Source organism: Bufo gargarizans, chromosome 7 (genome assembly GCF_014858855.1).
Source record: "Bufo gargarizans isolate SCDJY-AF-19 chromosome 7, ASM1485885v1, whole genome shotgun sequence".
Taxonomy (NCBI): domain Eukaryota; kingdom Metazoa; phylum Chordata; class Amphibia; order Anura; family Bufonidae; genus Bufo; species Bufo gargarizans.
The window spans coordinates 150,230,163-150,374,341 of NC_058086.1; the positions used below are offsets into that span (position 1 = coordinate 150,230,163).

The 144,179-nt window shown below is 44.7% G+C and overlaps 1 protein-coding gene across 2 annotated transcripts; it reads right to left on the reverse strand.

Moving 5' to 3' along the window:
• Positions 1-269: 269 nt before the first annotated feature.
• LOC122944005 (dimethylaniline monooxygenase [N-oxide-forming] 2-like) lies at positions 270-65,807 on the reverse strand. 2 transcript variants are annotated; one of them, XM_044302198.1, is made up of 9 exons: positions 65,745-65,807; positions 63,757-63,893; positions 51,779-51,967; positions 34,360-34,522; positions 32,331-32,473; positions 26,880-27,079; positions 3,225-3,571; positions 1,139-1,211; positions 270-684 (listed from the first exon to the last, which is right to left on the reverse strand). In XM_044302198.1, the coding sequence occupies exons 2-9, from the start codon at positions 63,886-63,888 to the stop codon at positions 330-332; spliced, it is 1,602 nt and encodes a 533-aa protein (XP_044158133.1). In that variant the 5' UTR covers positions 63,889-63,893; positions 65,745-65,807; the 3' UTR covers positions 270-329. The 2 variants fall into 2 exon arrangements, with proteins under 2 accessions (XP_044158133.1, XP_044158135.1); XM_044302200.1 differs by lacking the exons at positions 63,757-63,893; positions 65,745-65,807 and adding an exon at positions 63,265-63,382.
• Positions 65,808-144,179: the final 78,372 nt, after the last annotated feature.

Below are 144,179 nucleotides of genomic sequence, written 5' to 3' on the forward strand. Positions count from 1 at the left end.
CACTTTTCCTAGTACTGAGATCTGAACAGCGCATGCACTGGTGAAAGCTGAAATGGCACTTGAACAATTCACATCTCAGCATTGGAAAAGAGCACTTTCCCTGATAGTGGTGAGTTATTAGGCTTATATAGGAAAACAGATTTACAATGTACAGTAGAATGCTGGACATCTGATCAGAGAGGATCGGCAAAAGGTGCCCCAGCAAAGATACGATAAACTGACCATAAAATGTACACTATACTTTAGCATATGCAGTTTATTATTGTAAATCATGAAGATGCATTTAAAAACATGACACAAACAATACAGTAGAAACAAAAATAACTTATTTATAGCTTTAGCAAATTTTGTCTTGAAAACCACATAGCTGTTAACAGGGAGCCAATGACCAACAATGTCTTGATGTTCCAGGATTCAGAATGTTTATGTAAAACCCTTGTCCTAGTTGGATTTATTGTTCTGTCCCACTGTGTAAGAATAGCATTTCTGGCTCCAGACCACTTCCCAGGCCCCCTAAGTCGAAGCTGGTAAGGTGTGCATGGTCCGAAAAACACCTGCCAAGCCAACCTCGGGTCTGTGAGGAAAAGATATATTGCGTTTGGTTGTATCCCAATCTCCATTGAAATATCATTTATGTAATCGATGTAATGAGTTTGCAGGACCTGAGTCCTACCCACACCAAACCTAAAAAAAAAAACAGTAAAAATATGTGGTTATTAAATTATTAAATCAAGATAAGTAACAATTTGTACTACAGTAAGTACTACTATGCATATATTCCATTGCTATGACTCTCATTAAGTTTGAATGGTATGGCCATGCTTGATGGCCACTCTATTCAAAGACTCCTCCTTAGTGCAGTTGTGAGGATGAGGAGGAACTGAGGAATCAGGACCCCTGGTCCAGAGATCAACGAGGGTCCCAGCAGTGTGGAACCCCAGCAAACAAATATTTATCACATATCCTTTGAATAGGCCATACATTTGTTTTGTGCCAATACTGGATTCATCTTTATATGCAAAGAAGCAAGAGAAGAGTGCAGATTTACATCCACAACGTTTATACTGAAGCTTGTGTGTCTGTTTTAGAGGCATAAATAGAGAAAAGTCAGCTGCAGTTAAAAATATGTCCTTCATACCATTTATTGTTCCTGTCCTTGCTTTTTATGCAGTGGTTTTCCATCTTTTTGGCTGATGGCAGCTGAGCAGCACCTACAGTAGAGGGAAAATACTGTTAGGAAACAAATATGGAAAGCTCATACTATACTTTGTAACTACCGTACATGTATTATACAAACATACAGGTCCTTCTAAAAAAATTTGCATATTGTGATAAAGTTCATTATTTTCTGTAATGTACTGATAAACATTAGACTTTCATATATTTTAGATTCATTACACACCAACTGAAGTAGTTCAAGCCTTTTATTGTTTTAATATTGATGATTTTAGCATACAGCTCATGAAAACCCAAATTTCCTATCTCCAAAAATTTGCATATTTCATCCGACCAATAAAAGAAAAGTGTTATTAATACAAAAAAAGTCAACCTTCAAATAATTATGTTCAGTTATGCACTCAATACTTGGTCGGGAATCCTTTTGCAGAAATGACTGCTTCAATGCAGCGTGGCATGGAGGCAATCAGCCTGTGGCACTGCTGAGGTGTTATGGAGGCCCAGGATGCTTCGATAGCGGCCTCAAGCTCATCCAGAGTGTTGGGTCTTGCGTCTCTCAACTTTCTCTTCCCAATATCCCACAGATTCTCTATGGGGTTCAGGTCAGGAGAGTTGGCAGGCCAATTGAGCACAGTAATACCATGGTCAGAAAACCATTTACCAGTGGTTTTGGCACTGTGAGCAGGTGCCAGGTCGTGCTGAAAAATGAAATCTTCATCTCCATAAAGCTTTTCAGCAGATGGAAGCATGAAGTGCTCCAAAATCTCCTGATAGCTAGCTGCATTGACCCTGCCCTTGATAAAACACAGTGGACCAACACCAGGAGCTGACATGGCACCCCAGACCATCACTGACTGTGGGTACTTGACACTGGACTTCAGGCATTTTGGCATTTCCCTCTTCCCAGTCTTCCTCCAGACTCTGGCACCTTGATTTCCGAATGACATGCAAAATTTGCTTTCATCCGAAAAAAGTACTTTGGACCACTGAGCAACAGTCCAGTGCTGCTTCTCTGTAGCCCAGGTCAGGCGCTTCTGCCGCTGTTTCTGGTTCAAAAGTGGCTTGACCTGGGGAATGTGGCACCTGTAGCCCATTTCCTGCACACGCCTGTACACGGTGGCTCTGGATGTTTCTACTCCAGACTCAGTCCACTGCTTCTGCAGGTCCCCCAAGGTCTGGAATCGGTCCTTCTCCACAATCTTCCTCAGGGTCCGGTCACCTCTTCTCGTTGTGCAGCGTTTTCTGCCACACTTTTTCCTTCCCACAGACTTCCCACTGAGGTGCCTTGATACAGCACTCTGGGAACAGCCTATTCGTTCAGAAATTTCTTTCTGTGTCTTACCCTCTTGCTTGAGGGTGTCAATGATGTCCTTCTGGACAGCAGTCAGGTCGGCAGTCTTACCCATGATTGCGGTTTTGAGTAATGAACCAGGCTGGGAGTTTTTAAAAGCCTCAGGAATCTTTTGCAGGTGTTTAGAGTTAATTAGTTGATTCAGATGATTAGGTTAATAGCTCGTTTAGAGAACCCTTTCATGATATGCTAATTTTTTTAGATAGGAATTTTAGGTTTTCATGAGCTGTATGCCAAAATCATCAATATTAAAACAATAAAAAAGGCTTGAACTACTTCAGTTGTGTGTAATGAATCTAAAATATATAAAAGTCTAATGTTTATCAGTACATTACAGAAAATAATGAACTTTATCACAATATGCTAATTTTTTGAGAAGGACCTGTACTGTATAAGAGATGATCCAACTACACCACAGTGTCGGCTCATAATTACCCCAGGTTATCACCCTATTTCAAAATGGCATGATTATGTGGAAATTTAGGCATGTTCCCTCAGGTGCAAAATTCATCATCCCACCATGGATCAAAAACTGTCATTTTGAAAAAGACTACATTCACTTGTTTTAAAATGGTAAACCATGTGTCTGTGTGCATAGTTTTAATACTTTCTCAAAAAATTTACATTAAATTGAAAAACGTGAAAACATGAAAAACTAGAAACTAGAGCTTCAGCTACACGTATTGTAAGTCCTTACCCTTAAAAACTCTGGTTGCCCAACGAGCCTGTATTTCAACTGTTGGCATGATAGGTCCAAGGGGTTGAACTAATCCCAGGAAAGCAAGTGTTGGTTTTTCCAAATAAATTGGAAACACATACTTATATAAGGATACATCATTGTTATTGAGCTTGATTATATCATCATCAAGAAAAGGAAATGTTGAACTGTATCCTGTAGCGAAAATGACTTCATCCACTTCTGCCACAGTTCCATCTTCAAAGGTGACAGAGGTTTCAGAGAAGGATTTAATACTGGGCTTTACCTTGATCGATCCCTGAAATATTTGGCTTGGGAGGTAGTCATTTACAATTGGATGTTTTAGCCTGTCAAAAGAGAAGACTGCATTTAAAAACTTTGCATTGTACTGGAAATTATAAACTGGGCTATGTACAATTTATTTACAAAATACAAAAGAATAGACTAAAATATTTTCAGGATAGAAACATAGCAAAAGTAATAATGACAGTACACATATAGAGCCATAATAATCTATAAGTCTAAATTCACCCAGAGGTGGTATTTGTGGATTTTTTTTTGTAATTGAGAAAATTGTGCATTATCCAAAACAAGTATAAAAGAAAGTACTGCTATAAAGGCAGTGTGGTGGCTGTGTGGATTGCACTACTGCCTTCCAGTGCATGCGTGAATTTAGATTGTGAGCGGAAATGGGGAAAGGAACTGATGTCAACAACATGTCAATGCTATATAAAAAATTAATAAAATATATCCCCTCCTATAGTAGAAAATGTGTGCCAAAATTCATGCATCATCACCGCTGATAGTCACTTGAGCTTGCTAAAAAATAGAATCTAAAATTTTATAAATATATTATTCTTCTAAACAGATATATTCCCGTTATTGAAAATGTCATAGACTGGGTCGAGTGCATGTGTATGGGGTGGGGGGTTAAGGAGAGGTAACTGTCGGCCAAATAAGCTTTCTGCAGACAGCTACTTTTATATAAAATGTGTAGCCTAGTTTTAGCCGCAACATGTGATAGAAGAGTTGTCTTCTTTAGTCTTCTATTTATGCATCTGCAGGTCTGTCATTCCAGACACCATCCAGCAGTTTTAGGAACCACGAGCAGCTGTCCACTTTGTCTTTTACAGACCATCTGCTCAAGGGTAAGCTGGGGAAAATGGAGAAGGGCAAGAAGAAGTAAAAAGTAAGTAATGTAATGGCTGCTTATTCAGGAAGACTCAAAGTATAACCACACTGTCAGGTTTCTGAATGTGGTTTTGGAAGCCAAGATCAGTAGTGGTTCATAAAAAGTGAGAAAGTATAAAGGAGAGATATGACTTCTCTACTCTTTTAATTCACTCCTGGTTTGGGCTTCTGTAGTGTCCCACTAGGTATGGGTGGGCACTACACAAGGGTCAATTGGTGTGCGCATTACTCCTACTCACCAGGAACAGAAATGTCATATTTAATTCTGCATTTAATGTATGTTCTAATGTGTTGTTATATGCAATGTACCCTGTATGATGCAACAGCAGGCCTAGTTGGGTGTAGTTAGACATCCCAGACACTAGAGGGAGATAGGGAGCCCCTAGTATAAATGTCCAGGCCCAGACAGGGAGAGTTAGTGTGTGCAGAGCCAGGAGTCTGAGAAGACACAGGTTAAGAAGCCTGCTCCTGACATGCAGCTGGATAGCCCTGGCTGCTAGTGATGTCCAGGAGGCTGTTGAGAAGCTCCAGCCTGCCTGAGAACAAGAGAGCCTAAGTTAGCTCTGAAGAGATACCCCAGTTGCAGGAACCAACCTCCTGGGAGAACCCTACAGTTATCCACCTGATAGGAGGAGGCGACCCAGGGTAAGCAAAGTGACCCTGATGGGCAGAGGACCTTAGAAAAGTGTAGCAAGAGTATAATACCTGAGGAAGGAAGTAACCAAGGATTTAAGCCACCCTTTTAGGCATCCGGGCCTTGGGAGATATAAAGCCAGAGCAGGAGTTCTAGAAGGGACACTGTACATTGATTCTGAGAAAGGTACAACCTGCTGCTGAGTGCTTGTAAAGTTTACCCTCAGCGTATCTTGCATGACTATTGCCTGCCATATTGTGAATAAGCCCCTTTGTGGAACTGTAATAGAAAGACTGTGCTACACCTGCTGTACAAAGTTGGATTGTTCAGTAAAGTTACGTTTTGGTTCACTATATACTTGTGTACCTTCATCATTCCAACCACCAACCGGCGTGCCACCGTCCAAAGGCACTGGCGTCACGAATACCACAGGGACCTTGCCCCAGGCACACAAAATACCTGTAACATCCAGGGCACCTCAACTACCATCAGGCCTGGTCCCTATCTACAGAGCGTGCCCCAGAGGAACTGTGTCTACCTCTCCTTCACTGCCACGCGCCTGCCCAGGGTTCTGCAAATATAGTGAGTACCCTCGATTGCCCATAACTGTGACCTCACTTCGTCATACCCTGCAGGTCTGGCGTGTTGCATAAATTGGCGTCACGAACAGGATCCGAATATTCCTGCGCCATAGCGGATTTAAAAAACTGTGTGCTGAAAGTTGTCTTAAAGTGACATGCCCCAATTGTTTTATTGAAAATTGCTGGGCCAAAGTGAACTGTAATAATTGCGGTGTGAAAATAGCATTGTGTGGACTGTTTTCTACTTATTTAAGCCACCGCTTGCTGTCAATGAATAGACAGCTATTTTGCTCAAAGATGGCCGCTGAGCTTGATTGAAATTGTTTGCTGCGTCATCTTCATCCTAAATTGGCGGTAAAAATTGGCGCCTTCTGCTAAAAGTGCGGGAAGGCTGTATGCTGGCGCCACCGCCCTGTCTGGACATTTGCATGTCTGCTGTGATGGACTCCGCCTCCCCCATACTGGAGTACCTGGGGGGCGGCCTCCCAGAGCAATGGGAGGATCTGTCTGAACTTGTTGGCGCCACCCTGTCGCTCTCCAGAGAAGGATCGAGCATGTTGAGGAGTGAGGACTTTCCTGCTGAGATGTCCGCGCCTGATTTACTAATGATGAATGTTACTGGTGTAGAGCAAGAGGATGCTCCACCGGCCTACTCTCCGGGACCGGAGAGACCCGCCTGCCCGCCACCGAGGACGCAACCGGAGACCTACTACGGCTCCTGGAGAGACTTCTTCCAGCCCTCGTTCAAGTGGTCAGCTCTAATGGCAGAGATCCGGGAGGCCGCAATAAAGAAGACGACTAAAACCAAAATTTACTACGAAGAACTGGCAAAGACCGTTCACGAGTGCCACACCGACACACAACCCCGCCTGGAAAGGAGAATGGGGTTGGTTGTGGCCTTTGACAAGGACCGAGGCTTCGGTTTTATAAAAGACTACCTGACTGGACGAGACTTATATGTCAACAGGAGGTCCGTCAAGCGGAGCTACCTCCCAGAACGTCTACATAACCTCCGCGAGGGAGAGGAGGTTGAATTTACCCCTGCTGAGGGCCTGCGAGGCCCCTACGCCACTGCCGTGTCCCGTCCGAAAAAGAAATCGGAGGACTGGGACTTTGATGAGGACTACTCTGGCTGCGAGCACGAACCTGTGTGCTCTCCGGAGGACAACCCTGGCTGCGAGCGTGAATCTGAGTGCTCTCCAGGACCGTCCCATCATGCCTTCCAGGAACGGGGCTCTTTCATTGGCCCAAATGTGTTCTGGCAGCCAACAGTGGTGGAAAAGAGGGTTAGCCCATGGCCCTCACCTGAGTTGCCTCGCAGGGAGAAAACCGTACGTGAACTTCAGGATGCAGAGAGATTCAGAGCTGCCCTGGAGAATATCCGCAGAGGGAGGAAAGCGGACGCCTCGTCTGAGCCTGCAGCGGCTGCGCAGGACGAATCACCCACCTTCCAAGTGCCGACGGCGACAGCGGAACCCAGCGATCCCGACTCTGAAAGCCTGGACGACCAGATCGTGCGGCTGGAGCTGAAACTTCGGGAGCTACACCAGACTGCCTCCGCCAGGATCCGGACTCCACCTGACCTACAAGAAAGAGGACGTAAGGACTCGGACGTCTCCGGGTCTAAGGTGAGAGTACCTGTACCTTCCAGCCGTCCCTCCTTTGTATCGGCACCTGCGGTGAGGCCTTCTTACGCTGTGCACCGGCGCACAGAGCCAGTTGTTCCAGAACCCACCGGACCGCTTGCAGCAGCGGTACCCAGGCCAGTGCAGCAGCCCACGTTTGTTATGCCTGCTCCGGTGAGGTCAGCGACTTTGATTACCCCTAGGCCTATGGGGCCTATACCTATTAGGGGTCCATTTATGTTACAGTTGCCCCCCAATACTGTGTTGTGGGCACATCCATCTGTTGAATCGCAATTCAGGCCCAATATACAAATGGAGCCAGGGAGCACCACTGAAATGCAAAGTGAATATGACATGCCCCTGTGAATTGGCCTGCTAGGCCCTTGATGGTTGCTTTATTTGCCAGGGGATCCTAAAGAAGATTTAACCCTTTCAGGACAGGAGTCCTTCGTTGTTTTGGCCCTCTGTTGCTGCTGCCAGTTACCCACGGCTCAGTGGAGGCGGTGAGCCACTGAAATACCACGTGCAGCAAGGCCATCTTGTTTACAGGACCTCCTGCCTGCTTTCTCAGAGTAAAAAACCCAGTTGTGCCTGTTTTCATAAGTTGCACTCTTAACCCTTTAACCCCCTTTTCAGGTTGATTAAGGGTATTACAGCACTTATTTCTATATTTATGCCATTTGAATAATGTGGACTATTTTATGTGCTGTCATTTTATTATGCAACTGGAATTTAAAGGAATTGGGCCCAGGGATAGACTCAAATGCACATGAGCCTCTGAGATTTTGCTACTATTTTAAAGTATTGTGCCCAGAGATGGACTTCACCTCGTGCGAGCCTCTGTGATTCTTGCTATGCTGTCTATGATCCTATATCTTTACTTAGCTGTGGATTAAACAAAAAGAAAAGAACCTGGGTACGGACTCATTTTATATGCCTTGAGCCTCCAAGAATTGTTATTTAATTGTTTTTATATTTTCCATGGACTACAACTGTTCTAGCATGGACAATTTGCACTTATGGACTATCCTGGTATTTACTGTTACGCTGTGCCAGGTCAGCACCCCTGTTCCCATTATGCTATTCTGAGAGAAGAGAACGACGCCCCTTTTCACCATTACTTGCTCCTAATCCAGTGGAACTGCCTGATATATGTATACATATAATGTATTCTTGCAAATGTAGATGTGTTTTCCTGCTTTGCTTTATCTTCCCTATTACAGGTGCAGTATCCAGCTGTGCAGAGACCCTCCATGTTGCGCCGAGGACGGGCAACGTTATAGCGTGGGGGTATGTAGTGTCCCACTAGGTATGGGTGGGCACTACACAAGGGTCAATTGGTGTGCGCGTTACTCCTACTCACCAGGAACAGAAATGTCATATTTAATTCTGCATTTAATGTATGTTCTAATGTGTTGTTATATGCAATGTACCCTGTATGATGCAACAGCAGGCCTAGTTGGGTGTAGTTAGACATCCCAGACACTAGAGGGAGATAGGGAGCCCCTAGTATAAATGTCCAGGCCCAGACAGGGAGAGTTAGTGTGTGCAGAGCCAGGAGTCTGAGAAGACACAGGTTAAGAAGCCTGCTCCTGACATGCAGCTGGATAGCCCTGGCTGCTAGTAATGTCCAGGAGGCTGTTGAGAAGCTCCAGCCTGCCTGAGAACAAGAGAGCCTAAGTTAGCTCTGAAGAGATACCCCAGTTGCAGGAACCAACCTCCTGGGAGAACCCTACAGTTATCCACCTGATAGGAGGAGGCGACCCAGGATAAGCAAAGTGACCCTGATGGGCAGAGGACCTTAGAAAAGTGTAGCAAGAGTATAATACCTGAGGAAGGAAGTAACCAAGGATTTAAGCCACCCTTTTAGGCATCCGGGCCTTGGGAGATATAAAGCCAGAGCAGGAGTTCTAGAAGGGACACTGTACATTGATTCTGAGAAAGGTACAACCTGCTGCCTAGTGCTTGTAAAGTTTACCCTCAGCGTATCTTGCATGACTATTGCCTGCCATATTGTGAATAAGCCCTTTTGTGGAACTGTAATAGAAAGACTGTGCTACACCTGCTGTACAAAGTTGGATTGTTCAGTAAAGTTACGTTTTGGTTCACTATATACTTGTGTACCTTCATCATTCCAACCACCAACCGGCGTGCCACCGTCCAAAGGCACTGGCGTCACGAATACCACAGGGACCTTGCCCCAGGCACACAAAATACCTGTAACTTCCAGGGCACCTCAACTACCATCAGGCCTGGTCCCTATCTACAGAGCGTGCCCCAGAGGAACTGTGTCTACCTCTCCTTCACTGCCACGCGCCTGCCCAGGGTTCTGCAAATATAGTGAGTACCCTCGATTGCCCATAACTGTGACCTCACTTCGTCATACCCTGCAGGTCTGGCGTGTTGCACTTCTAAAAACTGTATAGAGAAACCTGACAGTGTGGCCGTTACCTTAGTATCCTTCTGTATAGAGCTCTGCCCTCCATTTATTTATTTCAAAGTTTTGTTATCAAGCTGGTCACCGACTGAGGGGGAGTTCGGTGGCATTCTAAGCTGTCTGAACAGTATGTTTGCTCCACTGCCTTGACCCCTGACCGTAAAAGGAATTTGTGAGGTCCAAAACACCCCCAAGCTAAAGTAAGTGATGTATAGTGTAAGTGATGTTGTGTTTGATTATATAATTTTTATCTTTATGCTCATTTGTATTACAATGCTGCACTCTGAAAAACCAGCAGGGAAATGCATTGAGAGAACTTCTCTTTAAATCCTCTTCATTATGCGCTTGAGCTCAGGAGTCCTCTCAATGCATTTTACTGTCGGTTTGTGGGGGCACAGTGTTGGAATACAAGTGAGTATGATTAGTGATGACTGAAGTTTTGTAAAATTTGATTTGACTTTGTCACAAAGCGCATTTCTTTGTAAGTATTGGGTGCACTGACAGGGGATGGCGATTGCTCTGCTGCCCGTAATTGTACCCCTTAGATGCTGCGTTCATTTCATAAAATAAATTAAATTAAATCATTCTTACTTATTTATTTGATAGGGAAATCCGGACTCCGCCATCTTGATTAACCCCTTAGGGACCCATGACGTATCGGTACGGCATGGGTCCTGAGTCCTTAAGGACCCATGATGTACCGGTACGTCATGAGTTTAAAGTTAGATTGTGGTGCCCCAGGGGTTAATCCGCACAGGATGCCGGCTGAAATCATTCAGCCGGCATCCTGTCACAACGCTGGGGGGGTCATATGACCCTCCCGTATCGGCGATCGCAGCAAACCGCAGGTCAATTCAGACCTGCGGATTGTTGCGATTTCTGCAGTGTCTGATCGCCGCGGTCCCTGACCGCGGCGATCAGAAACTTTAGTGTGCTGAAAATAAATATGTATCACCCCCCCTGCACCTCTGAATGATTTTAGCCCGGTCGGAGGTGCAGGGGGGGTGTTGCGGGAGGTGCGGACGGTGTGGGAGGCGGGCGGTGCGACAGGCGGGATCGCCATCCCCCGCCTCCCGCCGAATAATCATTGGCTTCTAGTGGTTATACCTGGGTGTCAGCACATTGCTGACACCCTGGTATAAACGGCTGACATCTGTGAATGGATGTCAGCCGTTTAACCCTTTCCATACAGCGGTCCGTACGGAGCGCTGTATGGAAAGAGTTAACAGTAAGATGCGGCTCCCTCCCTCTCTCATCGGGGGGCTGCTGTGCCTTTGAAGCCCCCCGATGGGAGAGGGAGAGAGCCCCCAGACAGCCCCCCGAAGCCCCAGTCCTTACCCTTCCCCGTCTGCGAAGTTGTGGCCACAACTTCGCAGACGGGAAGGTTCCCATGGCATAGATCTGTTCAGACAAAGTGTAAGTAAAATACAGTACAATACAATATATATTGTACTGTACTGTATTATACAGACATCAGACCCACTGGATCTTCAAGAACCAAGTGGGTCTGGGTCAAAAAAAAGTGAAAAAAAAGGACAAATCCAAAAACACATTTATCACTGATTAAAAATGAAAAAAATTAAATTCCCTACACATGTTTGGTATCGCCGCGTCTGTAACGACCTGATATATAAAACACTCATGTTACTTTCCCCGCACGGTGAACGCCATAAAAATAAAAAAATAAAAACTATGAGAAAATTGAAATTTTGCCCACCTTACTTCCCAAAAAAGGTAATAAAAGTGATCAAAAAAGTTGCATGTACGCCAAAATAGTTACAATCAAACCGTCATCTCATCCCGTAAAAAATGAGACCCTACCCAAGATAATCGCCCAAAAACTGAAAAAACTATGGCTCTTAGACTATGGAAACACTAAAACATGACATTTTTGTTTCAAAAATGAAATCATTGTGTAAAACTTACATAAATAAAAAAAAGTATACATATTAGGTATCGCCATGTCCGTATCGACCAGCTCTATAAAAATATCACATGTATAAACCCCTCAGGTGACCACCGTAAAAAAATAAAAATAAAAACGGTTTCAAAAAATAAATTTTTTGTCATCTTACGTCACAAAAAGTGCAATAGCAAGTGATCAAAAAGTCATATGCACCCCAAAATAGTGTCAATAAAACAGCCATCTCATCCCACAAAAAATGAGACCCTACTTAAGATAATCGCCCAAAAACTGAAAAAACTATGGCTCTTAGGCTATGGAGACACTAAAACTTTTTTGTTTGCCGCGTCCGTGACAACCTGCTCTATAACATTACCACATGATCTAACCTTTCAGATGAATGTTGTAAATAACAAAAAAAAACATTGCCAAAAAAGCTATTTCTTGTTACCTTGATGCACAAAAAGTGTAATATAGAGCAACCAAAAATCATATGTACCCTAAACTAGTACCAACAAAACTGCCACCCTATCCCGTAGTTTCTAAAATGGGGTCACTTTTTGGAGTTTCTATTCTAGGGTTGCATCAGAGGGGGCTTCAAATGGGACATGGTGTCAAAAAAACCAGTCCAGCAAAATCTGCCTTCCAAAAACCATATGGCATTCCTTTCCTTCTGCGCCCTGCCGTGTGCCCGTACAGCAGTTTACGACCACATATGAGGTGTTTCTGTAAACTACAGAATCAGGGCCATACATATTGAGTTTTGTTTGGCTGTTAACCCTTGCTTTGTTACTTGAAAAAATATATTAAAATGGAAAATCTGCCAAAAAAGTGAAATTTTGAAATTGTATTTCTATATTCCATTAAATTTTGTGCAACACCTAAAGGGTTAACAAAGTTAGTAAAATCAGTTTTGAATACCTTGAGGGGTGTAGTTTCTTAGATGGGGTCACTTTTAGGGAGTTTATACTCTAGGGGTGCATCAGGGGGCTTCAAATGGGACATGGTGTAAATAAACCAGTCCAGCAAAATCTGCCTTCCAAAAACCAAACGGCGCACCTTTCACTCTACGCCCTGCTGTGTGGCTGTAAAGTAGTTTACGGCCACATATGGGGTGTTTCTGTAAATGGCAGAGTCAGGGCAATAAAGATACAGTCTTGTTTGGCTGTTAACCCTTGCTTTGTTAGTGGAACAAATGGGTTAAAATGTAAAATTTGACAAAAAAATGAAATTCTCAAATTTCATCCCCATTTGCCAATTACTCTTGAGCAACACACCTAAAGGGTTAACGAAGTTTGTAAAATCAGTTTTGAATACCTTGAGGGGTGTAATTTATAGAATGGGGTCATTTATGGGCGGTTTCTATTATGTAAGCCTTGCAAAGTGACTTCAGACCTGTAGTGGTCCCTAAAAATTGGGTTTTTGTAAATTTCAGAAAAATTTCAAGATTTGCTTCTAAACTTCGAAGCCTTGTAACATCCCCAACAAATAAAATATAATTCCCAAAATAATTCAAACATGAAGTAGACATATGGGGAATGTAAAGTCATCACAATTTTTGGGGGTATTACTATGTATTACAGAAGTAGAGAAACTGAAACTTAGAAATTTGCAAATTTTTTAAAATTTTGGGTAAATTAGGTATTTTTTTATGCAAAAAAACATAATTTTTTGGACTTCATTTTACCAGTGTCATGAAGTACAATATGTGACGAAAAAACTATCTCAGTATGGCTTAGATAAGTCAAAGCGTTTTAAAGTTATCACCACTTAAAGTGACACTGGTCAGATTTGCAAAAAATGGCCAAGTCCTTAAGGTGAAATAGGGCTGAATCCTTAAGGGGTTAAAGATCCAGTGCGAAATCTTGGGCGGCCCATGGTGACATAATATGTCACCTCTCTCGAAATTGTTTGCCGGATCTTGAATCAAGATGGCAGCAGCTGGCTCTTTGCTCTCAAACGGATGAGGTAAGTATTAATTTTTTTATCTTTAACCCATTTCAGGGAAAATAATTTCATTACCACCAAGCACGAGAAAAGTCGGCTTTGCTGCAAATCGAATTTTCCCTGAAATTCGGATCAAAGTCCACTTTGTGGTCTTCGATTCACTCAACACGAAGTATGATGATAAAAATGACATAACCAAACTCGCCATCACTTACACCACTTACTCTAGTTTGGGGGATATTTTGATGCTGACAGATTCCCTTTAACCCGTAGGATACCAGCGCCATAGCTGTACGGCGCTGGGAACCAGGATTAAAATGCCAGCTCCGTATAGCTACGGCGCTGTGTTAACCCGGTCATTGAACGAAATCGCTCGGTGACTGGGTGATCATGGCTGCTCAGGATAGCAGGCAGCTATCTTCCCAAGGGGCAGAGGGACGTTTTTCCGCTCCCCACAACATGGATCGCTGCGATTGGCCGATTTCTGCAGACTGACCAATCGCAGCTCTGGATGATTTTTCATTCATCCAGGAAGCTGCAAGGGGATGGAACACGGTTTGTACAGGGGTGACTGGTGCTGAACTGGTCAGCACCTGTCTCCCCTGGGTCAGGCAGGGGACACCAGTGTTTGGCGTCCCCTACCAGCGCTGCTATTGGCTGGAACAACGCTCCAGCCAATGGCAGCGCTACAGCTGCACTGAAAAGGGCAGATCCTCACTGCATGCAGCCATTATAGCTGGTGACTGCATGCAGAGTGGACCTGTGCCCCTCTGTGCAGTATCTGACCTGCTGGGATTTATGGTTCCACACCACTGCACTTTTCCTGTGATTCTACCTGCTGAAAGAAGAAGAAGAAAAAAAAGAAGAAAATAAGAACATCTGGAACTGCTGCAGGTTTTTTTTTTGCCATTTGCATCAGTTCCAGATCCCTAAACCACCCTCTGTCCCTGTCCCTTCCCACCCCCCCTCCACCCCCCTGTCCTTTTTCCTTTTTTTACGGACACCATTTGGCCCATGCGCTTTTGTTTTTTGTTTTTATTCTTTTTTTTAAAAAAAAAATCAGCTCTGCACAACTTTTTCTGTGTGTGAGCTGTGACCGCCAAGTGCTGTTCAGTACATATCTGCCTGATCAGCACCAGGGGATTATTTTTTGCACTCTTTTTTTCACATCTGTGTTTTTTTGCCATCTTTTCTTTTTTTGGGGTTAAAAAAGAACCTCCAGTCCCTAGCTTCCAGAGGTACTGTGGCATGCGGCACAGTACGCAAAAATCAGAGCGGCCTCCCTAGATCCCTGGTGGGGCATCCACTAAGAAAAGAAGAAAGCCGTGCTCTCCTTAATGAGAACATGTTGGCGGTTAAGTACAAGGACAAGAGGGATGTCCTTTTACTTACCAACATTCACAGTAACACTGGCTCCCCCTGCCGCTGTACGAGGTACCACAACCACTGTCCCCAAGCCAGACTGCATCTCTCTCTCTCTCTCTCTCTTTCTCTCTCTCTCTCTCTCTCTCTCTCCCGTAAATATAAGTTACATTTTTAGCCAGTGTTCACTTTTTAACCACTGTAGTGAGTTTTTATACTGCAGGTTTTGCACACACGCATGATTTGCATGTGTGCATTTTGAAACCACTGAGCACCGATCATTAGTGTCCATTACTAATTGTGTCTGATAAAAAAAAAAAAAGCACCTCATACACACCCCACGCTAAATACATTTTTATATATTTCTCACGTTACACCCCCAATAAAATAAAAATGGCCCGTCCATTCCCAATGAGTTTACTCAGCTGAAGAGGCATATGCCATGCTTGCCTCTGATACTGAATCCGCCAATGAGAGAGAAGAGGATGCCACTTTCCTCTACTCCTTTAAACCATCATCATCATCATCATCTGGTGATGAGGGACCCTCTATAAGGTACCCCAGGGCAGCAGTGGAGACAGCCCCCCAGAGTGACCCCATATGGACCCCACCCCCTGAGAATTATCAGCCCCAAATTCCTGAGTTTGTGGGCAGCTCAGGAATAGTGTTGAGCGCAAATATTCGAATATCAAATTTTTTTTTGCAAATATCGGCACTTCGCTAATTCACGAATATTTAGAATATAGTGATATAAATTCGATAGTTCGAATATTCTTTTTTTTTTTTTTTTTATTGTTATATTTTTTTCTTTCCCACTTCCCTAAAGTTGTTCTTTTCCTGTCCTTAGGATTCCTGGCTTCCTGGCTGCTCCAGTCAGTGCCCGTTGCCGCTTCTGCCGACTTTCGTGCTCATGAAGCGTCCCCATCACCATGGGAACGTCTCCATACTAGAATGTACTGTCGGATTTGGGAATTACGTTGAAATCGCAATTCGATTAATTCAAGTTATAATAATCGAATTGGGATTTCAACTTGGACCTGGTTTACTATGGTTGGCTTGGTAGAATTAGCGAATATGACGAATGTATTCATCATATTCCTCAAAACTAAGATAACGAAGTATTCTCCATCTTCGTTTTACCTACCTATTCGTCAACTTCGCTAATTCTAGCAATCATATAGGAAAATTATACAATCATATAGGAAAGTTTACTATAGAGACAGCTAAGTTTAATTCGCTATGCGATTATATTACTTAGCTTTTTTTTTTTATAAATAGAATAATTATAATACTTGATAATTATTATAATTATTCTATTTATATAAAAAAAGCTAAGTAATATAATCGCATAGTGAATTAAACTTAGCTGTCTCTATAGTCAACAAAGTTGACGAATATGGAGCTAAAACGAAGATGGAGAATACTTCATTATCTTCGTTTTGTGGAATATGACGAATACATTCGTCATATTCGCTAATTCTACTAAGCCAACCATAGTAAACCAGGTCCAAGTTGAAATCCCAATTCGATTATTATAACTTGTATTAATAACCCAAACAAATTTATACACCCAGCAATTTATTTTCCAGAACCCCACAACACCATATGCCAGACCCCAAGGTTGGACCCCAGTAAATGCAGCAAAAGATGATGACCTTTTGGGGGCTCTTGTTGCATATGGGCTTAGCATAAAAACAAAGATTAATCAGTATTGGAGTGCGGATGTCTTGTATCACACTCCAATTTACAGTAATGCCATGGCCTGTAATCGATTCCAAGCAATTCATAAATTTTTGCATTACAACGATAATGCACAGTGCCCTCCCCAGAATGACCCAGCATTTGACCGTCTGTTCAAAATTAGGCCCATCCTTGACCACTTCAACGTAAAGTTCTTAGAAGTGTACACCTCATAACAAAATGTCTGCGTAGACTAATCCATATTACTTTTCTAAGGGAGGGTAAGATTCCGCCCGTACATGCCCAGCAAGCAGGCAAGGTATGGCATAAAAATGTATAAAGTCTGTGAGAGTAGCTCTGAGTACACTCACAAGTTCCGGGTTTACGAAGGGAGGGACACCTGGATTAAACCCCCAGAATGCCCCGCTGTCCTAGGAGTTAGTGAGAAGATAGTGTGGGACTTACTGCACCCACTGCTGGATAAGGGTTACCATTAGAGTTGAGCGAACACCTGGATGTTCGGGTTCGAGAAGTTGGGCCGAACTTCCCGGAAATGTTCGGGTTCGGGATCCGAACCCGACCTGAACTTCGTCCCGAATCCGAACCCCATTGAAGTCATGGGGAATTGTAAAACAGCCCAGGAAAGAGCTAGAAGGCTGCAAAAGGCAGCAACATGTAGGTAAATCCCCTGCAAACAAATGTGGACAGGGAAATTAATAAAAATAAAAATAAAATAAATAAAAATTAACCAATATCAATTGGAGAGAGGTCCCATAGCAGAGAATCTGGCTTCACGTCACCCACCACTGTAACAGTCCATTGTCAGATATTTAGGCCCAGGCACCCAGGCAGAGGAGAGAGGTCCCGTAACAGAGGATCTGGCTTCATGTCAGCAGAGAATCAGTCTGCATGTCATAGCAGAGAATCAGGCTTCACGTCAGCCACCACTGTAACAGTCCATTGTCATATATTTAGGCCCAGGCACCCAGGCAGAGGAGAGAGGTCCCTTAACAGAGAATCTGGCTTCATGTCAGCAGAGAATCAGTCTGCATGTCATAGCAGAGAATCAGGCTTCACGTCAGCCACCACTGTAACAGTTCATTGTCATATATTTAGGCCCACGCACCCAGGCAGAGGAGAGAGGTCCCGTAACATAGAATCTGGCTTCATGTCAGCAGAGAATCAGTCTGCATGTCATAGCAGAGAATCAGGCTTCACGTCAGCCACCACTGTAACAGTCCATTGTCATATATTTAGGCCCAGGCACCCAGGCAGAGGATAGAGGTCCCTTAACAGAGAATCTGGCTTCATGTCAGCAGAGAATCAGTCTGCATGTCATAGCAGAGAATCAGGCTTCACGTCAGCCACCACTGTAACAGTCCATTGTCATATATTTAGGCCAAGGCACCCAGGCAGAGGAGAGAGGTCCCTTAACAGAGAATCTGGCTTCATGTCAGCAGAGAATCAGTCTGCATGTCATAGCAGAGAATCAGGCTTCACGTCAGCCACCACTGTAACAGTCCATTGTCATATATTTAGGCCCAGGCATCCAGGCAGAGGAGAGAGGTCCCGTAACAGAGGATCTGGCTTCATGTCAGCAGAGAATCAGTCTGCATGTCATAGCACAGAATCAGGCTTCACGTCACCCAACATTGGAACAGTCCATTGGCATATATTTAGGCCCCGGCACCCAGACAGAGGAGAGGTTCATTCAACTTTGGGTTGCCTCGCAATATAATGGTAAAATGAAAATAAAAATAGGATTGAATGAGGAAGTGCCCTGGAGTACAATAATATATGGTTAAGGGGAGGTAGTTAATGTCTAATCTGCACAAGGGATGGACAGGTCCTGTGGGATCCATGCCTGGTTCATTTTTATGAACGTCAGCTTGTCCACATTGGCAGTAGACAGGCGGCTGCGTTTGTCTGTAATGACGCCCCCTGCCGTGCTGAATACACGTTCAGACAAAACGCTGGCCGCCGGGCAGGCCAGCACCTCCAAGGCATAAAAGGCTAGCTCTGGCCACGTGGACAATTTAGAGACCCAGAAGTTGAATGGGGCCGAACCATCAGTCAGTACGTGGAGGGGTGTGCACACGTACTGTTCCACCATGTTAGTGAAATGTTGCCTCCTGCTAACACGTTGCGTATCAGGTGGTGGTGCAGTTAGCTGTGGCGTGTTGACAAAACGTTTCCACATCTCTGCCATGCTAACCCTGCCCTCAGAGGAGCTGGCCGTGACACAGCTGCCTTGGCGACCTCTTGCTCCTCCTCTGCCTTGGCCTTGGGCTTCCACTTGTTCCCCTGTGACATTTGGGAATGCTCTCAGTAGCGCGTCTACCAACGTGCGCTTGTACTCGCGCATCTTCCTATCACGCTCCAGTGCAGGAAGTAAGGTGGGCACATTGTCTTTGTACCGTGGATCCAGCAGGGTGGCAACCCAGTAGTCCGCACACGTTAAAATGTGGGCAACTCTGCTGTCGTTGCGCAGGCACTGCAGCATGTAGTCGCTCATGTGTGCCAGGCTGCCCAGGGGTAAGGACAAGCTATCCTCTGTGGGAGGCGTATCGTCATCGTCCTGCGTTTCCCCCCAGCCACGCACCAGTGATGGGCCCGAGCTGCGTTGGGTGCCACCCCGCTGTGACCATGCTTCATCCTCATCCTCCTCCACCTCCTCCTCATCCTCGTCCTCCAATAGTGGGCCCTGGCTGGCCACATTTGTACCTGGCCTCTGCTGTTGCAAAAAAACTCCCTCTGAGTCACTTCTAAGAGACTGGCCTGAAAGTGCTAAAAATGACCCCTCTTCCTCCTCCTCCTCCTCCTCCTGGGCCACCTCCTCTTCCATCATCGCCCTAAGTGTTTTCTCAAGGAGACATAGAAGTAGTATTGTAACGCTGATAACGGCGTCATCACCACTGGCCATGTTGGTGGAGTACTCGAAACAGCGCAACAGGGCACACAGGTCTCGCATGGAGGCCCAGTCATTGGTGGTGAAGTGGTGCTGTTCCGCAGTGCGATTGACCCGTGCGTGCTGCAGCTGAAACTCCACTATGGCCTGCTGCTGCTCGCACATTCTGTCCAGCATGTGCAAGGTGGAGTTCCATCTGGTGGGCACGTCGCATATGAGGCGGTGAGCGGGAAGGCCGAAGTTACGCTGTAGCGCAGACAGGCGAGCAGCGGCAGGATGTGAACGCCGGAAGCGCGAACAGACGGCCCGCACTTTATGCAGCAGCTCTGACATGTCGGGGTAGTTGTGAATGAAGTTCTGCACCACCAAATTCAGCACATGCGCCAAGCAAGGGATGTGTGTCAAACCGGCTAGTCCCAGAGCTGCAACGAGATTTCGCCCATTATCGCACACCACCAGGCCGGGCTTGAGGCTCACCGGCAGCAACCACTCGTCGGTCTGTTGTTCTATACCCCGCCACAACTCCTGTGCGGTGTGGGGCCTGTCCCTCAAACATATGAGTTTCAGAATGGCCTGCTGACGTTTACCCCGGGCTGTGCTGAAGTTGGTGGTGAAGGTGTGTGGCTGACTGGATGAGCAGGTGGAAGAAGAGGAGGAGGAAGCTGAGTAGGAGGAGGTGGCAACAGGAGGCAAAGAATGTTGCCCTGCGATCCCTGACGGTGGAAGGACGTGCGCCAAACAGCTCTCCGCCTGGGGCCCAGCCGCCACTACATTTACCCAGTGTGCAGTTAGGGAGATATAGCGTCCCTGGCCGTGCTTACTGGTCCACGTATCTGTGGTTAGGTGGACCTTGCCACAGATGGCGTTGCGCAGTGCACACTTGATTTTATCGGATACTTGGTTGTGCAGGGAAGGCACGGCTCTGTTGGAGAAGTAGTGCCGGCTGGGAACAACATACTGTGGGACAGCAAGCGACATGAGCTGTTTGAAGCTGTCTGTGTCCACCAGCCTAAATGATAGCATTTCATAGGCCAGTAGTTTAGAAATGCTGGCATTCAGGGCCAGGGATCGAGGGTGGCTAGGTGGGAATTTACGCTTTCTCTGAAATGTTTGTGAGATGGAGAGCTGAACGCTGCCGTGTGACATGGTTGAGATGCTTGGTGACGGAGGTGGTGGTGTTGGTGGTACATCCCCTGTTTGCTGGGCTGCAGGTGCCAACGTTCCTCCAGAGGTGGAGGAAGAGGCCGAGGCGGCAGCAGCAGAAGAGGCCGAGGCGGCAGCAGCAGAAGAGGTAGCAGGGGGAGCCTGAGTGACTTCCTTGTTTTTAAGGTGTTTACTCCACTGCAGTTCATGCTTTGCATGCAGGTGCCTGGTCATGCAGGTTGTGCTAAGGTTCAGAACGTTAATGCCTCGCTTCAGGCTCTGATGGCACAGCGTGCAAACCACTCGGGTCTTGTCGTCAGCACATTGTTTGAAGAAGTGCCATGCCAAGGAACTCCTTGAAGCTGCCTTTGGGGTGCTCAGTCCCAGATGGCGGCGGTCAGTAGCAGGCGGAGTCTCTTGGCGGCGGGTGTTCTGCTTTTGCCCACTGCTCCCTCTTTTGCTACACTGTTGGCTCGGTCTCACCACTGCCTCTTCCTCCGAACTGTGAAAGTCAGTGGCACGACCTTCATTCCATGTGGGGTCTAGGACCTCATCGTCCCCTGCATCGTCTTCTACCCAGTCTTGATCCCTGACCTCCTGTTCAGTCTGCACACTGCAGAAAGACGCAGCAGTTGGCACCTGTGTTTCGTCATCATCAGAGACATGCTGAGGTGGTATTCCCATGTCCTCATCATCAGGAAACATAAGTGGTTGTGCGTCAGTGCATTCTATGTCTTCCACCGCTGGGGAAGGGCTGGGTGGATGCCCTTGGGAAACCCTGCCAGCGGAGTCTTCAAACAGCATAAGAGACTGCTGCATAACTTGAGGCTCAGACAGTTTCCCTGGTATGCATGGGGGTGATGTGACAGACTGATGGGCTTGGTTTTCAGGCGCCATCTGTGCGCTTTCTGCAGAAGACTGGGTGGGAGATAATGTGAACGTGCTGGATCCACTGTCGGCCACCCAATTGACTAATGCCTGTACCTGCTCAGGTCTTACCATCCTTAGAACAGCATTGGGCCCCACCAAATATCGCTGTAAATTATGGCGGCTACTGGGACCCGAGGTAGTTGGTACACTAGGACGTGTGGCTGTGGCAGAACGGCCACGTCCTCTCCCAGCACCAGAGGGTCCACTAACACCACCACGACCATGTCCGAGTCCCTTACTAGATGTTTTCCTCATTGTTACCGTTCACCACAATAAGAAAAATATTATTTGGCCCAATGTATTGAATTCAAATTCAGGCCTTTTTTTACAGACACCTAACACTATCTGGCTATCTATTTAGGTACCGTATTACACTAATACAGGCACAGCAGTAACGACAGATTTAGCTGAATATAAATTTGAGGCCTAGTATTTAGGCGCTGGGTGACAGGTATAGGTTTACTGACAGAATTAGACTTGGAAATGCACAGTAGCGTTTGTGTGAAGTTATTCAGAATGACCCTATGTGCACCTTGAATCTTATATACTCTTTTAGGGATAGATTTAAAGTAGCTCTGATACAGCAGAAACCACTAAATTTAGGAAATTGTTAAATTGGGAATTGTATTTCAACCCAGAACAAAAACTGTGCTTTGACGGACACTAAATAACTTGACCAGCCACAGCAGTAACAACAGATTTAGCTGGATATAAATTTGAGGCCTATTATTTAGGCGCTGGGTGACAGGTATAGGTTTACTGACAGAATTAGACTTGGAAATGCACAGTAGCGTGTGTGTGAAGTTATTCAGAATGACCCTATGTGCACCTTGAATCTTATATACTCTTTTAGGGATAGATTTAAAGTAGCTCTGATACAGCAGAAACCACTAAATTAGGAAATTGCTAAATTGGGAATTGTATTTCAACCCAGAACAAAAACTGTGCTTTGACGGACACTAAATAACTTGCCCAGCCACAGCAATAACCACAGATTTAGCTGACTTTAAATTTGAGGCCTATTATTTAGGCGCTGGGTGACAGGTATACGTTTACTGACAGAATTAGACTGGGATATGGCCAAAAAATAACCACACTATTGATGGTTAAATGCACTTGGTGTGACAGCTTGACCAACCACACTATTGAGGGTTAAATGCACTTGGTGACAGCTTGCCCCTGATGTAGTATATGGCCAAAAAATAACCACACTATTGATGGTTAAATGCACTTGGTGTGACAGCTTGACCCTGATGTAGGATTTAGCAAAAAAACAACCACACCATTGAGGGTTAAATGCACTTGGTGACAGCTTGCCCCTGATGTAGTATATGGCCAAAAAATAACCACACTATTGATGGTTAAATGCACTTGGTGTGACAGCTTGACCCTGATGTAGGATTTAGCCAAAAAACAACCACACCATTGAGGGTTAAATGCACTTGGTGACAGCTTGCCCCTGATGTAGTATATGGCCAAAAAATAACCAGACTATTGATGGTTAAATGCACTTGGTGTGACAGCTTGACCCTGATGTAGGATTTAGCCAAAAAACAACCACACTATTGAGGGTTAAATGCACTTGGTGGCAGCTTGTGCTGGCGCACCACAAGACACAAAATGGCCGCCGATCACCCCAGAAAAAAGTGACTGAAAAACGCTCTGGGCAGCCTAAAAACAGTGAGCAATTCAATAGCAGCAGTTCAATCATCCACAGCTGCAGATCGATCTCTGAATGAAGTCTTTTGGAGGAGTTAATCACTGCCTAATCTCGCCCTAACGTCGCAGCTGCAACCTCTCCCTATACTTATCAGAGCAGAGTGACGGGCGGCGCTATGTGACTCCAGCTTAAATAGAGGCTGGGTCACATGCTGCACTGGCCAATCACAGCCATGCCGATAGTAGGCATGGCTGTGACGGCCTCTTGGGGCAAGTAGTATGACGCTTGTTGATTGGCTGCTTTGCAGCCTTTCAAAAAGCGCCAAGAAAGCGACGAACACCGAACCCGAACCCGGACTTTTACGAAAATGTCCGGGTTCGGGTCCGTGTCACGGACACCCCAAAATTCGGTACGAACCCGAACTATACAGTTCGGGTTCGCTCATCCCTAGTTACCATCTCTACATGGATAATTACTACACCAGTCTACCACTGTTCCAGTCCCTAGCTTCCAGAGGTACTGTGGCATGCGGCACAGTACGCAAAAATCAGAGTGGCCTCCCTAGATCCCTGGTAGGGAATCCACTAAGGAAAGGAGAAAGCCGTGCTCTCCTTAATAAGAACATGTTGGCGGTTAAGTACAAGGACAAGAGGGATGTCCTTTCACTTACCAACATTCACAGTAACACCGGCTCCCCTGCCGCTGTACGAGGTACCACAACCACTGTCCCCAAGCCAGACTGCATCCTGGACTACAATAAACACATGGGGGAGTTGAACTTTCAATGATGTTCTGAAGCCCTACAATGCCACAAGAAAAACAAAAGTGTGGTACAAAAAGCTGGCCGTACACATTGTAAAGATGGCGCTGTTCATGCTATTTAGATCTAGAGATTATCCAAGAATATTCCTACAATTTCAAGAGGTGGTGATAAAGGCCCTAATTTTTTCAAACCAAGCAAGGGAAGTCCCAGTACTTCTGTAAGTTACCATGCCCAAGTTGTACCAGGGCAACATTTCCCTGGTGAAGTCCCCCAAACAGCGAGAACAGGAAGGACCCAAAAAAGATGCAGGGTGTGTTCCAAAAGGGGGATAAAAAAGACTCCATTCAGCATTGCAAAACCTGCCCTGAAAAACCTGGCCTGTGCATCAAGGATTGTTTCAGAATCTATCACTCATCCATGGAATAATTTCATCCTTGATGTACCCTGTAATTTTATCACCTTATAACTGATTTTGTCCACAGAGCTTACATATCCACTTTTCACCAACCACTACATATTAATTTCTGTAATACACCTGTTTGGTCAAAGGCGCCCTTTCCACCACTTAAAATGTTCGTACGGGGGTGCTCTTTGCAAAATGGTGTCACTTCTTGGGGTTTTTAATTTCTGGGGACCTCAGGAATTATTTAAATGCGACATGTGACCTAAAATCAATGTCTGACAATTCAGAACTGCCAGCAAAATCCATATTTAGCCATTTGCCTGGTGTGCGCCCATACAGCATGCTACAAGCACATATGGGGCGTTTCCTGAATAGGGAGAAAATGAGGAACACATACTGGGGTGCATTTTCTTCTTTAACCCTTTGTGAAAGTAATTATTGGGGTCTGCCAGGAATTTTTCAACATGCAACACGTGACCTAAAATCCATGTCTGTTTATTCAAGCCTTCAAAATCCATATTTTGCACTTTGGTTCTAGAGCCCTGCTATGCGCCCATACGGCATGCTACAAGCACATATGGGGTGTTGCCGTATTCAGGGGGAACTGTGGGGTGCATTTTTTCCTGTTACCCCTTGTGAAAGTGAAAAATGTCGGTGTAAAGCAACTTTTTCTGGAAAAAAATTGTACTTTTATATTTTCACAGCCATGGTAATTCTGTGAAACACCTGATGGGTCAAAGTGCTCACTACACACCTTGAAATACTCCTTGAGGGGTCTAGTTTCCGGAATGGGGTCACTTTTTGGGGGTTTCCACTGTAGGGGTACCTCAGGGTGTTGCTGACTGCAACTTTTCTAGGCTCACGCCAGGTCTAAACTAGTGATGAGCGGCAGGGGTCATATTCGAATTCGCGATTTTTCACAAATATTTTGTAGAATATTCGTCGAATATTCGCAAATTTGAAAATTCGGCAAGGTAATGATTGTGTAATATGCGAATTTTCGTAATTCGAATTTTCGTATTATAATTTTTTATTGCGAATTTTTCAACTTACAGCTATTAGACAAAGAAGATTATAGCACTATATTAGCTAAATTGCTATATATTTGATTTTTTGGAATATTCGCTATATTGGTATAACTTTGTTTTTTCGAATATTCATATTATTCTAAAACAAAAATATATAGCAATATAACGAATATTCGAAAAAAAACACGAATATAGAGCAATTTAGCTAATATAGTGCTATAATCGAATATTTGTGATTAACACTAGTCTAAACAAGGGGGTGTGGTGTGAGGAAGGGGGCAGACTGGCAGGCCCGTCTCATTTATAATTTTCCACGCCTGTTTTAGGTGTAGAAAATGATCTAAATCTATGCCAGCTACCGTGCTTGGTTTAGACAGGCAGTGGATGCACCTATATAATGTAGAGGATGGCACCTCTACATAAGTTTGGTGCATCCACCTCCATCTCTAGCGCAAGGGGTATTAAGACTGGTGTCTAAAACGCTGGTTTTAACATGTTAAGGACCCAGGACGAGAATGCTCATCCTAAACTGCCGGTACTTAGTGCCCCAGGATGAGCATTCTCGTCCTCCGGTCCATCCCCTCCCCCGGGTGCTGTGCCGCAATCAGCGGCAGAGATCAGGCTGTTACTGGCAACCGGAACCCTGCTGCATCCACCAGCATCGGTGATAATGCCAATGCCGGTGGATTAACCCCTCATATGCCATGGTCAGCGCTGACCACGGCATATGGGAGGTTTGCGCTCCCTCACCTCATCCATCGGGTCCCCGCGCTGCTGTGGTGGGGACTCATTGGTTGCCATGGCAGCCCCAAGCCATTCCAGGGCTTGGGGCCTGGGATTTATGGAGGCCTAAGAGGCCCAGTCGCCAGGCTGGGTCTCCTAGGCAACTGTTGGCGTCTTACAGTTCAACAGATGTATTGTACATCTCTGTAATGTTGAAGTCCCAGAGTGGAACAAATAAAGTGGAAAAAAAAAGTTAAAAAAACAATATTTTTACAAGAAAAATTAAAAGTTTCAAGCAAAAAAAAAAAGCATCCTTTTCCCGAAATAAAGTTACTTATTTTTTTTTTATAATAGGGAAAATAAGAAAAGTAAAAATATTAGGTATCGCTGTGTCCGTATCGACCAGCTCTATAAAAATATTACATGATCTAACCCCTCAGATGAACACCATTAAAAAAAAAAACTGTGCTAAAAAAGCATTTTTTTCTTCACCTTACATCACTAAAAGTACAACACCAAGTGATCAAAAAGGCGTATGCCCCACAAAATAGTACCAATCTAATCGTCACCTCATCCCGCAAAAACTGACTGCAATTGCGTGTCTACTCGCGCGGGTTTCCCGCAATGCACACGCAACGCATCCGGAGCAAATCCAGAACACCCGTGTGAAAGGGGACTTATTCAGATGGCCTTTATTGCCCAAGTAAAAAACATGTGAAAATCTCAATTTTTTTTACCTGAATTTAGGTTCCAAACCTAAGTTTGAGTGGTTAAACCAGCTGCTCATAATTTTCTCATTTATCTTAGCAGCGAGCCCTCTTGGCAAGAAATTCTTGATCCCCGTAGTATAGCGTCTTGACATTTTCATGTCTATAGGAAATCCACCATGAGAAATTCTGCTAACCACCCATGATCCATTTCTGGTGCTTAGATAAACCTAGGGCCATAAAAATATAGGTTTAGAAAATTTGTAAAAAAAAAAAACATTGGTATAGACCTAGGTAGAACTAAATCTGTGCTGATCGCTAGAGTAAATGTATTCTTGGTATAATATTACTGATCATATCACTGATTATTCAAGTAAATTTTAGCTTTAATTGGCAAACCCCAGTTAGGTCTTGTTTAGGGTACTTTCACACTTTCACGCGTTAAAGTTTTCCGGTATTGAGTTCCGTCACAGGGGCTCAATACCGGAAAAAAACGCTTCAGTTTTATCCTAATGCATTCTGAATGGAAAGCAATCCGTTCAGTATGCATCAGGATGTCTTCAGTTCAGTCCCTCTTTCAGTATTTGGCCGGAGATGCCGGATCCGGCATTAATTTCCATTGAAATGTATTAATGCCGAATCTGGTACCAAGTGTTCCGGAAAGCCGAATCTGGTTTTCCAGTCTGCACATGTGCAGACCTTTAAATCTGTGGAAAAAAAAAATACCGGATCTGTTTTTCCGGATGACACCGGAGAGACTGATCCGGTATTTCAATGCATTTGTCAGACAGATCCGCCTTCGGATCCGGAAACAAATGCTATCCGTTTGAATATGGATTTCTGGATCTGGCAATCCTCAAACGCGTGTGAAAGTACCCTTAACCCCTTAAGGACACATGACGTACCGGTACGGCATGTTTCCCGAGTCCTTAAGGACACATGACGTACCGGTACGTCATGGCTTTAAATAGCGATGCCGGCGCCGCGGGGGTTAATCGGAACGGGATGCCGGCTGAAATCATTCAGCCGGCATCCTGTAACAATGCAGGGGGGGGTCATTTGACCCCCCCGCATCGACGATCGCAGAAAACCGCAGGTCAATTCAGACCTGCGGTTTGCTGCGCTTTTTGCAGTTTCTGATCCCCGCGGTCCCTGACCGCGGGGATCAGAAACTTTAGAGTGCCTAAAATCAATATAGTATACCCCCCCCTGCACCCCTGCATGATTTGATGGCGGCGGGTGGTGCAGGGGGGGTGTCGCAGGCGGTGGGGGCGTTGCGGGAGGCGGGCGGTGCGGCAGGCGGGATCGCGATCCCCCGCCCGCCTCCTATTGCGTAATCGTTGGTGTACAGTGGGTATACCAGGGTGCCAGCACATTGCTGGCACCCTGGTATAAACGGCTGACATCGTTGATGCGATGTCAGCCGTTTAACCCTTTCCATACAGCGGTCCGTACGGACCGCTGTATGGAAAAGGTTAACAGTAAGAGGGAGCTCCCTCCCTCTCCGATCGGGGGGCTGCTGTGCCTTTGCAGCCCCCCGATGGAGAGGGAGAGAGCCCCCAGAGAGCCCCCCGAAGCCCCGTCCTCACCCTTCCCCGTCTGCGAAGTTCTGACCATAACTGAGCAGACGGGGAAGGTTCCCATGGCAACAGGACGCCTGCTCAGGCGTCCTGCTGTCCATGGTGCTGAACAGATCTGTGCTGAAAGCATAGATCTGTTCAGTGTAAGTAAAATACAGTACAGAAACCTATATAGTTTCTGTACTGTATTTTACAGACATCAGACCCACTGGATCTTCAAGAACCAAGTGGGTCTGGGTCAAAAAATAAAAAGAATAAGTGAAAAAAGTTAAGATAAAAAAAAAAAACATTTATCACTGAATAAAAATTAAAAAAATAAAATAAACTACACATATTAGGTATCGCCGCGTCCGTAACGACCTGATCTATAAAACAGCCATGTTACTTTCCCCGCACAGTGAACGCCATAAAAATAAAAAAATAAAAACTATGAGAAAATTGAAATTTTGCCCACCTTACTTCCCAAAAAAGGTAATAAAAGTGATCAAAAAAGTCGCATGTACGCCAAAATAGTACCAATCAAACCGTCATCTCATCCCGCAAAAAATGAGACCCTACTCAAGATAATTGCCCAAAAACTGAAAAAACTATGGCTCTTAGACTATGGAAACACTAAAACATCATTTTTTTTGTTTCAAAAATAAAATCATTGTGTAAAACCTACATAAATAAAAATAAAGTATACATATTAGGTATAGCCGCGTCCGTATCGACCGGCTCTATATAAATATCACATGACCTAACCCCTCAGGTGAACACCGTAAAAAAAAAAAAAAAAACGGTGTAAAAAAAGCTATTTTTTGCCATCTTACGTCACAAAAAGTGTAATAGCAAGCGATCAAAAAGTCATATGCACCCCAAAATAGTGCCAATCAAACTGTAATCTCATCCCGCAAAAAATTAGACCCTACTCAAGATAATCGCCCAAAAACTGAAAAAACTATGGCTCTCAGACTATGGAGACACTAAACAATTTTTTGGTTTTAAAAATGAAGTTATTGTATAAAACTTACATAAATAAAAAAAAATTGTATACATATTGGGTATCGCTGCGTCCGTGACAACCTGCTCTATAAAATTACCACATGATCTAACCTGTCAGATGAATGTTGTAAATAACAAAAAAAAAAACATGCCAAAAAAGCTATTTCTTGTTACCTTGCCGCACAAAAAGTGTAATATAGAGCAACCAAAAATCATATCTACCCTGAACTATTACCAACAATACTGCCACCCTATTCCGTACTTTCTAAAATGGGGTCACTTTTTTGGAGTTTCTACTCTAGGGGTGCATCAGGGGGGCTTCAAATGGGACATGGTGTCAAAAAACCAGTCCAGCAAAATCTGCCTTCCAAAAACCGTATGGCATTCCTTTCCTTCTGCGCCCTGCCGTGTGCCCGTACAGTGGTTTACGACCACATATGGGGTGTTTCTGTAAACTACAGAATCAGGGCCATAAATAATGAGTTTTGTTTGGCTGTTAACCCTTGCTTTGTAACTGGAAAAAAATATTAAAATGGAAAATCTGCCAAAAAAGTGAAATTTTGAAATTGTATCTCTATTTTCCATTAAATCTTGTGCAACACCTAAAGGGTTAACAAAGTTTGTAAAATCAGTTTTGAATACCTTGAGAGGTGTAGTTTCTTAGATGGGGTCACTTTTATGGAGTTTCTACTCTAGGGGTGCATCAGGGGGGCTTCAAATGGGACATGGTGTCAAAAAAACTGTCCAGCAAAATCTGGCTTCCAAAAACCATACGGCGCACCTTTCACTCTACGCCCCGCTGTGTGGCCGTACAGTAGTTTACGGCCACATATGGGGTGTTTCTGTAAACGGCAGAGTCAGGGCAATAAAGATACAGTCTTGTTTGGCTGTTAACCCTTGCTTTGTTAGTGGAAAAAATGGGTTAAAATGGAAAATTAGGCAAAAAAATGAAATTCTCAAATTTCATCCCTATTTGCCAATAACTCTTGTGCAACACCTAAAGGGTTAACAAAGTTTGTAAAATCAGTTTTGAATACCTTGAGGGGTGTAGTTTCTTAGATGGGGTCACTTTTATGGAGTTTCTACTCTAGGGGTGCATCAGGGGGCTTCAAATGGGACATGGTGTCAAAAAAACTGTCCAGCAAAATCTGGCTTCCAAAAACCATACGGCGCACCTTTCACTCTACGCCCCGCTGTGTGGCCGTACAGTAGTTTACGGCCACATATTGGGTGTTTCTGTAAATGGCAGAGTCAGGCCAAGAAAGATACAGTCTTGTTTGGCTGTTAACCCTTGCTTTGTTAGTGGAAAAAATGGGTTAAAATGGAAAATTAGGCAAAAAAATGAAATTCTCAAATTTCATCCCCATTTGCCAATAACTCTTGTGCAACACCTAAAGGGTTAACGAAGTTTGTAAAATCAGTTTTGAATACCTTGAGGGGTGTAGTTTCTTATATGGGGTCACTTGTATGGAGTTTCTACTCTAGGGGTGCATCAGGGGGCTTCAAATGGGACATGGTGTCAAAAAAACTGTCCAGCAAAATCTGGCTTCCAAAAACCATACGGCGCACCTTTCACTCTACGCCCCGCTGTGTGGCCGTACAGTAGTTTACGGCCACATATGGGGTGTTTCTGTAAACGGCAGAGTCAGGGCAATAAAGATACAGTCTTGTTTGGCTGTTAACCCTTGCTTTGTTAGTGGAAAAAATGGGTTAAAATGGAAAATTAGGCAAAAAAATGAAATTCTCAAATTTCATCCCCATTTGCCAATACCTCTTGTGCAACACCTAAAGGGTTAACGGAGTTTGTAAAATCAGTTTTGAATACCTTGAGGGGTGTAGTTTATAGAATGGGGTCATTTTTGGGCGGTTTCTATTATGTAAGCCTCGCAAAGTGACTTCAGAGCTGTAGTGGTCCCTAAAAATTGGGTTTTTGTAAATTTCTGAAAAATTTCAAGATTTGCTTCTAAATTTCTAAGCCTTGTAACATCCCCAAAAAATAAAATATCATTCCCAAAATAATTCAAACATGAAGTAGACATATGGGGAATGTTAAGTCATCACAATTTTTGGGGGTATTACTATGTATTACAGAAGTAGAGAAACTGAAACTTTGAAATTTGCTAATTTTTCAAAATTTTTGGTAAATTAGGTATTTTATTATGCAAAAAAATTAATTTTTTTGACTTTATTTTACCAGTGTCATGAAGTACAATATGTGACGAAAAAACAATCTCAGAATGGCCTGTATAAGTAAAAGCGTTTTAAAGTTATCAGCACTTAAAGTGACACTGGTCAGATTTGCAAAAAATGGCCTGGTCCTTAAGGTGAAAATGAGCCTGGTCCTTAAGGGGTTAAACAGGAAAATTTGGCATTTTTTTTTTTTTATGTTTGTTTGTTTTTTGCCTACTTAAAACTAGGAACAGATTGTGAATGGAAATGAAGAATAAAGAAAGTTCCTCTACTTCTAATTTTACTGGTTAGACGAATAAATCTTGTAAATGGGGTTGTCAGGCTTAGAAAACACAGTTTCAAATATCTGAATAGAGGGAAATCCCATGTTCATGACTCTTATCTACGGTATGTACCTGGCTACAGAATGACAGACCACTGGTTTAACTGCAAACTGAGCAATGCTTTATTTCCCGTGTGGTGTTGCTGCACAGGAACTAAACACTTCTGTTCCCCTACAGATCACAGTTGATCACTTACCAGTTGGATAACTGTGATCAGCTTATTGTCAGGGGGAACTTTTTAACAAAAAAGGATTGTCTAAAGTGGACAAATTTAATTTTCCTTCAAGATAAATTTGATCAGAGAATCTTACCTACTGCCATTTTATAACAAAATTGCCATCAGAATTCAAAATAAAACTATTCTTGATGAATATGTGAATAGAAATCCACTGAAATATTGCTACCTGTTTTGCAATATGGCTGAGTTCCACAGAAATATCTCCTGCTGAATTTCCTGTTCCCACAACAACAACAGATTTTCCACGATACTCTTCACATGTTTTGTATAAACGACTATGCATGTGGCGGCCTTTGAACTGACTTAAACCTGAAAGAAAAAATATACACTAAAGCAAAATATACACTAAAGCAAAAATAAACACTAAAAACCATCTCATTTTCTCATAGTTAGTTTCTTTTGTACACTCTGTAGTTACATTTGCAATGAGCCATAGGGACATAGTAACATAGTTTATAAGGCTGAAAAAAGACATCTGTCCATTCAGTTCTGCCTGTTATCCTGCAAGTTGATCCAGAGGAAGGCAAAAAAAAAAAAAAAAACTGTGAGGTAGAAGCCAATTTTTCTCTTTAAGGGAAAAAAAATTCCTTCCCGACTTCAATCGGCCAATCAGAATTACTCTCTGGATCAACAACCCATCTCTAGTAACTATAACCTGTAATATTATTACCCTCCAGAAATACATCCAGGCCCCTCTTGAACTCTTTTAGTGAATTCACCATTACCACCTCCTCAACAGAGAGTTCCATAGTCTAACTGCTCTTACCATGGATGGTGGAGAGAATGGGAGTAGTCATACTCACAATGGCACCCTTCACTCTGATGCTCCTTGCGTTGTACAGTCATAGGAAAGTGCACTCTCTTGCCCTCCCCCCACTCATTGTTCTCCCCTTATACAGTCTTTAATACACAATATATGAAATGCAATCACATTAACACCTGCAGTTGGACAACTGCACATTCTGCTTCCTTTTTGATAGCGGGTTTTAAAGGTAAAGTTACACTATGTGGATAGAGTTGTAGCTAGGCTTATCTTCACCCGAGGCAAAGATTTGATGCCCTAGCCCTATATTTTAAAGGTGTTGTCCAAGATTAAAAAAAAAAAAAAAAAACATGGATGCCTCCTTTCAAAAACCTTGCTGCACCATGGGTTGCATCTGGTATTGCAGCAGCTCCATACACTTCAATGAAACTGAGCTGCAAAGTCACACACACAACCTAGGGGCAGAGATAGTCCTGGTTGTGAAAGAAATAAACCATGCTTTTCTAATCCTGGACAACTGCTTTAATACCCTGGCTAAAGAAGAGTGAGAGTTGGGTACGCAGCAATATTCTATTATTTTTTAATATTTCCATTCTATATGCAAACTTACCACACATCAATGGCTTATTTCACTGAGAACAAAAGGATTGGGCAGTTGAAATCTAACATGTCCTACCCTAGCCTTATCTCCACTGACATCAGCCATCAAGTGAACGTCAGGAGGCGGTTATATACATTAATTGCCTGATTTTGATGATTTCACTTAATGTAGATCTAATTTGAATGGCAGCTTAACATATGCATGCTTTATGCCACCTAAAATAATAATTTGTGTCACTTAGTTGGAGCACTGTCAGTACTCTATAGCTATGATTTATACAAACTATAATGATAAGATAACATTTATTGTTTTAAGACAAATATCATTATTCAGTAACGCTGGGTTCAGACCTGAGCGTTCGCGATGGAGCGCTCTGTATGCGCGATTGTACGGGCGTTTCCAATCGCGCATACAGAGACAAGCAAACGCCCATTGTCGCGCGTTCCCGCTGAAGTCTATGTACGGGAACGCACGACAAGACGCCCCAAAGAAGCTCATGTACTTCTTGGGGCGTCGGGCGTTTTACAGCGCGATCGTACGCTGTAAAACGCTCAGGTGAGAACCATTCCCATAGGGAAACATTGGTTTGTGCCTGTTGACCGTTTTACAGCGCTCAGGTGTGAACCCAGCCTTACAGGATATCTGATTCTTCAAAGTGTGTCTCTCACTATTACTTTAAAACTTTTGGTAGGAACAGTAGATATAATCATTACCGGAGGACGTACACAAAAAATTACCTATAAAAATATATTTCAGTTTGCACAGCTCCTCCTGCCCTATAACATGCTGCCTGCAGATTGCACTGCATTTTTTAGTACTCATAGCACTCACCTGGAAAACAGTCTAGCGGCAGGTATGGATCAGTATAATGTCCATTGCAAACAATAACAGCATCAAAAACATCCATCTCTCTCTTTCCCCCATTTTGTATTTCAACATCCCACTTTCCTGTAGTTGAAAAATCTGGATGTTGTTTTACACTGCAAACTTTAGTCTAGATAAAGTACAAAAAGACAAGTTAAATGCATCTACTAGAGGCTTGTAAACCACTTCATGAAATGTTATCACTATATAATTATTGTTGAGTTAATTGAAGACTTTGATCCGAATTTCAGGGAAAATTCGATTCGCCGTGAAGCCAAATTTCCTCATGATTCATGGTAGTGAATCGATTTTCCCTGAATGACGGTAAAAATAAAAATCATACTTGCCTCATCCATTTGCTTGCAACGGGCCAGCCTCCGCCATCTTGATTGAAGATCTCACACAAAATCCTGTGTGCGGTGAAGCATGACGTCACCACAGGTCACGTGAAATTTTGCGCTAGATCCTAAATCAAGATGGCGGCAGCTGGCTCTCTTTTTTATTTTATTTGACAATCGCCTCTCCCTATCATTGCACCCACTACTTACAAAGAAATGTGCTTTGTGATAAAGTAACTCGTCACAAAGTACTTTTCCCCAGATTTTTTAATTTTATGGTGAATTGTAAAGTATAAATAGCTACTGAGCACACTGTTCATTCATCCTCTGAGGAAGCCATATGCCAAACGTGTGTTGGGGTCTGATCCACATTGGTTGGTGTTACTTTCTTTATGTATTCCCTGATGAACTCTGTATAATGTATATTGCATTAGGCACTTTGATGTTATTTACTGTAGGAGTCTGATTGTTCCTCGTTGAATTTTTGTATGAAAGGTTTTGTACTATGCAATTGTGAATATTTTACCCAATCCCTTTTAATGGTGGGAATTGTATTATATATTAGCGCCGAGCTCATTGATGGGACTTTTTCTTGATACAAGACATGTCTATTGTGGTTCTTTTCTTTGTATATGTATGCCGCTGATATTAACTTTTTTTTTTTTATTCCAAGAATTTTATTAAGAATCTAGCTAAATTTTCCATACATATTTATTTATATTTCTTTGTTTATAAAGGACATAAAGGACCTTTTCGTATTTTTTAATCTTATTAACCAAGTTAAGCCATATAGTCACATTTGGAATATCCCGTGAAAACCAAACCTGTGTAATCAAAAGTCTTGCCAAAAACATTACCTTTATCAAAAGAATCATTTTGTATTTATGACAGTTTACCTTGGAGAGATCACCCAATATCCAGCATTCCACCCTAAAAGGAATTGCTACCTTCAATTTTTGGGTAATAAAGTCATCAATCGCAGCCCAATATCCTTTTCTTCCTGAACAAAACCAAAATATGTGCACAAAGTCGGCACCTGGTGAATCACACCATGGACAATTGGATGTGTTCCTTACACCAGAATTATTAAGCCACAGTGGTGTAACATTAACTCTATGTAAAATATTAAATTGAACTAAAACATGATTAAAGTTGTGGGACACTAATCTTAGATGAGACAATATATTCTCTCAGTCATCTAATTGTATGGTTGAACCTTCAGCTCCCCAAGCCCTTTGTCCAGGAGAGCATTATCAAATAGTGCTTTAACTAATGATTTATAAAATTAAGCAATCTTAAGCTTGTGACCTGCAATTCCCATGAAATCATTTAAAGGTGTTGAAGTATCTACCTGTAACAATGATTTTTCTTTAACACTATGCAGTGCGGAACGTAACAAAAAATACCTACCAACTCATCTAGAACCTCCAAATAATGATTATGCCAAAGGGGTGTACAACCCAAAGATCCCTTTATTCCCAACCAGCCTCTAATAGTACGCCAGGAGTTACTAAGCAGTTTCCCAGCCTCTCTATAATCCTCTAGTATATTAGATAATTGGCCAGATTCCAGTAAGGTAAACATGCTATCATAGGAAGATCTGCTCACCAGGATCCTGTAATGGACTTTTCTTCCATTCACAAAATAGCCATAACTGTGAGGATATAAAGTAACCCTTAAAATATGGAAGGTTCAACCCTCCCTTTTTTTTTCTTTCGGTTTATAAAAATGTTACATTTTAAGTCTTACACACTTTCTTACCCAAATTAGATCATTAATAATTAGTTTAAAGAATTTATCCTCAATCCATATTGTGGAGTTACTCAGAATGTATAGGAACTGGGGTAGAATCACTATCTTAATTAGGTATATTCTATCGGCTCTAGGTAGAGGAAGTCTGAGCCACGTTGCAATTTTGGCTCTCGTTTTAGTTCTCAATGGAATCAGATTAAGGAGCAAATAACCTTCGATATTAGGAGATATCAACATACCCAAATATTTAAAGGAATCAGAAATCTTCAAGATATTCAAGAACCCCTCATTAAAAAGCTGAAAACTGTCTAAGGGCATAAGAGTGTTTTTTGACCAATTAATGTCAAGACCTGATACTTCACCAAAGAAATTAACTATTTGAATAATTCTTGGGAGTGTAATATTAGTATTCTGTATAAAAAATAATACATCATCTGCATATAAGGAAATGCAATCCTCCCTTCCCAGTATCCCAAACCCTTAAATCCCAGAATCTTGCCTTACCCTAGCAGCAAGAGGCTGGATATATATATCGTATAGTAATAGGGAAAGTGGGCATCCTTGACGGGTACCTCTATTCAGTGCAATGCTGTCTGTTAAGCCCCCATTAATATTCAACCTGGCCTTGAGGGACTTATACAAAAGCTTAATCATGTTTAAGAACCTAGCTCTGAATCTCATTTTTTCCAAAACCTTCCAGAGAAATCTCCACTTCACCCTATCAAAGGCCTTCAAAGGCCTTGGAGGCATCAAGAGACAAGATGGAGCAAGAGACCCCCCCCCCCCCCCTCGAAGATTGTATATTCGCAAATACTCGATGTAAATTATAATGCGTAGCCTTATTAGGGATGAAACCATTCTGATCCGAATGTATAATTGATGTAATAACCTTCACAAGCCTTGTCGCGAGAACCCTTGAAAGAAGCTTTAGATCTGTATTTAATAAAGAAATTGGCCTATATGCCTCCATATTTAAGGGGTCTTTGCCTTTTTTTTATATTAATATTATTACAGCTTCTGTCGTTGTTTCTGGAAGGGTACCATCCTCCAATGATTCCATTAATACCTTCAATAAACAAGGGAGAATGACCTCCCTGTATTTATGGTAAAATTGATATGGGAATCCATCTGAACCAGCGGAGGAGTTTCCCGGACAAGCCTTTATTGCAGCCTCCAACTCCCGCAGAGAGAATTCATGGTCAAGAAATTTCTCTTTGAGTATCCGTTAGGACTGGTAGGGCGATAGAATCCAGATTTACATCCATCATTTCATCTGGGATGTTCTTATCTGATTTATATAAATCTGCAAAGTACTTAACAAAAATGTTATAGATTCTTGATCATCTAATTAATCCTTCAGGTGAATGAATACTTGCTATTTCTTTTTTAATTATCCTGATTCAAAACCACCTTGGCCAACAGTTTACCTGGGCGACCCGATTCGGCAAAATATTTTTGTCCCTTATAGAAAAGCTTCTGCTGTGCCTTATCCAGAAGAAAATCGGAATAGGCCTGGCTTGCATTCTCCATAATTTTCCTATTTTTCTCCATTTTATTCCTGGAAAATTCCTTCATAGCACCTACAGCTAACTCTTTTAGTTCCCTCTCTTTCATATCATACCCCTTTTTCAAGTTGAAAATGTTATTAACAAATAGGCCCCTCATGAATGCTTTGAAGGCACCCCATACCAATTGGATTTTTGCTAAATTATAATTAATATGCCAAAAACGGACAATCTCCCGTTCTATCATTTTGTGGTTATTCATTATGGAGATCCAATGGGGGTTTAGTCTAAATGGGGGTCCTACCCAATATTTATTATCAATCATGGATACTTCCAGAGCAAATGGTACATGGTCCGATAAAGCCCTGGCCTCATATTTCATCCGCTTTATTTATCAAGGACAGATCTATCCTAGACATGGAATTTCCAGATTTACTTTCACAAGAATACCCTCTTTTCCCCTTCCCTAAATAACCCTATTCATCTATAAAGCCTGATTCCAAACAAAATCGTGCCAATGGGGATCATTGTGCATGGATATAGGTGTCTTCCCCATTGAGATCCTATCGGTTTCTGTATTACTGACAGAATTTAAGTCCCTATTAACTATCGAAGGACATTCAGGCCATTGCTCCATAAAGGTTAAAAAACAATTAAGTACATATCAAGAAAAGGGTGGGGGAATATAAACAAAGGCCAAAATACATAGTGTTCCAGCTAGTTTTCCATAGAGAAATACAAATCTACCTTGCTTATTAATAAAGGATGCCCAGCAGACAAAATCAATCTGATTATCAACTAACACTGTCACTGTCTAGAATAAATAGAAAAGGTGGAGTGATAAATCTGTCTGGCACATTCCCTATCGATCTGTCTAACCGTTTCCTTGGTGAGATGAGTTTCAACTAAGCAAACAATGGCTGGTAGATGTCTCTGTACCAAATCAAGAACCGCCTGTCTTTTTAGCTTATCCCCCAAACCCCCGAACATTCCAAGTTAAGATTTTAATCGACATCAAATCAATCGATAGATTCCCAGATAAGAAAACTATTCAAGCTCCCAACCTCCCATCCCTTCCTCCAAAGAGATGCACCGCAATCCATCCCATAAACCCCCCCAAACAACTTGATCCACCACATTACTGCACCAGATCTCTTACCCAAGGCCACTCCTTCCCCCCTGCACCCACCACTACCACAAAAAAAGTTAAGAAAAAAATAGATTTTTGTACTTACCGTAAAATCTGTTTCTCTTCCGTTCATTGGGGGGCACAGGCTTTGAGTATGGGTATAGCTGTTGCCGCTAGGAGGCAGACACTAATCACACAAAGTGTAAGCTCCTCCCTCTTCAGCTATACACTCCCTACAGGGACTAAGCTAAATAAGTTAGTGCAAAAGCAGTAGGAAAAGCCAGACACAAGAAAATTACATTATGTACAAACCCAGAGCCACACAGGCCCGAAAAGGCCCATAAACAAAAGAATGGGTGGGAGCTGTCCCCCCCAATGAACGGAAGTGAAACAGATTTTACGGTAAGTACTAAAATCTTTTTCTCATCCGTCTCATTGGGGGACACAGGCTTTGATCATGGGACGCTACAGAGCTGTCTCCAAGGGTGGGCATAACAAGCAACCCTCCCGTTAATCAGAGAACTGCCATCTGCAAAACTCTACGCCCCAGAGACACGTCAGCAGACCCAAAGGTGTGCACTCTATAAAACTTGGAAAAGTATGCAAAGACAACCAGGCCGCCGCCTTGCACACCTAAAGGGCCGAAGCCCTGTGATGCGCCACCCAAGAGGCCCCCACTGCCCAGGCCGAATAAGCAGTCACCCGGAAGGGTGGGGCCCGGTCCTTAACGCAGTACGCTTCTACAAAAGCCAAACAAATCCATTGGGAAATGGAAGTCTTTGACACTGCCAGCCCTTGTCCCGGCCCCTCTGGAATCACGAACAGGGAATCCGTTTGCCTGAAAGATGCCGTCTGGGACAGATAAATCTGAACTGCTCGTACTAAATCTAGGTTATGGAGCGACTCCCTAGGACAGAGGCGGGCCCGGACAAAATGAAAGGAGAATAATCTCCTCATTTAGATGGAATTCCAACACTAACTTTGGCAGGAATGGCTGCACATGGCGAAGGGCTACCTTTTCCTGATGGAGGATCAGGAAGGGCGACCGTTATGAAAGAGCCGTGAGTTCCGACACTCTACAGATAGAAGTAATTGTAATTAAAAAAAGCCACCCTATAAGACAAGAAGCGCAGTGACCTGCTGCAAAGGCTCAAACGGAGAACATTGGAGAGCGTAGAGCACTAGATTAAGATCCCAAGGATCCAACGGAAGATGGAAAGGGTGCGCAATATGCGCCACCCCTTGAAGAAAAGTCTGATCCGCCAAAAGCGAAGCAAAATTTCGCTGAAAAAGAATGGAGAGAGCCAAAACTTGCCCTTTGAGAGAGCTGAGAGCCAGCTCCAACGTGAACCGACTCCACGGAATCACCAACGCGTCACATGCCAGGGCCATGGGGTCCCTGGACAGCGCAATGAATTCCTCGACCTTGTTGTTGAAGCAGATGGCCATGAGATCCACGTCCGGCAGACCTCACCTCTCGCAGATGGCCCAAAAGACCTGCAGGTGAAGAGCCCACTCGTCGGGATTGAGATGCTCCCAGCTGAGGAAGTCGGCGATCCAGTTGTTGACGCCGGATATGTGAACTGCCAACAGTGCTGGAACATGTTTCTCCGCCCAGCTGAGAATCAGCGCCATCTCCACCATGACTGCCGGGCTCCGGTGCCCCCATGGGTGCCGCAACTCCAGAACATTGATTGGAAGGGAGCGCTCCTCACATGACCATACTCCTTGAACAGAGAGATTTTTCAACACTTCCCGAACCCCTGAGGCTTGTGTCCATTGTTAACACCTTCTAATGGAGAGGGAGGAACAAATGGCCCAACGTCAACATTGGAGAGACCATCCACCATCTGAGGGCCCGGCGCACTGGGGCAAAGAGACGCATTGGCTGATCCAAGGAGGCTGGGGAGCGATCCCAGCTGGACAGAATGGCTCACTAAAGCGTTCCGGTATGGAATTGAGCAGCACAGGGAACTAATTCAAAGGCAGAGACCATGTGCCCCAGGGCACGCATGCAATGACGAATGGGAACCGGAGCTGGCCGCAAGAAGGGGAGAATCCACGAGAAGGGGAGCGGATAGTTTTTCTGGAGGCAAGAACACCTTGGCCTGACAAGTGTCCAGTACCATGCCCAGATAAGTCAACCTCTGCGATGGATAAAGACAAGACTTCTGCCTGTTCAGGATCTATCAGAACCACTCCAGGGTGTCTAGAACAATGCTCAAGCTTTCTGCCGTCCCCTGGAATGAGGGACCCTTCACCAGGATGTCATATAATTAAGGGATCGCCACGATGCCCCTGGCATGGAGCAGGGCCATGACTGCTGCTAGAACCTTCATAAAGACCCTGGGAGCTGTGGCCAGGCTGTACGGGAGGGCTACAAACTGGTAGTAAAATGGACCCACTGCGAACCGGAGAAACCTCTGATGACTGACGCATATGGGCACATGAAGATAAGCGCCCTTCATGTCTATCAAGGACAGGTACTCCCCCGGTTCCATGGACGCAATGACCGACCTCAGTGACTTTATCCGGAATCTGCAGACGCAAAGGAAACAGTTGAGCTCCTTGAGTTCCAGAATGGAACAGACCGTCCCCTCTTTTTTGGGAACCACAAAGAGATTGGAGTAGAAGCCCTGAAAACAGTCTTGCGCAGGAACCAGAACAATCACACCTTGCTGCAGCAGCGTGTGAATTGCCAGAAAAAAATAATCTGTGGCCGAGGGAGAGGCCGGAGGAGACGACCGAAAAAAACAGAGCGGAGGGGAGGACTTGAAATCCAACTTGCAGCCCCCTGCAATGACCTACCTCATCCAAGCATTTGAGACGTGAGCCAGCCAGACCTGCCGAAACAAATGAACCCGGCCTCCCACCCGAACAGAGGGCGCCGGGAGCTGCACGTCACGTAGCGGAGCTCTTTGGTGTCTTGGGACTTGGAGCTCTGTTTATCGGAACGCCAGGAAGAGCAAGGCTTGAAAGAAGGTTTGCGCTTCTGGTCCGCAGCCGACTTATCGAACGCCCTCTTGGGACGGGAAAAACTCAGAAAAAGGGAGAAAAAAAAGGCTTCCTCTTTTTTTACCTATTAGACCGCCCCCTGTTCTGTGGTAAATATGTGCTCTTACCACCTGTAGCGTCCAAAATGATCTCATCCAGGTGCTTACTAAACAGTCTGTTGCCAGTAAAGGGAAGGGCCGTCAGGGTCCGCTTTGAAGCATTATCTGCTGCCCAGCAAGAAAACCATAGGGTACAGCGAATAGCCATCAACAGGGCTAACGAGCGCGCCATCAGCCTGGCCGCGTCCAAAGATGCTTCATAAATATATGCACTGGCATGCGAGAGCTGCAGGCCCACATCTGCAAGTTCCCCCGAGGGGACTCCCGACTCAAGACCCTAACGTAAATTACTTGCTCACTCATGCATAGCTTTGCTCACCCATGTAGAGGCAAATACTGGCTGCAGTGCTGTGCCCACTGCTTTAAAGGCAGATTTTGCAAACGCTTCAAGCTTCTTATCTTTGATATCAGAGAAAGAAGCACCATCCGCCATTGGCAAGGTAGTATGTTTAGCCAAGCAGGAAACTGGCGGGTCCACTATAGGTGGAGTTGACCATTTCTTAGTCAAATCTTCCAGAAAAGGATAAAGGACATTCAAGCGTTTTGGCAACTCAAAACATCTATCAGGGAAATTCCACTCCTTGGAGAGAGAGGAATCAAACTCCTGGTGGTTGGGGAAACACTTGTGCGAGCGACGGGACCTTCTAAAGGAAAAACCCGAGCTGGCAGATGACGGTGCGGGATCCTCCACCTGCAATGTCTCAATAACCACCATAATTAGATTGTACATCATGGAGGACAGTTTGAATGACTGACCCTCTGGCGAGACAACATCCTCATCTGACCCTCTGTCCTCAGAGCATGCCTCTTCAATTGAGGACACGTTGGAGTGACACTCTCTAGTAGGAGGGGGAGAGGCCGAGGAAGCGGGAGAAACAGAAACCCTTTTGGGGGAGGATGTTCTGGCTTGTTTTGTGGGGAGGCCGCGATGGGCACGTGCCCTAAAATCCCCAGAGTCGGACCGGTCAGAGGACTGCCTTGCCAACAAACGCCCCAATATATCCACAATAGCTTTGCTGGTATTGGAGACATCCTGTACCACCCTAGACCGGGAACACGCTCATTCCGGTTCTTCCGTAGGTTGGTCAGCGGGAAGCAACGGGTCTGGAGCCGAGCCACTTGATGGCGGCATAGCACACGCAAAGAAAAGGGAGTCTGACTGAGGGGATGGAAATTTTGCACGACACGACGCACAAGCAAAATGACGCACCAAAGGGACTGCCTGCTTTGGGAGCTGGGGTCTGGGCTCAGACATAGTGACAACCCAGATGCCTAAACGAAGAAGAGGGGAAGGTTAGGCCCTGTAAGAAGGGACAAACAGCACTTTCCCAGCCTGTGTCCCTCCAAGCACCAAGCCCGTCCTTCGGTGTCCTGGCAGGTGCTTTTAATCCAAAAGTGGGCGGAGCCCACTCTCCCTCTGCTCTGCTGCGGGGGCAGGGCAAACATAAGCCCCGCCCAAAAAATATGCCGGCTCTCAGCGCCCGCCCATCATCTCTGGCCCTGCAAGAACAGGCCGCACAGAAGCCGGGGCCTCAATAACCAATGGCCCCGCCCCAGAACCGAACCGATGCACCGACCAGGGAGTGGTGCTCAGAGGAGGAAACTCTGCCCACTCCTAAGTCCCAGGCGCGTTCAAGAGGATGCCGCCGGAGCTACGGTGTGCCTGGAAACCAGATGCCCCAAGGTGCCAGTTTATTTTAAATTTAAAGAGGACCTTTCACTAGAATAAAAAGTCTAAACTAACTATACAGACATGGAGAGTGGCCAATCGCAGCGCTCAGCTCATAGCCTGAGAGAAAAAAAAAGCCTCTCAGGCTATGAGCTGAGCGCTGCGATTGGCTAGCGCTACAGCATGGGAGAAGGAGACGCCGACAGGTTCCCCTGGGTGGAGCCTAACATATGAAGATACCGGAGGCTATACCGGGAGAACGGAGCGGCGCCCAGGTATAACAGTAAGTGCAGGGAGAACCCTGGGCGCCGCTCTCCATGTCTGTATAGTTAGTTTAGATTTTTTATTCTAGTTAAAGGTCCTCTTTAAGGGGCCCTCAAGTTAATGCTACATATTTTGCAGCACTTCCATCACTTGTTGCCCCCAGGGGTGGCTGACCATATAACACGAACCTGCCACATCCCCCATAATACAGTCCCGTCACCATGCCTACCCCTCCCCCCCCCACCAGCAGCGATCTCCTGGAGGGGCCAGTCCCATGGGGACCATATCATGTGAGGAGGAGAGGGAACTGGGCACCCTGGGGCAATCCTTTTACTCACCTGCCCAGCGTCTTCTGCCCCCCTGTCTCAAGCCTGATCACCACCTTCGGTGTGAGGCCCTGTGGTGAGGGATGCTACACCGGTAACAGAGGGGACTTGCTGTGGGGGGCCATGGTAATCCGAAGGCTGGAGGGAGACAGAGGTTTTTACATGAACCTCTGGTCTTCCTTTTTTTCTGGAGCACAGGAAGGAGCAGGGGGTTTGGGTGACCCCCGGTCTCCTGGGTGGGAGTGCAGACAGTTTTATGGACTGCCTAAAACTCCCGATAAAAACGAAAGAAGAAAAAACTAAAAACCAGCAGACCTGCAATGCAGGGAGGTCTGCCTCCTACAGACACTAAGGGTACTTTCACACTTTTCCAGTGTTGAATTCCGTCACAGGAGCTCAATACCAGGGAAAAAACAGATCAATTTAATCCTAATGCATTCTGAATGGAGCGCATTCCGTTCAGTATGCATCAGGATGCATCAGTTTAGTCCCTCTTATGTTTTTTTTTGGCCGGAAAAAATACAGCAGCATGTTGCAGTTTTCTCTCCGGCCAAAAATCCTGAACACTTGCCGGAATGCTGGACTCAATGCTGGTATCAAAAAAAAAGTTTCCCCATAAAGAATTATCCAAAATTTAGCTGGGTAAACAAATGAGTACTTAACCCCTTCCATTTTTCCCCTTAAGGACCAGGCCAAATTTTGGAAACTTGACATGTGTCACTTTATGTGGTAATAACTTTGGAACACTTACTTATCCAGGCCATTTTTGAGATTGTTTTCTCATCAAATATTGTACTTCATGACAGTGGTAAATTTTAGTCAAAATATTTAATTTTATTTATTAAAAAAAATACCAAAAATTAGCAAATTCGCAAGTTTCTATTTCTCTACTTCAAAAATAGATAGTAATACCTCCAAAAATAGTTATTACATCACATTCCCCATATGTTTGCTTAATGTTTAGATGATTTTGAAAATTACATTTTTTTGGGGGGGACGTTGGAAGGCTTAGAAGTTTAAAAGCAAATCTTGAAATTTTTCAGAAAATTTCTAAAACCCACTTTTTAAAGGACTAGTTCAGGTCTGAAGTCACTTTGTGAGGTTTACATAATAGAAACCACCCAAAAATGGCCGCATTTTAGAAACTACACCTCTCAAGGTATTTAAAACAGATTTTACTAACTTTAATAAGCCTTTAGGTGTTCTACAAGAATTAAAGAAAAATGTTGATGAAATTTCAGAATTTAACTTTTTCAGCAGATTTCCCATTTTAATAAATTTTTTCAAGTAACAAAGCAAGGGTTAACAGCCTAACAAAACTCAATATTTATTGCCCTTATTCTGTAGTTTACAGAAACACCCCATATGCGGCAGGGCGCAGAAGGAAAGGAACGCCATATGGTTTTTGGAGGGCAGATTTCACTGGGATCATTTTAAGCTGTCATGTCACATTTGAAGACCCCCTGATGCACCCCTAAAGTAAAAACTCCCCAAAAATTACTGTATTTTAGAAACTACGAGATAAGGGTGGCAGTTTTGTTGGTACTATTTTAGGGTACGTATGATTTTTGGTTACTCTATATAACACTTTTTGTGAGGCAAGGTAACGAAAAATAGCTGTTTTGACACCGGTTTTATATTTAGTTATGTACAGTGTTCATCTGACAGGTTAGATCATGTGGTATTTTTATAGAGCAGGTTGTTACGAACGTGACAATACTAAATATGACAACTTTTTGGGTTGTTTGCTTCAGTTCTACATAACAAAGCATTTAAAAAAAAAAAAAAGATTTTTTAGTGTCTCCATATTCTGAAAGCCATAGTTTTTTTGTTTTTGGGTGACTGTCTTATGTAGGGGCTATTTTTTTCAGTATGAGATGACAGTTGATTGGTACTATTTTGGGGTGCATATGACTTTTTGATCACTTGGTATTACACTTTTTGTTATGTAAGGTGACACAAATGTTATTTTATTTTTTACACGCTTTTTTTCACCATGTTCGTAACAACCTGATCTATGAAAGGGTCATGTTACTTTCCCCTTAGGGTGAATGCCACAAAAAAAGAAAAGAAAAACTATGATCGAATTGAAATTTTTGCCCACCTCACTTCCAAAAAAAAATGAAATAAAAGTGATCAAAAACGTTGTATGTACCCCAAAATGGTACCAATAAAACCTTCACCTCATCCTGCAAAAGATGAGATAATCACTCCAACATGAGATAATCACCCCAAAAAATTAAAAAAAATATGGCTTTCAGAAAATGGACACAAAAACATGTTTTCTTTTCTAAAATGCTGCTATTGTGTTAAAGTAAAATAAATAAAAAAAAGTATAAATATTAGGTATTGCCGCGTCTGTAATAACCTGCTCTATACAAATCTCACATGAAGTAACCCCTCAGGTGAACACTGTAAAAAAAAAAAAAAAAAAAAACGGTGTAAAAAAAGCCATTTTTGTCAATTTACATCACAAAAAGTGTAATAGCAAGCAATCAAAAAGTCATAGCACCCCAAGATAGCGCCAATCCAACAGTCATTTCATCCCCCAAAAAATTACCCCCTACACAAGACAGTCGCCCAAAAAATAAATAAAACTATGGCTTTCAGAATGTGGAGAAACTATAGAATCATTTTTTAAATGCTTTGTTATGTAAAACTGAAACAAATAACCAAAAAAAGTTGTCATATTTGGTATTGTCATGTCCGTGACAACCTTCTCTATAAAAATACTACATGATCTAACCTGTCAGATGAATGTTGCAAATAACAAAAAATTAAAACGTTGCCAAAACAACTATTTTTTGTTACCTTGCCTCACAAAAAGTGTAATATAGAGCAACCAAAAATCATATGTACCCTAAAATAGTGCCAACAAAACTGCCACCCTATCCCGTAGTTTCTAAAATGTGGTCACTTTTTTGGAGTTTCTACTCTAGGGGTGCATCAGGGGGGCTTCAAATGGGACATGGCAGCTTAAAATTATCCCAGTGAAATCTACTTTCCCCAAAAACTTATGGCGTTCTTTTTCTTCTGTGCAATGCCGTGTGCCCGTACAGCAGTTTACGACCACATATGGGGTGTTTCTGTAAACTACAGAATCAGGGCCATAAATATTGAGTTTTGTTTGGCTGTTAACCCTTGGTTTGTAACTGGAAAAAATTAAATGGAAAATCTGCCCAAAAAGTTAAATTCTGATATTTCATCTCTATTTTCCATTAATTCTTGTGGAACCCCTAAAAGGATAACAAAGTTTGTAAAATCAGTTTTGAATACTTTGAGGGGTGCAGTTTCTCAAATGGGGTCACTTTTTGGAAGTTTCTACTCTAGGGGTGCATCAGGGGAGCTTCAAATGGGACATGGTGTCAAAAAAACAGTTCAGCAAAATCTGCCTTCCAAAAACGGTATGGCATTGCTTTCCTTCTGCGCCCTGCCGTGTGCCTGTACAGCAGTTTACAACCGCATATGGGGTGTTTCTGTAAAATACAGAATCAGGGCCATAAATATTGAGTTTTGTTTGGCTGTTAACCCTTGCTTTGTAACTGTAAAAAATGGATTCAAATGGAAAATCTGCCCAAAAAGTTAAATTTTTAAATGTTATCTCTATTTTCCATTAATTCTTGTGGAACACCTAAAGGGTTAACAAAGTTTGCAAAATCAGTTTTGAATACCTTGAGGGGTGTAGTTTGTAAAATGGGGTCATCTTTGGGTAGTTTCTATTATGTAAGCCTCACAAAGTGACTTCAGACCTGAACTGGTCTTGAAAAAGTGGGCTTTAGAAATTTTCTGAAAAATTTCAAGATTTGCTTTTAAACTTCTAAGCCTTGTAACATTACCAAAACATAAAATAGCATTCCCAAAATGATCCAAACAGGAAGAAGACATATGGGCAATGTAAAATAATATTTTTTGGAGGTATTACTATCTATTATAAAAGTAGAGAAATGTAAATTTGGAAATTTGCTAATTTTTCAAAATTGTGGGTACATTTTGTATTTTTTTTATAAATAAAAATGATTTTTTTTTTACTCCATTTTACCAGTGTCATGAAGTACAATATGTGACAAAAAAAACATGCTCAGAATGGCCTGGATAAGTAAAAGTGTTTTAAAATTATTCACACATAAAGTGACACTGGTCAGATTAGCAAAAATGGTCTGGTCCTTAAGGTGAAATATGGCCGTGTCCTTAAGGTGTTAAATGTTTAATCAATTATTAATGTGCAGGCATCCAATTATTATTTTTTGCGGGGTGGATTCAATAATAGGCGAGTCATTTATATCCCCTCTCTCCGCCCCCTCCTCCGGAGAATAATTATCTGCTACTTCTTCCACTCTAAGTGCAGCATTTTTTTAACATTGGAATCAAACATCCCTTTTTGACCTGCTTCTACTCTTGTCATCATATTAGATTTCAAAAACTGATCAATGTTGGCTGATTCTGTATGCTTCTGCCCCATTTTAGAATAGTCTGCTAATTGTCTATTTTGCTTAGGACCCTTTTTTTCTCTCTCCTTCCTTCTTTTCCTTCCCTCTCCTTCTCCCCTTTCCGCACTTTTTTTTCTTTTTTCTCTTCTCTTTTTCTCTCTTATCCTCTTTCCTTTTTCTTATCTCCTTTTTTTCCTCTTTCCTCTTTTCCCTTCTCTTACTTCCCCTTCTCCCCTCTATTTACTCTCTTCTTTCTTTTTTTTCTGCTCTCACATTTTCCCCCTGGTTGATCTTATCACCACCTTACTGATTCCACCAGACCAGATTTTAATATTAATTCGATGAAAAGGAAGGGGGTAGGGGAATCAAGTTCAGGAATGTTGTATTGTTTTAAATAGACAAGGCACCAGCAGAAAGATCTAAAAAAGGAAGCATTCACACAGAGAAAAAATAATTACAAAAAAAAAGAAAAAATTAGGCCCAATAAGGACTGGTCTCACCGGTCTTCGTATAATAACCGGAAAACCGCAGCAGTTTACTTAAGAGGTTCCAACATGAGTCCAGCACTAGTCCCCAAAGAAGCAGCATAGGAGAAAACAGGGAAACCCGGAGGACAGAGAGGGAGCCGCCTATACCTGGACATCAGCAGGAAGAACACAGAGGCATATCCTGGACACAGAAGGATGGCAGGTTAGGCATATAAGGAGAGGAGGACACAGGGATAAGTCATCTGAAGATCCACCGGAAGCAAGGGACGGAAAGGCTAGCAGAAGCCTGAAGGAACCAGGCACACCGTCAAGCCACGAAGCACCGATCAGGGACCAGTTATTACAATGCACCCCCCTGGCTGGTATCCATCAGTCGGCTGCACAAAGCACCTCCAGCACTTAGCTTATTCCTCCCCGGCAGATAGGGCACGCGGCATGGTGAGGTAGGAGAGGTAGGAGAAGGGGAGGAGGACGCCACGCAGCATGCCTACATCATCACGTCATCCCCACAAACCCATGCATAACCTCTTTAAAATAAGGAATGCACATGTGTGTCCGACGTTGCTACTAACTTTTAAATGTTATTTGATATGAAATTAATAAAATATATAATTAGATTCATTATGTACTGTGTATTTATAATTTTGGTGTGGAGAATATAATTTGTTAAACACAGTAGTCATAAAAGTTTAAAAGTATATAGATTCTACAACACACATAGCAGAGTCAAGGTTGGTGGTTGCCTATGGGCAAGAAATTCAATTGAGGTCATCTCCCAACATCAACCGTCATATAATGGATGATCAACTTAGGCTAATTTCACACTAGCACTGCTCTTTTCCGGAATAGAGGTCAGTCATAGGGTCTCAATACCGGAAAAAAATGCTTCAGTTTTGTCCCTATTCATTGTCAATGGGGACAAAACATAACTGAACAGAACGGAATGCTCCAAAATGCATTCCGTTCCATTTGGCTGCGTCCTCATACCGGAGAGCAAACGGCAGCAAGCTGTTTTCTTTCCGTCCTGGGATACGGAGCAAAACGGATCCATCGGATTTCTCTGGCACATTAGAACACGGATCCGTCCTTCATTGACTTTCAATGGAGTTCATGACGGATCCGTCATTGCTATGTTAAAGATAATACAACCGGATCCATTCATAACGGATGCAGATGGTTGTATTATCAGTAATAGAAGCATTTTTGCTGAACCCTGCTGGATCCAACAAAAATGCTAGTGTGAAAGTAGCTTTAAATAGGTATTCCTGTTTTAATAATTACATTCATTTGTTTAGAGAATAGGCTGCTTTGCATTTTTTAATACACAAGTCTACAAGGGATCTATGAGTCAAAAATTACAGCTCACCTGCTGGCTCCACTGGGATGTGTGAAATGTCTGCACACCCAGACCCAGACCGACAAAACCAAAGAAGAGAGTATATTCCAGCATCCAATTTACAGATAAATGCAGTCTTTAGGCTACTTTCACATTTGCATTCTTGCTGGATCCGTCAAGGATCAGCAATAACGCTTCCGTTAGGATAATACAACCGGTTGCATCTATTAAGAACGGATCTGATTGTATTATCTTTAAAATGGTCATGATGGATCCGGCACTAAAACCATCGTAAGTCAATGGGCGCCAAATCCGTTTTCTTTTGTGTCCGAGAAAACATATCCAGCTTCATTGACTTGCATTGTGTTTTATGTTGGATCCGTCTTGCTCCGCATCCCATGACACACTCAAAAACATTACTTACAGCGTTTTTCTGTCCAGCATGGGAACAGTGCACTCCGTTCTGTTCAGTTTTGCCCCCATTGACAATGAACAGGGACAAAACTGAAGCGTTTTCCTCCGCTATTGAGAACCTATGATGGATCTCAATACCTGAAAGAGAAAAACGCTAAAGTGAAAGTAGCCTTATTTCACCCAGAAAAAAAAAATCTAAACAGCAAAGGATACAGTTCACAACTTACTCATTTTGAGTCTATAGCTCGCCTTTACTCATGGTTACAAGTGTGGGTGTAACAATGAGTAAGGGCAAGCTGTACTCTCCAAAACATATAGGTTGTGTACTGTATTGTTTTCTGTTTGGATTGTTTCTATTGGATGAACAGCTGAGCTGTACAAAATGTTCTGTCCTAGTTCTTTGAGTGTGGATTGCTTCTGGGTTCACAGCACTGCTGGACCTTCACTCATACTCCAATACTTTGGAGTGTACTGGAACTCGCTATCACCTGCTAGTAAATGCTTCCTTTAAAAAAAAAAAAAGAAATAAACATTTTTAATATGCATGTGAAATAACAAAGGGTGTGATGAGACAAAATATTTAATATGTTGTTCTCAGCACTGGACAATTCCTTTTGGGAGTTACCTGAAAATGAATATATTTACTGAGGTTAAAGTGTTCTGCATACAGGTGAAGGTATTCTAAGATCTTGGAATGATGCAGGTATACAGGAAAATCTTCAGGCATCGGGAAATCACTGTAGCACATCATCTCTTTGGAAGTATTTGTGAAAACGGATTTATAAATGCTAGCCCTGTCTTCTTCCACAGTTTCCTATAAGGAATGACAATGGTAAACATTTAGAAGATACAAGCAGAGAACCCACACTTCATTGTGTATAACCCAATTAAAACTGCAGCACCAAGGTTATAAGGCTGCTTACTAGTGTTGATCAAGCATGCTCGGCCAAACACCAGTACGGCTCGAGCATCTCGATGCTCAGCACATGGCGGTATTCAGTCGAATTTCGCATGTGATCGCAGCCAATAAACATGCAGATGAGTACTGCCCTTCACTGTAATGCCGTAGCCATGTTGGTTACTGGCATTACAGTGATTGGCTGGCCGGAACGCGTCATAGGGTGCTTTATAGCACCTGATGACACGTGTTCGGCTCAGTGTTAGTCAGGGAGAGCTGTGCTGAAGAAGGGAAAGATAGTGTAGGGAGTTTTTTGACGTTGAAAAACTTGTCAGAGACCCTAAAGTCCTTATAAGGACTATTGTTGTGTGTGACAGCAGCAATATATATTTTTAGCGCAACCTGTGCTAAATTGCTAAAACTTTACAGTCCCAAAAGTTCTTTTAAAGGACTATTGTGTCTGCAGCAGTATCTATTTTTAGTGCATCCTGCGCTAAATAGCGTGCAATAGTTGGGCCGCTGCAGACAGCGACATTATCTGCTCTACATCTCCTGTGTAACATGTGTGCATCCCAAAAATATCAGTGACATCCAGTTTACTTTATCCATAGACGGTGTCTGCTGCGGACAGTGACATTGCCTGGGGTACATCTCCTGTGTAACGTTTCCACATCCCAAATACCTGTGACATTCCCTGTAAGTTTTTATTAGCCGCTAGTGACATCAGCGACATTATCTGCGGTATTTCTCCTGTGTGATGTTTCCACATCAAAAATACCTGTGACATTCCCTGTAATTTTTTATTAGCCGCTGGTGACATCAGCAACATTATCTGCGGTATTTCTCCTGTGTAACGTTTCCTCATCCCAAATACCTGTGACATTTCTTGTATTTTATATTAGCCGCTGCTTACATCAGCAACATTATCTGCAGTATTTCTCCTGTGTAATGTTTCCACATCCAAAATACCTGTGACATTCCCTGTAATTTTATATTAGCCTCTGCTGACATCAGCGACATTATCTGCGGTATTTCTCCTGTGTAATGTTTCCACATCCCAAATACCTGTGACATTCCCTGTAATTTTTTATTAGCCGCTGGTAACAGCATTGACATTATCTGCGGTATATCTCCTGTGTGACGTTTCCACATCCCAAATACCTGTGACATTCCCTGTAATTTTTTATTAGCTGCTGGTGGCATCAGCGACATTTTCTGCAGCATTTCTCCTGTGTAATGTTTCCATATTTCAAATACTTGTGACATTCGCTGCAAATTTTTATTAGCCACTGATGACATCAGTGACATTAACTGCAGTATTTCTCCTGTGTAATGTTTCCATATCCCAAATACCTGTGACATTCGCTGTAAATTTTTATTAGCCACTGCTGACATCAGCGACATTAACTGCAGTATTTCTCCTGTGTAACGTTTCCACATCCCAAATACCAGTGACATTCCTTGTGATTTTTTATTAGCCGCTGCTAACATCAGCAACAATACTTTTAATTTTTTTTGCACATACACTTACAAATCCTATGCTACTATACGTGTGACATACTTTCAAGCATATATAACATTTAATATGAAGAAGGTGAGCAGTAAGGGATAGAGAAGTGGCCGTGATGCTGATGGTGCATGCAGAGGCCGTGGCCCTGGGCTAGTTGAAACTAGGGACGTAATAGATATTCAGCCTCCAGATCCAACTGGAGGAACGAGCAATATACAAGTGGTTATCAGCCCAGACCATGGGACCCACAAAACAGGGGAGGATCAGGAGACAGGGTGAGGACCGAAAGAAGTCAGGAACAACCAGAACAGGATGGACATACAGTACAGACCAAAAGTTTGGACACACCTTCTCATTCAAAGAGTTTTCTTTATTTTCATGACTATGAAAATTGTAGATTCACACTGAAGGCATCAAAACTATGAATTAACACATGTGGAATTATATACATAACAAAAAAGTGGGAAACAACTTAAAATATGTAATATTCTAGGTTCTTCAAAGTAGCCACCTTTTGCTTTGATTACTGCTTTGCACACTCTTGGCATTCTCTTGATGAGCTTCAAGAGGTAGTCACCTGAAATGGTTTTCACTTCACAGGTGTGCCCTGTCAGGTTTAATAAGTGTGATTTCTTGCCTTATAAATGGGGTTGGGCCCATCATTTGCATTGTGGAGAAGTCAGGTGGATACACAGCTGATAGTCCTACTGAATAGACTATTAGAATTTGTATTATGGCAAGAAAAAAAGCAGCTAAGTAAAGAAAAACGAGTGGCCATCATTACTTTAAGAAATGAAGGTCAGTCAGTCCGAAAAATTGGGAAAACTTTGAAAGTGTCCCCAAGTGCAGTCACAAAAACCATCAAGAGCTACAAAGAAACTGGCTCACATGCGGACCGCCCCAGGAAAGGAAGACCAAGAGTCACCTCTGCTGCGGAGGATAAATTAATCCGAGTCACCAGCCTCAGAAATCGCAGGTTAACAGCAACTCAGATTAGAGACCAGGTCAATGTCACACAGAGTTCTAGCAGCAGACACATCTCTAGAACAACTGTTAAGAGGAGACTGTGTGAATCAGGCCTTCATGGTAGAATATCAGCTAGGAAACCACTGCTAAGGACAGGCAACAAGCAGAAGAGACTTGTTTGGGCTAAAGAACACAAGGAATGGACATTAGACCAGTGGAAATCTGTGCTTTGGTCTGATAAGTCCAAATTTGAGATACAAAAAAGGGGACTAGTAACATAGAAAAAATACATAAGAGGACTAGTCCCCTAAAAGGACGCTCCATAGTTTCGGGGATTGAGAGCCTAACCCATCATGCTGGTGTGTACATCGATAAAGTTCTACGTTCCTTTCTTTCCACACTCCCTTCATATTTACGGGACACGACGGACCTGTTGCATAGAGTTGAAGGTGTCAGCATTGAACCAGACAGCTGGTTCGCCTCAATAGACGTAGAAGCCCTCTACACCTCAATTCCTCATAACAAGGGTTTGTAAGCAGTCAAATATTTTTTAGATTCTAGATCGACGGACTTATACCAACACAACCAATTTACACTTCAACTTCTCAATTTTGTCCTGACACACAACTATTTTGTATTTGAAGATTGCTTCTACCACCAGCTCAGGGGCACCGCGATGGGTAACCCCTGTGCACCAACTTATGCAAATCTGCTCCTAGGCTGGTGGGAGGACACGGTTGTATTCTCTGAATCTATGTTACCCTGGACCAGATTCATCACACTCTGGTCCAGGTTCATAGATGATATTTTACTTCTTTGCTCAGGGACAGTCAGTGAGTTTCAACAATTTATGGACACACTTAATTCTAACCATATTGGATTATTCTTTACTTCAGAAATACACCGTAACACCATCAATTTCCTGGATATTTGTCTAAAAAGAGATGAACATAACTACATAAAAACGACCCTCTTTAGGAAGAAGACTTCCACTAATAGTCTTCTACGTTGGGATAGCTTTCATTCCACCCCTCTAAAAAGGGATATTCCTAAGGGGCAGTTTTTAAGAGTTCGGAGAAATTTTTCTGAAAACAAAAAGTTTACACATGAAGCATCTAAGCTCTTTGATTGGTTTAAACAGAGGGGTTACCCAAGTCCATGCCTTTATGAAGCATGGAATTGGGCTAATTCAAGGGATCGTACCGCCCTGCTACAACCGCAAGTCAAGAAAAAGAACCTTCAAGATCCAATCAGAATTATTGGAACTTTTGACTCAGAATCCCAACAAGTTCGAGACATCCTAAATCGATACTGGTCTCTATTAAAGACAGACCCTTACCTGACCCTTGTACTATCTGAAAGCCCGGCTATTACCTATAGACGTGGACGTGATATAGGCTGCACATTGGTCCATAGTCACTTTGAGTCCCCAGAAAAAAGCACGTAGTTGTCCAACAGACAGATGGGCACTTTCAAGTGCGGCAAATGCAAAGCATGCACATTTATAGCTCCAGGAAAAACATTCATGAACAGCCTGGAAGATCGTACTTTCTATACCCGTAGCTTTACCAACTGTAATACCTCTGGGATCGTTTATATGGCTCAATGTGACTGTGGACTCAAATATATAGGTAAAACTAAAAGGATGTTCAAAAAGCGAATCCTTGAACATATTGGGGACATCCGTGATAGACGGGACAAATCTATATCAAGACATATATGGACCAACCATGCAGGGTCCACTAAACCTATTCATTTTTTTATGATTGAGGTATTAAAAATGTCTAAAATAGGTGGGGACATGGATAAACTGCTAAAACAAAAATATTCCAGGTGGATCTTCAGGCTAAACACTGTCGCACCTGCTGGATTAAATGAGTGCATCAACTTTGCGTGTTTCATTTAAGGCGTCCTCTCTATCTTTAAGGATCAATATATCATTTATAGAGTACAACATTTGTTAACTGGGAGGTAAACCCCTCCATATTTGATCCTTATCATGTATTATGTACTAGCCAGTCACCCTTTAAATAATCTAACCAATTCATTAACTGGCCACGTATATATTAATGTATCAGCCTGGGATACCAAATAAGCCTGATTTATATGGTTGTACCTGGCTATATGGGATTATATTACATTTATATAAATTTGTCCCCTATTAAATCATATAATACTAAGGTAGCTATATTATCCGATTATTACCCCCTATTTAGCTACAAATGTTATTGGCCCGCCTTCCTTCAATGGCTCGGACGAGCGGTCATGTGACCGGCATATAGGTCATGTGGTGGCGTCTGATGTCAGACACTATCCGGCAGTTACATCCCCAATGAATCACCTGGTCATGTGCCGGCGTCTGACGTCAGACACTACACGGCACCAACATCACGTGGGAGCCCCACGTCACCCGATACCCGGAAGTAACCTTTAAAAGGTAAAAACGCCAGCAGCACCTCGCTGCTACATCTGCCGGACGCCATTGCCATTGTGCTTCTGTGTCATCATGATGCCCCACCGCTATTGGCCTCTTAACTTTCGGACATCGCCGATGATTCATCTGAACAACTATGAAGGGAACGCAAGTACCGCTAACCAGATCAGTACTACTTTTTTGATACCAGTCCCCATGTTATACTGATAATCTGTTGTGTATCATTTACCTGGACCGGTAACCATCCCATGAGTGGCCACTAATGATTATTATATGCCATATGTATTAGATTTATCTGTATCTAACCACACCTGATACAATTTAGTCATATATATCCAGATACCGGTGGAAAATAAATAATCGGGCATTGCTTTATTTAATTCAGATACGGGTCATATACTTGTATATGTAATTGGTATATCCCATTTGGCTTCAGCCTAGAACACTAGACATTGGGGTCATTCTAGGTCACTTTAAATATTAGTGCCTAGACTATATCTGTATAACCGATGTCCCGTGCTCTGCAAGCTGAACTGGTGATTTTCTACAATGATTAGCCAGTCAGTAGCTGGTATTAAATTTTTATCACGTGTTCCAGTGATTTCCTCACTATCATAAAAGAGAGAAAAATAAAAAAGTTAATAAATTAACTTATATATAGTATAATTTGAACTGCTCAGGTGACTATTAATGGTGATAGGTACTCTATAGTCAGATATGTCCCCTGATGAGCCTCACACAAACCAGGTGAAACACGTAGGGACGATATTGGACATTTCTATGATTTATTTTTTCTATTACTCTATACTATTTATTTCACCTATCAATTAGGGTGTTTTCCGTCACTTCATCTGGGTATTTGTATTTAATTGTTTATTATTTTTTGTACTTATAATAGCCTAGGTCTAAAGATAGGGCTATCTATTCCACAGGTTGGAATCCTTCCCATGCTAGGGTCAACCCAGGGATACTAGGAGGCATGAGAAACGGGATCGCCCCTATCGGGGCGGCTATTCCGTATTTAGGCAAGGCCACCTTACTAGGGCCAGAAGTAGGGATACTGCCCCCAATAGGCCCCACTAACATCTCCTTACCCTCCTGCAAACACCGTGCAAGGGAACAGCAACCTGACCTTAGATTTTATTTTTATTTTTTGATTATCATTTATTTGTAATTATAAGGGTGTATTGACTTTTTAACATAAAAGCATTAAAGGTTATGTTTTAGAATGGTGGTATTTCTGTGAATTCTCGTCAAACGACCACATTCTACCATAAATTCCCCTGAACAGGACTATGTTCAATCTGTGAGTATACGCGTTGAAACTGTGCCTGCTGCCAGAGCACAAGAAAAACAATAATCCACGATACCTAGCTTCATGTCCCAGTTTGCAGGGCGGTGCAGGACAACGCTCTTGAAGTCAGACCAGTGTGACCAGGTGGTCGGTTAGATTGCAGCAGATAATGCTTCAGTCGGTTAAGCACCACCCTGTCTTCCACCAAGTCCAGTCTCAGTAGCCAAGAGTCTGGTCAACACAATTCTCACCCTGATCCTTCTACCTCCCACCATGGAGAGTCTTGCCAAACAAGTTATCCCACACTCGGATATTCCGAGGACCTCTTTTCAGCACCATTCCTTAATTTGGGCCTCTCGACAAGCCCGCTTGAAGAGGGACATGAAGAGATCATGTGCACTCTTGCGCATCCACAGTCAAAAGAAGATGCGGGTGGGGAATGGCAATTAGTGTTTCACGAGGTGGATGATGAAGGTCAGACACAGTTGCCAATAAGTCTACGGCAATTAGGGTCTCAAGAGGTTGATGATGAGGATGAGACACAGTTGTCAATAATTGAGGTTATTGTTAGGTCAACAAGTCAGGAGGATGAGCAGAGTGAGGAAGTGGAAGAGGAGGTGGTGGACGATGAAGTCACTGGCCCAAACTGGGAAGGTGGCAAGCCGAGCAAGGACAGCAGTACAGAGGGGGAGGGATCTGCAGCACCACAACAGGCTGGAAGAGGCAGTTGGGTGGTAAAAGAGAGAAGGCGGGCCACACCAAACAGGCCCGCAACTGTTCCCCGGAACACACCCTTGCAGAAATCTCCCTTGCCAAGGGGTAGGTGTTCCGCAGTCTGGAGCTTTTTGGAGTAAAGTGCGGACAACAAAAGAATTGTAATTTGCAAACTGTGCCATACAAAAATGAGCAGGGGTTGTGAACACTAGCAACCTCACCACTACTAGCATGATCCGCAACATGGCATCAAAGCACCGTAATAGGTGCCTGGGTCCACAATCTGTGTCTGCGGGTCACACTACTGCCTCCTCTTCCTCTGTGTTACGTGTTGGCCAATCCCCTGTCGAAGGCGCAGGCCTGAATGCCTCCCGCCCTGCACCTTCACAAGCACAATCAGCGACCACATCCACTTCCATGTCCCAGCACAGCGTAAAAATGTTCTTACCCCAGGCATTTGAACGCAAGCGCAAATACTCAGCTACCCACCCACAGACCATAGCACTAAATGTGCACCTTTCCAAATTACTGGCCCTGGAAATGTTGCCATTCAGGCTTGTGGACACTGAGGCTTTCCGCCGCCTAATGGCAACGGCCGTCCCTTATTACACAGTCCCCAGCTGCCACTATTTTTCACGGTGTTCCATGCCCGCCTTACACCAGCATGTGTCCCGTAACATCACCCGTGCTCTGACTAACGCAGTTACTGGGAAGGTCCACTTAACCACTGACACATGGACAAGTGCTTTCGGCCAGGGATGCTACATTTCCCTGACGGCACACTGGGTGAACGTTGTGACGGCCAGGAGCGAGTCGTACCCTAGGAGGGAACAGGTGCTACCGACGCCAAGGATTGCGGGCCCTACATCCATCAGAGTTTCCGTCACCACCTATGTTAGTGGCTCCAACCCCCACTTCTCCTCCTCCGCCTCCTCCACAACTTCCACCTCAGAATTATCCTCTTGCAGCACCAGTCAGCTATCAGTTGGTAGCTGGAAGCAGTGTAGCACTGCAGTGAGGAAGCGTCAACAGGCTGTGCTTAAGCTGATCTGCTTAGGTGACAAACAGCACACCGCCGCAAGAGCTGTGGCAGGGGATAAGAGACCAGGCATGGTTGTGTCTGATAATGGCCGTAACTTGGTGGCGGCTTTGGAGCTCGGCAAGCTGACACACATCCCATGCCTTGCCCACATCTTTAACTTAGTGATTCAGTGGTTTCTCAAAACCTACCCCAATTTGCCCGAGCTACTGGTGAGGGTGCGCCCATTTCCACAAGTCATCGACAGCTTTCGTCGGTCTGTCAATGCTGCAGCAGCACTTACAATTGCCAGCTCACCGACTGTTGTGCGACGTGAGCACGTGCTGGAACTCGAGGTTCCACATGTTGGCCAGGCTTTGTGAGCAGCAGAGGGCAGCAGTGGAAAACCAGCAGCAACATTGTCATCTCCTTTCCAGTCAGCTTCTGTACTTCACAAGCGAGGGGTGGGCATGGATGTCTGACCTCTGTGAGGTTTTAAGGAACTTTGAGGAATCAACACAGATGGTAAGCGGCGATAACACTATTATCAGTGTCACCATCCCACTTCTGTGTCTACTCAGACGCTCGTTGTTCACAATTAAGGCCGACGCTTTGCATGTGGAAGAGGTGGAAATGGGGGAAGACATTACACAGTGTGATAGCCAGACAACCCTCAGTTTGTCTTCCTAGCGCAAATTGGATAATGATGATGAGAAGGAGGAGGAGGAGCAGGAGACAGTTGCCTCTGCTACAGAGTGTAGTACCCATGGAAGTTTAATTCCATCTGTTCAGTGTGAATAGGCAGAAGAGGAGGAAGAGGATGAGGAGATTGAGAGTCATCCTCCTGATGAGGACAGTGAAGTCTTGCCTGTTGGGACTCTGGCACACATGGCTGACTTTATGTAAGGCTGCCTTTCCCGTGACCCATGCGTTTTAAGCATTTTAGACAACACCGATTACTGGTTGTTCACCCTTCTCGACCCCCGCTACAAAAAAAAAAATTCTCATCTCTCATTCCTGTGGCGGAGAGGATGAGCAAAATGGTGCAATAACAGAAGGTCCTTGTGGAAAAATTGCTACAAAATTTCCAGCTGACAACGCTGGCGGCAGAGTACGTAGTTCCTTGGGCAACCCTGATGCGCGGCCTAGGGTATATGGTTCAATCTTCCTTTTCTCATCTGCCTCCTCTTCCATCATATCAACATGCTTATTAGTTTTCCCTCGCTCCTAATGTTGTTGAGGGTCAGCTGACCTGCAGGCCCTCGCATATAATGTTTTAGAGGATCATCTCACCAGCAGGCCCTCACCTGCAATCCTTTAGAGGGTCAGCTGACCTGCAGGCCCTCGCATATAATGTTTTAGAGGATCATCTCACCAGCAGGCCCTCACCTGCAATCCTTTAGAGGGTCAGCTCACTTGCAGGCCCTCGCATATAATGTTTTAGAGATTCAGCTCACCAGCAGGCCTTCAACCATAATGTTTTACAGGGTCAGCTCACCAGCAGGCCCTTACCTACAATCTTTTAGAGTGTCAGCTCACCAGCAGGCCTTTGCATATAATGTTTTTGAGGGTCAGCTCACCAGCAGGCCCTCGCCCATAGTTTTTTCAATGGTTAGCTAAGCAGCAGGCACTCGCCCATAATTTTTTCGATGCTCAGATCAGTAGCAGCCACTCTTGCCCCTAATGTTTTAGAGAGTCAGCTCTGCAGCAAACTCTCACCCCTAATGTTTTAGATGGTCAGCTCAGCAGCAGGACCTCGCCCGTAATGTTTTAGAGGGTCACCAGCAGGCCCTTGCTCCTAATGTTTTTGAGGGTCACCAGCAGGCCATCAATCATAATTTTTCAAGGGATGAGACCCTCCTTTATGTGTAATAGAGGGTGTATTGGAGTTCCGGTTACTTGTAATTATTTGAAGCCCTTTCACTTAGTGCATAGACTTTATGAGTGTAGGAGTCCCACTACATGAACAATTCTACCAAAATGTGAATGAGGCGGTCTATTATGTGATATAAAGTTTGTATCGGACTGCCTCCTCCTTGTAATTTTTGGCAGCACTTGCACTTTATAGTCAAGTAAATATACAGGAAAAAAAAATTCCTAACAGTTTTTCCTCCAAAATGTATTTTATCTTCGGTTTTGTGCGTATTATTGTCAATCTGTAAAAGTGCCGTACTACTCAGACAACATCCCAGCAGCGACCTGGGAGTCCAAGATGCATCCAGAAATCCTCCCCATGCTGTTCCCGAACCATTTCAGTGGTGTTCCCATCAATTTCTGACTTTTTCCTATGAACCAGACACCCTCCCCTCTTCAGAGCAGGGGGTGCCTGGTTTAATGCTTGGGTTCTCCCATTGACTTCTATTGTGCTCGGTAGAGCACCCGAGCATCCCGAGGTGTTTGACCTGAGCACCCGAACACCCAAGCACTTTGGTGCTCGATCAACACTACTGCTTACCAGACGCAGTAGGCACAATACTGATAACTGGTTATTCTCAGTGATGCTGTACTGAAGCTGCACCCTCCTGCAGCGGCCAAACTTAGAGGAATCCCATGGAATTATTGTGATTTGGAGTGAAAAACACTGGTTCTAGGGGTGCTAGGGGCATCAGTAGTATTTATTAAAAATATAGGGTTAAAGCACTTAAAAATATGTGAAGTGATTCGATTGAGGGTCTCACTCTTCCTTAAGCTCAAAACTGTAACAATATCCAATATGCCAGTGTAAAACATACTGCCCCAAGTGTGTTACTTCGGCAAAACCAATATTTGTAATACCAACATCGGGACACAAAAAATAGATGGTAACGTCTGTTGTCAAGACACCATACAAATGACCAATTTTTTTAAATCTAATGTTTTGCTTCGCCCAACACTAATCAGGATCCTACATTAATCAGTTTAATCATTATCAAAAGAATCACTGAATCCTCTAGAAACTATTACCAAAGCATTATAATTTATAAATCATAAATCCTACTGGATCTTCAGATTAAAAACCTTTCACCCCAAAGGGTGAGAGAGTAATGAGAGCAAATTATGCTGTGTCAACAGCAGCCAGGAGTAAATACAAAAATCAGTGCAAAGTGCAAATGGCTTTTACAGTGTACAATATAGTTCATAGAATCAGCCTTTATCTTCTGTGAATCCATGCTGCATAACTACATTGTAATTCTACAGATCATATAAAATAGACGTGATAAAGAAACATTTTGATCCAGAACTCGTCCAAAAACAACTAGTTCATTTATGTGGCTGAAAGGGTAAAATGACAACTTACCCGTACAAAACCAGAGGTAAGAAACAACATGCTGTCCTTCTATACTGTAAAAGAGCTTCACCCTGTCTCCGTGCATTCACAATAGCAAGAGCTTACTGCTTGCTGTCAAGGATCTCCCGGGGCTGGTTAGTTATTCAGCACTGGGGATCTCTCACTGTCAGCACTGACCACACTCATCATTGAGAAATAGCAGGGAGATGAACACATATTTAGGGTACACATAGCAACATCCTGTACAGTATGTGAGGAAGCAGTGTGGACAGCAGCGGAGAGCCCAGCCGTCTTCGCAATCTGTACTGCACTGTACTGTACAAGGAAGACAGATGGGTCTTAGCAATGTTTATTTAATGGGCGCTGCTAAGGAACATTTAAGGGCAAGTTTTCTCCTAAATACAGTAAAGCATATTAGAAAAATGTTCCCTTTCAATGTAGAAGGAAAAATACATAAATGGCAGTTACACTTTAATGAAAATGTAATCTAAAAATCCTTACTGTGAACCTCCAAAGTCCTCCGATTCCATCACTCTGCTCAAAACATGTAGGCTTCAGACCTTCTTCTACACAACATTTGATGGCTGCGAGGCCACTGCACCCTGCACCAATAATAGCCACTTTCTTCGACATAGTTACTGAAAAATAAAGTTCAAAATTTGAAAGTTCAAAATTAATGCATTTGAAATGTTATGCCATACTATTCACATAAAAAATATGAACTCTGGTGAAAGGGGCCTCGGACACTTAGATAGGTCATCAGTATCTGTTAGTTGGAGTCTGACAGCCGGGAGCACTGCCAATCAGCTGGTTGAGAAGGCATCAGTGCTCCTGTGAGTGCTATAGGCTCCTCGCACCTTACCCTAGGCCAATTACATCAAGTTTATCTGTAACTTGGTAAGCTGCGAGAAGACCACTGTGTTGGTGTCTTCACAAACAGCTGATTGTGGGGGAGGCGGGTTCCCGGATGTTGAACCCCCATTGATCAGATACTGATGACCTATCCAGAGGTTGCGTCATCAGTTAGAGTTATTGAACTCTTTTAACTGAGTGCTAGTGGTAGGAATAAGCATTTGAAATGCTGGCATTAGGTGTCGCAGCTTACAGAAACTGCTCTATCAATTCTAACTGCTTCATCAATTCTCCCTACAGTATTGGTAGGTCTTGAGGACCAGATTTGGTCAAAACTGTTTTCACCCAGTTTTCCTAATACGGTATGTTTTCATTAAACATTTTGGGGGACATTTATTATGAATTATGCGTCACTTTTTGGTGTATTAATGTAACAGATTTTGTCACAATGATTTTTTGTAGCAAAATCTGCAACATTTTGCCGCTCATGCAGCTTTTCCCGAATGCCAAGAAAAAGCATGATGTGGGCAGGAGGAGGGCGGGTCAGTAGGTCTGTCTCATTTATCATTTTTCATGCAAGTTGTTGTATATTTCATACTGTATTTTAGCATATTGCAAGTCCTGCTGGAGGAAGTGGCAAAGTTAAGTAGAAAGAATAAACTCCCACGGTGCAAATACCAATCTTTGATGATGACACAAACTTGATTTAATGACTTAATGACTTTCGGGGCAGAAAACACCCCTTAATCAGGTACAGACTGCTCATACAATAAACACAACTTCAAGACACACTTAAATACATTTAAAAAAACGCCAAAAATTGCATAGAAGGGGGAGTGGAAGGGGAGGTCCTGACCGAAACCGAGTCTCGATTCATGTTCGGGTAGTACCGGTCCAATTGGAAGCTTTAAGTGTAAGCAGCCTAAGTGCTTATGCTGCAAAAGCAGACGCACTACTACAACTGTCCATAACTCCAGCGGCAATACCTTTATATGACACCCACCGAACTAACAGACAGATTAACTATATTTATTTCCCTGTCACGGATGCAGTGCAGGAGTATTTTTGTGGGAACTTAAGGCCACCTCCGTGGATGGCTATAAGTGACTGACAGCTACCACAGTATGCACATTGATAATACCTCCCCCATGTACTGAGAGCTGTTCACAGGGGTGATCATAAGTTAGAAAAAGCTAAGATATAAATTATAAGTTTTATTGAATCCTATGCAAATATTTTCTATCTATCTATCTATCGTCTGTTCTACTTTATAACATGCTGCCTGCAGAATGTATTGCATTGTATTTGTGGTGACAGGTCCTCTTTAAAGAAAGATCTTTCTTGGATGAAAGATCTTTTGTTGAAAGATCATTCCCAGAAAGATCTTTCACCCATCTCCCAGTTTTTGAACATGTATGGTCACTTTGAAGAACTATAACAGCCAATATAGACTAAAATGTGTATGGCTTTGTTTGCAAAAGAAATGTTCACAAGATGTTTGTTCGTTGCACGTACATTACACAGTTAAGACAAATGTGCACCATTTACTTTCATTTTATAAACTATCCCTATTGTCAGATGGACAATGTAAAGATTACATTTTAAAACCTCTAACATGTTTTTTTTAAGTAAAATACCTTGATCTTAAGGAGCTCGTTCCAGCTAAAAATCTGCTTCAGTATCAGAGACGAGACTGATAAAAGGTAATAAGTAACCTATGCTCGCAGCCTCAGGTTATACTGCTGCTGTATACGGATATTGCCTAATCTGCTTGACTGTCAGGAAAAGTAAACAGGTCTTCAGAATAACTCAGAGGTATTATACAGTACAGACCAAAAGTTTGGACACACCTTCTCATTCAAAGAGTTTTCTTTATTTTCATGACTATGAAAATTGTAGATTCACACTGAAGGCATCAAAACTATGAATTAACACATGTGGAATTATATACATAACAAAAAAGTGTGAAACAACTGAAAATATGTCATATTCTAGGTTCTTCAAAGTAGCCACCTTTTGCTTTGATTACTGCTTTGCACACTATTGGCATTCTCTTGATGAGCTTCAAGAGGTAGTCCTCTGAAATGGTTTTCACTTCACAGGTGTGCCCTGTCAGGTTTAATAAGTGGGATTTCTTGCCTTATAAATGGGGTTGGGACCATCAGTTGCGTTGAGGAGAAGTCAGGTAGATACACAGCTGATAGTCCTACTGAATAGACTGTTAGAATTTGTATTATGGCAAGAACAAAGCAGCTAAGTAAAGAAAACCGAGTGGCCATCATTACTTTAAGAAATGAAGGTCAGTCAGTCAGCCGAAAAATTGGGAAAACTTTGAAAGTAAGGGCTATTTGACCATGAAGGAGAGTGATGGGGTGCTGCGCCAGATGACCTGGCCTCCACAGTCACCCGACCTGAACCCAATCGAGATGGTTTGGGGTGAGCTGGACCGCAGAGTGAAGGCAAAAGGGCCAACAAGTGCTAAGCATCTCTGGGAACTCTTTCAAGACTGTTGGAAGACCATTTCAGGTGACTACCTCTTGAAGCTCATCAAGAGAATGCCAAGATTGTGCAAAGCAGTAATCAAAGCAAAAGGTGGCTACTTTGAAGAACATAGAATATGACATATTTTCAGTCGTTTCACACTTGTTTGTTATGTATATAATTCCACATGTGTTAATACATAGTTTTGATGCCTTCATAGTCATGAAAATAAAGAAAACTCTTTGAATGAGAAGGTGTGTCCAAACTTTTGGTCTGTACTGTATATATATATTTGGGATGTTGTAAGCAGTTTTACAAAATATATATTCCTAATGACAAAAAGACTATGGGGGTCATTTATTATACTGAAATACGCCTATATTAGGCGTATTTCAAGTGCAGATGGCAGCACAACAGTTGCGCCAATGTCTGCAACTTTTCCCCACTTACAGCAGGTCTAAAATTGTGGGCGTGGTGTGGGCGGGGAAGGGGATGGACCAGCAGGCCTGTCTCATTTACCATTTTCTACGCCTGTTTTAGGCGTAGAAAATGGTCTAAATGTAGGACAGCTCGGAAGCTGGCTTACATTTAGAAGCGGCGCTGGATGTGCCGAAGTTATAGAGATGCTTGCACCTCCAGCTATGGGGCTTTATTAAAACCGGCGTTTTAATAAATGTGCCTCTATCTACAGACAGGTCCATAAATATTGGGACATCGATACAATTCTAACATTTTTGCCTCTATACACCACCACAATGGATTTGAAATAAAACAAACAAGATGTGCTTTAAATACAGACTGTCAACTTTAATTTGAGGGTATTAACATCAAAATCAGGTGAACGGTGTAGGAATTACAACAGTTTGCATATGTGCCTCCCACTTGTTAAGGGACCAAAAGTAATGGGACAGAATAATAATCATAAATCAAACTTTCACTTTTTAATACTTAGTTGCAAATCCTTTTCAGCCAATTACAGCCTGAAGTCCGGAACGCATAGACATCACCAGACGCTGGGTTTCTTCCCTGGTGATGCTCTGCCAGGCCTCTACTGCAACTGTCTTCAGTTCCTGCTTGTTCTTGGGGCATTTTCCCTTCAGTTTTGTCTTCAGCAAGTGAAATACATGCTCAAATCGGATTCAGGTCAGGTGATTGACTTGGCCATTGCATAACATTCCACTTCTTTCCCTTAAAAAACTATTTGGTTGCTTTTGCAGTATGCTTTGGGTCATTGTCCATCTGCACTGTGAAGCGCCGTCCAATGAGTTCTGAAGCATTTGGCTGAATATGAGCAGATAATATTGCCCGAAACACTTCAGAATTCATCCTGCTGCTTTTGTCAGCAGTCACATCATCAATAATTACAAGAGAACCAGTTCCATTGGCAGCCATACATGCCCGCGCCATGACACTACCACCACCATGCTTCACTGATGAGGTGGTATGCTTAGGATCATAAGCAGTTCCTTTCCTTCTCCATACTCTTCTCTTCCCATCACTCTGGTACAAGTTGATCTTGGTCTCATTTGTCCATAGGATGTTGTTCTAGAACTGTGAAGGCTTTTTTAGATGTCGCTTGGCAAACTCTAATCTGGCCTTCCTGTTTTTGAGGCTCACCAATGGTTTACATCTTGTGGTGAACCCTCTGTATTCACTCTGGTGAAGTCTTTTTTTGATTGTTGACCTTGACACACATACACCTACCTCCTGGAGAGTGTTCTTGATCTGGCCAACTGTTGTGAAGGGTGTTTTCTTCACCAGGGAAAGAATTCGGCCATCCACCACAGTTGTTTTCCGTGGTCTTCCGGATCTTTTGGTGTTGCTGAACTCACAGGTGCATTCCTTCTTTTTAAGGATGTTCCAAACTGTTGTTTTGGCCGCACCTAATTTTTTTGCTATCTCTCTGAAGGTTTTTTTTTTTTTCAGCCTAATGATGGCTTGCTTCACTGATAGTGACAGCAATTTGGATCTCATCTTGAGAGTTAACAGCAACAGATTCCAAATGCAAATAGAACACTTGAAATTAACTCTGGACCTTTTATCTGCTCATTGTAATTGGGATAATGAGGGAATAACACACCTGGCCATGGAACAGCTGAAAAGCCAATTGCCCAATTACTTTTGGTCCGTTAGCAAGTGGGAGGCACATATGCAAACTGTTGTAATTCCTACACCTTTCACCTGATTTGGATGTAAATACCCTCAAATTAAAGCTGGCAGTCTGCAGTTAAAGCACATCTTATTTGTTTCATTTCAAATCCATTGTGGTGGCGTATAGAACCAAAAATGTTAGAATTGTGTTGATGTCCTAATATTTATGGACTTGACTGTATTCATCTATCTATCTATCTATTCAGCTCTTCCTGCTCTATGACATGCTGCCTGCAGACTGGATTACAATTCATGGTGATAGGTCCTCTTTAAGTATAGTATAAGCTGGAAATAGAATTGGTGCAATAACTTATACCACTCGGCATTCCTACACCTGGGATGCATTTTATATATAGAGGGCCCTAGGGGGAGGCGCCCGTTGCAGATGGCGGAAAAATGGCGGAGACCGGGCAGAATGAGTTTTTTTTTTATAAGGCTGTGACATCACAGTGGCTGTCTATCTGCTGATTGGTTAGTTGAACAGCATTATGGGCGATCCCTCATTCCTGGGCTTCTTAATTTCTCTTTGTAACATGTGCTGCAGCCATTTTAGAAAAAATCTGATTAGTTACCACGAAGCGCAAGAAAATTCAGCTTTGTGACAAATCAAATATTTCCTGAAATTCGAATCAAATTCCACTTTTTTAAATTTGATTCACTCAACACTAGTCACAGGACCAGGAGGAGGACTTGGCACTGACCTGATTGCTCTTTAAACAGCTCAAAGAAGGAGTTGCCAGCAGTCTGACCCCCACCAATCAGATGTTGTTGATAATAATATAGGTATATATTATATATGTTTTCTCATCTGTAATATATATATATATATATATATATATATATATATATATATATATATTTATTTGTGGTCATGGCTACGGCCAAGAGATATCCGAAGAACCCTAGGGAGAGAAACCACGGGAACAACCTAACCCAGCTAGGCGTGTCTTAGCTAACTTGACTAAATGGCTTGTTGTGTGCCCTAAGCCATGATCGTGGGTAGGCCTATAAGTGGGCATACCCTGTGGAAATGAGAAGATAAGGGAGGGAGGGTGGGGCACCTGAGAACACACCCCTGTGAATGAAGCTGTGGCTCGTATAAGAAGAGCCTCCGCCCCTCCCACAAATGCAGGCTGACTAATCAGCCTTACCAACTTGTGGTCATGGCTACGGCCAAGAGATATCCGAAGAACCCTAGGGAGAGAAACCACGGGAACAACCTAACCCAGCTAGGCGTGTCTTAGCTAACTTGACTAAATGGCTTGTTGTGTGCCCTAAGCCATGATCGTGGGTAGGCCTATAAGTGGGCAAAAACCAAGCCAAGTAGGGTAGAAAAGGAACTCGAATGGCATGTGCAAACTAATCCCCAAGCCAACTGCAAGGAGTCAGGGATCTAGAGCGGAAATTCAGGGTGTATGAGGCAAGACCAGAAGGAGACCTACAACCCATCTTGTGGATGACAAGGCCAGAGACATAATGCTCAATATTGCGTATACTGCCCCGAAGCAGAATGGAGGACTGGGAATACGTTGTGAAATGGATCATGAAAACCAACTAAACCTTGTAAAGTTTTGGTTCTAGTGCGAGTACTGGCAATGCCCCAGCCTCAGGAGATCGTGGGACCGAAACCTAACTGCCTAGACTAGGCAGGAATGAGGGCCAAAAAGAACTATGTAGATAGAAAGAGAATTCTTGAATAGTTCCCCAGAAAACAGCTATCTGCTAGCCGTGGTCCGTGCGTCCGGGAATTGTTTTAACACCTGAGGCGTGAAGACCGACCTACTATACGAATCTTCTAGCGTGAGAAAATGCTGGACCTTGTCCAAAACCCGATTCAACTTGGTTGTAGGGGGTCTGAGGTTAGTGCGGCAAGAAGCTACGAAGCCATAATATACAAGATTCCGTTTTGCCCTCCCATGAGTGAGGGAATGCAATTGCAATGAAGCTACCTGCGAAAATGAATTCCTGGTCGTGGTAAAAAGGCAATGACTTTGCGCGGGGACCTGGTTGACAAGATATGATCGACTACGGTCAGAGACTGAAATGCTAGAGGGAATTGACCTGCTTGTTCCTCCTCTGGCAGGACCTGAGCGAAACATGAACAATTAAAGCAAGACAAAGTATCTGCGTAAGACATGACAATGATGCTGTAGGGCGAACCGGACCAGTTTGCGGTCAAAACATAAAGTGAGCGATCAACATCGATTACTAGGAATTTAGGGAAGCCGGTAGGCATGTATGTGATACATACGGGCCAAATCAACCCAGATGCACAGATGGACAACCAAACCAGGCAATCAGCCCAGCAGGACTGAAAACAGTCATCGGGCCCCCGAAGCCATGGGGCCGAAGCCGTCATCGGGCCCCCGAAGCCATGGGGCCGAAGCCGTCATCGGGCCCCCGAAGCCATGGGGCCGAAGCCGTCATCGGGCCCCCGAAGCCATGGGGCCGAAGCCGTCATCGGGCCCCCGAAGCCATGGGGCCGAAGCCGTCATCGGGCCCCCGAAGCCATGGGGCCGAAGCCGTCATCGGGCCCCCGAAGCCATGGGGCCGAAGCCGTCATCGGGCCCCCGAAGCCATGGGGCCGAAGCCGTCATCGGGCCCCCGAAGCCATGGGGCCGAAGCCGTCATCGGGCCCCCGAAGCCATGGGGCCGAAGCCGTCATCGGGCCCCCGAAGCCATGGGGCCGAAGCCGTCATCGGGCCCCCGAAGCCATGGGGCCGAAGCCGTCATCGGGCCCCCGAAGCCATGGGGCCGAAGCCGTCATCGGGCCCCCGAAGCCATGGGGCCGAAGCCGTCATCGGGCCCCCGAAGCCATGGGGCCGAAGCCGTCATCGGGCCCCCGAAGCCATGGGGCCGAAGCCGTCATCGGGCCCCCGAAGCCATGGGGCCGAAGCCGTCATCGGGCCCCCGAAGCCATGGGGCCGAAGCCGTCATCGGGCCCCCGAAGCCATGGGGCCGAAGCCGTCATCGGGCCCCCGAAGCCATGGGGCCGAAGCCGTCATCGGGCCCCCGAAGCCATGGGGCCGAAGCCGTCATCGGGCCCCCGAAGCCATGGGGCCGAAGCTGTCATCGGGCCCCCGAAGCCATGATCGGGCCCCCGAAGCCATGGGGCCGAAGCTGTCATCGGGCCCCCGAAGCCATGGGGCCGAAGCTGTCATCGGGCCCCCGAAGCCATGGGGCCGAAGCTGTCATCGGGCCCCCGAAGCCATGGGGCCGATTTTTTATTTTTTTTGTTTGTTTTAAAAAAAGAAATTATGACTATAATGAGTGACCTGGATACCCAAGATAAACTATGTGGCCTGAATAACATGAAAAGCGAAATATCGTTAGAAACGAGACCTGACCGACGTGGAAGGTGACCCCCAACATGAATTCAACTGCATGACCTGAAAAGACGAAGGGAAACGTGATAGAAAATGGAGATAATAACGGACATTAAAATGAAACCTAAATAACATAAGCTGGCGAGCAGGTAAAGATGTGAGCCATTCAAAACCAAAAGCAAAGCTGCACAGGTGGACAGACAACCATTGGTCGGACCCCTGAAGCCATGGGGCCGAAGCAACCACCAGGGGCCCATGGGGCCGGGCAGCGAACCTTAAGAATTAAGGACAGCTGGGAAAAGATTGGGGCTTAACCCGACGGGTTTAGTAATCAACCGGGACTCAACCTAGAAAGACAAAGACATGTGGTAAAGCTTGTTAATGAAATGAGGCTGAAATGAACCGCAAGTACTAATCTGTAAAATATAAATGACCAAAAGAAAACTTCTGAAAGGTGTGCCATGGAAAATAGCATCAGATGGCCGTATGACCTACCAATGTCGATGACAATTGTGAAATCCTCTGAGCGGGAGCCATGCGTGCGAGTCTCTTATGGCGGGAGCCATGCGTGCGAGTCTCTTATGGCGGGAGCCATGCGTGCGAGTCTCTTATGGCGGGAGCCATGCGTGCGAGTCTCTTATGGCGGGAGCCATGCGTGCGAGTCTCTTATGGCGGGAGCCATGCGTGCGAGTCTCTTATGGCGGGAGCCATGCGTGCGAGTCTCTTATGGCGGGAGCCATGCGTGCGAGTCTCTTATGGCGGGAGCCATGCGTGCGAGTCTCTTATGGCGGGAGCCATGCGTGCGAGTCTCTTATGGCGGAAAAAAGTATCAGATGGCCGGGCGAACTACAAGTGTCAGTGCCAATCGTGAGGTCCTATAAGCGAAGAGCCACTCGTGCGAGCCTCTTATGATTCATTTTATATATTATTTTTTTTAATAAACCACTTATGCAGCACCAGAATGCCTTGGGGACTCGCATAACCATGACCCCCTCCAACAGCAAACCTGGGACACTAACCAGCCTACAACCATGTCGTACCCTTAACAAACAAAACGTGAAAAATGGGCATTGGGCCCCCGGAGCCATGAGGCCGGATCAGTCATAGGGGCCCCCGAAGCCAGAGGGATGACGTTGTGGCGACGATAAGCAATTAAAACGTAAGCCGGACCTGATAGGATATGCAGAGACTTGAATGATTGGATTGGCCAGAAGGTGGTCTAAGGAACATAACTGCCAACAGGCGTTGAAAATATAGACATTAGAAATCCGAAGCATGTGCGTACATAACACTAACCACTGCGAACCATAAAACGTAAACATGAAATTAAAACAGAGATGGGAGAAAAACAAGAGCCTGAGGCGATGCAAGTTCGCTAAGAGAAGTCTCTTATTGTGACAAACAAACGAACAGCTTGTGAAAACATAGCAGGAAACTTACTCCTATCGGCCACTGACCTCCGCTGAGGAGCTGTTTGGTATCCTGCCCCAGTTCACCAATCTGAGTGAATACGAACTAGAAGTAAAAGGAGACCAGTCTGAGTGATCATGAACCAGGATTAAACAGAAAAGTAGGCCTATGGAATGTAACAGACCACCGAGGAAAGGAACGTAAGCCTGAAAAGAACGCAGTTATGTTTGTCAGGAGATAGGTACCAGAGCGGTGGGTGCAGACTGCCCCGGTGAGATTATTGAGCAAAACCATGACGTAGCAATGAACAGGAGAATGCAGCTTTGAGTGGGAGCAGAGTACAACACATGATGTAACAACAAATGGGTGAATGCAGCTTTGGATGTGAGTGGTACCTAAAAAACATGGTATGGGCGCAGCTCTGAGTATGGGTAGCGCATGAAAAGCATGGTATAAAGCAGACGTATAAATGCAATCAGAGTATTGACATGATGCGAAGGCAGACACGTCAACGCAGCTCTAGTAGTGAATGGAGTATAGGACGGGATGTAAAAGCAGACATGCGGACGCAGCTTTGGATGTGAACGGAATATTAACTTGATGTGACAGCAGACATGGAAAGCGGCTTTGGCGAGTGGGGTATACGACCTGGTGTAGCAGTAGAAATGTGAACACAACTCTGGGTATAAGCAGAGCATGAAATTTGGTATAACAGCAGCTCTGGTTGTGAACGGAGCATAACAGATGTAATAGCGACGTGAATGCAGTTCTTGAAATGAGCCTGGAAAGAACCTGTAGTAGCATAGGACGTGTGAACGCAGCTCTGGGTGCGAGTAGAGCAAACATGATATACCGATAGACGTATGAATGCAACTCTGGTCGTGGGTGGAGTGCAAAAAATTTTTTTACAGCATAGTGTGAATGCACCTCTGGGTGTGGCCGAGAATGAAATTGGTAGAATAGCAGCTCTAAATGTTAGTGGAGCATAAACATGATGTAACAATGAACGTGAATGCAGCTCTGAAACAAGCCTAATAAGAACATGTTGTGACAGCGGACGTGAAAACACAGCTCTCACAGAGAAAGAGAGCAGAGAAAAAATGGTATACCAGTCAATGCATAAACGCAGCTCTGGTTGTGAGTGGAGCAAGGTGTGAACACCAGGGTGGTGCGTTCAGAGAATAAAAACGAAGTAACAGTAGCAGCTATGGCTGCAAGCCGAGTATAGAACATGTAATAACAGGCGTGTAATACGGATCCGGCTGTCGGCTGGGTAGGGAATGAGATGTAACAGCCAACACGTGACCGCAGCCTGAATGTGGGACCAATCTGAGTGAATACGAACCAAGAGTAGGAAAGTGCAGGACAGTAAGGACGTGCGGATGCAGCATAAAACATGAAATAAAAGCAGAAAGTGTAAATGCCGCGCAGGGTAACAGCAGAGCGTAAAGTGCGGCAGGGTTTTAAGCACATGGAGCAGTGAAATACATGAAGTCTAAAGATGGTGGTAGCGGGGGAGGGGGAGACACGTGGCAAGGAACAGCTACAGCAAGAGGCCTAAACAATAAACTCTGCGTCCGATCTCCAAACATGGTAACGCTTCCTTTACAGCAAACTTTTCATACGAGATGAACAAAGCGAAGTGAAACTTGTAAGATTTATAGGAACCAACTCCTATTACCAACAAACAAAGGTGAAAAGAAATAAAAGGATTTAGCCCCAACAAGCAAACCTGAGGGAGCGGAGTCTGAGGCGAAGCCTCCCGTTCGTTAGCAAAGTTGGTTCCGACCGGCCAGGAGAGACGGCCCTGGACCAACCTACTTACGTAGTATGGCGCGTGCATGCTACGGTAGCAGAGAGCAAAATAACAAGCTCCATTCTGCAAAGAAAGAATCCTACCACCAGAGAAGCTAGTTTGCTAATGACAACTAGCAGCAGCTGTGCACCTGAGAACACGCCCCTGTGAATGAAGCTGTGGCTCGTATAAGAAGAGCCTCCGCCCCTCCCACAAATGCAGGCTGACTAATCAGCCTTACCAACGTATATGTATATATATATTATATCTACACGGCTGCCCTCCATTCATTCCTATGAGAGTGCCGAAAATAGTCAAGCCAGCCACTGCTCTGTTCACTTTTAAGGGGCTGACAGAAATAGCCCAGTCAGTACTTGGCTATTTTTGGTTCTCTAATAGCAATGAATGGAGGATATCCACTAGTGTTGAGCGAATTGAAGCTGACGAAGTGGAATTTAATCTCAAGTTTAGGAAAATTCGATTTGCAGCAAAACCAAATTTCCTCGCGCTTCGTGGTAACTAATCTCTTTTTTCCTAAGGTGGCGGCGACATGTGTTACAAAGTGAAAGTAAGGAGCCTGGGAACAAGAGATCATCCATAATGCAGTGCAGCCAGCCAATCAGCAAGCTAGCCAGCCCCTATAAGGTCACAGCCATTTTACTGTTAACTGAGTGCAGGGAGGGACGAGACAGGCGCTAGGGACAGTGATTAGGAAAGCCTTTAATTGTAAAATATTGGATAGGGAGAGTTCCAGACAGTGTAGGGAGAGCATAGGGAGAGTGCAGTGATTAATTGAACAGTGTCCCCCTTGGTTAATAGATAAGCAATTCTATTACACCTTGATTCACTAATTGGTGAAAAAGCTTTTTAGTACTACTGCTATTGTGGTGTCCACATTGTTTTAAACATATTCAATTGTATAATGCCTTAATTCTGTAATTGGGTTAAAAATAAGTGGCCTGTTTTTCAGCTATTTGGTTTTACAACTTGTTTTATAGATAAGTAATTCCATTAGGCTGGGTTAAAAAAAAGTGCTCTATTTTTTCCAGTTATTGTTTTATAGATACATAATTATATCATGCCTTGATTCTGTAATTGGGGTGAAATAGCTCCGTTTTTTTCAGTTATTTTGTTTTCTACCTTGTTTTATAAATAAGTAATTTCATTAGATCTTGATTCTCTAATTGGGATTCAAAATGGCTCTAATACTACTGCTTATTGGGTGTCCACATTGTTTTATACATAAGTAATTCTATAACACCTTGATATTGTAATCAGGGTGAAATAGCGCTCTATTTTTCAGTTATTTGGTTTTATAACTTGTTTTTTAGATACGTAATTCTATAACGCCTTGATTCTGTAATTGGTGTTAAAAAGTGGTCTATTATTACTGCTATTGGAGTATCTGCATTGTTTAATATATAAATAATTCCATTAGGCCTTGATTTGGTAATTGGGGTTAAAAAGCGGGCTAATAATACTGCTATTTTACACTTACAGTTACTGTTACTATACAGTCCAACAGACAGGTGCTAGGGCCTTCCAAGGGAATGGGCAGAGGATATATTGTTTCTGGAGCTGGCAGAAGTAACAGCAGAAGAAGAGGGGTGGTAGTAGCCATCGTACCAACAGGCCAGAGCTGCTAGTGTTATCCAGCGGTCATGTTTTGACCAGTAACCCAGCTATACTTGAATGGTTGACTTTGTCTTCAAGATCATCTCCAATGACATCAGACACCCACAGTAAGGAGTCAGTGGGTTCCCCTGACACCATGCTTAGTTGGCATGACCCAGAAACAAGCTCTGTGTCCCCATCTGTCCTGAACCTGCCTCTTTCTTTTTCTGCTCGGGAGGTATTGTATGCTGCCATCTCTGCTTCGCTTTTCAGCGAGGACAAGCTTATTGAGGACAGTCAGCAGCTACTGCCCAGCCCAGATTTGGAGGATAGAGCCGATGATTCCTCCTGTAGGTGAGCAGGTGTTGCGAGTGGTCAGGGATGCAGTCATGAGATTGATGAGGGTGACATCACTTATGTCCAGACAGTAGTGGATGGTAATGTTGCCAATCGTACTTGGAAGCCGGGTGAAGAGGAGGTTTCATCATCATCATCAGGTGGTGAGGGTGGCAGCTTGCGTGTGAGACAGTGGGTTAACTAGCAAGGTGCAAGCATGGCCGTGTGTTAACAGTGTGAGATATGGAGACAAATGTGCCCAGAATGGAAAATCTGCTACTCAGGAGCCTATCTGTCTAGAAACAACTAGCAGTGCACGGGTTCACAGAGCAGCAGCAGGCAGTCAGCACGCAGTGGTGGGGGTAAAATGCCATACTCGCCTGTGTGGGAATTTTTTTATCAAGTCACTGAAGGATGTTAGTGTGGCCGTGTGTAGAATCTGTGGGCGGAAGGTAAAGCGTGGTCAGGGTGCCAATGTTGGCACCACAGCCCTGCATCGACACAGAGTGTCACCATAAAATGGCTTGGGAAAGCCATGGTGCTAATACAGCCTGAGTCATCTCCTAGCAGCCCACAACCCATCTTTCAGCACTTAAGATTCCACCACCTCAGTAGAAGGGAGCTGTGTTTCCTTCCCATCATCTCCTGGTCCTTATGCTCCTCCTCATCACTCATTTCACTAGCATAATAGTATGCATTTACTCATCCAATGGCACAGCAGCTGAATATGCTCCTGGCCAAGTTGCTGGTACTACAGACCCTCCCTTTTCATGTGGTTTATTCTGCACCTTTCAGAGAGCTGATGGCTTCTGCCGAGCCAAGGTGGGGAGTCCCAAGCCATCTTTACTTCTAAAAAAAGGCTGTACCAGCCCTGCACACGTATCTTGAGCAAAAGGTGGGCGAGTCATTAAGCCTGCTCACTAAAGTCCACAGCAGCACCGACGTGTGGAGTTGTAACTATGGTCAAGGACAATATATGTCCTTTAAAGCCCACTGGGTAAATGCGGTTCCTGCCCATGCACATCAGCAACTTGGGTAATAGGAACAATCCTATTACACTTTGCTGCACTGACTGGGGATCCAAATTGCCATTATACTGCTCTGTAATTCCAGCAAACCATTCTTGTTATTGGGGTGCAAGTGTTGTTTGATAAAGCCATTAACAGGGTTTATTACAAGGAAAAATTTGTCTTATTTGCTATTGTGCAGTGAAGTTATATGTTCTAAAGCATTTTTAGCTTGTATTAGTGGGAAAAAAGGGGATTGTTAGCCATTGTGTGGTGAATTAAAGCCCTTTTTGTCGTGTATTAGTGGCAAAATAAAAATATATTTGCTGTTCAACGGTGCAGTTACATGTGCTAAAGCCCTTTTTGTCGTGTATTAGTGGCAAAATAAAAATATATTTGCTGTTCAACGGTGCAGTTACATGTGCTAAAGCCCTTTTTGTCGTGTATTTGTGGCAGAAGAAATACATATTTGCAGTTCAGCGGTGCAATTATATGTTCTAAAGCCCTTTTTGCCGTGTATTAGTGGCAAAGGTAAAATATATTTGCCGTTCAGTTATATGTTCTAAAGCCTTTTGTGGCATGTATAAGTGGGGAAAAAAAGGGCCTATTTGCCGATCAGCAGTGCAGTTATATGTTCTAAAGCCCTTTTTTCTGTGTATTAGTGGCAAAAGTAAAATATGTTTGCCATTCAACGGTGCAGTTATATGTTCTAAAGCCTTCTGTGACGTGTAAAAGTGGACGCAAATAAGGGCCTATTTGCCATTCAGCAGTGCAGTTATATGTTCTAAAGCCCATTTTGTCATGTAATAGTGGCAATATAAAATATATATTTGCCGTTCTGCAGTGAAGTTTTATGTTCTAAAGCCCCTTTTGTTGTGTATTAGTGGCAAAAGAAAAATATATTTGCCGTTCAGCGGTGCAGTTATATGTTCTAAATCCCTTTTTGATGTGTATTAGTAGCAAAAGTAAAATATATTTCTCATTCCACTGTGCAGTTATATGTTGAAAAAGCTTTCTGTGGCATTTATAAGTAGAAATAATAAGGGTCTATTTGCCGTTTAGCGGTGCAGTTATAAGTTCTAAAGCCCTTTTTGCTGTGTATTTATGGCAAAAGTAAAATATATTTGCCGTTCAGCGGTGCAGTTGTATGTTCTAAAACTCCTTTTGCTGTGTATTAGTGGCAAAAGTAAAATATATTTGCAGTTCAGCGGTGCAGTTATATGTTTAAAAGCCCTTTTTGCCATGTATTAGTGGTAAAAGTAAAATATATATGTCGTTCAGCAGTGCAATGATATGTTCTAAAGCGCTTTTTGGAGTGTAATAGTGGCAAAATAAAAATATATTTGCCTTTCAGCGGTGCAGTTATATGTTCTAAAACTCCTTTTGTCATGTATTTGTGGCAAAATAAAAATATATTTGACGTTCAGCAGAGCAGATATATATTCTAAAGCCCTTTTTGTTGTGTATTAGTGGCAAAAGAAAAATAAATTTGCCGTTTAGCGGTGCAGTTATATGTTCTAAATTCCTTTTTGCCATGTATTAGTAGCAAAAGTAAAATATATTTCTCATTCTGCATTGCAGTTATATGTTCTAAAGCTTTCTGTGGCATTTATAAGTAGAAGAAATAATGGCCTATTTTCCGTTTAGCGGTGCAGTTATATGTTCTAAACCCCTTTTTGCAGTGTAATAGTGGCAAAAGTTGAATATATTTACCGTTCAGCAGTGTAGTTATATGTTCTAAAGCCCTTTTTACCGTGTATTTAATGCAAAAGTAAAATATATTTGCCGTTCAGCGATGCAGTTATATGTTCTAAAGCCATTTTTGCCATGTATTAGCGCCAAAAGCAAAATATATTTCCCATTCTGCGGTGCAGTTATATGTTCTAAAGCAGTGGTGCCCAACCATTTTCCGTCTGAGGGCTACACTAGACATGGTATAAATTTCGCTGGCCAGAACCAGGTAGCTGTGCCAGAAAGAAAGGCAAACACTGTGAGGGGGGCACGTTTGTGCATTACTACTATGAAGGGGCAAATATCTGGACATTTTTTCTGTGAAGGTGGTGCATCTGGGCATTTTTACCATGAAGGCGGCACATGTGAGCATTACTACTGTGAAGGGGGCCGATGTGAGCATTATTACTGTGAAGGGGGCCGATGTGAGCATTACTACTGAGAAGGGGACACATCTGGACATTTTTACCATGAAGGGGGCACTTGTGAGCATTACTACTAAGAAGGGGACACATGTGAGCATTACTACTGTGAAGGGGGAATATGTGAGCATTACTACTGTAAAGGGGGCAGATGTGAGCATTACTATTATGAAGGGGGCACATGTGAGCATTATTAATGTGAAGAGGGCACATGTGACCATTACTACTGAGAAGGGGGCACATCTGGGCATTACTACTATAAAGGGGGCACATGTAAGCATTATTACTGTGAAGGGGGCACACGTGAGCAATATTACTGTGAAGGTGGCACACGTGACCTCCATAGAACTCCTGCTCCCTTCTGACTCGTCCTCACCTTCTCCGAAGTGCTCTGATGCCTGGCTGAGAGTCCAGATGAGGTCTTTACCAACCGGTGTGGGGAGATGGGGTCTCCAGTCGCTGCTGAAAATAATTGTACTGCAACACTGCAGTGTATCAGGCGTGTCCCTTCTTCTTCTTCAACTGAGCGCAAGCTCTGCCTCTGGTCACTGCGCAGTCCGAATGACTGTAAAGGGGGCACATGTAAGCATTACTACTGTGAAGGGGGCACATATGAGCTTTATTACTGTAAAGGGAGCACATGTGAGCTTTATTAATGTGAAGGGGCACATGTAACCATTACTACTGAGAAGGGGGCACATCTGGGCATTACTACTGTAAAGGGGGCACATGTGAGCATTATTACTGTGAAGGGGGCACACGTGAGCATTATTACTGTGAAGGGGGCACACGTGAGCATTATTACTGTGAAGGGGGCACACGTGACCTCCATAGAACTCCTGCTCCCTTCCGACTCGTCCTCACCTTCTCCGACGTGCTCTGATGCCTGGCTGAGAGTCCAGATGAGGTCTTTACCAACCAGTGTGGGGAGATGGGGTCTCCAGTCGCTGCTGAAAATAATTGTACCGCAACACTGCAGTGGATCAGGCGTGTCCCTTCTTCTTCTTCAACTGAGTGCAAGCTCTGCCTCTGGTCACTGCGCAGTCCGAATGACTGTGAAGGGGGCACATGTAAGCATTACTACTGTGAAGGGGGCACATGTGAGCTTTATTACTGTAAAAAGGGCACATGTGAGCTTTATTACTGTGAAGGGGGCATATGTGAGCTTTATTACTGTGAAGGGGGCACTCTCCCTTCTGCCAGCCACGGCGCAGACCACTGCTACCAGTGTCACAATTCCAACCAAGACCAATGAATACCACTCATGTCCTGGCCTTCCCAAACAACAAGGAGGGGTTCCCTTCTTACCCCTCACAGCTATGTACTGCCGGACCCCTGCCACATGGACTCCACTGGCCCTTCCTGGACCTTCAGGATATCTCAACTGTCCTCACTAAGGTACCAGCTACACTCACAGGGGCAGCCCTCCTGAAACCACACTGCCCACACACACTGTCACCTGTGCCCACCATTAAGAGTCAGCCCTTCCTTCCTCCGGTACAGTCCGGTCACAAGTACCAGCACAACGCACGCACCCAGACACAGCACTCGCGCAAAATGGGGAATTGTGAGCCCTCCGCAAAGTAGGAGCCCAGCACTGCAAGCAATTACCCACATGTCACGACCATGGTCATGGTCGTGATTCCTGTAACCGCATGCAGTTGCCTGAGGTCTAGGTCTGGTTGTCAATTACAGGTGAGGGCTGTAGTATGGTGCCTCACCTGTGGTTGCCGTTGGCAACATTATTTATGTGGCAGCATAGCAGCCTCAGCTGTTGCGAGGCAGCTTGCTATGTTGTGCATGCGGTTGCACTTGGCAACGTGTGTTTATATGTATGCACTTTCCTTGTCTGGTGTGCACAGGGTTTATTGTGTGTGTATTCCCCTTTAAGTTGCTGTCTTCCCTTCCCTGGTGTTGGAAGGGTTAACTTCCTTCCTAGTGTGTGTGCGCACTGGGTGTGTCTGAGTGTGGGTGTGACTACTTGGACCTATATAGCTTCTGCTGTGATTCAGAAGTCTGGGGGGGTACTTCTGCTATGTAAGCTGGAGTCATCTGCCTACTTTATTCCATCTGCCAGTGAGGGCCACCCTTGTGGTCATAGATGTTTATACATTAAGTTGATTATGTATTCCTTTTGTTATTTAATGCAGCTATGGTTCTGGGTTCCTGTGTGTGTATGTGTGTTGGCTGTGTCCATTTAAGTATGGTGTGGACATCAGCGTGTCAGCACAGGGATCCAGTCAGCAAGGCTGTGGCAGGTAGGTGGAACTAGTGCAGTTCACCTGCCATATCCATAGGTCTGTTTCTGTACCCCTTTTCCTTGCAGCTTGGCCAGTGAGACTCCTGTTCCTCTGTCTTACCCTGCTCCTAGTTCAGGGCCACCCTGAGTGCTAGCAGGGACTATTAGGTTACTGTCACGGCTGAGGATGGGGAAAATCCTCAGCCGTGCGATGCCAGCTAATGTCTGGTTGCTGCTCGGCCAGGGCAACAGAATTAGGGAGCTGGTCACCTCCTATAGCGTCCCTAATCTGACCCTAACTCCTATCTACATGGGCCAACCTTAAAGGTAGGAGGACCCATGCGCCGTAACCTAGGAGCCCTGACTTACCCTCCGTCCGGTCCCTAGCTAGGAGTCAGGGTAAGACGGCCTGTTCCTACTGGACACGGAGGAACAGGGGTCTCACGGGCCGAGTAGCCAGGAAAGGGGGAACACCAACAGTCTTATGGATATGGCAGGTGAACTAACTAGTTCCACCTACCTGCCACAGCCTTGCTGACTGGATCCCTGTGGACACAGGGATCCAGATCCATAAGCTGCACAGAAACCAAAGAGATCAACCATACATCAGGGAAAGGAATCTTATGACCGGAAGGGTGGCCTTTACAAGAAGGATGGAATCCACAGGAGGCTGCTTCAGCCAAGCATGACTGAAAGCAACCTACTGAGCAGTGCTCCAGACACAGGCTTTATAGGGCTAAATGGCCACACCCAGTGACATCACACACACTGGGAAGGGAGTTAACCCTTCCAGCACCACAGGAAAGGAAAACACCAAACATACAGGGGAAGTGACCAAACTAAGATCACCCTGTGGCTGTTGCCGCTGGCAATGACATGGGTGGCAGCCGTCCTGGGAGACAGCCCGAAGGCCGAGACACTGCCACCACATGTACATAATACCAAACGTTGCCACGGGCAGCCACAGTGAAAGGACGATGTCCGTGCGCACCAAACAAACTACAGTGCACACCAGACATACAACACAGAGTGCACACAACACACTGACACCTAACATAAAGATAGTTAGATGCAACCGCATGCAACTGCAGCGAGCTGCCTAGCCACGCTCAGGCTGCTGCTGACACATACACATGAGACTACCGGTTGCCCGCGGCAACCACAAGTTAGGCCACACGCCAGCGGCCCTCACCTGTGGTTTAAACCTACACGAAACCGCAGGCAACTGCATGCGGTTAGAGAGTCACAGTCATAGCCATGGCCGTGACACTCCCACCCCTCAAAGCCCCCCCACTGAAAAAAAAAAGGAAACTGGTGAGGAACTCGCACAAGGGGATGGGAGAAGGAGATGTCCACTCTCAGGAAATGGTTCTCGGGAGGTCACTGTCAGCTGCATCCTCTCCCAGCTCAACTAGCCAGTCCGACGAGGCCTGCAGCCCGCACCAGCGACACGGGGCAATGGAACCACTGAGAGTGGACGAGGGGACTCTCCACTAACGTCCCCACTCCAGTCGCTGCCAGCAGACACTCCTAACCAGCACGCAGCCGGACCACATACGGAGTGCTGCCAGCAAACGACCAGAGATGGGAACATGGAGAGGGACGAGGGACCACCAACACGGACGGTACGGGGAATAAGCCACCAACCGTGCCGTTAACGGTGATCCCCCTGGGACGTTCTCCCTCCGGAGAACGCGCATGCAGGCCACAAGGGTATGGCACTGCATGCTGCACCCTCTTCCGAAGGTGTGCACACCGCACACCAAACAACACCACGTGCAAGAAATCAGGGGGACGCCAAACGAGGCAACGGTGAGGGGAAGGCGGGGAACGCCACTCACCGTGCCGTCAGAGGCGAAGCCCCCAGAACGCTCTCCCTCCGAAGAGCGCGCATGCACCCCATCCGCAGACGGCGGTGCATGCTTTACCCTCTTTCGAGGGGAACTCCAAGTAAGGAGCCATTCCGGTCATACTGTCACGGCTGAGTATGGGGAAAATCCTCAGCCGTGCGATGCCAGCTGATGTCCGGTTGCTGCTCGGCCAGGGCAACAGAATTAGGGAGCTGGTCACCTCCTATAGCGTCCCTAATCTGACCCTAACTCCTATCTACATGGGCCGACCTTAAAGGTAGGAGGACCCATGCGCCGGAACCTAGGAGCCCTGACTTACCCTCCGTCCGGTCCCTAGCTAGGAGTCAGGGTAAGACGGCCTATTCCTACTGGACACGGAGGAACAGGGGTCTCACGGGCCGAGTAGCCAGGAAAGGGGGAACACCAACAGTCTTATGGATATGGCAGGTGAACTAACTAGTTCCACCTACCTGCCACAGCCTTGCTGACTGGATCCCTGTGGACACAGGGATCCAGATCCATAAGCTGCACAGAAACCAAAGAGATAAGGCATCAACCATACATCAGGGAAAGGAATCTTATGACCGGAAGGGTGGCCCTTACAAGAAGGCTGGAATCCACAGGAGGCTGCTTCAGCCAAGCATGACTGAAAGCAACCTACTGAGCAGTGCTCCAGACACAGGCTTTATAGGGCTAAATGGCCACACCCACCGAACAGACACACCCAGTGACATCACACACACTGGGAAGGGAGTTAACCCTTCCAGCACCACAGGAAAGGAAAACACCAAACATACAGGGGAAGTGACCAAACTAAGATCACCCTGTGGCTGTTGCTGCTGGCAACGACATGGATGGCAGCCGTCCTGGGAGACAGCCCGAAGGCCGAGACACTGCCACCACATGTACATAATACCAAACGTTGCCACGGGCAGCCACAGTGAAAGGACGATGTCCGTGCGCACCAAACATAAACTACAGTGCACACCAGACATACAACACAGAGTGCACACAGACATAACACAGTACAAACAACACACTGACACCCAACATAAAGATAGTTAGATGCAACCGCATGCAACTGCAGCGAGCTGCCTAGCCACGCTCAGGCTGCTGCTGACACATACACATGAGACTACCGGTTGCCCACGGCAACCACAAGTTAGGCCACACGCCAGCGGCCCTCACCTGTGGTTTAAACCTACACGAAACCGCAGGCAACCGCATGCGGTTAGAGAGTCACGGTCATAGCCATGGCCGTGACAGTTACGGTGTATGAGCCCTCCTACCATCAGGGTTGGCTCATATGGTTAGGAGTCAGGGTCAGGTTAGGGAGGCGATAGGAGGTGACCTGCTCCCTAATTCTGTCGTCCTGGCCGAGCAGCCAATAACATCTTCTGGCATCGCACGGCTGAGGGTTTTCCCCATCCTCAGCCGTGACACCACATGAACGACAGTGGTGAGAGAAGCGCTGAGTCCACCCACAAAACGCACCCCGCAGAGTCCACACACACAACTCCCTACAGTCACAGAAATGATTTACTACTCACATTCGTTCCTTGATTTGCCTCCAGGCTTTCTGTACTGCGCCACTGCAGCCACCCCAGAGTGAACCTTCTTCTGCTTCTTTAGCTGGGCGCAAGCTCTGCCTCCCGTCACTGTGCGGGCCGGATCACACAGCTTATCGGGCCGGATGTGTCCTGCGAGCCGTAGTTGGGCACCACTGTTCTAAAGCCTTCTGTGGCGTGTATAAGTAGAAAAAATAAGGGCCTATTTGCCGTTTAGCGGTGCAATTATATGTTCTAAAGCCCTTTTTGCCATGTATTAGTGGCAAAACTAAAATGTATTTGCTGTTCAGCGGTGCAGTTATATATTCTAAAGCTTTTTTTGACGTGTAATAGTGGTATAATAAAAATATATTTGCAGTTCAGCGGTCAGTTATACGGTATGTTCTATAGCCCTTTTTGTTGTGTATTAGTGGCAAAAGAAAAATATATTTGCCGTTCAGTGGTGCAGTTAAATGTTCTAAAGCCTTTTGTGGTGTGTATTAGTGTTGAGCGAGCATGCTCAGCTGAACTGCTGTTCGGCTCGAGCATATCTATGCTCGGCTTATCCGAGTCCTCGGCCGAATACTGCGGGTGCTCGAGTACAATTTAATACAATGAAAGTCAATGGGAGACCTGAGCATCAAACCAGGCACCCCTTGCTCTGAAGAAAAGAGGGTGTCTGGTTCACAAAAAAAGGTTAGAAATCAATGGAAACCCCATCAAAATGGTTTGAAAACAGCATTAAGAGGATGGCTGGATGTGTCTTGGACTCCTATTATCTATGACATACAGTAGACAACCACACAAAGGCTATATGCCAAAAGCCAGGTATATGCAAGCCATCAATCTATCCATGAGACAGATGACAAGCTTAGTCAGCATACCTTACAATTGCAGCCTTGTGCACTGAGACATTCTAAACCAGCTCTTATCTAACTGAGAGCCAGTAAGCCTCAAAGTTACTTCAGATCTGTTGGATGGCTTGGGTGGACCTGCGCACCTAGATCAATATCATTAGGTTGACAAAAAGTTTTCTAATTGTCCTAACATAATATTCAATAACCTTTCTATACAGTTTTGTCATGTAAAAACTCATTTCCATAAACATGGGCATATGGGAAAGACATGCAAATGAGCAGAATCTGCCTTGTTTTTAAGCTGAAAAACCATTTGCATGGAAAATTTGTGATCTACACTACTCATGAACAGCGCCATCTATTTCAGGCAGTCAAGGCTCCACCACCTGAGCCAAAGGGAGCTGTCTGTCCTTCCCATCATCTGCCGGTCCTGATGCACCTGCTCCTCCTCCATCTACTCCTCGTCACTCATTCTGTCAGCAATCGATCACCAAAGCAATTGCCAAGAGACAACAGTATGCGTACACTCATCCAACGGCACAGAAGCTGAACGTGCTCCTGTCCAAGTTGCTGGTGCTGCAGTCACTCCCTTTCCAAGTGGTGGACTCTGCATCTTTCAGAGAACTGATGGCTTGCCCCACGCTGTCATTTCTTTGCCTAAAAGGCAGTAACAGCCTTGCATACATGTAGAACAGAAGGTGGGCCAGTCCTTGAGCATGTCGGTGTGTGCCAAAGTGCATGGCAGTGCCGACATGTGGGGCTGTAACTACGGTCAAGGACAATACATGTCCTTTACAGCACACTGGGTGAATGTAGTTCCTGCACAGCCACCCCAGCAACTTGGCCAGGTGACGCTGCTTACACCTCCACGTTGTCACACCGTTGGTCCTGCGACAATGTCTGTCTCTGCCTCCTCATCCTCCACCATGTCCCTAGCCTCCACTGCAGGGACAATTCACAGTGTCCCTCCAGCATACCACATGTGCAGGGCACGGCGGTGTCACGCTGTTCTTCACCTCTTTTGCCGAGGTGAACGGAGTCACAAAGGGAAATAACTGCTCAGTGTCCTTCATCAAGAAATCGAATCCTGGCTTTCTTCTCTACAAGAGGAAGAACATGACGGGAAGAACATGGTGTCGGCGCTGTGTAAAAGAGGGCTGAGCCCTGCATGGCATACATGTTCAATCTGCTTGTCAAGGGGTTCCTGAAGTCTTCCAGCCATCTGTAAGACATCCTAAAAATGGCCAAGAAACTTTGCATGCACTTCAGCCACTCACACACTGCAAAGCACACCCTTCTTGAGCTGCAGCAGTAGAATGGCATCAGACTGATATGCAACGTTTCCACCCGTTGGTATTCTACCCTCCATATGTTGGACCAACTGTACGAACAGAGAAAGGCCATAAACGATTTCTTGAAGATCCAAGCGGACAGGAGTATTCTCCTGTGTAACTTTGATGTCAGTCCGTGGCAGCTCATGCATGACACCTGCCATTTCTTCAGGCCCTATAAGGAGGCCACGTTATTTGTCAGTCGCCAGGACTACGGGATGAACAACATCATTCCACTGCTTCATGTTCTGGAACAGATGATGGTAAATCTGGCTGGTCAGGGGACTGGAGAAGTAGCGCCTATATCTCAAGGCCACATGAGCCCTGTGGGGGCTGAACTGGAGGAGGAAGAGGACATTGGAGCACAAGCAATGTGTAGCGAAATGGGTGGTTTTTCTACTCAGGTGACAGGAGAGGAGGAGCAGGAGCAGCCAGAGGAGCTACAGGGTGATGAGGAAGACGAGGCAATGGACCCAAACACACCATGGCAGTATGCAGTGGAGATGGAGGCAGGGAGTCCCTCTGAGTCACTTGCAGAAATGGCCAGACGCATACTCACTTGCTTGCGTAGTGACAGCCGAATTGTCACCATTCGGCAGAGGGGTGACTTCTGGCTTTCCACCTTGTTGGACCCTTGCTACCAGTCCAAAATGGGGGCCTTTTTAACACCCACTGAGAGGGAGATCAAGCTGAACTACTATAGAGACATCCTATGTATTCAGTTGGCGGCTGCTTATCAGCGCCATCGTCCATCCTCTCTCAGGGCTGACCGGGGGGCCCTCTGTGCTCATATTTTACTGTCATGTCTGCTGGGGAGGGGTGGGGTGGCAGGAGCAGTACCAGCTGCATCAGCACCAGCCTGAGTCTAGAGTCGCTGATGAGCAGCTTTCTTCACCTGCATAGAGAATAAACTACTCACTATAAGCTAGACATAGAGCAGGACCTGAACCAGCAGGTGGTGGCATACTTGGAGTGCACCCTGCCAGCAATCATTGAAGATCCGCTGGACTACTGGGAAGCTAAACTGGAATTGTGGCCGCAACTGGCCGAGTTCGCCCTGGAAAAGCTGTCCTGCCCGGCCAGTAGTGTGGCACCAAAGCAGGTATTTTGTGCAGCGGGGGCCATAGTTACCCGAAGAAGAACTTGCCCATCCACCCAAAATGTGGAAAGACTGACCTTTGTGAAGATGAATCAGGCGAGGATTAGCCAGGATTTCCACCCACCAATGCCTGATGCATAAGACTAGATCATCCATGGTGCAACACCAACATTTTGACAAAAGAGACCGGTGTCTTCTGGCTACTATTCTAATGCTGCAAACCACCTGAAACCACACATCTGATGCCAAGTGCTCCTTCTTTCACTCAACATCTTCAGCTGGTACTGGTATTGCCACCCACCTCTCCACTCTGTCACCGGGTTTCTCTGTGGTCTCCTGATGCTGCTGCCACCTTCACACTGTCATTGTTCCACTTTGTGGGCTCCTTCTGATGCTGCTGCTGCCGCCACCTCCACGCTCTGTCATTGTGCCACTATGTGGCCTCCCGATACTGCTGCCACCTTCACACTATGTCACCTTGCCACTCTGTGGTCTCCTCATGTAGCTGGCCAGCTAAAACCTGTCCTAGGTTGCTAATATAGCCTATATGTTTATACTGCTAGACCTGCCAATAACCTTAATACAGTTTCTATTTTTGTGTGTTAAAGACAAAAGCAGAGTTATTTACAGTGACTTCATGTTTGGATGTCATATAATAGTTATATTTTGTGTCCACAGAAGCAAAAAAGATAATATGCCTTTAAGATTCATTATATAATGTAAGATCAGCTTAATGACACAGCAGACACAACAGAAAGCATAGAGTTACACTGTTGCTGCTCGGCAGGAGACCAATCACAGCAAGCCTCACACACAGCAGGAGTTTTGATCAATCACTGCCAGCCTCATGCACAGCCTTTGTGGGAAATCCCCATAGTAGGAGCTGCTGAAATCATTATTCACCAGAGAGAGAGAGGAGCTGAACAGACACACACTCCACTAAGAGCTGTGTTTTATGGAAGCAAGAGGCCAAAATAGGTATTTAAAACAGTTATATAACTTCTTATTGTTAATATAGTGATTATAACTGTATACTGAACTGGTTATATGTATGTTTACTTACAGTTCCACCATACAAATTGCATACAAATGAACTACTGAGCCATACAATCATACAATCCAAACAAATTGCATACAAATGTGAACATAAGCAATTTATAGAGCAAACTGCAAACCAAGTAGAGCAAGTGAACTATTGGTTAACCTCAGAAATACCTCTCAGAGAGATCATAAAGTGCTTGAATAACTTAAAGTGAGAGTAAAGATACTCAAGGGAGAAATATATCCACCATTTTATGTTGAATGACAAGATTGTACAGTTGAACCACTATCTTATGCATACTGCCATTTTATGAATCTTTATGCAACACGTGTTTTGTACATGGACTATCTGCTGCGGAGGCGGCAGTGTTATATGAAGAAAAGTTGAAGTTAATAAAGAAGTTTTTTCAAGCATTTGGTGTGCTCTTTAAACCTTCTGTTTCCATAGAACAGCGCTAGAGGAATTAGACTAAACATCAGAGATATAAAAATTCTTCTACTGCCACAGCGCCTGCCACAGTGGAACTTTTCCCCTCAGAGGGCAAAGCGATAGCACTCCTCAACTTGCACAGAAAAGAGCGCATTAGAGCAGTGGAGTGCCAGCATATACTGCCGCACAGCAACTGTTCCCTGGGTGAGCAAGCAAAGATACCTCAGCGAAGCTACCATAGAGGGCATAGAACGTGTGCATCAGTCAAACTGCAGGCGACATTTAAAATGGCAGAACGGCAAAGGTAAGATAGTCAGAGAAAGAGCGCCAACCCTCCTGCGATCCCTAGAGAGAGAAAGAGATGCATGGTGGGAGGCCAAGGTCCAGAGCTAAAGTGCGCGCACCACTATCCACGAAGAAGCCACGTACTGCAGCCAGCTAGTTTCCCACCACTAGGCCCAAAGTGTGCATAGAGCATCGCAAGTCATCACAGAGCATCGCAAGTCGTCACAGAGCATCTTGCTCTTCAGAATAAGGTCAGAGCTTTCCTTATCATTGCACATAGGTTTTGGTATAAATTGACATTTGCTAAAGCAAGAAAGTATAAAAGGGAACTTGAGTGATATGGTAGAGACTGTAGAAGAATCTGAATCAGAGCTTATGGCAGCATATGTATGTCAACCTGCGGTCGTTTATGACACCTTCCCAGGATATTGTAAGGAACATGGACATGTACTGCAGTTACTAAAGATTTAGTAAAGCTCATGAGAGAACTTTCATCTGCACCTAATTATTATGAAGTTAAAGCAAGTAGAATGAATGAGCTTTTTATGAAAGACTATGCTAGATCCTTAGGTGGTACCACAATATCAAGTGTGACTTCCTTAGCTAGCAGAAGTGCCTCCTATATATCAGAGTCCTCAAATACTTCAGCTAAATGAAAGGAATTAGCTGAAAAACTTGCTGTCAAGAGAGCAGAGATTGAGATGGAGGCTGCCATCGAGGCTCAGCACCAACTGATGGCTGAAAAGGAAGCTGAAATGGATGCACAATGCGTTGAGATAGAAGCTGAAATGGAGGCACAGCACCATCAAATGGAAGCACAGCACCAACAGATTAAAAGTCTGGAAAGGCAGCAAGAAGTTAAGATCATAGAAGCCAGACTCAGAGTACATGCGGAGGATATGAGTCAGAGTAGTCATAGATTCAAATCTGTACTAAGTGAAGAAACAGACTCCTACTTTCCTTCATGCGCCAAGGAGAATGGAAGGAAATTTCCAGTTTGTAGTGAGGAATTAAGTCATTATCCTTCCATCCCTGCTCAGAAAAACAAAGAGAGGAATAGTCCAATGTTAGGAAAAAGGTGTGTGGATTTACCCTCTATCTCTACCGGAAAAGATAAAGAAAAGGACTCACCTAATTCAGAACTAAGTGAGACAATAGAACCGCATGATTCTATTCCTAGAAGCCACGGCAATGCTCAGGAGAATGTTACAACCATTGCCCCAGCAAGACCACAGAGAACATTCCTAGCTAGACTTCCCGTTCCCGGAACCTACTGTATTTTCGGGAGACGTACTGAAGTTCATAGAGTGGAAGACAAGTTTTGAGATGATCATTGAGCATCATTGCTTCAGTCCAGTTGACAAGTTATTCTACCTTCAGAGATATGCTGGTGGGGAAGCAAAGGAAGTTCTTGAAGGTAACTTCTATAGAAGAGATGAAGAAGCCTACAAGCAAGCTTGGGAAAATTTAATGCAAGATATGGTCATCCTTTCTTAGTACAAAGTGCCTTTAGAGAGATACTGAATAACTGACCTTAAATAGGTCCTAAAGAACACTTCAAACTTCAAAAGTATGGTGTTTTTTTGCAAGCATGCAGCAATGCCATCCGACATGTATGAGGACTAGAAGTACTGAACGATTATCTAGAAAACCAAAGGATGCTAACTAAGCTACCTGAAGAAGTGGCTTCTAGATGGAATTGCTATGTGACTGTTAGATCTAGGTAAGAACTTCCCAAGTTTTAAAGAGTTCTCTGAGTTCGTCAATAAGTAAACAAGGATAGCATGTAATCCAGTAACAGCATCTTACATCTTAAAATTTTTAGAAGAAAGGTCTGTGAGAGATATAAGACACGCAAGAGCAACTAGCTTTGCAACCAACACAGCAGCTAAAGGTCCAGATACCTGTGAGAGCAAGTCCAAAAATACTACTGGGATCAGTAGAGAGACAGCACCGACAAATCTTTAGACTACCTTCAAATGTATGTTCTGTGGAGAGAACCACTCCATACACAAGTGCCTACAATTGAAGGAGAAGTCCCCAGATGAAAAGAAAAGGTTTGTACTGGATAACTGACTGTGTTTCGGTTGTGTAAGAAAAGGCTATGTTACTAAGTAGTGTAAGAAAAAGGCCAGATGCAGCGTTTGCAAAGGACACCACCCTACACCACTACATGAAGAACGTCCAAAGAAAGATAAATCTGAGGGAAGGAGAAAGCAACGATACATCATGGGTTCTACCAGTGTGCCTTTCAAATCCTAAAAGGAGGAACAAGAAGGTATACGCCTATGCGCTACTGGATGCCCAGAGTAACGTCACCTTCATTGATCAAGAAATCTGCAAGAAATTAATAGTGGCTACAGAACCAGTGAAGCTCAAACTCACCACAATGAAGGGGAGAAACACATTAGTGAACATAAAAGGGTCAAAGGATTGAGAGTTAGAGGACTTCATTCAAACTTCACATTAGGTCTACCTCCAGCTTATACAAAAGATGATATACCTCTAGATCGAGATTGCATACCTACCTGTTAAACAGCCAATACATGGGAGCACCTATCTGTCATATTACATGAAATGTCCCTGGTAGCGTTAAGTTGACACCTGGATGTTCGGGTTCGATGGGTTCGGACGAACTTCACAAAAATGTTCGAGTTCGGGACCCGAACTTGACCCGAACTTGACCCCGAATCTCATTGAAGTCAATGAGGACCCGAACTTTGGAACACTAAAATGGCTCTAAAAAAGTCATGGAATGGGCTAGAGGGTTGCAAATTGCATAATAATGTGGTTAAGAGCATGGCAAGTGCTCTGCAAACAAATGTGGATAGGGAAATGACTTAAAATACCATGAAATACATAAAAAAATAAAAAATTCATCTTGATCTAGGAGGACGAGGTCCATATGGAGTAGGAGGTTGAGGAGGCGGTGGATGTGGCGGTGTAGGTGGAAGTGGCGGTGGAGGAGGAGGAAGTAGCCTACAGTGTTTTTTGGTTTTTATTTTTATTTTTAAATTAGGGTACACCCCAAAACATTGGGAAATATAAACTGTGATAACTCCCTCCAGCCGTGCTAAACAAACGTTCAGACAATACACTGGCTGCAGGGCAGACCAGCACCTTCAAGGTGTAAAGGGCAAGCTCAGGCCATGTGCCCAATTTGGAGACCCAGAAGTTGAAGGGGGCAGACCCATCAGTCAGTACGTGTAGGCGTGTGCACACATACTGCTCCACCATGTCGCACGTCCCCATGATGTCCACGATCCAATTGGATATCTGCTCTATCATCTTTCATGTTCTTTTCTGCACCTACCATGTTGATCACAGTTAGCGGTGAATCAGGGTTCCACGCCGGAGAGGGAGCATGAGAAAGGGATACCAAATTCAAGGGAAGTCAATGGCTAAAATGCGATCGAGCTTAAATGTGGGACAAGTTGTTAAAGCGGAAGGATCAAATGAAAGGAGGTGGCGCGCGTCAATTAAAGACGAATTTTAGAAATTTAAGTCCCTGTCACCTATGCAGAGCAGAGGTTTTTCATCTGCAAAACTGGGTTAATGTCATTTACTAATGGAACAGACGATTTTTAAAAATTTTGGCCCCTGTCAACTATGCAGAGCAGGGTTTTATTCACGGCAAAACTGTGTTCATGTCACCCACGAATTGAACAGACGATTTTACAAAAATTAGGTCCCTGTCACCAATGCAGAGCAAGGCAAAAATGGTAAAATGTCACCCAAGAATGTAACCGATGCTTTTTGCACCCTGCTCCCTCTTTTGCTGTGCTGGTGCCTCTGTGCGACCACCGCCTCTTCCTCCGAACTAGACAGGTCACTCGTATGACCTTGATTCCATGTGGGGTCTAGTATCTCATCATCCTCCACATCATCTTCCAGTCACTCTTTACCCCTGCCTTCCTTGTCGGTCTGCATACTGCAGAAAGTCGCAGCAGTTGGCACCTATGTTTTGTCATCATCAGAGACGTGTTGCGGTGGTCTTCTAATTTCCTCATCCTGAAGCATAAGTGTTTGGGCATCAGTGCACTCAATCTCTTCCACTTCTGGTGCAGGGCTATGTGGATGGTCCACGGAAACCCTGCCAGAAAAGTCATCAAAAAGCATAACAGACTGCTGCATGACTTGGTGCTCAGACTGCCTGCCTGATTTGCAAGGGGGTGATTTGTTAGACTGATGGCCAAGACTCTGATCTTTCAGCAGGGGATTGGGTGGGAGACAATGCGAAGGAACTGTAGGCACTGTCAGCCCCCCAATCTACTATAGTCGGTAATTGTTCTGGCCTCACATGATTTGTAATGTCCTAAATGCAGTGTAGGCCGCAAATGTACTTTCTATCGCAAAAGATGAGCATTTGTCACAACAATGTAACAGACGAATTAGTGAAATGTATTTCCTTGTCCACTAGGTAGAACAGGGGTATATCACAGCCAAAAATTGGTAAATGTCACCCAACTATGTAACAGACAAATTTGTGAAATGTATTTTCTTGTCCACTAGATAGAGCAGTGGTATATCACAGCCTAAAATTTGGGATATTTAACCCAACAATGTATCAGACAAATTAGTGAAATGACTTAAATAAAATAAAATGCGTGAAAATGTAAAAAAAATTATCTTGATCTATGAAGTGGAGGTCCATATGGAGTAGGAGGTTCAGGAGGCGGTGGACGTAGCAGTGTAGGTGGAAGCGGCGGTGAAGGAGGAAGAGGTAGCCAATAGGGATGAGCGAACCCGAACTGTATAGTTCGGGTTCGTACCGAATTTTGGGGTATCCGTGACACGGACCCGAACCCGGACATTTTCGTAAAAGTCCGGGTTCGGGTTCGGTGTTCGTCGCTTTCTTGGCGCTTTTTGAAAGGCTGCAAAGCAGCCAATAAACAAGCGTCATACTACTTGCCCCAAGAGGCCATCACAGCCATGCCTACTATTGGCATGGCTGTGATTGGCCAGAGCACCATGTGACCCAGCCTCTATTTAAGCTGGAGTCACATAGCACCGCCCGTCACTCTGCTCTGATCAGCATAGGAAGAGGTTGCGGCTGCGACAGTAGGGCGAGATTAGGCAGATTAACTCCTCCAAAGGACTTGATTAATTGATCGATCTGCAGCTGTGGATCATTGAGCTGCTGATACTCAATTGCTCAGTGTTTTTAGGCTGCCCAGACCGTTTGTCAGTCACTTTTTTCTGGGGTGATCGGCGGCCATTTTGTGTCTTGTGGTGCGACAGCACAAGCTGCGACCAAGTGCATTTAACCCTCAATGGTGTGGTTGTTTTTTGGCTAAAGCCTACATCAGGGTGAAGCTGTCACACCAAGTGCATTTAACCAGCAATAGTCTGTTTATTTTTTGGCCATATACTACATCAGGGGCAAGCTGCGCTTGTCACCAAGTGCATTTAACCCTCAATGGTGTGGTTGTTTTTTAGCTAAAGCCTACATCAGGGTGAAGCTGTCACACCAAGTGCATTTAACCAGCAATAGTCTGTTTATTTTTTGGCCATATACTACATCAGGGGCAAGCTGCGCCTGTCACCAAGTGCATTTAACCCTCAATGGTGTGGTTGTTTTTTGGCTAAATCCTACATCAGGGTGAAGCTGTCACACCAAGTGAATTTAACCAGCAATAGTCTGTTTATTTTTTGGCCATATACTACATCAGGGGCAAGCTGCACCTGTCACCAAGTGCATTTAACCCTCAGTAGTGTGGTTGGTCAAGCTGTCACACCAAGTGCATTTAACCAGCAATAGCCTGTTTATTTTTTGGCCATATACTACATCAGGGGCAAGCTGCGCCTGTCACCAAGTGCATTTAACCCTCAGTAGTGTGGTTGGTCAAGCTGTCACAGCAAGTGCATTTAACCATCAATAGTGTGGTTATTTTTTGGCCATATCCCAGTATAATTCTGTCAGTAAACGTATACCTGTCAGCCAGCGCCTAAATACTAGGCCTCAAGTTTATATCCAGCTAAATCTGTCATTACTGGTGTGGCTGGTCAAGTTATTTAGTGTCCGTCAAAGCACATTTTTTGTTCTGGGTTGATATACAATTCCCAATTTAGCAATTTCATAATTTAGTGGTTTCTGCTGTATCAGAGCTATTTGAAATCTATCCCTAAAAGGGTATATCATATTAAAGGTGCACATAGGGTCATTCAGAATAACTTCACACACCCGCTACTGTGCATTTCCAAGTCTAATTCTGTCAGTAAACCTATACCTGTCACCCAGCGCCTAAATACTAGGCCTCAAATTTATATCCAGCTAAATCTGTCGTTACTGCTGTAGCTGGGCAAGTTATTTAGTGTCCGTCAAAGCACAGTTTTTGTTCTGGGTTGAAATACAATTCCCAATTTAGCAATTTCATAATTTAGTGGTTTCTGCTGTATCAGAGCTATTTGAAATCTATCCCTAAAAGGGTATATCATATTCAAGGTGCACATAGGGTCATTCAGAATAACTTCACACACCCGCTACTGTGCATTTCCAAGTCTAATTCTGTCGGTAAACCTATACCTGTCACCCAGCGCCTAAATACTAGGCCTCAAATTTATATCCTGCTAAATCTGTCGTTACTGCTGTACTGTTGTGGCTGGGCAAGTTATTTAGTGTCCGTCCAAGCACAGTTTTTGTTCTGGGTTAAAATACAATTCCCAATTTAGCAATTTCCTAATTTAGTGGTTTCTGCTGTATCAGAGCTATTTGAAATCTATCCCTAAAAGGGTATATAATATTCAAGGTGCACAGAGGGTCATTCTGAATAACTTCACACACACGCTACAGTGCATTTCCAAGTCTAATTCTGTCAGTAAACCTATACCTGTCACCCAGCGCCTAAATACTAGGCCTCAAATTTATATCCTGCTAAATCTGTCATTACTGCTGTACTGTTGTGGCTGGGCAAGTTATTTAGTGTCCGTCAAAGCACAGTTTTTGTTCTGGGTTGAAATACAATTCCCAATTTAGCAATTTCCTAATTTAGTGGTTTCTGCTGTATCAGGCCTACTTTAAATACATCCCTAAAAGGGTATATCAGAATCAAGGTGCTGATAGGGTCATTCTGAATAACTTCACACACACGCTACTGTGCATATCCCAGTCTAATTCTGTCAGTAAACCTATACCTGTCACCCAGCACCTAAATACTAGGCCTCAAATTTATATCCAGCTAAATCTGTCGTTACTGCTGTACTGTTGTGGCTGGGCAAGTTATTTAGTGTCCGTCAAAGCACAGTTTTTGTTCTGGGTTGAAATACAATTCCCAATTTAGCAATTTCCTAATTTAGTGGTTTCTGCCGTATCAGGCCTACTTTAAATACATCCATAAAAGGGTATATCAGAATCAAGGTGCTGATAGGGTCATTCTGAATAACTTCACACACACACGCTACTGTGCATATCCCAGTCTAATTCTGTCAGTAAACCTATACCTGTCACCCAGCGCCTAAATACTAGGCCTCAAATTTATATCCCGCTAAATCTGTCGTTACTGCTGTACTGTTGTGGCTGGGCAAGTTATTTAGTGTCCGTCAAAGCACATTTTTTGTTCTGGGTTGAAATACAATTCCCAATTTAGCAATTTCCTCATTTAGTGGTTTCTGCTGTATCAGAGCTATTTGAAATCTATCCCTAAAAGGGTATATAATATTCAAGGTGCACATAGGGTCATTCTGAATAACTTCACACACACGCTACTGTGCATTTCCAAGTCTAATTCTGTCAGTAAACCTAAACCTGTCACCCAGCGCCTAAATAATAGGCCACAAATTTATAGTCAGCTAAATCTGTGGTTACTGCTGTGCCTGTATTAGTGTAATACGGTACCTAAATAGATAGCCAGATAGTGTTAGTTGTCTTTAAAAAAAGGCCTGAATTTGAATTCAATACATTGGGTCAAATAATATTTTTGTTGTTGTGGTGAACGATAACAATGAGGAAAACATCTAGTAAAGGACACGGACGCGGACATGGTCGTGGTGGTGTTAGTGGACCCTCTGGTGCTGGGAGAGGACGTGGCCGTTCTGCCACAGCCACACGTCCTAGTGTACCAACTACCTCAGGTCCCAGTAGCCGCCATAATTTACAGCGATATTTGGTGGGGCCCAATGCCGTTCTAAGGATGGTAAGGCCTGAGCAGGTACAGGCATTAGTCAATTGTGTGGCCGACAGTGGATCCAGCACGTTCACATTATCTCCCACCCAGTCTTCTGCAGAAAGCGCACAGATGGCGTCTGAAAACCAAGCCCATCAGTCTGTCACATCACCCCCATGCATACCAGGGAAACTGTCTGAGCCTCAAGTTATGCAGCAGTCTCTTATGCTGTTTGAAGACTCCGCTGGCAGGGTTTCCCAAGGGCATCCACCCAGCCCTTCCCCAGCGGTGGAAGACATAGAATGCACTGACGCACAACCACTTATGTTTCCTGATTATGAGAACATGGGAATACCACCTCAGCATGTCTCTGATGATGACGAAACACAGGTGCCAACTGCTGCGTCTTTCTGCAGTGTGCAGACTGAACAGGAGGTCAGGGATCAAGACTGGGTGGAAGACGATGCAGGGGACGATGAGGTCCTAGGCCCCACATGGAATGAAGGTCATGCCACTGACTTTCACAGTTCGGAGGAAGAGGCAGTGGTGAGACCGAGCCAACAGCGTAGCAAAAGAGGGAGCAGTGGGCAAAAGCAGAACACCCGCCGCCAAGAGACTCCGCCTGCTACTGACCGCCGCCATCTGGGACCGAGCACCCCAAAGGCAGCTTCAAGGAGTTCCCTGGCATGGCACTTCTTCAAACAATGTGCTGACGACAAGACCCGAGTGGTTTGCACGCTGTGCCATCAGAGCCTGAAGCGAGGCATTAACGTTCTGAACCTTAGCACAACCTGCATGACCAGGCACCTGCATGCAAAGCATGAACTGCAGTGGAGTAAACACCTTAAAAACAAGGAAGTCACTCAGGCTCCCCCTGCTACCTCTTCTGCTGCTGCCGCCTCGGCCTCTTCCTCTGCTGCCGCCGCCTCGGCCTCTTCCTCCGCCTCTGGAGGAACGTTGGCACCTGCCGCCCAGCAAACAGGGGATGTACCACCAACACCACCACCAACTCCGTCACCAAGCATCTCAACCATGTCACACGGCAGTGTTCAGCTCTCCATCTCACAAACATTTGAGAGAAAGCGTAAATTCCCACCTAGCCACCCTTGATCCCTGGCCCTGAATGCCAGCATTTCTAAATTAATGGCCTATGAAATGCTGTCATTTAGGCTGGTGGACACAGAAAGCTTCAAACAGCTCATGTCGCTTGCTGTCCCACAGTATGTTGTTCCTAGCCGGCACTACTTCTCCAAGAGAGCCGTGCCTTCCCTGCACAACCAAGTATCCGATAAAATCAAGTGTGCACTGCGCAACGCCATCTGTAGCAAGGTCCACCTAACCACAGATACGTGGACCAGTAAGCACGGCCAGGGACGCTATATCTCCCTAACTGCACACTGGGTAAATGTAGTTGCAGCTGGGCCCCAGGCAAAGAGCTGTTTGGCGCACGTCCTTCCGCCGCCAAGGATCGCAGGGCAACATTCTTTGCCTCCTGTTGCTACCTCCTCCTTCTCGGCTTCCTCCTCCTCTTCTTCCACCTGCTCATCCAGTCAGCCACACACCTTCACCACCAACTTCAGCACAGCCCGGGGTAAACGTCAGCAGGCCATTCTGAAACTCATATGTTTGGGGGACAGTCCCCACACCGCACAGGAGTTGTGGCGGGGTATAGAACAACAGACCGACTAGTGGTTGCTGCCGGTGAGCCTCAAGCCCGGCCTGGTGGTGTGTGATAATGGGCGAAATCTCGTTGCAGCTCTGGGACTAGCCGGTTTGACGCACATCCCTTGCTTGGCGCATGTGCTGAATTTGGTGGTGCAGAAGTTCATTCACAACTACCCCGACATGTCAGAGCTGCTGCACGCGCTTCCGGCGTTCACATCCTGCCGCTGCTCGCCTGTCTGCGCTACAGCGTAACTTCGGCCTTCCCGCTCACCGCCTCATATGCGACGTGCCCACCAGGTCGAACTCCACCTTGCACATGCTGGACAGACTGTGCGAGCAGCAGCAGGCCATAGTGGAGTTTCAGCTGCAGCACGCACGGGTCAGTCGCACCACTTCACCACCAATGACTGGGCCTCCATGCGAGACCTGTGTGCCCTGTTGCGCTGTTTCGAGTACTCCACCAACATGGCCAGTGGCGATGACACCGTTATCAGCGTTACAATACCACTTCTATGTCTCCTTGAGAAAACACTTAGGGCGATGATGGAAGAGGAGGTGACCCAGGAGGAGGAGGAGGAGGAGGAGGAGGAGGAGGAAGAGGGGTCATTTTTAGTACTTTCAGGCCAGTCTCTTCGAAGTGACTCAGAGGGAGGCTTATTTCAACAGCAGAGGCCAGGTACAAATGTGGCCAGCCAGGGCCCACTACTGGAGGACGAGGAGGACGAGGATGAGGAGGAGATGGAGGAGGATGAGGATGAAGCATGGTCACAGCGGGGTGGCACCCAACGCAGCTCGGGCCCATCATTGGTGCGTGGCTGGGGGGAAAGGCAGGACGATGACGATACGCCTCCCACAGAGGACAGCTTGTCCTTACCCCTGGGCAGCCTGGCACACATGAGCGACTACATGCTGCAGTGCCTGCGCAACGACAGCAGAGTTGTCCAAGGTACAAAGACAATGTGCCCACCTTACTTCCTGCACTGGAGCGTGATAAGAAGATGCGCGAGTAGGGATGAGCGAACTCGAACTGTATAGTTTGGGTTCGTACCGAATTTTGGGGTGTCCGTGACACGGACCCGAACCCGGACATTTTCGTAAAAGTCCGGGTTCGGGTTCAGTGTTCGTCACTTTCTTGGCGCTTTTGTGACGCTTTCTTGGCGCTTTTTGAAAGGCTGCAAAGCAGCCAATCAACAAGCGTCATACTACTTGCCCCAAGAGGCCGTCACATCCATGCCTACTATTGGCATGGCTGTGATTGGCCAGAGCACCATGTGACCCAGCCTCTATTTAAGCTGGAGTCACATAGCGCCACCCGTCACTCTGCTCTGATTAGCGTAGAGAGAGGTTGCGGCTGCGACAGTAGGGCGAGATTAGGCAGATTAACTCCTCCAAAGGACTTGATTAATCGATCGATCTGCAGCTGTGCATCATTGAGCTGCTGAAATTCAATTGCTCACTGTTTTTAGGCTGCCCAGACCGTTTGTCAGTCACTTTTTTCTGGGGTGATCGGCGGCCATTTTGTGTCTTGTGCGGTGCTGCGACCAAGTGCATCCAAGCTGCGACCAAGTGCATTTAACCCTCAATGGTGTGGTTGTTTTTTGGCTAAAGCCTACATCAGGGTGAAGCTGTCACACCAAGTGCATTTAACCAGCAATAGTCTGTTTATTTTTTGGCCATATACTACATCAGGGGCAAGCTGCGCCTGTCACAAAGTGCATTTAACCCTCAATGGTGTGCTTGTTTTTTGGCTAAAGCCTACATCAGGTTGAAGCTGTCACACCAAGTGCATTTAACCAGCAATAGTCTGTTAATTTTTTGGCCATATACTAAATCAGGGGCAAGCTGCGCCCGTCACCAAGTGCATTTAACCAGCAATAGTCTGTTCATTTTTTGGCCATATACTACATCAGGGGCAAGCTGCGCCCGTCACCAAGTGCATTTAACCCTCAGTAGTGTGGTTGGTCAAGCTGTCACACCAAGTGCATTTAACCAGCAATAGTCTGTTCATTTTTTGGCCATATACTACATCAGGGGCAAGCTGCGCCCATCACCAAGTGCATTTAACACTCAGTAGTGTGGTTGGTCAAGCTGTCACACCAAGTGCATTTAACCAGCAATAGTCTGTTCATTTTTTGGCCATATACTACATCAGGGGCAAGCTGCGCCTGTCACCAAGTGCATTTAACCCTCAATGGTGTGGTTGTTTTTTGGCTAAAGCCTACATCAGGGTAAAGCTGTCACACCAAGTGCATTTAACCAGCAATAGTCTGTTCATTTTTTGGCCATATACTAAATCAGGGGCAAGCTGCGCCCGTCACCAAGTGCATTTAACCAGCAATAGTCTGTTCATTTTTTGGCCATATACTACATCAGGGGCAAGCTGCGCCTGTCACCAAGTGCATTTAACCCTCAGTGGTGTGGTTGGTCAAGCTGTCACACCAAGTGCATTTAACCAGCAATAGTCTGTTCATTTTTTGGCCATATACTACATCAGGGGCAAGCTGCGCCCGTCACCAAGTGCATTTAACCCTCAGTAGTGTGGTTGGTCAAGCTGTCACACCAAGTGCATTTAACCAGCAATAGTCTGTTCATTTTTTGGCCATATACTACATCAGGGGCAAGCTGCGCCTGTCACCAAGTGCATTTAAGCCTCAATGGTGTGGTTGTTTTTTGGCTAAAGCCTACATCAGGGTGAAGCTGTCACACCAAGTGCATTTAACCAGCAATAGTCTGTTCATTTTTTGGCCATATACTACATCAGGGGCAAGCTGCGCCCGTCACCAAGTGCATTTAACCCTCAGTAGTGTGGTTGGTCAAGCTGTCACACCAAGTGCATTTAACCAGCAATAGTGTGGTTATTTTTTGGCCATATCCCAGTCTAATTCTGTCACTAAATTCATACCGGTCACCCACCGCCTAAATACTAGGCCTCAAATTTATATCCCGCTAAATCTGTCGTTACCGCTGTACTGTTGTGGCTGGGCAAGTTATTTAGTGTCCGTCAAAACACATTTTTTGTTCAGGGTTGAAATACAATTCCCAATTTAGCAATTTCATAATTTAGTGGTTTCTGCTATATCAGAGCTATTTGAAATCTATCCCTAAAAGGGTATATAATATTCAAGGTGCACATAGGGTCATTCAGAATAACTTCACACACACGCTACTGTGCTTTTCAAAGTCTAATTCTGTTAGTAAATCCATACCGGTCACCCAGCGCCTAAATACTAGGCCTCAAATTTATATCCCGCTAAATCTGTCGTTACCGCTGTACTGTTGTGGCTGGGCAAGTTATTTAGTGTCCGTTAAAGCACATTTTTTGTTCAGGGTTGAAATACAATTCCCAATTTAGCAATTTCATAATTTAGTGGTTTCTGCTATATCAGAGCTATTTGAAATCTATCCCTAAAAGGGTATATAATATTCAAGGTGCACATAGGGTCATTCAGAATAACTTTACACACACGCTACTGTGCATTTCCAGGTCTAATTCTGTCACTAAATCCATACCGGTCACCCAGCGCCTAAATACTAGGCCTCAAATTTATATCCCGCTAAATCTGTCGTTACCGCTGTACTGTTGTGGATGGGCAAGTTATTTAGTGTCCGTCAAAGCACATTTTTTGTTCTGGGTTGAAATACAATTCCCAATTTAGCAATTTCATAATTTAGTGGTTTCTGCTATATCAGAGCTATTTGAAATCTATCCCTAAAAGGGTATATAATATTCAAGGTGGACATAGGGTCATTCAGAATAACTTCACACACACGCTACTGTGCATTTCCAAGTCTAATTCTGTCACTAAATCCATACCGGTCACCCAGCGCCTAAATACTAGGCCTCAAATTTATATCCCGCTAAATCTGTCGTTACTGCTGTACTGTTGTGGATGGGCAAGTTATTTAGTGTCCGTCAAAGCACATTTTTTGTTCTGGGTTGAAATACAATTCCCAATTTAGCAATTTCATCATTTAGTGGTTTCTGCTATATCAGAGCTATTTGAAATCTATCCCTAAAAGGGTATATAATATTCAAGGTGCACATAGGGTCATTCAGAATAACTTCACACAGACGCTACTGTGCATTTCCAAGTCTAATTCTGTCACTAAATCCATACCGGTCACCCAGCGCCTAAATACTAGGCCTCAAATTTATATCCCGCTGAATTTGAATACAATACATTGGGCCAAATAATATTTTTGTTGTTGTGGTGAACCATAACAATGAGGAAAACATCTAGTAAGGGACGCGGACGTGGACATGGTCGTGGTGGTGTTAGTGGACCCTCTGGTGCTGGGAGAGGACGTGGCCGTTCTGCCACATCCACACGTCCTAGTGTACCAACTACCTCAGGTCCCAGTAGCCGCCATAATTTACAGCGATATTTGGTGGGGCCCAATGCCGTTCTAAGGATGGTAAGGCCTGAGCAGGTACAGGCATTAGTCAATTGGGTGGCCGACAGTGGATCCAGCACGTTCACATTATCTCCCACCCAGTCTTCTGCAGAAAGCGCACAGATGGCGCCTGAAAACCAACCCCATCAGTCTGTCACATCACCCCCATGCATACCAGGGAAACTGTCTCAGCCTCAAGTTATGCAGCAGTCTCTTATGCTGTTTGAAGACTCCGCTGGCATGGTTTCCCAAAGGCATCCACCTAGCCCTTCCCCAGCGGTAAAAGACATAGAATGCACTGACGCACAACCACTTATGTTTCCTGATGATGAGGACATGGGAATACCACCTCAGCATGTCTCTGATGATGACGAAACACAGGTGCCAACTGCTGCGTCTTTCTGCAGTGTGCAGACTGAACAGGAGGTCAGGGATCAAGACTGGGTGGAAGACGATGCAGGGGACGATGAGGTCCTAGACCCCACATGGAATGAAGGTCGTGCCATTGACTTTCACAGTTCGGAGGAAGAGGCAGTGGTGAGACCGAGCCAACAGCGTAGCAAAAGAGGGAGCAGTGGGCAAAAGCAGAACACCCGCCGCCAAGAGACTCCGCCTGCTACTGACCGCCGCCATCTGGGACCGAGCACCCCAAAGGCAGCTTCAAGGAGTTCCCTGGCATGGCACTTCTTCAAACAATGTGCTGACGACAAGACCCGAGTGGTTTGCACGCTGTGCCATCAGAGCCTGAAGCGAGGCATTAACGTTCTGAACCTGAGCACAACCTGCATGACCAGGCACCTGCATGCAAAGCATGAACTGCAGTGGAGTAAACACCTTAAAACCAAGGAAGTCACTCAGGCTCCCACTGCTACCTCTTCTGCTGCTGCCGCCTCGGCCTCTTCCTCTGCCTCTGGAGGAACGTTGGCACCTGCCGCCCAGCAAACAGGGGATGTACCACCAACACCACCACCACCTCCGTCACCAAGCGTCTCAACCATGTCACACGGCAGAGTTCAGCTCTCCATCTCACAAACATTTGAGATAAAGCGTAAATTCCCACCTAGCCACCCTCGATCCCTGGCCCTGAATGCCAGCATTTCTAAACTACTGGCCTATGAAATGCTGTCATTTAGGCTGGTGGACACAGACAGCTTCAAACAGCTCATGTCGCTTGCTGTCCCACAGTATGTTGTTCCCAGCCGCCACTACTTCTCCAAGAGAGCCGTGCCTTCCCTGCACAACCAAGTATCCGATAAAATCAAGTGTGCACTGCGCAACGCCATCTGTAGCAAGGTCCACCTAACCACAGATACGTGGACCAGTAAGCACAGGCCAGGGACGCTATATCTCACTAACTGCACACTGGGTAAATGTAGTGGCAGCTGGGCCCCAGGCGGAGAGCTGTTTAGCGCACGTCCTTCCGCCGCCAAGGATCGCAGGGCAACATTCTTTGCCTCCTGTTGCCACCTCCTCCTTCTCGGCTTCCTCCTCCTCTTCTTCCACCTGCTCATCCAGTCAGCCACACACCTTCACCACCAACTTCAGCACAGCCCGGGGTAAACGTCAGCAGGCCATTCTGAAACTCATATGTTTGGGGGACAGGCCCCACACCGCACAGGAGTTGTGGCGGGGTATAGAACAACAGACCGACGAGTGGTTGCTGCCAGGTGAGCCTCAAGCCCGGCCTGGTGGTGTGTGATAATGGGCGAAATCTCGTTGCAGCTCTGGGACTAGCCAATTTGACGCACATCCCTTGCTTGGCGCATGTGCTGAATTTGGTGGTGCAGAAGTTCATTCACAACTACCCCGACATGTCAGAGCTGCTGCATAAAGTGCGGGCCGTCTGTTCGCGCTTCCGGCGTTCACATCCTGCTGCTGCTTCGCCTGTCTGCGCTACAGCGTAACTTCGGCCTTCCCGCTCACCGCCTCATATGCGACGTGCCCACCAGGTGGAACTCCACCTTGCACATGCTGGACAGACTGTGCGAGCAGCAGCAGGCCATAGTGGAGTTTCAGCTGCAGCACGCACGGGTCAGTCGCACTACAGAACAGCACCACTTCACCACCAATGACTGGGCCTCCATGCGAGACCTGTGTGCCCTGTTGCGCTGTTTCGAGTACTCCACCAACATGGCCAGTGGCGATGACGCCGTTATCAGCGTTACAATACCACTTCTATGTCTCCTTGAGAAAACACTTAGGGCGATGATGGAAGAGGAGGTGGCCCAGGAGGAGGAGGAGGAGGAGGAGGAAGAGGGGTCATTTTTAGCACTTTCAGGCCAGTCTCTTCGAAGTGACTCAGAGGGAGGTTTATTTGCAACAGCAGAGGCCAGGTACAAATGTGGCCAGCCAGGGCCCACTACTGGAGGACGAGGAGGACGAGGATGAGGAGGAGGTGGAGGAGGATGAGGATGAAGCATGGTCACAGCGGGGTGGCACCCAACGCAGCTCGGGCCCATCATTGGTGCGTGGCTGGGGGGAAAGGCAGGACGATGACGATACGCCTCCCACAGAGGACAGCTTGTCCTTACCCCTGGGCAGCCTGGCACACATGAGCGACTACATGCTGCAGTGCCTGCGCAACGACAGCAGAGTTGCCCACATTTTAACCTGTGCGGACTACTGGGTTGCCACCCTGCTGGATCCACGCTACAAAGACAATGTGCCCACCTTACTTCCTGCACTGGAGCGTGATAGGAAGATGCGCGAGTACAAGCGCACGTTGGTAGACGCGCTACTGAGAGCATTCCCAAATGTCACAGGGGAACAAGTGGAAGCCAAGGCCAAGGCAGAGGAGGAGCAAGAGGTCGCCAAGGCAGCTGTGTCACGGCCAGCTCCTCTGACGGCAGGGTTAGCATGGCAGAGATGTGGAAAACTTTTGTCAACACGCCACAGCTAACTGCACCACCACCTGATACGCAACGTGTTAGCAGGAGGCAACATTTCACTAACATGGTGGAACAGTACGTGTGCACACCCCTCCACGTACTGACTGATGGTTCGGCCCCATTCAACTTCTGGGTCTCTAAATTGTCCACGTGGCCAGAGCTAGCCTTTTATGCCTTGGAGGTGCTGGCCTGCCCGGCAGCCAGCGTTTTGTCTGAACGTGTATTCAGCACGGCAGGGGGCGTCATTACAGACAAACGCAGCCGCCTGTCTACAGCCAATGTGGACAAGCTGACGTTCATAAAAATGAACCAGGCATGGATCCCACAGGACCTGTCCATCCCTTGTGCAGATTAGACATTAACTACCTCCCCTTAACCATATATTATTGGACTCCAGGGCACTTCCTCATTCAATCCTATTTTTATTTTCATTTTACCATTATATTGCGAGGCTACCCAAAGTTGAATGAACCTCTCCTCTGTCTGGGTGCCGGTGCCTAAATATATGCCAATGGACTGTTCCAATGTTGGATGACGTGAAGCCTGATTCTCTGCTATGACATGCAGACTAATTCTCTGCTGACATGAAGACAGATTCTCTGTTACGGGACCTCTCTCCTCTGCCTGGGTGCTGGGCCTAAATATCTGACAATGGACTGTTGCAGTGGTGGCTGACGTGAAGCCTGATTTTCTGCTATGACAGGCAGACTGATTCTCTGCTGACATGAAGCCAGATCCTCTGTTACGGGACCTCTCTCCTCTGCCTGGGTGCTGGGCCTAAATATATGCCAATGGACTGTTGCAGTGGTGGCTGACGTGAAGCCTCATTCTCTGCTATGACATGCAGACTAATTCTCTGCTGACATGAAGCCAGATTGTCTGTTACGGGACCTCTCTCCTCTGCCTGGGTGCTGGGCCTAAATATCTGACAATGGACTGTTGCAGTGGTGGCTGACGTGAAGCCTGATTTTCTGCAATGACAGGCAGACTGATTCTCTGCTGACATGAAGCCAGATCCTCTGTTACGGGACCTCTCTCCTCTGCCTGGGTGCTGGGCCTAAATATATGCCAATGGACTGTTGCAGTGGTGGCTGACGTGAAGCCTCATTCTCTGCTATGACATGCAGACTAATTCTCTGCTGACATGAAGCCAGATTGTCTGTTACGGGACCTCTCTCCTCTGCCTGGGTGCTGGGCCTAAATTTATGAAAATGGACTCTTACAGTGGTGGGTGACGTGAAGCCTGATTCTCTGCTATGACATGAAGACTGATTCTCTGCTGACATGAAGCCAGATTGTCTGTTACGGGACCTCTCTCCTCTTCCTGGGTGTTGGGCCTAAATTTATGAAAATGAACTCTTACAGAGGTAGGTGACGTGAAGCCTGATTCTCTGCTATGACATGAAGACTGATTATCTGCTATGACATGAAGACTGATTCTCTGCTGACATGAAGCCAGATTGTCTGTTACGGGACCTCTCTCCTCTGCCTGGGTGCTAGGCCTAAATTTATGACAATGGACTGTTGCAGTGGTGGCTGACGTGAAGCCTGATTCTCTGCTATGACATGCAGACTGATTCTCTGCTGACATGAAGCCAGATCCTTTGTTACGGGACCTCTCCCCTCTGCCTGGGTGCTGGGCCTAAATTTCTGAAAATGGACTGTTGCAGTGGTGGGTGACGTGAAGCCTGATTCTCTGCTATGATATGAAGACTGATTCTCTGCTGTCATGAAGCCAGATCCTCTGTTACGGGACCTCTCTCCTCTGCCTGGGTGCTGGGCCTAAATATCTGACAATGGACTGTTGCATTGGTGGCTGACGTGAAGCCTGATTCTCTGCTATGACATGCAGACTAATTCTCTGCTGACATGAAGCCAGATTGTCTGTTACGGGACCTCTCTCCTCTGCCTGGGTGCTGGGCCTAAATTTATGAAAATGGACTCTTACAGTGGTGGGTGACGTGAAGCCTGATTCTCTGCTATGACATGAAGACTGATTCTCTGCTGACATGAAGCCAGATTGTCTGTTATGGGACCTCTCTCTTCTGCCTGGGTGCTGGGCCTAAATGTATGAAAATGGACTGTTGCAGTGGTGGGTGACGTGAAGCCTGATTCTCTGCTATGATATGAAGACTGATTCTCTGCTGACATGAAGCCAGATCCTCTGTTACGGGACCTCTCTCCTCTGCCTGGGTGCTGGGCCTAAATATCTGACAATGGACTGTTGCATTGGTGGCTGACGTGAAGCCTGATTCTCTGCTATGACATGCAGACTAATTCTCTGCTGACATGAAGCAAGATTGTCTGTTACGGGACCTCTCTCCTCTACCTGGGTGCTGGGCCTAAATTTATGAAAATGGACTGTTGCAGTGGTGGGTGACGTGAAGCCTGATTCTCTGCTATGACATGAAAACTGATTCTCTGCTGACATGAAGCCAGATTGTCTGTTACGGGACCTCTCTCCTCTGCCTGGGTGCTGGGCCTAAATTTATGAAAATGGACTGTTGCAGTGGTGGGTGACGTGAAGCCTGATTCTCTGCTATGACATGAAGACTGATTCTCTGCTGACATGAAGCCAGATTGTCTGTTACGGGACCTCTCTCCTCTGCCTGGGTGCCGGGGCCTAAATATCTGAGAATGGACTGTTGCAGTGGTGGGTGACGGGAAGCCAGATTCTCTGCTATGGGACCTCTCTCCAATTGATTTTGGTTAATTTTTATTTATTGAATTTTTATTTTAATTCATTTCCCTATCCACATTTGTTTGCAGGGGATTTACCTACATGTTGCTGCCTTTTGCAGCCCTCTAGCCCTTTCCTGAGCTGTTTTACAGCCGTTTTAGTGCCGAAAAGTTCGGGTCCCCATTGACTTCAATGGGGTTCGGGTTCGGGACGAATTTCGGATCGGGTTCGGATCCCGAACCCGAACATTTTCGGGAAGTTCGGCCAAACTTCTCGAACCCGAACATCCAGGTGTTCGCTCAACTCTATGCGCGAGTACAAGCGCACGTTGGTAGACGCGCTACTGAGAACATTCCCAAATGTGACAGAGGAACAAGTGGAAGCCCAAGGCCAAGGCAGAGGAGGAGCAAGAGGTCGCCAAGGCAGCTGTGTCACGGCCAGCTCCTCTGAGGGCAGGGTTAGCATGGCAGAGATGTGGAAAACTTTTGTCAACACGCCACAGCTAACTGCACCACCACCTGATACGCAACGTGTTAGCAGGAGGCAACATTTCACTAACATGGTGGAACAGTACGTGTGCACACCCCTCCACGTACTGACTGATGGTTCGGCCCCATTCAACTTCTGGGTCTCTAAATTGTCTACGTGGCCAGAGCTAGCCTTTTATGCCTTGGAGGTGCTGGCCTGCCCGGCAGCCAGCGTTTTGTCTGAACGTGTATTCAGCACGGCAGGGGGCGTCATTACAGACAAACGCAGCCGCCTGTCTACAACCAATGTGGACAAGCTGACGTTCATAAAAATGAACCAGGCATGGATCCCACAGGACCTGTCCATCCCTTGTGCAGATTAGACATTAACTACCTCCCCTTAACCATATATTATTGGACTCCAGGGCACTTCCTCATTCAATCCTATTTTTATTTTCATTTTGCCATTATATTGCGAGGCTACCCAAAGTTGAATGAACCTCTCCTCTGTCTGGGTGCCGGGGCCTAAATATATGCCAATGGACTGTTCCAATCTTGGGTAACGTGAAGCCTGATTCTCTGCTAAGACATGCAGACTGATTCTCTGCCGACATGAAGCCAGATTGTCTGTTACGGGACCTCTCTCCTCTGCCTGGGTGCCAGGGCCTAAATATATGCCAATGGACTGTTCCAATGTTGGCTGACGTGAAGCCTGATTCTCTGCTATGACATGCAGACTGATTCTCTGCTGACATGAAGCCAGATTCTCTGTTACGGGACCTCTCTCCTCTGCCTGGGTGCTGGGCCTAAATTTATGAAAATGGACTGTTACAGTGGTGGGTGGCGTGAAGCCTGATTCTCTGCTATGACATGAAGACTGATTCTCTGGTGACATGAAGCCAGATTCTGTGTTACGGAACCTCTCTCCTCTGCCTGGGTGCTGGGCCTAAATTTATGACAATGGACTGTTACAGTGGTGGGTGACGTGAAGCCTGATTCTCTGCTATGACATGCAGACTGATTCTCTGCTGACATGAAGCCAGATTCTCTGTTAAGGGACCTCTCTCCTCTGCCTGGGTGCTGGGTCTAAATATATGACAATGGACTGTTGCAGTGGTGGCTGACGTGAAGCCTGATTCTCTGCTATGATATGAAGACTGATTCTCTGCTGACATGAAGCCAGATTGTCTGTTAAGGGACCTCTCTCCTCTGCCTGGGTGCTGGGCCTAAATATATGACAATGGACTGTTGCAGTGGTGGCTGACGTGAAGCCTGATTCTCTGCTATGATATGAAGACTGATTCTCTGCTGACATGAAGCCAGATTGTCTGTTACGGGACCTCTCTCCTCTGCCTGGGTGCTGGGCCTAAATTTATGAAAATGGACTGTTACAGTGGTGGGTGACGTGAAGCCTGATTCTCTGCTATGACATGAAGACTGATTCTCTGGTGACATGAAGCCAGATTCTGTGTTACGGAACCTCTCTCCTCTGCCTGTGTGCTGGGCCTAAATTTATGAAAATGGACTGTTACAGTGGTGGGTGACGTGAAGCCTGATTCTCTGCTATGACATGCAGACTGATTCTCTGCTGACATGAAGCCAGATTGTCTGTTACGGGACCTCTCTCCTCTGCCTGGGTGCCAGGGCCTAAATTTATGACAATGGACTGTTACAGTGGTGGGTGACGTGAAGCCTGATTCTCTGCTATGACATGAAGACTGATTCTCTTGTGACATGAAGCCAGATTCTGTGTTACGGAACCTCTCTCCTCTGCCTCTGTGCTGGGCCTAAATTTATGAAAATGGACTCTTACAGTGGTGGGTGACGTGAAGCCTGATTCTCTGCTATGACATGCAGACTGATTCTCTGCTGACATGAAGCCAGGGTGTCTGTTACGGGACCTCTCTCCTCTGCCTGGGTGCCAGGGCCTAAATTTATGACAATGGACTGTTACAGTGGTGGGTGACGTGAAGCCTGATTCTCTGCTATGACATGCAGACTGATTCTCTGCTGACATGAAGCCAGATTCTCTGTTAAGGGACCTCTCTCCTCTGCCTGGGTGCTGGGCCTAAATATATGACAATGGACTGTTGCAGTGGTGGCTGACGTGAAGCCTGATTCTCTGCTATGATATGAAGACTGATTCTCTGCTGACATGAAGCCAGATTGTCTGTTACGGGACCTCTCTCCTCTGCCTGGGTGCTGGGCCTAAATTTATGAAAATGGACTGTTACAGTGGTGGGTGGCGTGAAGCCTGATTCTCTGCTATGACATGAAGACTGATTCTCTGGTGACATGAAGCCAGATTCTGTGTTACGGAACCTCTCTCCTCTGCCTGGGTGCTGGGCCTAAATTTATGACAATGGACTGTTACAGTGGTGGGTGACGTGAAGCCTGATTCTCTGCTATGACATGCAGACTGATTCTCTGCTGACATGAAGCCAGATTCTCTGTTAAGGGACCTCTCTCCTCTGCCTGGGTGCTGGGTCTAAATATATGACAATGGACTGTTGCAGTGGTGGGTGACGTGAAGCCTGATTCTCTGCTATGATATGAAGACTGATTCTCTGCTGACATGAAGCCAGATTGTCTGTTAAGGGACCTCTCTCCTCTGCCTGGGTGCTGGGCCTAAATATATGACAATGGACTGTTGCAGTGGTGGCTGACGTGAAGCCTGATTCTCTGCTATGATATGAAGACTGATTCTCTGCTGACATGAAGCCAGATTGTCTGTTACGGGACCTCTCTCCTCTGCCTGGGTGCTGGGCCTAAATTTATGAAAATGGACTGTTACAGTGGTGGGTGACGTGAAGCCTGATTCTCTGCTATGACATGAAGACTGATTCTCTGGTGACATGAAGCCAGATTCTGTGTTACGGAACCTCTCTCCTCTGCCTGTGTGCTGGGCCTAAATTTATGAAAATGGACTGTTACAGTGGTGGGTGACGTGAAGCCTGATTCTCTGCTATGACATGCAGACTGATTCTCTGCTGACATGAAGCCAGATTGTCTGTTACGGGACCTCTCTCCTCTGCCTGGGTGCCAGGGCCTAAATTTATGACAATGGACTGTTACAGTGGTGGGTGACGTGAAGCCTGATTCTCTGCTATGACATGAAGACTGATTCTCTTGTGACATGAAGCCAGATTGTCTGTTACGGAACCTCTCTCCTCTGCCTCTGTGCTGGGCCTAAATTTATGAAAATGGACTCTTACAGTGGTGGGTGACGTGAAGCCTGATTCTCTGCTATGACATGCAGACTGATTCTCTGCTGACATGAAGCCAGGGTGTCTGTTACGGGACCTCTCTCCTCTGCCTGGGTGCCAGGGCCTAAATTTATGACAATGGACTGTTACAGTGGTGGGTGACGTGAAGCCTGATTCTCTGCTATGACATGAAGACTGATTCTCTGGTGACATGAAGCCAGATTCTGTGTTACGGAACCTCTCTCCTCTGCCTGGGTGCTGGGCCTAAATTTATGACAATGGACTGTTACAGTGGTGGGTGACGTGAAGCCTGATTCTCTGCTATGACATGCAGACTGATTCTCTGCTGACATGAAGCCAGATTCTCTGTTAAGGGACCTCTCTCCTCTGCCTGGGTGCTGGGTCTAAATATATGACAATGGACTGTTGCAGTGGTGGCTGACGTGAAGCCTGATTCTCTGCTATGATATGAAGACTGATTCTCTGCTGACATGAAGCCAGATTGTCTGTTAAGGGACCTCTCTCCTCTGCCTGGGTGCTGGGCCTAAATATATGACAATGGACTGTTGCAGTGGTGGCTGACGTGAAGCCTGATTCTCTGCTATGATATGAAGACTGATTCTCTGCTGACATGAAGCCAGATTGTCTGTTACGGGACCTCTCTCCTCTGCCTGGGTGCTGGGCCTAAATTTATGAAAATGGACTGTTACAGTGGTGGGTGACGTGAAGCCTGATTCTCTGCTATGACATGAAGACTGATTCTCTGGTGACATGAAGCCAGATTCTGTGTTACGGAACCTCTCTCCTCTGCCTGTGTGCTGGGCCTAAATTTATGAAAATGGACTGTTACAGTGGTGGGTGACGTGAAGCCTGATTCTCTGCTATGACATGCAGACTGATTCTCTGCTGACATGAAGCCAGATTGTCTGTTACGGGACCTCTCTCCTCTGCCTGGGTGCCAGGGCCTAAATTTATGACAATGGACTGTTACAGTGGTGGGTGACGTGAAGCCTGATTCTCTGCTATGACATGAAGACTGATTCTCTTGTGACATGAAGCCAGATTCTGTGTTACGGAACCTCTCTCCTCTGCCTCTGTGCTGGGCCTAAATTTATGAAAATGGACTCTTACAGTGGTGGGTGACGTGAAGCCTGATTCTCTGCTATGACATGCAGACTGATTCTCTGCTGACATGAAGCCAGGGTGTCTGTTACGGGACCTCTCTCCTCTGCCTGGGTGCCAGGGCCTAAATTTATGACAATGGACTGTTACAGTGGTGGGTGACGTGAAGCCTGATTCTCTGCTATGACATGCAGACTGATTCTCTGCTGACATGAAGCCAGATTCTCTGTTAAGGGACCTCTCTCCTCTGCCTGGGTGCTGGGCCTAAATATATGCCAATGGACTGTTGCAGTGGTGGCTGACGTGAAGCCTGATTCTCTGCTATGATATGAAGACTGATTCTCTGCTGACATGAAGCCAGATTGTCTGTTACGGGACCTCTCTCCTCTGCCTGGGTGCTGGGCCTAAATTTATGAAAATGGACTGTTACAGTGGTGGGTGACGTGAAGCCTGATTCTCTGCTATGACATGAAGACTGATTCTCTGGTGACATGAAGCCAGATTCTGTGTTACGGAACCTCTCTCCTCTGCCTGTGTGCTGGGCCTAAATTTATGAAAATGGACTGTTGCAGTGGTGGGTGACGTGAAGCCTGATTCTCTGCTATGGGACCTCTCTCCAATTGATTTTGGTTAATTTTTATTTATTTAATTTTTATTTTAATTCATATCCCTATCCACATTTGTTTGCAGGCGATTTACCTACATGTTGCTGCCTTTTGCAGCCCTCTAGCCCTTTCCTGGGCTGTTTTACAGCCTTTTTAGTGCCGAAAAGTTCGGGTCCCCATTGACTTCAATGGGGTTCGGGTTCGGGATGAAGTTCGGATCGGGTTCGGATCCCGAACCCGAACATTTTCGGGAAGTTCGGCCGAACTTCTCGAACCCGAACATCCAGGTGTCCGCTCAACTCTAGTCAACACAAAAGCCTAGTCAGAGTGCTGAGTGTGAAAATCGCATGAGGAATAGCATGAGAAGTCGACATGATGGCCCAGTCACAGAGTGGTGAAGGTGTTAATTGCATGAGGAATCGCACGAGTCGTCAACACAGTGGCCCAGTCACAGAGTGGTGAGGGTGGGAATCAAATGAGAAATCGCATGAGGAATCGCATGAGTCTTCAACACAGTGGCCCAGTCACAGATTAGTGAGGATTGGAATTTCATGGGGAATCACATGAGTCATCAACCCAGTGGCAAAGAAATAAAGTGGTGAGGGTGGGAATCGCATAAGGAATCTAATGAGTCGTCAACACAGTGGACCAGTCACAGAGTGCCGAGTGTGGGAATCGCATGAGGAATCACATGAGTTGACAACTAGTGATGAGCGGCAGGTGCCATATTCGATTTCGATGAAATTCGTGAATATTCGATAGAATATTCGTTTTATATTCGTCGAAATCGAATATTCGTCATTATTCTAGTTATCGCGAATAATATGCGATTTAAAAAATCGCATATGCGATTTTTTTAATTTATTTTTTTTATTTTTTTATTTTTTTAACTTAAAGGCTACTCTCCTATTGAAATCGCAAATGCGATTAATATAACACGAAATAATCGCATTTGCGATTTCAACGTAATTCTCAAATCCGACAGTACATTCTAGTATATGGAGACGTTCCCATGGAAATGGGGACGCTCCCTGAGCATGGAATATAGCAGGGATCAGCAACCTTCGGCACTCCAGCTGTGGTGCAACTACAACTCCCAGCATGCACACCTCCATGGCTGTTCTCAGGACTCCCAAAGAAGTGAATGGAGCATGCTTGGAGTCGTAGTTTGACAACAGCTGGAGTGCCGGAGGTTGCTGATCCCTGGAATATAGCATTACTAAGGTGAAATCGAAAATGCGATTATTTCGTGTTATATTAATCGCATTTGCGATTATCTATTTTTTATTTTATTTTTTACTATGGTTGGCTTCAATGGTAGAATTAGCGAATATGACGAATATATTCGTTATATTCCACAAAACGAATATACGAATGTATTCGTCATATTCCACAAAACGAAGATAACAAAGTATTCTGCATCTCAGTTATATCTACCTATTCATCAACTTCGCTAATTCTAGCAATCATATAGGAAAGTTGACTATAGAGACAGCTAAGTATAATTCGCTATGCGATTATATGACTGCTTTTTTTTTTATATAAATAGAATAATTATAATACCTGATAATTATTATAATCTATTTATATAAAAAAGCAAAGTAATATAATCGCATAGCGAATTAAACTTAGCTGTCTCTATAGTCAACTTTCCTATATGATTGCTAGAATTAGCGAAGTTGATGAATAGGTAGATATAACTGAGATGCAGAATACTTCGTTATCTTCGTTTTGTGGAATATAACGAATATATTCGTATATTCGTTTTGTGGAATATAACGAATATATTCGTCGTATTCGCTAATTCTACCATTGAAGCCAACCATAGTAAAAAATAAAATAAAAAATAGATAATCGCAAATGCGATTAATATAACACGAAATAATCGCATTTTCGATTTCACCTTAGTAATGCTATATTCCAGGGATCAGCAACCTCCGGCACTCCAGCTGTTGTCAAACTACGACTCCAAGCATGCTCCATTCACTTCTTTGGGAGTCCTGAGAACAGCCATGGAGGTGTGCATGCTGGGAGTTGTAGTTGCACCACAGCTGGAGTGCCGAAGGTTGCTGATCCCTGCTATATTCCATGCTCAGGGAGCGTCCCCATTTCCATGGGAACGTCTCCATATACTAGAATGTACTGTCGGATTTGAGAATTACGTTGAAATCGCAAATGCGATTATTTCGTGTTATATTAATCGCATTTGCGATTTTTTTTTTTTTTTTTTTTTTTTTTTTTTACTATGGTTGGCTTCAATGGTAGAATTAGCGAATATGACGAATATATTCGTTATATTCCACAAAACGAATATACGAATATATTCGTTATATTCCACAAAACGAAGATAACGAAGTATTCTGCATCTCAGTTATATCTACCTATTCATCAACTTCGCTAATTCTAGCAATCCTATAGGAAAGTTTACTATAGAGACAGATAAGTATAATTCGCTATGCGATTATATTACTTTGCTTTTTTATATAAATAGATTATAATAATTATCAGGTATTATAATTATTCTATTTATATAAAAAAAAGCAGTCATATAATCGCATAGCGAATTATACTTAGCTGTCTCTATAGTCAACTTTCCTATATGATTGCTAGAATTAGCGAAGTTGATGAATAGGTAGATATAACTGAGATGCAGAATACTTCGTTATCTTCGTTTTGTGGAATATGACGAATACATTCGTATATTCGTTTTGTGGAATATAACGAATATATTCGTCATATTCGCTAATTCTACCATTGAAGCCAACCATAGTAAAAAAAAAACAAAAAAAAACGCAAATGCGATTAATATAACACAAAATAATCGCATTTGCGATTTTAACTTAGTAATGCTATATTCCATGCTCATGGGAACGTCTCCATATACTAGAATGTACTGTCGGATTTGAGAATTACGTTGAAATCGCAAATGCGATTATTTCGTGTTATATTAATCGCAATTGCGATTTCAACGTAATTCTCAAATCCGACAGTACATTCTAGTATATGGAGACGTTCCCATGGAGATGGGGACGCTCCATGAGCACGGAAGGCGGCAGAAGCGGCAACGGGCACTGACTGGAGCAGCCAGGAAGCCAGGAATCCAAAGGACAGGTAAGAACAACTTTAGGGAAGTGGGAAAGGAAAAAATATAACAATTAAAAAAAATAAAAAAAAAAAAAAAAAAAAAGAATATTCGAAATATCGAATTTATAGCACTATATTCGAAATATTCGCGAATTAGCGAAGTGCCGATATTCGCGAAAAAAATTCGCTATTCGAATATTCGCGCTCAACACTATTGACAACACAGTAACCCATTCACAGAGTGGTGAGGGTTGTAATCTCATGAGTTGTCAACACAGTGGCCCAGTCACATAGTAGTCAGGGTTGGAATCGCATGAGTCGACAAAACTGTTGCCCAGTCACAGTAGTGAGGGTGGGAATCGCATGAGTCGCCAACATAGTGGGCCAGTCACAGAGTGATGAGGGTTGGAATTGCATGAGGAATTGCATGAGTCGTCAAAACAATTGCCCAGTCACAGAGTGGAGAGGGTGGGAATCACATGATGAATCGTATGAGGAATCACAAAAGTTGTCAACACAGTTGCCCAGTCACACACTGGTGAGGTTTGGAATCGCATGAGTCGCCAACATAGTGGCCCAGTCACACACTGGTGAGGTTTGGAATAGCATGAGTCGCCAAAATAGTGGCCCAGTTACACACTGGTGAAATTTGGAATCACATGAGTCGCCAATATAGTGGCCAAGTCACAGAGTAACGGTTGGAATTGCATGAGCAATCGCATGAGTCATCACAGTGACCCTGAAACAAAGTGGTGAGGGTTTGAAACGCATGAGTTGTCAACACAATGACCCAGTCACAGAGTGGTGAGGATGGGAATTATATGAGAAATCGCATGAGTCATCAACACTGTGTCCCAGTCACAAAGTGGTGAGGGTTGGAACCGCATGAGTCGTCAACACAATGGCCCAGTTACGCATTGGTGAGGGTTAGAATCGCATGTGTCGTCAATATATTGGCCCAGTCACAGATTGGTGAGGGTTGGAATCGCATGGGTCATTAACACAATTGCCCAGTCACAAAGTGGTGAGAGTGGGAATCTTTTTAGTCACCAACATAATTGCCCAGTTACAGAGTGTTGAGGGTTGGAATTGCATGAGGAATCGCATGAAGAATCACATAGGTATTCAACACAGTGGCCTAGACATACAGTGGTGAGAGTTGGAATCGCATGAGTCGTCAACACAGTGGCCAAGTCACAAAGTGCTGAGGGTGTGAATCGCATGAGGAATCGCATGAGTCATCAACACAGTGAACCAGTCACAGAATGGTGAGGGTTAAAATCACATGAGTCATCAACACAGTGGCCCAGTCACAGAGTAGTCAGGGTTGGAATTGCATAAGTTGTTAAAACAGTGGCCTAGTCACACAGTGTTGAGGGCGGGAATTGCATGACTAGCCAACAAAGTGGCCCAGTCACAGAGTGGTGAGGGTGGGAATTGCATGAGGAATCGCATGAGTCGTCAGCGCAATGGCCCAGTCACAGAGTAGTGAGGGTGGTAATGTAATCGTATGAGGAATCACATGAGTCGTCAACACAGTGGCCCAGTCACAGAGTGGTGAGGGTTGGAATCACATGAGTCGTCAACGCAGTGGCCCAGTCACACACTGGTGAGTGTTGGAATCGCATGAGGAATCGCATGAGGAATTTCTTGAGTCGTCAACACAGTGGCCCAGTCACACAGTGGTAAGGGTTGGAATCGCATGAGAAATCGCATGAAGAATTGCTTGAGTCGTTAACACAGTGGCCCACTCACAGATTGGTGAGGGTTGAAATTGCATGAGGAATCGAATGAGGAATGCTTGAGTCGTCAACACAGTGGCCCTGTCACACAGTGGTAAGGGTTGGATTCGTATGAGGAATCTCATGAGGAATTGCTTGACTCGTCAACACAGTGTCCCAGTCACAGATTGGTGAGGGTTGGAATTGCATGAGGAATCACATGAATCGTCAAAAAAATGGCCCAGTCACAGAGTGGTGAGGGTGGGGATCGCACAAGGAATTGCATGAATCGTCAGCTCAATGGCCCAGTCACAGAGTGGTGAGGGTGGTAATAGTATGAGGAATCACATGAGTCGTCAACACAGTGGCCCAGTCACAAAGTGGTGAGGGTTGGAATCGCATGAGTCGTCAAAACAGTGGCCTAGTCACACAGCGGTGATGATTGGAATTGCATGAGGAATCGCATGAAGAATTGCTTGAGTCTTTAACACAGTGGCCCACTCACAGATTGGTGAGGGTTGGATTCGCATGAGGAATTGCATGAGGAATTGCTTGAGTCGTCAACACAGTGTCCCAGTCACAGATTGGTGAGGGTTGGAATTGCACGAGGAACCACATGAACCGTCAACAAAATGGTCCAGTCACAGAGTGGTGACGGTGGGGATCGCACGAGGAATCGCATAAAGAATCGCATAAGTCGTCAACATAGTGGCCCAGTCACAGTGTGGTTAGGGTTGGAATTAAAGGAGGAATCGCATGAGTCGTCAACACAGTGGCCCAGTCACAGAGTTGTGAGGGTGGGAATCGCATGAGGCATTGCATGAGTCGTCAACGCAGTGGCCCATTCACAGAGTGGTGAGGGTAAGAATCGCATGAAGAATTGCTTGAGTCGTCAACACAGTGGCCCAGTCACAGAGTGGTGAGGGTGGGAATCCCATGAGTCCTCAACACAGTGGACCAGTCACAGAGTGGTGAGGGTTGGAATTGCATGAGTAATCGCATGAGTCGTCAACACAGTGGTCCAGTCACAGAGTGGTGAGGGTGGGAATCGCATGAGTCGCTAACATAGTGGGCCAGTCGCATGAGTCGTCAAAGTATTGGCACAGTCACAGAGTGGTGATGTTAAGAGGCCTCCTCAGTGCTGCCGGCGCCTTGTGGCTAGTACGAAGCGAGGACGTGCTCTGCGTCCTCATCTCCATAGCAACGGGGGGCGGTGAGGATCCGACCGCACTTACCTCCTTAGCGTGGTTGGCGTCCTCCACTCCCATGGGAACTGTAAGGAGTCCGAGCGCCAAGCTGAGCACTCAGCGCTTGGTTGATTGCAGGGGAATTAGTCTTGTGGCGCTGGCCACGTCACATGACCCCTCTCACTGCCAATAAGTCATGTGGCGCTAGCCACATCACATGACTTCTCTTCATCACTATATGTACAGGCAACTTGCTGGCCACAGGTTGCCTGTGAATAAGGTTCTATCCCGTGTTCCTTTGTGTTATTCCGTGGCTTTTGACTCCGGATTCGTTGATCGTCTCCGTCCTTTTTTGCTCCTTATGTCTGCTTCGCTTCTCCCAGTTTTGACTTTGGCTTGTTTTTGACTCATCTTTGCTAATCCTCTTGTACTGTAGTTACCACTTGGTTCTGACTCAGCTTGTTAACCATTCTTTGTTTGTTTGTCTTGTTTGTCCCTCCACACTTACGTCGGCTAGGGAACGCCGCCCAGTTGTGCTCCTTTACCTTTGCATGAGTCGTCAACACAGTGGCCCAGTCACAGAGTGGTGGGGGTGGTAATCGCATAAGAAATCGCTTGAATTGCCAACACAGTGGCCTAGTCACAGAGTGGTGAGGGTGGGAATTGCATGAGGAATTGCTTGAGTTGTCAACACAGTGTCCCAGTCACAGATTAATGGGGTTGGAATTGCATGAGGAATCGCATGATTTGTCAACACAATTGCCCAGTCACAGAGTAGTGAGAGTGGGAATTGCACAAGGAATCGCATGAAGAATTGCTTGAGTCGTCAACACAGTGTCCCAGTGACAGAGTGGTGGAGATGGAATCGCATGAGGAATATCATGAGTCCTCGACATAGTGGCCCAGTCACAGAGTAGTGGAGGTGGGAATCGCATTAGTCGCTAACATGAGCAATTGCATGAGTCGTCAATACAATGGTCCAGTCGCAGATTGGTGAGGGTGGGAATCGAATGAGGAATTGCATGAATCGTCAACACAGTGGCCTAGACACAGAGTAGTGAGGGTGGGAATCACATGACGAATCGCATGAGGAATAACAAGAGTCGTCAACACAGTGGCCCAGTCACATACTGGTGAGGTTTGGAATCGCATGAGTCGTCAACACTGTGGCCCAGTCAGAGTGGTGAGTATTCGATTCGCATGAAGAATTGCTTGAGTCGTCAACACAGTGGCCCAGTCACAGAGTGGTGAGTGTTTTAATCGCACAGAGTGGTAAAGGTTTGGAATTGAATGAGCAATCGCAGGGGTCGACACAATGGACCAGTCACAGAGTGGTGAGGGTGGGAATCACACAAGGAATCGCATGAAGAATTGCTTGAGTCGTCAACACAGTGGCCCAGTCAAAGTGGTGAGTATTCGAATCGCATGAAGAATTGCTTGAGTCGTCAACACAATGGCCCAGTCACAGAGTGGTGAGTGTTTGAATCGCTTGAGTCATCAACACATTGGCCCAGTCACACAGTGGTGAAGGTTGTAATCGCATGAGGAATTGCTTGAGTCATCAACACAGTGGCCAAGTCACACAGTAGTCAGGGTTGGAATCGCATGAGTTGCCAACATAATGGCCCAGTCACATAGTGTTGAAGGTTGGAATTGCATGAGGAATCGAATGAGTCGTCAACACAGTGGCCCAGTCACAGAGTGATGAGGGTGGGAATTGCATGAGGAATCGCATGAGTCGTCAGCAAAATGGCCCAGTCACAGAGTGGTGAGGGTGGGAATCGTATGAGGAATTGCATGAGTCGTCAACACTGTGGCCCATTCACAGAATGGTGAGGGTTGGAATTGCATGAGTCGTCAACACTGTGGCCCATTCACAGAATGGTGAGGGTTGGAATTGCATGAGTCGTCAACACTGTGGCCCATTCACAGAATGGTGAGGGTTGGAATTGCATGAGTCGTCAACACAATGGCCCAGTCACAGACTGGTGAGGGTGGAAATTGCATGAGGAATCGCGTGAATATCTGCTTGAGTCGTCAACACTGTGGCCCAGTCACAGAGTGGGAAGGGTGGGAATCGCATGAGTTGTCAACACAATGGCCCAGTCACAGAGTGGTGAGGGTGGGAATTGCATGAGTCGTCAACACAATGGCCCAGTCACAGAGTGGAGAGGTTGGGAATCGCATAAGGAATCGCTTGAGTCGCCAACACAGTGGCCCAGTCACAGAGTGGTGAGGGTGGGAATTGCATGAGGAATCACATGAGTCATTAACACTGTGGCCCAGTCACAGAGTGGTGACGGTCGGAATCACATGAGAAATCACATGAGTCGTCAACACAGTGGCCCAGTCACAGATTGGTGAGGGTTGGAATCGCATGGGTCATTAACACAATTGCCCAGTCACAAAGTGGTGAGAGTGGGAATCTTTTTAGTCACCAACATAATTGCCCAGTTACAGAGTGTTGAGGCTTGGAATTGCATGAGGAATCGCATGAGTCATTAACACAGTGGTCCAGTCACAGAGTGGTGAGGGTTGGAATTACATGAGGAATTGCATGATTCGTCAACACAATGGCCCAATTACACAGTGGTGACGGTGGTAATCGCATGAGTCGTTAAGGGCTCTTCTCCTGACCGCCACGCAGGCCCCCCATCATGATATACTTTTTATGATAAGTATTTTGATTTTTTCATTCCTGTTGATGGATTACATGCACTTTACTGTTATCTATTAATTGATGTGGGGGTTTGCCCATATGTCTGTGGTGAGCCAGGATGGCATGTACTGATACATGGTTTACATAGCCTTGATTTGTTGTATACGACATTTTTAATCATTCTGTGTTGTGTCTGTCTTTTTCAATAAATTTGTAATATTTTAGATGTGCGGCTCCCGTTTCGGTATTCTTTTTCTTCCCTTTTGCACCGCATGAGTCGTTAACACAATGGCCCAGTCATTGAGTGGTGAGGGTTGGAATCGCATGAGCAATTGTGTGAGTTGTCAATACAGTGGTCCAGTCACAGAATGATGAGGGTTGGAATCTCATGAGTCGTCAGCCCAGTGGCCCAGTCACACAGTGGTGAAGGTGGGAATCGCATTACTTGCTAACATGGTGGCCCAGTCACAGAGTAGTGAGTGTTGGAATCGCATGAGTCATCAACACAGTGGCCCAGTCACAGAGTGGTGAGGGTGGGAATCTCATGAGTCGTCAACACATTGGCCCAGTCACAGAGAGGTGATGGTTGGAATCGCATGAGTAATTACATTAGTCTTCAACACAAATCTAACGTGCGAGAGGACAGAGGACGTGGCACCTAAATCTCATGGCAACCTGAGCCCTCTGGAGGCTGAACTGGCACAGTGGGAGAAGAAGGATGAGGACATAAACGCCCAGGAATGCTATACAGACCTAGGTTGTTTATCTGCCCAAACGATAGTAGACAAGCAGAAGGAGCTAGAGGGCGACAACGAAAACGATTTGGATGATCCAGACAGATCGAGGACAGTTCCTTGCGCAAATGGCCATATGCATACTGGCTTGCTTGCATAATGACAGCTCCATTATTAACATTATCACCAGTGGGATGACTACTAGCTCTCCTCAATGTTAGACCCTCATTATCGGTCCAAAATGGGGGCCTTTTTTTACACCTTCTGGGAGAATATCTAGACATTCTTTCTAGTCGGTTGGTCGCTGCCTAAGCACGCCTTCACCCATCCTCACAAAGATCTGACCAGGGGGTCCCTCTGAGCTCATGCTCCACTGCCATAACACCTGGGGGGGGGGGTAGGGGGGCAGGAATAGCAGCATCTTAAGTCTCTAATGAGCACTTTTCTTCACCTGCTTTATTAAAAAAAACAAGCCAGCAGCAGCGGGATATGGAGCAGAACCTGAACCAGCAGGTAGTGTTATACTTGGACTGCACCCTGTCACCCCAGATTCAAGATCCCCTGGACTACTGAGCAGCCAAACTTGTGGCCACAACTAGCTGAGTTTGCCCTGAGCAAGCTTTCCTGTTTGGCCAGTAGTGTGGCATCAGAGCGCGTATTTAGTGTGGAGGGGGTGGCATAGTTTAACCAAAGAGCATTCACCTTTCAACATAAAATGTTAAGAGACTAAACATAATAAACATTAATCAGGTCTGGATCAACCATGATTTCCAGATACCGGTGCCTATTACAGCAGACTAGATCATCATGATTAAGTGCGTGTGTTCTCCCGAAACGTCGCTTGTAGGGGAGGAGGTGTGAACAATGTCTGTCTCAGTGTCCCTCATGATGTTTTATTTTATATTGTAATGAAGTAAAGAAATAAAAGAAACAAAAGATTTTGTACCAGAGACTTGTGAGTATGACTTCTATTGCTTACTCACATATAATATTGGCACAATGAGGTAAAAAAATCAAAACACACAAGTCTGCAAGTTTGAAAGACTGTCAGTGCTGGGTTAAGCAGAGCTCCTGGTTTGGACTTGTAATTGCTAGAGGTGACTGAAGTGCCACATGCCTGCTGCCTCTACTGCCATCTTCTCCTACTGTGATCCGCCATCATCTTGTGCTGTTACTGCCACTGCTTTTTCCCCCCACCACCACAATTACTCTGTGACTCTTCATGCTGTTGCCACCCTAAGCACTCTGTAATGGCGACACTATCGTTACTCTTCATGTTGTTGCCACCCTCACAGATCTGTTCGGGGGCCACTATTGAGACTCTATATGTTGTTATCACCCTCACCACTCTATTTCAGGGCCACTATTGTGACTCTTCATGCTGTTGACATCCTCACCCGTCCCTGTTTAGCCTCTATCAGACAGTCAGTATTTTGCATCAGGATTTGATCATGATTTGGAAGCCTAAAGCAGGAGTGGGTCCAAAACACAGAAAACATGCAAATATTTCCATCACGTTATCTGTGTTTTGGACCAACTCCTGTTTTTGACTTACCAATACTGACCAAATACTAATGCAAAAAAACTGACCAAATACTGACCCTGGATAGAGGCCATAAAAGTCCTACAAGCAGGACTTCTTTTCAATCTGAATAAAACCGATTTCAGACACAAATGGCCAAAACTCATTCAAATTGAGCATGAGGCCTCTATCACACGGTCAGAAGCCAAAAGCAGGAGAGGTTCCAAAACACAGAGGACATGCAATTATTTCCATCACATGTTATCTCTGTTTTGGACCCACTCCTGTTTTTGCCTTATCAATACTGATAAAATGCAGACCAAATACTCACTGTTTTAAGGCGGATGCTGAAACTACAGGATTACCTTTTTTTGGGCTGGTCTTCTGATGTATCAGAAGAATGGAAATATAAACAGTGATATGAACACAGCCTTACTGCTGACACCCTCTCCAGTGTCATGGGGCTACTGCACGGTTAAGTCCACACGATAAATTAGAGCTAACACTAACATTGGTCTGTAAGGCTGAGTTCACACTTGTGTTATTTGGTCAGTTATTTCCTTCACTTACTGTGAGGCAAATTCAGGAGCCAAGCCTACTCTTGGATTAAGTATCATGAATAGATCTACACCGTTTCTTTGGTTTTGACCCGCACTTGCATTGGGGTGTTGATAACTAGAGATGGCCTTGCGGTTCGCCCGGCGGTCGTTTCGCGGCGAACTTTGCATGTTCGCGATTCACCGAACATGCAAATATATGGACATATTCTTTTACATTGTGAAGAACTTTGATCCATGACACATCCATCAGGTGGTACAGGATAGCCAATTAAGACGTATCAGCACATGGACATACCCCCTTAAACAAAATAAACCTGATCTGGCCGCCATTTTACATTCAGTGTTTTGCCAGTGTAGGCAGAGGTTGCTGTGTGGAGCAGAGATGGACTGTTAGGGACACCAAACACTAGCTAATAGGGCCACAAAAGTCATTTTAAGGACTGGTATAGGTGTGCTATCGATAGGTGTGATACACAGAGGGGTGCGATATAATATACTTTTATAATGAGTCAAAAACACATAGATCTATATAGTGATCACCTGGAAGTCAGGGGCCTAGGGGCTTACTAGGGCCATTTTTATATAGGGTAAGGTTCCGGACGAGTCGCTCTTATCAGGGCAGGTGGTCTGTGGTTAGGCTATCAGGGCCAGAATAGCACCCCCCTGTAGGGCAATATCAGGGACAGTTCTTTGCCCACCCTGTCCTTTAATACCACATCATCATCTATCCCAGGGATAGATGTTTTTTACTTTCCCTCCGGGATTCATGGATGTGCACTGGAACCTCCGGATTGTGGTAGGACATATGGTTTCTGATTTGGTGCTGCCGAGCACTTGTTATTGCCACATCTATGCTTTTTGCTTAACTTTAACAATTTAATTTATTTTCATTTTGAGGGACATCTTTTCCATTCACACGTCCCCAAAATGGGTCCGCATCCATTCCGCAAATTTGCGGAACAGGTGCAGCCCCATTAATTTTCAATGGGGCCAGAATGTACTGTCCGCAACCGCATTTGCAGTTCTGCACTTCCGCATCCGTGCTTCCGTTTCCGTAAAAAATAGAACATGTCCTATTCTTGTCCGCAATTGCAGACAAGATTAAGCATTTTCTATTATAGTGCCGGCGATGTGCGGTCCGCAAATTGCGGAATGCACATTGCCGGTGTCCGTGTTTTTCAGATCCGCAAAACACTTACAGACGTGTGAATGGACCCTCATAGTAACATTATTAAAGGTTACGTTTTATCTTTAGGTATATTCTAATGGATTGCCTTCCTTGTACAATGTTATAATATACTTTCTATGTTAGAAAGTATATTATAGTGCATTTATATTGTGCGGCAGTTTAGTGCGGTTCTGCTGCGATACTGCAGGTATATAGAGGGATAAGCGTTATTGGAACAAATAATTTCTACTGGTGTGATATACCAGTCGCCCTCCAAAAAACAGATTGAAGCGGGGTGTTATATACTAATATACATAACAAGAGGTACTGAGGGCACCGTCCTCCCACCTGGGAATTGAAGGAACACAATCCTGGCCTGATCCGACCGTCCAAGAAATCGGGGTGCAGAACTTGAACAGAATGAAATGGAGAACAAGATACAGAGATAAGCCGCACTCACCATTCATGTTCACGCTTCTTTATTGTAGGGCATGTTGCGGGGGCAGACTCACATGGAGTATCAATCCACAGCGCTGTGGATTGATACTCCATGTGAGTCTGCCCCCGCAATATGCCCTACAATAAAGAAGCGTGAACACGAATGGTGAGTGCGGCTTATCTCTGTATCTTGTTCTCCATTATATACTAATATACTTTCTTTATCGTGCATTTGGGTACTGTATAGCGCATTTGCGCATGCGCAAAAATTATATTGCCAATATTTCGCATTGAAAAAAAAAATGAATGGAGATCGCAAATTCTTATAATACATCTGGTATGTCACTGTCCATGTTGTGGGACTATTTGTGCACTTCTAGTAATTATTTCTTGGCTGCAAATATGAGCTGAAGGTTTTTCAAGTTCGCCTGCCAATTAAATGAATGGGACCCGCCGCGAACTTGTGGTTCGCGAACATTTGATCCCGGCAGATGTTCGTCCATCACTATTAATAACTGATAAGAATAACTGACTAAATAAGTGAAGTGTGAACTGAGCCTAATAGGGACATACAGTCATTCTCTAGCTAATAAAAGGGATTAAAATTCATGTGTTTGCACTGCCACAACATAGATTGAAGGGAACTTTTTTCACCACTACTTTATTGGCTCTGCCTTCATGTCCTTATATTGCATAGTTTATAAGGCTGAAAAAGACATCTGTCCATCTAGTTCAGCCTGTTATACAGCAAGTTGATTCAGAGGAAGGCAAAAAAAAAAACTGAGGTAGAAGCCAATTTTTCCTACTCCAATCAGGCAATCAGAATAACTCCCCCAATCAAAGACCCATCTCTAGTAACTATAGCCTGTAATATTATTACACTCCAGACATACATCCAGGCCCTTCTTGAACTCTTTTAGTGAATTCACCATCACTACCTCCTCAGGCAGAGAGCTCCATAGTCTCACAGCTCTTAAAGGGGTTGTCCCACTTCGCTTTTTTAATCTTACCAGCAGTAGATGTCCTGGTAACTTCCTGGTTCTCAGGCAGTTGAGTGTAGGCCACGCCTCCTCATGACTCACCCTGCGTGCTCGTTCATGTGTATGAGTCATCCACATGGAGCCGTATGTGAGGTCCCGCCCCCCCCCCCCAGTATAATAAACATTGAGTGCGGCCCCCCCCAGTATAATATACATTTAGTGCGCCCCCCCCAGTATAATATACATTCAGTGCGGCCACCCCCCCCCCCAGTATAATATACATTCAGTGCGGCCACCCCCCCCCCAGTATAATATACATTCAGTGCGGCCACCCCCCCCCCCCAGTATAATATACATTGAGGGCGCCCCTCCCCAGTATAATATACATTCAGTGCGGCCACCCCCCCAGTATAATATACATTCAGTGCGCCCCTCCCCCCCCCCCAGTATAATATACATTCAGTGCGGCTCCCTCCCAGTATAATAAACATTGGTGGCGCAGTGGGAAGTGCCAATGAGGGTTAAAAAAATAAATAAAAAAATTAACTCACCTCCACCAATTGATCGCACAGCTGCCGGTCTCCTGTTCTATCTTTAGGACCTGTGAAAGGACCTTTGGTGACATCACTGTGGTCATCACATGGTACATCATATGATCCATCACCATGGTAATGGACCATGTGATTAGCTCAGTGACGTCACCACAGGTCCTGAAGATAGAACAGGAGACCGGCAGCTGTGCGATCAATTGGAGGAGGTGAGTTAATTTTTTATTTATTTTTTTAACCCTCATTGGCACTTCCCACTGCGCCACCAATGTTTATTATACTGGGAGGGAGCCGCACTGAATGTATATTATACTGGGGGGGGGGCGCACTGAATGTATATTATACTGGGGGGGTGGCCGCACTGAATGTATATTATACTGGGGAGGGGGAGGGGCGCCCTCAATGTATATTATACTGGGGGGGGTGGCCGCACTGAATGTATATTATACTGGGGGGGGGGGGGGCGCACTGCGCCACCAATGTTAATACAAATGCAGGAGGTGGGTGCCGGAGTGAAATAGCCGGCACCCGACCTCTATGATAGGGGGCTGCGATCAGCGGCAGTTAACCCCTAAGGTCCCGCTCCCTGTCATAGAGGTCGGGTGCCGGCTATTTGATTCCGGCACCCACCTGCTGTATTTGCGCATGCGCGGGCGTGCGCGTACTTGTAAGAATGGAGAGGCGGCCCGAGTACTTGTTCAGCTGTTGTGCGCAGGCGCGGCACAGCGATGCGGCCGGACGAAAGAGGCCGTATCCATGGGATACAGAAAACAACAAAGGAATCGCTTTACATGATTTTTCGAATGAAAGGTAGCTTTTGGATAATAACATGGATAGGAAGATATGTTGTGTGGGGGTAAATAGATTAGATAAAACCTATTTTATGAAGTGGGACAACCCCTTTAACATAAAGAATCCTCTTCTACGTTTGTGTTCAAACCTTCTTTACTCCAAACGCGGAGGATATCCCCTCATCACAGTCACAGTCCTGGGGATAAATAGATGATGGGAGAGATCTCTGTACTGACCCCTTCTATATTTATACATAGTTATTAGTTCTCTCCTTAGTCGTCTTTTTTCTAAAGTGAATAACCCTAATTTTAATAATATTTCTAGGTACTGTGGTCCCCCATTCCAGTTATTAGTTTAGTTGCCCTCCTCTAGACCCTGCTATGTCTGCCTTGTTCACAGGAGCCCAGACCTATACACGGTACTCCATGTGTGGTCTGACTAGTGATCTGTAAAGTGGGTAAAGTGGAAGGACTATGTTCTCATGATTAGTGTTGATTGCGAATATTCTAAAAGCAAATTTTTATTGTGAATATCTATACAAAAAACTAAAAGATTTTTTTATCATCAGTACCCTCACTGCTTCTTGCTTGTGGGCCAATGAGAAGGCTGCAATATCTTTGTCAGAGCTTAGCAAGATCGCTATCAACCAATAGGAAAGTTGCCTACCCCTTACTATATAGGAAACTCCCCAGCAGCCATTTTCTGCAGTTTTTTTGCAGTTCTGAGAGAGAGAGAGAGAGAGCAGTGACTTTGCTGTGCTCTGTGCTTTCATCTGTATCCTATTCCTTATCCAATTACATTAGATAGTTAGTTAGCTCATATACAGTCAGATCCATAAATATTGGGACATCAACACAATTCTAAAAATTTTGGCTCTGTACACCACCATAATGGATTTGAAATGCAACGAACAAGATGTGTTATAACTGCAGACTGTCAGCTTTAATTTGAGGGTATTTACATCCAAATCAGGTGAACGGTGTAGGAATTACAACAGTTTGCATATGTGCCTCCCACTTGTTAAGGGACCAAAAGTAATGGGACAATTGTCTTCTCAGTTGTTCCATGGCCAGGTGTGTGTTATTCCCTCATTATCCCAATTGCAATGAGCAGATAAAAGATCCAGGGTTCATTTCAAGTCTGCTATCTGCATTTGGAATCTGTTGCTGTCAACTCTCAAGATGAGATCCAAAGAGCTGTCACTATCAGTGAAGCAAGCCATCATTAGGCTGATAAAAACAAAACAAACCCATCAGAGAGCTATAAAAAACATTAGGCGTGGCCAAAACAACAGTTTGGAACATTCTTAAAAAGAAGGAATGCACTGATGAGCTCAGCAACACCAAAAGACCCGGAAGACCAAGGAAAACAACTGTGGTGGATGATCGAAGAATTCTTTCCCTGATGAAGAAAACACCCTTAACAACAGTTGGCCAGATCAAGAAAACTCTCCAGGAGGTAGGTGTATGTGTGTCAAAGTCAACAATCAAGAGAAGACTTCACCAGAGTAAATACAGAGGGTTCACCACAAGATGTAAACCATTGGTGAGCCTCAAAAACAGAAAGGCCAGATTAGAGTTTGCCAAATGACATCTAAAAAAGCCTTCACAGTTCTGGAACAACATCCTATGGACAGATGAGACCAATATCAACTTGTACCAGAGTGATAGGAAGAGAAGAGTATGGAGAAGGGAAGGAACTGCTTATGATCCTAAGCATACCACCTCATCAGTGAAGCATGGTGGTGGTAGTGTCATGGCGTGGGTATGTATAGCTGCCAATGGAACTGGTTCTCTTGTGTTTATTGATGATGTGACTGCTGACAAAAGCAGCAGGATGAATTCTGAAGTGTTTTGGACAATATTACCTGCTCATATTCAGCCAAATGCTTCAGAACTCATTGGAAGGCGCTTCACAGTGCAGATGGACAATGACCCAAAGCATACTGCAAAAGCAACCAAAAAGTTTTTTTAAGGGAAAGAAGTGGAATGTTATGCAATGGCCGAGTCAATCATCTGACCTGAATCTGATTAAGCATGCATTTCACTTGCTGAAGACAAAACTGAAGGGAAAATGCCCCAAGAACAAGCAGGAACTGAAGACAGTTGCAGTAGAGGCCTGGCAGAGCATCACCAGGGATGAAACCCAGCGTCTGGTGATGTCTATGCGTTCCAGACTTTAGGCTGTAATTGACTACAAAGGATTTGCAACCAAGTATTAAAAAGTGAAAGTTTGATTTATGATTATTATTCTGTCCCATTACTTTTGGTCCCTTAACAAGTGGGAGGCACATGTGCAAACTGTTGTAATTCCTACACCGTTCACCTCATTTGGCTGTAAATACCCTCAAATTAAAGCTGACAGTCTGCGGTTAAAGCACATCTTGTTCGATTTATTTCAAATCCATTGTGGTGGTGTATAGAGCCAAAAATTTTTGAATTGTGTTGATGTCCCAATATTTATGGACCTGACTGTATATAATAGAGATAGTTAGTGGTAGATAGTCAGTGTAGGTTAGATAGTGATATAGTGTAGCTGATAGGTTCCAGTGCAGGGTGTTAGGTAGTGTGATAGGAATTACTGTTTCTCTGCTGTCCATACATACATGCTACAGACATAGTGCTGTGATGTCACAACAATACTTAGTGCACCAATCAGTAATATCTACTCAGACCTGATAAAATGTGAAGTTGCATGTATTGCACATAAAATATGTGCATCATTAGTGCCGATTTGCGCAATCACAAAAATAATTTCTGGAGATTTTTTTTTTCCCATGTGCATAACCTTACATTTGTAAGTGTTAGACCTCATCTGCCCCTTCTCTGCCCAAGCCTCCAATCTATACAGATCCATCTGTAGCAGTATACTAAATAAAACACAATTCGGGGATATACCCCCTTGCCGGCTCTATCAGGGAACCATGGGGTATGAAAATCTGACAGCGTGTCATGGTGAGCAGAGACTCCTGAATCAAAAACTCACCTTCTTGACGCGTTTCGGGCACCAAGACCCTTTGTCAAAAGAATGGTATGATAATGAACATACAAAAGTTAAAATACACGTTTAGAAAATGGATCCACCTATCAGGAGAAAAGTTTCACAGACATATCAGGAGAAAAGTTTCATAAACAGATGGGAGGCAACCTAATGTTGAATCAGCCTCAGGGTAACAAACACCTATGAATGGAATACACTTTAGTAAGTCTTCAAAGCAAGCATATCGAGCACTGTTCATACACACTCAAGGTGCCTTTGCAATACAATAGAAAAAACACACTAAAAACAAAAGCAATAGATTAATATACAGTACACTACGTGCAGAATTATTAGGCAAATGAGTATTTTGACCACATCATCCTCTTTATGCATGTTGTCTTACTCCAAGCTGTATAGGCTCGAAAGCCTACTACCAATTAAGCATATTAGGTGATGTGCATCTCTGTAATGAGAAGGGGTGTGGTCTAATGACATCAACACCCTATATCAGGTGTGCATAATTATTAGGCAACTTTCTTTCCTTTGGCAAAATGGGTCAAAAGAAGGACTTGACAGGCTTAGAAAAGTCAAAAATAGGGAGATATCTTGCAGAGGGATGCAGCACTCTTAAAATTGCAAAGCTTCTGAAGCGTGATCATCGAACAATCAAGCGTTTCATTCAAAATAGTCAACAGGGTCGCAAGAAGCGTGTGGAAAAACCAAGGCGCAAAATAACTGCCCATGAACTGAGAAAAGTCAAGCGTGCAGCTGCCAAGATGCCACTTGCCACCAGTTTGGCCATATTTCAGAGCTGCAACATCACTGGAGTGCCCAAAAGCACAAGGTGTGCAATACTCAGAGACATGGCCAAGGTAAGAAAAGCTGAAAGACGACCACCACTGAACAAGACACATAAGCTGAAACGTCAAGACTGGGCCAAGAAATATCTCAAGACTGATTTTTCTAAGGTTTTATGGACTGATGAAATGAGAGTGAGTCTTGATGGGCCAGATGGCTGGATTGGTAAAGGGCAGAGAGCTCCAGTCCGACTCAGACGCCAGCAAGGTGGAGGTGGAGTACTGGTTTGGGCTGGTATCATCAAAGATGAGCTTGTGGGGCATTTTTGGGTTGAGGATGGAGTCAAGCTCAACTCCCAGTCCTACTGCCAGTTTCTGGAAGACACCTTCTTCAAGCAGTGGTACAGGAAGAAGTCTGCAAGGTAAGAAAAACATGATTTTCATGCAGGACAATGCTCCATCACACACGTCCAAGTACTCCACAACGTGGCTGGCAAGAAAGGGTATAAAAGAAGAAAATCTAATGACATGGCCTCCTTGTTCACCTGATCTGAACCCCATTGAGAACCTGTGGTCCATCATCAAATGTGAGATTTACAAGGAGGGAAAACAGTACACCTCTCTGAACAGTGTCTGGGAGGCTGTGGTTGCTGCTGCACGCAATGTTGATGGTGAACAGATCAAAACACTGACAGAATCCATGGATGGCAGGCTTTTGAGTGTCCTTGCAAAGAAAGGTGGCTATATTGGTCACTGATTTGTTTTTGTTTTGTTTTTGAATGTCAGAAATGTATATTTGTGAATGTTGAGATGTTATATTGGTTTCACTGGTAAAAATAAATAATTGAAATGGGTATATATTTGTTTTTTGTTAAGTTGCCTAATAATTATGTACAGTAATAGTCACCTGCACACACAGATATCCCCCTAAAATAGCTAAAACTAAAAACAAACTAAAAACTACTTCCAAAAATATTCAGCTTTGATATTAATGAGTTTTTTGGGTTCATTGAGAACATGGTTGTTGTTCAATAATAAAATTAATCCTCAAAAATACAACTTGCCTAATAATTCTGCACTCCCTGTATATGTGGAGGGTCAGCATCAATGCTGGTGGAAGAGAGAATCAGATGTAGCAGAACTGAATATGCTGCTGTTCAGCCACAGTACTAATGAGGAAGGGAATAGACAGATTTAGCAGAGATGTATATGTGGCGTGTCAGCATCAATGCTGGTGGAAGAGAGAGAGACAGATGTAGCAGAGATGAATAAGCTGCTGTTCAGCCACAGTACTAATGGGGAAGGGAAAAGACAGATGTAACAAAGATGTATATGTGGCGGTTTAGAATCAATGTGGGTGGAAGAGAGAATCAGATGTAGCTGAGCTGAATAAGCAGTTGTTCAGCCACAGTACTAATGGTGAAGGGAATGGACAGATTTAGCAGAGATGTATATGTAGTGGGTCAGCATCAATGCTGGTGGAAGAGAGAATCAGATGTAGCAGAGCTGAATAAGCTGCTGTTCAGCCACAGTTCTAATGGGGAAGGGAATAGACAGATTTAGCAGAGATGTATATGTGGCGTGTCAGCATCAATGCTGGTGGAAGAGAGAGACAGATGTAGCAGAGCTGAATAAGCTGCTGTTCAGCCACAGTACTAATGGGGAAGGGAATAGACAGATGTAACAAAGATGCATGTATGGTGGGTCAGCATCAATGATGATGGAAGAGAGAAACAGATGTAGCAAAGCTGTATATGAGACTGTTCAGCCACAGTGCTCGTTGAAGAGATAAACAGACGCATGTAGCCGATCTGTATATGCATCTATACAGATACATAGTGTAAGGTTTATACACAACTGGAGTACAGCTGTAATGGAAGAATTTCTGCATCAGTGCTGGTGGTGGGTGGTGGATGGTCATGTTTTATGGGAATCAAAAGCAAAGATTATAAGTCTACTAGCTGACAAGCTTTGAGCTAATGTATAATATGGAATTATATTTTTTGATAAGCAAAATGGGTTTGCAAGAGATCAGTCAGAGATTTTGTGTGTAAGGGTCCATTCACACGGCCGCAAATGGGTCCGCATCCGTTCCGCAATTTTGCGGAAAGGGGGCAGACCCATTTATTCTCTATGGGGACGGAATGGATGCGGACAACACAGAGTGTGTTGTCCGGATCCGCATTTGCGGAGCGCGGCCCCGATCTTCCAGTCCGCAGCTTCGCAAAAGATAGAACATGTCTTATTCTTGTCTGCAGCTGTGGACAAGAATAGGCATTTCTATAGGGGGTGCCGGCTGGGTGTGTTGCAGATCCGCAATTTGCGGGTCAGCAACACACCACGGACGTGTGAATGGACCCTAAAACTGTGCAGAACAGCCACATGTTCCTGTACACTGAGCTCACTTATCACAGCTCTCTGAGTGACGATTCCCCAGCAAGGGGAGGGGCCTCACAGACACTGCAGGCTGCCAGACAGATGAGTCATTCTCTCCACATGAACTAGCACAAGGACTGAGTTCTCAGTGTGATGTCATAAGGAGGTGTGGCCGGCCTTCACTCAAACCAGGAAGTGAACAGCAGAGCTAGCAGCAGGTGAGGATGAATTTGCAAGATTGGAATACCCCTTTAAGATAACCTGCCAATCTTTTTACAAGAGGTTGTAGTATACCATCAAGACACTCACTCACTTTTTCTAGGAGAGATCCTATATCAGAGACAATTGGCTTTAATGGGGGAGGATTCAGTTTTTTTGTATTTTAGGGAGTGCATGTATAATGGGTGTTATCGGTGTCTCCACGTTCAGGAAATCATATTGCTTGTCATTAAAGGCACCATTATTTTTAACTTTATCTAGAAGCGCAATATACTCATCATTTGTTCAAAATAAATCTCCCTATCCATTACTGTATGTCATACTATAAAAGCCATTCCAGTAGGGGAATTTATTAGAGCGAGGAGAAACTGTAGTACAGATTTGGGGTTTGAAGAGGAGAGTAATCTTATATGGGTTAGATAAAAAAACAGGGGCTATGTTGATTGGATGCTCAAGCGAGCCAAGAACATAGTCAAGAATAAAAATAGAAAGGATCTCCTCTTCAAATCCCAGAGGTATGATGTGGAAAGTAGAACTGTTAATAACAATAAACCGACATTAGTACTTACCTAAAGTCAACAGTTTCCTCTCATAAAACAAGCGGTACACAGGTGCCTTCCAATCCTGTTTGAGGACATTTTATATGATACTCTTAAAGAGGGATGTAGGATTGTCTAACGTCAGTCCCGTACACTTGCTAACATGTTTTCCCTTTTATTATTTACAAAAATAAAACAAACTAACTGTAACGGATCGCCTGGCACTCCGACTAGGTACCTCCGTTGATGGATGCTTCTAGTGCTTCAAGGGCTCCAAGCACTCCACTTGACACTATAACCACTACAGACCCCACAAACCGCCACAGCTTGGTTGGGGTCTCGCCGTCTCCTACCCACCCTGAACCTACGACAAGGCTCCAGGCTTCAGTGGGTGAACCGCTCTTCCTTCAGAGAGCGATGCAGGAACAAGGAACAGGAACAGCTCTTACAAGAGCTAAGGGTTATAGCCAGGGGAGTATACAGTGTATAGTAATCCCCACACACATGAGACGAGGCTCTATGTTGAAGGCAAAACAGGAACTCACTTTATTGAAGATCAACTCAGTGTATATATACAGTTTAAGAAGTCTAACAACAAAAATCAATCAACCATGAACAACATGCAAACAGACATCTCCCCTCTCACCCTAATAAATGAATAGGGCGAGAGGAGACACATGTGATGAAATTATCTCCTGAGTGTATCATAGGGTGATCTACTAATCTACACTGAAGTTGGCTACTCCTAGAGTCAGCTATCGTAATCCCATCACTAACACAATCAGTGGGAGTCTCAGTGCAGAGTTAACCCTTTTTTGTGTTGCTGGATTCACACCCTGCACCTTTAGTGGTCAATAGGAAATTTGTGGCATATAAACTCCACACATAAATCATGGTTCATTGTTTCTTGTAACCCCAAAAGGTCTGAGGGGGTCTCCATAGTTCTGGGTACATAGTTCGTAGGAAGGAGGCTAGCCCTTAGGCTTCTCCAGCAGCCCCAGTGACAATTCAGTCTGTCACACTAACAATACCTTGTTGAAATACCAGGGGTTTCCGAAATGTGGGGGACACCCGTGTAAAACTTTGTACAATGTACTACGACCTTTGACAATGCTCTGCATACGGAAAGCTTTAAAATAAAAAATTATGTGAACTGTAATTCTACTTGCAAAAGTATTCACCCCCCTTGCCTTTTTTCGTATTTTGGTACATTACAGCCTTACGTTTAATGTTTTGTTAATCTGAATTTTATGTGATGGATCAGAACACAATGGTCTAAGTTGGTGAAGTGAAATGAGAAAAATATATAAATAAAACTATTGTTTAGAAATAGAAAACAGAAAATTGGCATGTGCGTATGTATTCATCCCCTTTGTTAGGAAGCCCATAAAAAGCTCTAGTGCAACCAATTACCTTCAGAAGTCACATAATTAGTGAAATGATGTCCACCTGTATGCAATTATAGTGTCACAAGATCTGTCATTACATATACACAACTTTTTTGAAAGGCCCCAGAGGCTACAACACCTAAGCAAGAGGCATCACTAAGCAAACACTGCCATGAAGACCAAGGAACTCTCCAAACTAGTAAAGGACAATTTTGTTGAGAAGTACAAGTCAGGGTTAGGTTATAAAAAGATATCCAAATCTTTGATGATCTCCAAGAGCACCATCACATCTATCATAACCAAATGGAAAGAACATGGCACAACAGCAAACCTGCCAAGAGACAGCCGCCCACCAAAACTCACGGACCGGGCAAGGAGGTCATTAATCAGAGAGGCAGCACAGAGACCTAAGGTAACCCTGGAGGAGCTTCAGAGTTCCACAGCATAGACTGGAGTATATGTACATAGGACGACAATAAGCCATACGCTCCATAGAGTTGGCCTTTATGTTAGAGAGACCAGAAGAAAGCCATTACTTTTATCTAAAAACAATAAGGCACATGGTGAGTTTACAAAAAGGCATGTGGGAGACTCCCAAAATGTACAGGGGAAGGTGCTCTGGTCAGATGAGACTAAAATTTTACTTTTTGGCCATCAAAGAAAATGCTATGTCTGGCGCAAACCCAACACATCACATCACCCAAAGAAAACCATCCCCACAGTGAAACATGGTGGTGCCAGCATCATGCTGTGGGGATGTTTTTCAGCAGCAAGGACTGGGAAACTAGTCAGAGTTGAGGGAAAGATGGATGGTGCTAAATACAGGGATATTCTTGAGCAAAACTTGTACCACTCTGTGCGTGATTTGAGGCTAGGACGGAGGTTCACCTTCCAGCAGGACAATGACCCCAAACACACTGCTAAAGCAACACTTGACTGGTCTAACCCCTTAAGGGCTCAGCCCTATTTCACCTTAAGGATTTTTTTGCAAATCTGACCAGTGTCACTTTAAGTGCTGATAACTTTAAAACGCTTTGACTTATCCAGGCCATTCTGAGACAGTTTTTTCGTCACATATTGTACTTCATGACACTGGTAAAATAAATTTTAAAAAATTATTTTTATTTATAAAAAAATACCAAAAATGTGTCAAAAATTGCTAATTTCCAAGTTTCAATTTCTCCACTTCTATAATGCATAGTAATACCTCCAAAAATAGTTATTACTTTACATTCCCCATATGTCTACTTCATGTTTGGATCATTTTGGGAATGATATTTTATTTTTTGGGGATGTTACAAGGCTTAGAAGTTTAGAAGCAAATATTGAAATTTTTCAGAAATTTTTAAAAACCCAATTTTTAGGGACCAGTTCAGGTCTGAAGTCACTTTGCAAGGCTTACATAATGTATGCAAGGCTTACATAATAGAAACTGGACAGTTTTTTTTTACACCATGTCCCATTTGAAGCCCCTCTAAAGCAACCCTAGAGTAGAAACTCCATAAAAGTGACCCCATCTAAGAAACTACACCCCTCAAGGTATTCAAAACAGATTTTACAAACATTGTTAACCCCTTTAGGTGTTCTACAAGAGTTATTGGCAAATGGAGATGAAATTTCAGAATTTCAATTTTTTGGCAAATTTAAAATTTTTATCAATTTTTCCCAGTAACAAAGCAAGGGTTAACATCCAAACAAAACTCCATGTTTATGGCCCTGATTCTGTAGTTTACAGAAACACCCCATATGTGGTCGTAAACAGCTGTATGGGCACACGGCAGGGCGCAGAAGGAAAGGAATGCCATATGGTTTTTGGAAGGCAGATTTTGCTGGACTGGTTTTTTGACACCATGTCCCATTTGAAGCCCCCCTGATGAAGCCCCCACCCTATGAGTATAAACTCCCAAAAAGTGGCCCCATTTTAGAAACTACGGGATAGGGTGGCAGTATTGTTGGAACCAGTTTAGGGTACATATGATTTTTGGTTGCTCTATATTACACTTTTTGTGAGGCAAGATAACAAGAAATAGCTGTTTTGGCACCGTTTTTATTTTTTGTTATTTACAACATTCATCTGATAGGTTAGATCATGTGATATTTTTATAGACCAGGTTGTCACGGATGTGGCGATACCTAATATGTATACTTTTTTTATTTATGTAAGTTTTACACAATGATTTCATTTTTGAAGCCAAAAAATCATGTTTTAGTGTTTCTATAGTCTGAGAGCCATCATTTTTTCAGTTTTTGGGCGATTACCTTGGGTAGGGTATAATTTTTGCAGGATGAGATGATGGTTTTATTGGCACTATTTTGGGGTGCGTGTGACTTTTTGATCGCTTGCTATTACACTTTTTGTGATGTAAGGTGACAAAAAATAGTTTATTTAGCCCAGTTTTTATTTTAAATGTTTTACGGTGTTCATATGAGGGGTTAGGTCATATGAGGGGTTAGGTCATGTGATATTTTTATAGAGCCGGACAATACGGACTCGGTGATACCTAATATGTATACTTTTTTTTATTTATGTAAGTTTTACACAATAACAGCCTTTTTCAAACAAAAAAAATGATGTTTTAGTGTCTCCATATTCTGAGCCATAGTTTTTTTATTTTTTGGACAATTGTCTCAGGTAGGAGCTCATTTTTTGCGGGATAAGGTGACGATTAGATTGGTACTATTTTGGTGGGCACACGCCTTTTTGATAGCTTGCTGTTGAACTTTTTGTGGTGTAAGGTGACAAAAAAATTGTTTATTTGGCACATTTTAATTTTTTTACGGTGTAAATCTGAGGGGTTAGGTCATGTGATATTTTTATAGAGCTGGTCGATACGGAAGCGGCGATACCTAATATGTATACTTTTTTTTCCCCCCTATTTTTTACCAATTTTTTTGAACTTTATTTGGGGAAAATAATGTTTTTGTTAATTTTTACTTGAAACTTAAATTTTTTGGGGGGGGAAACTTTATTTTTTCAACTTTTATTTCACTTTATTTTTTTGTCCCACTTTAGGACTTGAACTTTGGGGGGTATATTCCTTTACAATGCATTCCAATACTTCTGTATTGGAATGCATTGGTTGTATGAGTAATACTGTGTGTATTACTCATACAGCTTCCGAGGCCTGTGAGATCCAGGGGGCTGGATCTCACAGGCTCTTCACCAGAAGGCAGCGCGATGCCTTCCTTAGACATCGCACTGCCTTCCATACCATCGGGTCCCCCCCACAGCCGTATGGGGACCCGATGGCACCGCCGCACGCTGCTGTAAACCGCAGGTAAAGCCGCAAACCGCAGGTCTGAATTGACTTGCGGTTTGCGGCGATCGCCGATACGGGGGGGGGGGTCAAATGACCCCCCAGTGTTGTGACAGGATGCACGCTGAATGATTTCAGCGGGCATCCTGTCACAATTAACCCCCGTGCCGCAATCGCGGTTTAAACCCATGACGTACCGGTAAGTCATGGGTCCTTAAGGGGTTAAGGGGGAACATGTTATTGTGTTGGAATGGCCTAGTCAAAGCCCAGATCTTAATCCAATAGAAAATCTGTGGTCAGACTTAAGGATTGCTGTTCACAAGCGCAAACCATCCAACTTGAAGGAGCTGGAGCAGTTTTACAAGGAGGAATGGGCAAAAATCCCAGTGGCAAGATGTGGCAAGCTCATAGAGACTTATCCAAAGCGACTTGGAGCTGTGATTGCTGCAAAAGGTGGCTCTACTAAGTATTGACTTTAGGGGGGTAAATAGTTATGCACATTGACTTTCTTGTTATTTTGTCCAATTTGTTATTTGCTCCACAATAAAAAAAACAAAAAAACATCTTCAAAGTTGTGGGCATCTTCTGTAAATTAAATGATGCAAATCCTCGAACAATCCATGTTAATTCCAGGTTGCGAGGCACCAAAACACGAAAAACGTCAAGGGGGTGAATACTTTTGCAAGGCACCGTATGTTGTAAGATGCATTAGTTGTTATTTGATGTATGTGGGTAGTATTGGAAAGCAATTCAAAACTAGGATACATGAACACTTAAATTACATAGCTGATCCCCAAGCTATAGGAATATCAAGTGCAGCAAATCATTTTATTAATAGGCACAATAGAAATGTGGATAACTTTCGGGCATATGCGATCGAGAAAGTGTCACTCCCTCCCAGGGGTGCTAATTTAAAGAAAAATATATTATTGTGGGAAGCTTTTTGGATATTCAGATTGGGTACCCGCTTTCCTTTGGGACTCAATCCCAAAAAGAGAATTGATGCACCTATACCTATAGCTTTTCACATATATGAAATGCC

Bases quoted from the DNA above. Each gene is read 5' to 3' on its own strand.
- LOC122944005 (XM_044302198.1), bottom strand. From the start codon at position 63,888: ATGTCGAAGAAAGTGGCTATTATTGGTGCAGGGTGCAGTGGCCTCGCA. The intron at 34,523-51,778 runs GTAACTCCCAAA...TACTTTATCTAG, and splicing joins GTAAATATATTCATTTTCAG to ACTAAAGTTTGCAGTGTAAA. The intron at 1,212-3,224 runs GTAAGGACTTAC...CCTCTACTGTAG, and splicing joins GGCAACCAGAGTTTTTAAGG to GTGCTGCTCAGCTGCCATCA.